Source organism: Protopterus annectens, chromosome 12.part0, assembly GCF_019279795.1.
Source record: "Protopterus annectens isolate FY-2018-M chromosome 12.part0, PAN1.0, whole genome shotgun sequence".
Taxonomy (NCBI): Eukaryota; Metazoa; Chordata; order Ceratodontiformes; family Protopteridae; genus Protopterus; species Protopterus annectens.
In genome coordinates, this window is record NC_056746.1 from 628583357 (window position 1) to 628727535 (window position 144179).

Below are 144179 nucleotides of genomic sequence, written 5' to 3' on the forward strand. Positions count from 1 at the left end.
GGCAGCTTCTGTTCTAGATTCTACTAAAACATCTACCAGTGCTGGTCTTCCATTCAGGACCCTCCTATTTCTTTCTTTTGCCTATACTCTGATATCAATCTTTGATAGGGAAGGGAATCTCTAACCTGCAGTCCAACTAAATTCTTGGCCTCTTCCCATTATATTACCTTTCCCTCTCTAGTTATTTGCTCCCAATACCTTGGTTCCTTTGCCAGTTTTCCCCAATAAATTCCAGCCCCCTCTTGCCTATTGTTTATATCACTAATTGCAGTCATCCCTATTGGAAGAATCTCCTTTCTCCATTCCCATGTTGGCTTAGTTCTTCGAGTACTTTCTGCTACTTTAGGGATGTAATATTCTTTATAATTATTGTTATTCTCCTTAACGACCTGCATCCAAAATCCCAGTTTCTGCTTGTTTCTTGAGCTTTCCCCTGTTTCAACATCATCCCTTTCCACTTTGAATTATAGTTTTCTGCTTATGCTAAGTATAGGAGCCTTGACTGTGTAGCTCTGAGAAACCTTCAAATTGGGTAATCCCAATTTTCCCTGTTCTACTGGAAGAATCAGCTTATCCCACTTGACTTTTGCCATCTTCCCCTACCAGACCAAGTCCTTCAGCTCTTTATTAAGTGCTATCCACAACTTCTACTCTGCTTGATAAAAATATACCTAACATGTGTATAGGACTAAAGGGACCAAACACATTTTTACAGCTTGTATCTTACTATATTCATTTAACTAAGCTCCCATTTTCTCTGTTTTTGTATTATTTCTTTAGTCTCTTCCCACATATCCTTAGCTGCCACACCAGAATCATTTTAATCCATATTCCTAAATACAGTTTATTATGTCCCCATATATATGGATCTTACTGAACCAATTAGTGTGTGGGTACGTAATTTACTGCTATTACATTTGTTTTAACTTCATTAACTTTGTATCCTAAAAAGATTTGAAACTGTCTCAAAATGTTTCACACCACTGAAACATCTCGTTCTGGTTTTGTCAGGTATAAAATAATAACTACAAATAGAGCCAGCTTTTCTTGACTACCATATCAATTATAATCTTGAATTTCTGAGTTTCTATTTCTTTGCTAGTGATTCTAAATAAAATGCAAATAACAAAGGGGAAAGAGGACACCCTTGCCGGGTTCCTTTACTCAAACAGAAGTTATCAGAGAGGACCCCACCCACTTTAATTTTCACCTCTGATCCCTCATATATCCTCCTAATCAACCTTACAATTTTTTTAGGAAATGCAAATGCTTCCATTGCCCTGCTCATAAAGTCCCAGCTTACTCTGTCAATTGCTTTCTCTGCATCAATACCCACCAAAAACAATGATACTTTCTTACATTCTGCTTCCCTTTGGATCATCAGTGTTCTGTTAATGTTGTCAAATGTTTGCCTCACCTCCACAAAACCTCATTTATCCATATCTATCAATTTTGGCATTACATTTGTCATTCGCTTAGTCATTATAGACATGAACACTTTATAATCATGATTTGGTATTGAAATGGGCCTGTATGAAGCTAGGTCTGATGGATCTTTACCCTCTTTAGATATTACAGCTACCGTTGCTTTCTTCCAGGATGATGGTACTTCTCCTCCTCCCCTTAAAATACTGTTAAACAAAACTTTCCAGATCTTTATCATTTTTTTCCCTCCTAGCTTCCAAACCTCCACAGGAATACAACTTTTCATGAGAACCAGGCAGCCAGTTTCTCCCTATCAGATAATTTCTATGATGACATGAAGACCAACTGCTGAATTCCTACTGAGTATATATGTATTTGCTAGAAAAAGCCTCATAATATTCAATATTCTTTTTCATTTACTTGCTTACTCTTAAAACGTGTTACTAAATCAATCTAAGCTCCTTAATCCAGTCATTTCCCCATGCAAGAATGAGAAAAAGCACATTATTTTTTTCTTTTGTCATGCTCTTTTAACCAGGCTTTCTCATTGCATTGCCTACATTTTTTAAAACTGAACTAGAAGAAAGAGAAAAGGGAGAAAGAAAAGAAAAAAAAAACAGCAGCACCTGTTTGCAATCCCCATTACAGTTAAAAATAACTGAGAAAACTTTACTTTATAGCAGTGTTTCCAAAACTGGGGTCTGTATGATAAAATGAATGGGTCCACGAGCTCACTTGCACCCACCAGGATTTTGGGCATCATCCACTATCCGACACATGTAAATTCAGAAAGAAAAGTTGCACCGTTCCTCCAAAATTTATTTAAAAAAAAAAACACAAGAAAGAAATTTCCCTGTTTGCAGCTGAGCAGCTTAATGTCCCCATTCGTGGCTAAGCAGCTGCTAGCCCTTAGTTTTTAGAAGAGGAACAACTTCCGTGTTTGCAGCTGACGCTGAGCAGCTGCGCACTTGTCCTGTGTTTTCTGCAGTAGTTAGAACTTGGAGGGAAATTTAAACAACTGTTCTGTTCCCCTCCAGGTAAGACAGGTCCTGGATTTATGTTGGTTGCTGTATGTATATAGGTATGGGTATGCAGAGCTAATGACTTATCCAGACGATCTTGTTGACAGAACTTAAAGTTTTTTTTTTGTTTTGTTTTTATCAAAGCTTGAATAAGAAGCCTGAGTGTAGCTGAAAAGAGAGCACATGCTTTAAGTTTGGCAGATTTACTTGTGTCCAGATTTTTGCCTTATTTGGTCTGTTCCTCATACAATGGTGTTTTTCTGACAATTCATTGAGGACTGAATGAGTCTTATGAGCTTTGGATTTCATATGTTTCAGAAAATGCATACTAATGCAAAACTTGTTGTTCTATCAACTTTCTAAGTTTATAAGAACAGTATTTAAAATGTATCCTTAGTTTTGGACCTTTGTCCCCCCCCCCCCCATTATGGCAGGCATTGTCCATATTTCTTGCAGTGAAGAGGTTGAGAGGTATTTGTGTGTGTGTGTAAGAGGGAGGGAGACAAGAAGGTGTGTATGTGTGTAAGTGGGAGGGAGAGTGGCAGGAAGGTATGTATGTGTGTGTAAGAGGGAGGGAGGCAGGCAGGTGTGTGTAACAGGAGGGAGGCAGGCATGTAGGTGTATGTGGTCTGTATGTGTATGTTTGTAAGAGGGAGGGAGACAGGAAGGTGTGTATGTGTGTAAGAGGGACTGAGGCAGGAAGGTGTGTGTATGTGTGTAGGAGGGAGGGAGGGAGGCAGGCAGGTGTGTGTGTATGTGTGCAAGAGGGAGGAGGCAGGAAGGTGTGTGTGTGTATATGTGTGTGTGTAAGAGGGAGGGAGGCAGGTATGTGTGTATGTATGCATGCAAGAGGGAGGCAGGCAGGGGTGTGTGTGTGTGTGTAAAACAGGGAGGGAGGCAGGCATGTAGGTGTGTGTGGTCTGTATGTGTATGTTTGTAAGAGGGAGGGAGGGAGGCAGGAGTGTGTGTGTGTAAGAGGGAGGGAGGGAGGCAGGAGTGTGTGTGTGTAAGAGGGAGGGAGGGAGGCAGGAGTGTGTGTGTGTAAGAGGGAGGGAGGCAGGAGTGTGTGTGTGTCTGTGTGTGTGTGAGGAAAGCAGGCAGGTATGTGTGTATGTATGCGTGCAAGAGGGAGGGAGGCAGGTAGGCGTGTGTGTGTGTGTGTGTGTGTGTGTGTGTGTGTGTGTGTGTGTGTGTGTGTGTGTGTGTGTGTAAGAGGTAGGCAGCATACCCTTCAGCTATCCTGGTTTTTTCAGAATGTCCAGATTTTTGTCTCATATTTTCAGTCTGTTTATAATAAAATTGTGTTTTTCTGGAAAATCCCTGGCAAATCATTGAGGACTGAAGTCAGAAAATAATGGCATACATTTGAGCTTTAGACTTCATAGCCTTCAGAAAATTTGTATTAATGCAAAACTTGTTGTTCTGTTTAACTTTCTACATTTATAAGAGCAATAATTAAAATGTGTCCTTAGTTTTGGCTCTCTGTCTCCCCATCATGACCAGTGCATTTTTCAAGGAATTTAGTTTCAAGTACATTTTCAAGGAATGGTGAGCTTCAAGGGAAGAGAAGTTTACTGCTGCTCATGCTAAGTCTGCTTACAATGTGCAACTGCTTTGTTTAGCTAGCAAATTATGTCACTATTGTGGTACAGAATTTTAAAACAGTGTTAGTAGCACAACATGTAGCATACGTGTGTTTTAATGCAGAAGGCTGTGGGTTCTACTCCCACAGCATATTGATGGACTGCTGATACTGTGTTGCATTTTTAGGGGGTAGGGTACTGAAGTCCTGAATATGTCCTCCTTTGGATGAGATGCCTAGTAACTATGAATCTGTTTCAGTTTGTCATCCATGCAGTATTACCAGCTTACCATTTTTTAATATAGCATAAATAGGCAATTTATTCTTCAAGGGCAGCAAGCACTGAATTTGTCGATGAAACACCAAAATAAAGTTTTTGCTAGCAGCAACCTTTACATTAGTTACAGATCTCATTAAGGTGGAATTATTCACATGACGTTTACTTCTACTGAGATTCTGCATACTGACTGATACTGCTGGATTGTAATGACAGAAGTTTGAGTGGCCTTTTATGGTTGAACTGTTCTGAATTGGGCAGTTTTGTCATTATTGGTTCACATATTTTGTTTCATTGCTTACTGGAAACATTTGCAAAACTATACATTTAAAACATGTACTACCAAGTGGTGCTGTATTATATAAGGGATATAATTTAATTATTGTGTATTAAAATTTAATTATACAGTTTGGAAGGTGAATCAAAGAACTTTTGCATGGTCTGAAAAATGTTCGCAAAGGACCTATGCTTTGAAAATACCCCAAAGGTAAACTTAATCCGCCACTAGCCAGATGCATTTTCTTTGAATGTGGGTTTCAATGATGTTTCAGTGAATGTGAGTTTCAAAGGCAGAGAAGTTTTAATGCTGAGTCTGTTTTCATTGTGAGACTGTATTGCTTTGTTTAGCTTTAGCAAATGTCTATCAGGGTTTGTGCTATAAAATTGAAATACAAATTTTAAATTAAATCCAAATATCTGTAATCATTGCAGATGTAAAGCAGAAAGCAGCATGCATACTGAGAGTTTTAAACAGTGTTTATGGCAACTGGGGAGAAATAGCCAAGTAATGGGGCACTGAAATGGCTGCGTGGTGGGAGGGCTGATTGGAGGGTTGGGATGGTTAATCCAAACATAATGTATGTCTACCATCACCTTTAGGGGTCCACCAAAATATTTCCTTTATAAAAGGGGCCCTCCAGCTTGCAAAGTTTCAGAACCACTGCTTTATAACATGCAAAGAAAACCATACACCACAAAAACAGTGCTAGTAAGAAAAAAATGTCTTGACTTACAGTTAACATTCTCCCTCCTCTTCCCCTTCCTAAAGTATTTTTTTTAAACATTAATGACATGAAGTAGGGCATATGCTTTAGAGTCCCCCACAAGTCCAACAAATTCTGAAAAAGTCCAATATTTCCAGATTTTCTTGTTCTATTTCACAGGTCTATATTATCTTATTGAAGAGGCATTACAGCAAATGCCTCATCGACCCCTAAAGAACAAACCACCAGTTCTGAGAATTCAGTGAAAAAAAAATCACTTGGCCATCAGCATGAATTTGCCCCTTTCCCCACTGTCGTGCAATCTCAGAGTTGGTATATTTAGTTAGAGGGGTGTGGGGGGCTTACTTTTGTGTTTGTAGTGATGTCTCATTTCTGGCCAGAGCAATGATTTTTTTTCCCTAGGAAAAAAAAATTGCTGAATTGGCCTTTTGTGGAAATGGCGGTTCATTCTTTAGGGGGCCGATGAAGAGGCATTCGCTGTAATGCCTCTTCGATAAGATAATATAGACCCCTATTTCACACACAAAATTATTGCATTGTAATCCCACAGTAAGTTACTGATTTTATTACTGTTCATCTCCATCTGCCAAATACTGATTTTATTACTGTTCATCTCCATCTCCTGTCTCTTTTTCATTTCCAGCGTACTCTCGATTCTTCTAGTCAACTCTTGTGCTCCCTTTTTTCACTCCAACATTTTACATTGAAATATTGGAAATTTTTTCACAGATACAGTCTCTCTGTGGTATTTATTACCAGAAGAACAAGAAGCAGAATCTCTTTCTGTTTAATAGCTCACTTTTTGTTGGACAAACATTTGTATTTCCTCCTTAGCATGTACTTCGTCAAAAAAATGATTTTGTCTCTCCATAAAAGAATACTTTGAAGACAGCTGGGTACAGCAGTTTGAATCTCACACCTGTGTTTCAACATTCCCTGAAAAGTGGAATAAATTTGTTTCTCTGCTGCCTGGTGTACAATGAGTAATCATTCTCCACATACACTCTGCTGTCTCCCACGTGTAGTACTTTTTTCTTCACAGTTTTCCTGTCACAGTTTTATCAAAATCAACTCCTTCTGGTGGTAGGATTACATCTTTACTACTAAAGGTCTAGGTTGCTTTCTCAAAGCCAGGTTTGGAGAATGCACACAATATGCTCCTCCTGCTGTGGAATACCAGTCCATTTGCTTATTTGTGCTTTCATAAAAATTAATGCAGTCTGTTCCTTTCCGCTTCTCTGGTATAGCTGAAAATCTCAGGTTTTCCCTACATGCTCTGTCCTCTAATTCTATTACTTTTTGAAACATCTCTTCCTGAGCAGTCTCATATTCAGTCAGCCTTTTCTTCATTTTGACCTCTGATTTCTGTACCTTTATCACCTCATTTGAATATTTGTTTAAAGCTTCTTCAGTTTTTTCTAGCCTTTTTGTAGGTTCATAGGATGATACTAGGCTATTGGGCCAGAAGCCCTTATAGGCCTAGCCAAGAACTTCACCCATGTTCCCACAAAGTCAGCATCTGTTCCCCCCTGTCCAGCAGGGACACATAGGGAATCCTAGGGGTTTATTTTCTGTTTCCCATCCGGTCGCCAGATTCCTCTTAAAGTGGGCTAGAGAGGTACTCTGCTTGACATGGACAGGGAGTCTATTCCAGAGATGGGTGAGTCTTTGGGACACAAATCTATCCTGTCAACATGTTCTATTAATGTCACAGACCAGGTTGAGGCCTTGCATGCAGGTTGTGCGAGTGGAGTTTGACTTACGGCTGGGTTTGAGATGGCCTTGTATGCCAGACAAAGGTCACCTCTGAGCAGTCTGTATGAGACTAAGTAGAGGTACAGGGCTTTTAGCCTATCTGCATAGCACAAGTGTTTCAGACCCTGGATTCTCCTGGTCATGAATCTCTGTGATCTGTCCAGCTGCTGTATGTGCTTGGCAAGGTACATGCCGAAGGGGGCATTGTACTCGATATTGGATCTGATAAGGGAGGAGTACAGAAATGTTATGACTTCCTTGTTCCTGGATGAAATACCCTTACTTAAGAGGTATGCCATGTAGAAAGCCTTCCGTACAACAGAACCAACATGGTGATCAAAAGTCCGGTTGCTATCAACCTGATGCCCAAGTCCCTCACAACTGACTGCGTGCTTGGTACTACATTGTTATTTATGTGATAATTAGTGAGGATGCCATTTTCCCCAAAGGGAATAATGATGCATTTCTTGGCATTCAGTTTGAGGCCATGCTTCTGGCACCAGTCATTAGTTTGGGTAAGGCCTTCTTGGAGGATGTCCACATCACTAGGGGGGAATTTAAGACAGCACCCAGCTTGCAGTCATCTGCAAACTTGGTCAGCCACAGACCACTAGTTTTGGCTTGTACCTCAGAAAAGTATAGCCCAAAAAGTAGAGAACCCTAGACCGATCCTTGGGGTACACCCCTTGTTACAGGTCTACTACTAGAGGTTGCTTCCCCTATTTTGACCGAGTGGGTTCTATCACTGAGCTAGTTAGCTATCCATCTGGTAAGATATGTGTTGATGCCTAGCTGGAAGAGTTTATCTATTATGCCCAAGTGGGAAACAGTGTTGAAAGCTTTGGCTAGGTCAAGTTAGGCAATGTCCTTGTTTATAAGGTCCAAGATAATGTGTTCCATGGCCTTGCAGATCAGGCTAGTTAGGCTGATGATCCTATAATTGCCTGGATCAGTGGACATTCCACCTTTGTGTAGAGGGATGACAGTAACTGTCCTCCATTCCATTGGGACAAAGCCAATGCTCAGGCTTTGACTTAATAGGGTGCCTACTGGAGCTAATAGCTCATGCCTGAGTTCATGTTGTTGGGTCCCATGGAGACTGTATTTTTTGCCTTTGAGATGGCATTAAAGACCTGTTCCCTGGTGATGAGGTTGGGTTGATATATTCCATCAGTATTTCATTTATTGTAAGCCGGCATGTGTGCAACTGTCTTATATCTTCTTGTAGTTTACTGGAATTCATGTCTAGAAGTTGCATTGCTTTTTCCTGAATAGCTGCAGAATGCTCCCCAGTCAGTGTTTTTTCTTCACTTTTTGTAGCTGATTTTTTCCAGGTCCTCTGTATTTCTTTTTTCCAGGCATCCAGGCAGTACACTTACTAGCCAGTTACTGAAATTTGCCCATAAAAATAAGTCTACTGGCCTTCTCTGATGAGTTTCTGTTTTCACACTGGGAGAGCTAGAATTAAGCTGCTACTTGATGCGCAGCCATCTTGGAAGTCCTCCTGCAAGCAATTATATTGGGAGTTCTGAGCATTCTTTGCTACAGGAAATGCAAAATGCAAATGTACAATGGCAGGCAATTCAGTGAAAAATAAAGTTTGAAATTATGGGAAGAAAATAAGACAATAGCCTCCCTAGGAGACTTAATACTTTAATGCATCTAACAGAACAGTGCATACTTTTATTTATAGATAGCCAGTTTCGTTTTTCTTAGGGCTAAAAGTTAATGTTTTCAAAAAGCATACAAGATGTTTTTCACATTTGGAAGGGGTAAAAGATAAGAAAAAAATAGACAGCAGTCAGTGCAAGTGGGAACACAGGTTGTAACATACACTTTAGCATGGGTAACCTTAATTTTGGATTAGGTTATGTCTGTGGGTGTAGCTGTCAATTAGGGGAATTTTTTCCTATTTGGGGAGTTACATTTTATTTGTTGAGAATATACAGAGCTTTGCGTGTTTGTTCTATGCTAATACTGGATATGGCTGTTCTGGAAATGTATTCAGAAATGTGACATAGGTGGCGTGGCCAAGGATGAAAACAGGTTAGCAGCAGATTTCTTCAGCTCCACCAACTTAACTGCACTGACAGGAAATAATTACTTTAAAAATCAACTAATGAAATAATTTTCTTTCTAAATACGTTTGGAATATCAGTTTCTTGAATAATATCTAAAAAAGAAAGAAAATTTCAATAATTTTCCTGTCAGAAATCATCTTGGAAATTTCTCTTTCATCACCTCTGTTCAAAATGAGTTCCAGTAAGGCAAACAGTCAGGATTCCAGCATCAAGAAAGAGCTTCAGTCTCTGATATCTACTATTCAGCAACTAACAACCAAAATGGACGAACTGGATACTAAAATTGATAACTTCATAGAAAAACTACAAAACAAATGGATTTGTTACATCAAGACTTGCAACAACAGAAGGCTCAGATTACAGGCATAGAAGAGACTGTTAATGATATGGAGAACAGAATCCAGGAAGAAGAAATTAACATTGAGTTTTTGCTGAAGCAGAACACACACCTACAATCCAAACTTGATGACCTGGAAAACAGATCTAGATGCAATAATATTAGGATTTTTGGACTGCCAGAAAATATAGAAGGTAACAACATTACTTCCTTTTTAAATACTTGGCTTCCCAAAACTTTAGACTTGTCAGAAGCATTTTCTTTTGGTATTGAAAGAGCCCATAGGTCCTTATCTAATTTTAACTCTAACAAAAAGTATCCTAGATCAGTTATAGTAAGATTTTTATCATCTTATGACAAGGAGATGGTATTAAAATCTGCATGGGCTGAAGCACCTATTAAAATTAATGAGGCAACTGTGCATTTTGACAATGACTATTCTTCCTTGGTAATAACTAAAAGAAAAGTTTTTTGCCATTAATAAGAGAGCTTAAGAAAGCACAGTTCAAAACTTACCTTTTATTTCCTGCCAAACTAAAAATCTTTTTACCTGATGGCCCTAGAATTTTTGAAGACTTGGACTCTGCTTTGCTGTATATTAAAAAAAATAAGATATTAGATAAAATAGAAGATATGGAATGGGCAAGTCCTTCGTTAAAGAGGATGGCAACAGGAACTTCTTGGAAGACTTCAGAGAAGCAAAAAAGATTAAAAAACAAATGACATGTTCTATATTATTTTTTTTTTCTCTTTCCTTCTCTCTTAATCTGTTCAAATACAGTTACTGCATCTTCAGAAAGCCACACATATTTTAAAGATTTATTCAAAGTTATTTTTCTATGTGCAAAGAACTGTTTTTGTTTCATAAATAGTCAAACTCTCTGAGGAACAAATAACATGCTATCAATCAACTTGTTTCTCTTTGTGATAAAGAGACCTAAGGTTAGTAATTTGATACATTTTCTTTCTCTTCTTGTTTTAAATAATGGCATTCTTTATAAACTATGCATTTAGTGAGGGGTGGGGGAGGGCAAGGAGAGAAGTATGATGTAAAATATGGAAAAAGTGAAATAATAACTTATTAGTTCTTTAAAACTATATATGCTGTTTAAACACTGTTGCTAAATATTATATCATGACTTTATTGCTTATACATGATTACAAATAATGTCATGATATAATTGCAAATAATTAGAACTAAAATAGTTGTAAGTAATATGTTTCATGTTTAACTTTATTAATACAAACAGCAAGTAATATTTCTTTGTAGATACTCTTTGTAGCTTCCTTTTTCTTTCTTCTCTCTCTCTTTCTTTTTTTCTCTACTCTCTTCCTTTTCTTTTTTTCTCTCTCTCTCTTTCTCTCTTATAAGTACAGTTATATGCTTCTGATAATACTGATATATGTATATAATAAGATTTGTATGAGAAAATGAAATGGGGCATATAAAAATAAGTTGTATAATATGTTAAATAACTGTAGGCTTGGTTTCACTGTCATAGAGACTGTAATGACTTGTAAAATACTTCACGAAGGTTTTGCACTGTTTAGTTTCATTTGTATTACTAAATGAATGTCAATCACTTGTATTTATTAAAATTCCCACCAGAATGTTAAGGGAGACAATTTGGGATGTGGGTTACCTCGTGAATAGTGTCCTTGAGTTGTTTTAAAAGCTTCAACACTCAGAATACACGCAGAGAAGCTGAATGCAGTCATTTTGAACTTTGACCCCTGATTTCACATTGACACATCGCAGATTCAAGAAGAACACTGTTCCAGGAAGTAGAACTGCTGTAAATGCGACTTTGTGATGAAAAATGAACTTTATGACATCTAAATGTGAGTTATTCTTTATAACAACTTACTTATTTAAGATGTAATTTATAAAATATGAAAGTTATAATGATTTTAAATGATTCAGTATGCCATAGTAAGCGAGTGAGATATTTTAGAAGGCATAGAAGGTAAAACATATATACACATGTTTTTGAAAGCTTACATTTATTTTTATTTATTTTATTTTATTTTATTTTACATTTGTTGACCGGGCTAGTCTAGCTGGATATATGTCCATTTTCAGTGGAGGCCCGGGGAGAAAAGCTCCACACATAACATAATCAAGACAGACAGACAAATTGTTAATAAGGACTTACACATAAAAATAGAAATTTAAATCAACTTGTTAATAAAATCAGCATACATTTAAGGAACTCAAAAGTTTAAACTCATACACAATGTTCTGTCGATTTCAAAGCAAGTTTACCTAATACATATGGTTATGCAGTAAGGCATCAGCCATGTAGATAACAGTTAATGCTCAGAAGGGAAGAGAAGTAGAAGGAGTATGAAGGAAAGAAAATAATGGCACAAGGCAAGAGTCAGTAAGTAAGAGAGGAGAAGAAAAAAGACAGTCAAGACGAGGTGGGAGAGATAGTGGAAGTAGGTCAGAGCATAAGAGGACAGCAGGGAAAAGAAGCAGGGTAGAAGTTAGTTTTCAGGCAAAATGAAGGGTTAAAGGTAAGGAGAGAGTAGGGAGAGGGAAGTTAGCCTGGAGTACTACAAGAACAGAGCCAGTGGTTTTGGAAATGTAGTTTGATTTGTTGTTTGAAGAGAGGTAGGGATGAGATTAGTGTTAACTCTTTAGGCAGCAAATTCCATACTCTGCCTACAGTATTGGTGAATAGAGAGTCACCAGCTAAGTTGTGGGCCTTTATGGGTTTGGTCATAAGTTTGCAGGAGGAACGAAGAGAGGTGAGATTGTTATAATGGAGTAGAAGTTGTGAAAGTATAGGGGTGTTACTAGGTTGGTACAGTAATTTGTGGGCAATCGTAAGTTGTGAAATATTAAGATAGTTTTGTAGTTCCAGCCAGCCTAACTGTTTCATATTGAGGCAGTGATGTGTTCTAAAAGGGTTACCAGTGGCGAAGCGGGCAATGTTATGATAGCAAGTTGCTAGTTTGTTTAGGTTAGTTTTTTTAAGGTTGGTGAAGATAGGAGAGGCATAGAAAAGAGTAGATATAAGATGGGAGTGAGCAATAGTAGCTCTAGTAGATGGGGTAAGAAATGGTTTTATATGGTATAATGATCCAATTTTTCTGTTAACAGTTTTGATGGTGTTGTTGATGTGTTGGTCAAAAGAGAGATTGTTATTGATGGTAATTCCTAGTAGTTTTGTTGTGGAGTCAGGAGAGATGATAGTGTTGTTGTTTGAGTAGATAGAGAAGTTAAGTGGAGAGGTACGAGTGGTGGGGGTGAAGAGGAGAAGTTTGGTTTTGTTTGCATTGAGAAGTAGATACCGTCTAGTAAACCATGTTTCTACAGTGTTGAATGTAGTTTGAGTTAGAGTGGTTAGATCAGAAGAGGTGGATGCTGAACAAATGATAGTAGAGTCGTCTGCATATTGAATGCAGGTAGCTTGAGGAATTACAGAGTGGAGATCATTAATACAGAGGGAGAAGAGGAGAGGACCAAGGATAGAGCCCTGAGGGACACCAATCGCAATGGGTAGTAAGGAGGAGATATGGTTTTCCCAAAGAACGGCTTGTTGTCTGTTACTGAGGTATGATGTAAACCATTTGATGGCATGGCTATCAAATGAGAAGGATTTGAGAATGCTAATTAGAGAAGAGTGGTTGACCATGTCAAAAGCTTTAGAGAGGTCAATGAATAGGGCAGAAGAGAGTAGGTTCTTGTTGCGATTGCTGTTAATGGTATCTGCAAAGGAAAGGAGGGCAGTGGTGGTACTATGGTGAGGTCTAAAGCCATGTTGACAGTTAGCTAAAATATTGTGAAGAGATAGGTACTGTACCAGTTGCTGATGTATACATTTTTCCATAATTTTTGCTAATGGAGAGAGAAGAGCAATAGGTCTGAAGCTGGAATAGTCAATAGAGTTGCCGCCTTTATGTAGTGGGATAGAGAGATTTTCCAGATATGAGGGATGGTTCCTTCTTGGATGGTTCTATTTATGAGTAAAGTAATTGGGTAAGCAATTTCTTTGGCTGCTTTTTGTAAAAATAGGGAAGGGAGCTTGTCAGCAGAGGGAGTACAAGGTTTGCGTTTGAGAAGTAGTTTGAAGATGGAAGAGGTAGAGATGGGTTGTAAAGAGAAGCTACAGGTAGAGTTTAAGTGATTGTTAGGAGGATAAAAGTTATTAGTATTTAATTGTCTAGCGAGAGACTGAATAGTATCAGAGAAGAATGAGTTAAAAGTATTTGCCGTTTGAAGAGGGGTGTCAGGGTTGGCATTTAGTGGGGAGGGAGTATTAGCAGAACCTGGAGAAAGGAGTCTATTGATAGAAGACCAAAATTGTTTGGGTTTATTTAGGTTAGTTTCTTGTAGGTTGCAGTAGAACTTTCTTTTATCAGTGAGGATGGCTTTTTTGGTAAGATTTCTAAGTTGGCGAAAGTGATGAAAATCAGAGCTGATTCTATGGGACCTCCATTTGTTCCAGATCTTATTTTTGGAGAGAATTAGTTTTTTAGTTTCATTTGAGAGCCAAGGGGCTGTATTAGATTTCATTCTAATAGTGCACTCGGGAGCATGTTTGTCTAGAATAGAAAGGAAAGTAGAATTAAAGAATAATACTGCTTCATTAAGTGGAAGAGTCTTTAATGGGTTCCAGTTGCAAGTTCTGAGTTCATTCTGAAATAGGTCAGTTTTAAAGTGTTTAGTAGAACGTATTTTTCTTATATTAAGGGGGTGAAGATAATCAGTCTTCTCTCTTGCAATGTAAGTTAAATAGTGATCACTGAGGTCATCAGGCAGGGTCCCAACATTATAAGTGATATTAATTTTGTTTATAAGAATCCAGTCTAATATTGTCTGTTTCCTGTTTAACTTATTAACTCTTGTTGTAGATGTAATGGCTTGGGTGAAACCATTTAGGTTAATGTGAGAGGTGGGATTATCGGTATTAATAGCATTCCAGTCAATATTTAAGTCACCAAGAATGATAGTTTCTTGGGGGTAGTAGTTGGAAACCCAATTGAGAAAGTCTTCTACAATTGGTATATTGTTTCCTGGAGGTATGTATATGCAGATGATGTAAAGGGCTTTTTTAGCATTAAGTTGAAGTTTCGAGATGATGGCTTCCACCTTACTATCTTGGGTTGGACAGGCTGGTAGGGTAGAGATATTAAGATGGTTCTTAAACAGTATTGCTACACCACCACCCTTTCGTTTGTTACGGTCAAGCCTGAGTATATTATAGCCTTGTGGTATAATCTCAGTATCCTTAGTGGCTGGCTTTAGCCAGGTTTCAGAGAGACAGAGAATGTCAAAGCAGTGTATATCTAGGAGGGTGTGAAGGTAGGGTACTTTGTTGTTTACGCTTCGTATGTTAAGGTGTCCTATGAGGAGTGTATTATTGGTGCCATGTTTGGGTGCTTGTGTAGAAGGATGCATGGGGCCAGGGTTGGGATGAATGTCACCATCTTGTAAGGTATGATTGATAGGTTTAGATGTGATTTTGATACTAAGAAGGGTTAGAGGTCTTATTTTTTTGTTTGAGTGTAGGGTGTAGGAGAGGTGGGAGTACCTATGGTATTTGGGTAGGAGGTAGCTTGGGGTGGTATTGGTATTGGAGAAAGAATTGAGAGAAGTGTAGAAGGAAGATGTATGTGTCTGTGAGTTTGTTGGCTGAAGGAGAAGTGGACACTCGAAAAAGGTAAGGAGGTAGGTTGAGTAAGGAGTAGTTAAGAGTAGAATCAAGAGTAAAAACAGTGTGGATAGATTGAGACTCATGTTAGAGAGCAAGTAAGTTAGAGGAGGTTGTAGGGAAAAAGTCACAGATTAGGGGTAGTCTAGAGGAAGTGTGGGTGCATGATGCAAAGAAGGAATATATACAGGTGTAACAGGAGGTATGGTAGTGGTATGAAATGTGAGGTAGAGAGAGGGGTGAAATGAATGGGGAGATATAGAAAGAGAGGTAGTAGTGGTAGAAGAGAGTAGGTGTGAGTAGTGTAAGGAGGGCTAGTATGTAAGAGAGAAATGAGGGAGGAGGATATGGAGAGTGTGGAGGGGAGGAGATTAGTGTGGTGGTAAAGACAAAAGATTGGATGGTAGGTCTAGGGGAGGGACTAGAGAAGTATAAGGTTAGGACCCCTGGGTGGGTGGGAATTGGGGGTAGGGAGGGGAGTGGAGTGAGCCCGCAGGGCGAATGGAGCGGGATACACAGAGTAGTCCAAGGAAGAAGGAAAAAGTATCAGAGAAAGCTAGGTAAGTCAGGGTAAGAGAAGGTAACCTGGGAGGAGGGGATAGGAGAGTACCTCAAAAGGAGGACAGGGATAGAAATAAGTAAGGTGCGATAGGGGAAGTAGTTAGAAAGGAATCCAGGTAAAATGAATATAGTGGGTAAGAGTCAAAAGTGCAGTGAGCATACACAGGGGCTTTCAAGGAAGAACCAGAACAATGGCTGAGAGAGTGCAGGCTAGGTAGCAGTGTAAAGGGAGAGGGAGAAAGGTAATAAGGAGTGGAAGGGGAGAGCTGCTGCTGGCAGGCAAGCTGGGGCAAACAATAAAGCTTAGCAGGGTAACTAGGTTATAAGCTATACATGATGGTATTGGTAGACATACTTTGTGGAAGCTTGGTAGTGGGATAACAGAAAGGCACTGTCCTGTACTTTCCAGGGATAGCAGTCAGAGAGTATCCTAGTAAGGGTAGTTGAGATTTCCAATCAAGACAAACAACTCAGGGTGAATCAAGGGATAGTTTCGTGGAAGCTTGCGGTAGTGGGATAACAGAAAGGCACTGTCCTGTACTTTCCAGGGATAGCAGTCAGAGAGTATCCTAGTAAGGGTAGTTGAGATTTCCAATCAAGACAAACAACTCAGGGTGAATCAAGGGATAGTTTCGTGGAAGCTTGCAGTAGTGGGATAACAGAAAGGCACTGTCCTATACTTTCCAGGGATAGCAGTCAGAGAGTATCCTAGTAAGGGTAGTTGAGATTTCCAATCAAGACAAACAACTCAGGGTGAATCAAGGGATAGTTTTGTGGAAGCTTGCTGTAGTGGGATAACAGAAAGGCACTGTCCTGTACTTTCCAGGGATAGCAGTCAGAGAGTATCCTAGTAAGGGTAGTTGAGATTTCCAATCAAGACAAACAACTCAGGGTGAATCAAGGGATAGTATAAAGTAGGAGCACACAGCCAAGAGTGCACATCAGCAGCGAGGTGGGAACAATAAAGATCATGACTGCAACATATTATTGTATATAAATACTTATGATTTAAACATATATAATGTTATAAATCATTTGACTTATCTAATTGACAAGCACAAGTATCATTATGATTATATCTTAGAAGAAACTGTCATGTGACATTTTAAAGCAGCAGTTCAGATATATAAAATACAGATGGCTTTCTTCACAATGATTTATGTATAACTAGGAATTTACATTGCTGTGCAGTATGACTTGTAAACATATGTATGAGTATAAATATTTTATTTACTGGCAATAATAAGTATGAGAAGAAAACTTTGGTGCAAGTAATTTAAAGTTTTTAAAACTGTTAACTGCATTTCTATGGCAGAAAGTAGGAATACCCTAATATATGTAATGTCTGAACCATTATAGCCTAAGTTATTGAATCCAAATGAACATAAGAACTTATTTTTACAAACTTTTAATAAACTAATATATAGATATGCCCTTTTTTCTCTCTCTCTCTTCTTCTCTCTCTCTCTCTCTTATCGGTTCCCATTATCAAGTTTATTAGAATGCTATTTTGATTATGAGTGTATTTTACAAAATAGATGTACATAGTAATATGAGCTGTTTCTAAATGTTCTTATTTGTTTATATGAAGCTGATTTATAAATTGTTTAGCTTTGTCTTACTAGATAATCTAATTAAATGAGGTTAACTTTAGTTAATAATAGTTAGTATTGAATTGATATGGTGGCAGCTGAGGTACTGCTGCTTAGGATAGGGGGATAACTTGAGTGGTATGTGCTACTCAAAGTTGTAGTTCTTAACTCCAGGCTGGGTGCAATGTTTAATCCTAATATTATTTTCACCTGTTTATTGTTGTTTGTATATAGTTCTGACATCCACAACACATTTTATAAACTTATTGTCACTACAAATAAAAGTGAAGCTTATACAAAATCCCATAAGATTTTCAATAAATACAGCTATAATTAATGGTACACCTAAAGGAAGAGGTATAATATCATTTATTTTGTTAATTGTTATTCTGATTATATGTTTTATATGTTTATAAAAGCTAAATGATTTCTCTAAAAGGAATTTCTTTAAACATTAATGGACTGAATAACCCATGTAAAAGGGCAAGTTTAATGAGATACATTAATTTGCATAGGGCCAACTTAGTATTCCTTCAAGAAACACATCTCCTGAAAAGGATATTGATAAATTAGCCACTAATAAATATACAGTCTTGGTTAGTTCAGAACACACTCAGAAAAAAAGAGGAGTGGCTATTTTATGGAATAAAAGTATGCCCATACCTAAAACTATTAAGTCTTATAAAGATGATAAAGGAATGTTTTGTATGGTTACAATACAGATTAATGGAAAGACATATACATTAATCAATGTATATTGGATACCAGGAATTGGCATTAATACAGTGAAACACCATCTCAGTAAGATCATTTCATTTTCTATAGGAGATATTATTTTAGCAGGTGACTTTAATTGTATCCTACATGAAAAAGATACTACTACTATAGGAAAAAGGAAAATTACATCTAATGCAAAACATTTAAAGGATTTTGTTAATTTATATCATTTGAATGATATTATTAATAAAATAGATTCAAAATCATTACCATACACTTTTTTTCTAACAGATATAAAACGTATTCAAAAATAGATAGGGTCTTTATTTCTAACCAGATGGTTACAGACTTAATTAATTCTAAAATCATTTCGTGTCCTATATCAGATCATAATTCAATTGTCTTTGAGTTTATGATAAAAAGTACTTACAATGTTCAGATCAAAAGGATACCAGCATACTTAACTCAACTAAAAGACTATAAAGATTATATACTTTCAGAAGTGCAACATTTTTTAGACTTAAACAATACACCTGAAGTCTCCATTGTTTATGTTTGGGATGCTTTAAAATCATATTTATATGGACAAAGTATCAGATGGTATAATAATAAAAGGAAATCTTGGGACAAGGAATTACTAGATATTCAAAGCAAATTAGACTCATACAAACATAATAATAAAGAAAATATTATGGACAAAAAAGTAATTGAAGAAATACATAAATTAAATGAGAAATACAAAGAAATTTTAACTCATAAAGTTAAAATAACATTAGAAAAATATAAGTTTTTGTCTTACTCAATAAGTCCCAAATACTTACATAGACTTAAAAATAAAACAAAAAGATTGAATAAACAAAATCATATCAAAGAAATTTTCTCTCCAAGGAAAAAGAAGAATGTTTCTAGTTTACCAGAAATATTAGATGAATTTAGAAATCACTTTCACAAAATTAATCATAATAACATTAACATGGAGCCTAAAGATAAAATAAAGAAATTTATAACTACAAACATGAATAAAAAACTTAATAAACAACAGACTAAACTAATGGATAAAAATATTTCATATACAGAGGTTATTACACAAATAAACAAGCTTAAATCAAACAAAGCACCAGGTAATGATGGTATTATACCAGAGATCTATAAAATTATTCCCAAAAGTACTTACTCATTAATACATAAGGTTTTTATTTTGGCCCAAAATGAGTTAACAACTCCCCCATCTTGGCAATACACATTTATTTCACCAATTTTAAAACCCAATAAAGACCCAACCAGATGCACTTCATATAGACCTATTTCATTACTTAATGTTGACTATAAAATGTTTATGAGTATTTTTGCTGATAGATTAAAGACAATCATCCCAGGCATTATAGATATAGACCAGACAGGCTTTATTGTAAATAGAAATACTTTTGATAATATAAGGAGAACTTTAACGTTAATTGATTTTGCAAATAGGAAAAGAAAGATTTAACACTTATTAGTCTCGATATAAGTTCAGCATTTGATTCAGTAAGTTGGGACTACTTGTTTATCTTACTGAAGTGCACAAACTTCTCAGATGCATTTGTAAATCTAATTGAACATCTATATAAAGGAGCATTGGCTTACATTAAGATAGGAACATATGTCTCAAAAATACCCATTTTAAAAGGTACAAAACAAGGGTGTCCACTCTCTCCACTATTATTTACTTTAATAATGGAGCCTTGGGCTAATTTGATCAGAAACAGTACTGATATAGAAGGATTTGATATAGATGAAAATACAATATCTAAAATTCAACTTTTGCAGATGATGTTCTAATTACATCAGCTGGATCTAACTCTTCTATGCAGTCCTTATTTGATAAAATGATGGATTTTAAAAATATCTCTGGTTTAATATTCAATGAAGAAAAACTAAAATATTACCAATATACACACGAAAAATGTCCTCATTAATGATTTTAACAAATATATACCCAACTCAGGTCAGATAACTTACTTAGGTATAATATTAACTAAAGATATCAAATCTATTATACATAATAATTATAGTACCTGTCTTCTTAATATACAAAATCTTTTCAATAGCTGGAACAATATGTTTTTACCATGGAAGAGAGACTCACAATTATTAAAATGATAGTATTCCCTAAGATATTATACTTAATACAATCAATAATACTCCCACCTACAAAAATAATTATTAAGAAATTGAATTCACTAATGTTAAATTTCTTATGGGCACCTAATAGACCTAGGATTGCATTAAAGAAACATACTAATAGCTGGTCTCAAGGGGGCATTTCATTTCCAGACTTTAATTTATATACTATCTCTTCTATTATAAAAGTTATTACTTTGTTAATAGATCGGTCATATGTTGCAAGATGGAAAGATTACTGGGAACTAATTAGCATTCACTTCATGAAAATCTCTTTAATACATAAAAATATTATTGTAAATAACCCCATGTTATGGTTACTAAAAGAATTTTGTACTTTATCCATTACACCAAAATATGTAGTTAGTTACCCATTAAACATTATTATCAGTTATCGTAATTTTATATTCATGCATCCTAAGTATAAGGAATGGAATTTTATTCTATTCCTATAATGTATACACAAGGTATGCTTTTGTCAACCACCTCTGAAAGAACTCTTTTAGTCACAGAGAATGATCTAAAGTATTGGTATCAGTTGCTGTCTGATAATAAAGTAAAAATTTAGACTTCTTAAAGCAAGAATTTGATTTGAGAGAAACATGTTGGTTAGAAATTCAGACTTTTAGACAACATCTTATTAATAAAATTGATTTAATGTCTTTAACAGTTAAAGAATCTGTTCCAATACTGATTGATTACTTGATATTAAATTTACAACATAGAGTTTCTGATAAAGGTAAGCTCTCATACATACATAAAATTATCAGAGAAGAAACTCATTACAGTTCAGATACCTATTGGAATTATTTCATTTCCATTAATGGTGAATCACCAAAACAACAAGATAAACAATATATATTGGAATCTGCTTATAAAACTACTTCTTCCATTAGTTGGAGACTTTTTACTTGGAAATTTTTACATAGATCCTTCTATACACCTTTAATGATGAATAAAATAAATAATAAAGACAACTTATGTAAAAGATGTAATGTAGAAATAAATGCTGATTGGGCACATATGTTTTATGACTGTATAAAATTGAAGGAATATTGGAAGTTAATCAATGATTTTTGCAGGCCCTTTTCACAGATAATTTCATTGTTTCTAAATCACTTATATTATTTAACACACCTGTTCCTAAAAGTGTTAAAAAAGTTAAACTTCCCTTATTATGGTCTATTCTAGCAGTGGCTAGAAAAATAATAACCAGAAATTGGCTTTCAGATACCCCTCCTTCATTTAATGAATTTAAAAATGTTATGACTGAAGTGTGTCATATGGAATTGATGACAATAAAATCAAGAACTACTAGAAAAACATCTTATTATATTATATGGGATACTTTACAAAACCTGTTAAAGAAATCTTAGTCTCAATAGCATGACATTATAGTTTAATCAATTGATTTGATTTGTAGTGGATGTCTTTGTAAATACTTTGGTTATTTTATTGAATGTTATAACTATTTCTATTTTAATTGCTTGTATAAAATTGTTATGATATTTATTTTGTATGTTAAAAACAATAAACTTGTTTAAAAAAAAAGAAATGTGACATAGGTGAGAAGAAACAACTATATAAAGGAATAAGGGGAATATCATAGAACAAAGAGAAGCAACTATAGAGTGCTAAAGAGAAAATAAGAGAGCATTTGGATAATATGCATGAGTTTAGAAAGATTGCTGTTAAGCACTTTTTTTTATGACTCCAGATTACAAAGACCTTTAGCACAGCAACTTGGACAACAGAAAGGAGAAAGGGCTGTCACCAAACTTAGGGAGCCTATAACAACAAAAATAACCAGAGATCTTACATACATATTAGAAATATTTAGGAAATTTTATAAAAAAATTGTATAAAGCAGAGGAATGTGGAAATCAAGAAAGAACAAATCGAAAATTTATGGAAGATGTAGTTATGCCAAGATTAGAGGAAGATGAGGCTCAACAACTAATAGTTAAGATAGGAGGAGATGAAATAAAAACAATGATGTATAATCAACCAGCAGGGATGTCTCTTGGAACAGATGGTATTCCTGTAGAAGTTTGGAAGTTAGGAGGGAATAAAGTGCTACAAATCTGAAAGATTTTATCTAATAGTATTTTAAAAGGAGGGGAAGTACCAGCATCCTTGAAGAAAGCTGTGGTAGCTGTATTACCAAAAGAAGGCAAAGACCCATCAGACCCAGCTTCACATAGAGCAATTTCAATGTTAAACCATAACTATAAAGTGTTTTGTGTATGCTAGCTAAAAGAATGGCAAAGGTGTTGCAAATATTGATAGATATGTAAAAATGTGGTTTTGTGGAGAGGAGGCAAATATTTGACAGAAATATAACAAAGAGACATTTTATCCCCTTCTGGTTCCATGAGTAGGTTAACTAATGGGTAGCAAAATGTACTTCAGCAGCAGATAGCATATTTCCATCTTGCTCAATCTTAGTGAGATTGCCTTTAAATCTTCAGCCTAAATAAAGAGGAGCCCTTGAATGGGGCATTGATAAAGGATGCCTTGAAGCAGCCCTCATAATTGTGGAACCTCATCCAAGTGTAGCTATGCATAGCAATGCCAGTGCCAGTAGCTTGGGATGCTCCATCATCTGCGTTGGAGATGAGCTTCAAGCAGACATTGGCAAATAACTGAAGAGTGGACACCTGAGACTCCAGAATCTTCTAAATCTCTGGAGACTGCTGTGTCTTAATATTCCTGGGCATTTCAGCAACTAAATCACACTGAAGCTTTGTCAGGTGGGAAAGATAGTCCAATGCCCTTAAAGAAAATGTTGTTGAGGCATAACAGCATTTCCCTAGAAGGTTCAAAGCACAAGAAACTGTTCTCTGAAATGTCCATCTTTATGACGTCTGCCACTATGATTGCATCCATGGCCAGAGTCTTTCTCCAGTGAGGCCAATCCTTGGGTGGGTTGAGGATTTTGTCAAGCTTCTTGGGTACTGGCTCCACCATATCAAGTTCTTACTACACTCTCTGAGACACAAGGTCAGTGAGTGCATCCTGAGGGGGTACTACCTCAGAGCGGGGATGGGCTCATGCTGAAGGCATCCAAAAATACTGACCCCTGTAGAGAAGGGGTTTCATTGTCCAGCCCCCACACTGGTGAAGAAGCTGCAAAGATTTGGCAAAGGAGGTATCATCATTCAGGGGACCTAGGGGACCCCTCTCCTTCCTCAAAATAAGTACCCTTGGGGAGGGACTCCTTGGGGGAGTCCAGGTACTTCCTCTTGCACTGCATCTTGCCAGACACTTTCCAACTGGAGAATTTATAGAGGAAGGGGAGGAGGTAGGGGCCCAAGCAAAGGGGGGGGTGGATTGAAGATTAACAGGTGTGGCCTGTCCCAGAACAGACTGATGGCTGGTCACAAGTGCAGGTGAAAGAGAGGAGAGGACACCAGCTCTGGCAAACCAACCTGTCTGCTTACCAGAGAACATCTTCTCCACAATGTCAAAGGCAGAAGTAGAAGCTGGCCACTCAGATCCAACAGTCCCAGGATCCACAAATGCCTGAGATATGGCAGAACCTGGAGGAGCTACATTCCACCCCGATGCTGAGACTGGGACCGAGCTGTCAAGAGCAGATACCTGAATGGGGGGGGGGGATAAACCCAAAGCCAGGATAGTCAAACCTGACCCAGAGATCCCTGCCTTGATGTATCCGCTCCGGGATCCACTCAGGTCTGACTCAGCCAGAGTTGAGGAGACCAAGGTGGGGGTCAGATCCTAAAGCAACAATGCCATTGGATGTGAACCTGGGGTGGAAACACAGCTGGGCCTGATGACCTCAGAACCATGGAGTCCATGGGAGGAAGCCAGGTTGACTGAGCCAAGATTCTGGGGAGAGAGCCCAAACCCAACGGAATAAGGCCTAATTGCATCTGTGTTTGCAAAAAGGACCTGATCAGCTGCGCCAGATCCAAAGCTTTCAGACTGCTCATTGACCACAATGACTGAGTGGAGGAAGCCACCAATGGGGGCTTAGAGTTTTGTTTATGTGGTGAAGGACACACTGGTCAGTGCTGAGTCAGAGAAGCTTGGACCTGATATGGGGAAGGAGAAGACTTTTGGAAAAACTCTGATGGAGTGGAAAGAGAAAAAGGGGAAGCTATCTGACCTAAAGGAGCCCATTTTGCCAAGATAGGACTGGGCACACTGAGGGCTGGAGAGACAGCCTTACCTGAAACAGGTACCAAGGGAGATCACCACCAAGGTGTCAGAGTCAATGCTGGTGCTGAGGCAGCCAGGGAGCCAGTAGTTTCTTGGGACCTTTGGCTCTAGAGGGCCAGAAGAAGGGCCAGGAGTAGAAACAGAAGCAGACCTTTAATGGTCCCCTTTGGAAGACATGGAGTCCTTGGCAGAGTGTCGATGACCTTTATCCGATCTTTCCTTTGAAGCAGGTGGGGAAGTGCTGACTGGGAGAAGGCTCTTTAGAACAAACTTCACCCTCCTGTCATTGAATGCCCTGGTATGAACCACCTCACAGATGGCACATAGAGACTCCAGGTGGGCAATCCCCAAGTAATAAACACACAGGTCAGGAGCATCTTGTGAGGGAATCTTGTGCCCACAAGAAACACATTTCATAAATCCCTTAGGATCCATGGAGCAGAACTACTGGGACACTGCCAAATCTACAAAGAAAAGAAGAATACACCTATGCATACTAGACAAAAAATTATTTGAGGAAAAAATCACTCACAGATTTAGCAAAAGGCACTACCCACAACTCTAAATTCTGCTTATGGGAAAAGTATATACTTTAAGGCAGGAAGAGCCCATCACCATTGAGCACACTAAAAATAGACCTGCAAACTACCTTACTACCTAACCCAACAACCACTCGATATCCTAAAATCACTATTCTAAAGGTTAGGGGGATAGGTAAGATAAACAACAAGCAAAAAGGCACTTTGAAAGGATACACCAAAACGGAGCCATTTGCGAGCTGCTATCCTGTAATGGTGGCAAATTAGATCTGCGGTATCCTCTAGGGAGTGAGGGATTGTAGTTGGGGCAGGTAGAGGCTGGCAAGCTGAAGTCTTGTAGAATTAGCCAGTGTCAGGTTCATGTCTGATTCAATAACCCACAGGGTGAAGCCAGACAGAGAAGACAACATTGGTTCAAAATTGAAACTGATCTGTATGAAGTTGGACTTAAAGGGTTTTGCCTTCTTTGCGTAGTACAGCCACCGCAGCTTTCTTCAAATATGTAGGTACAGTCCCATCTTTTAAAAGTATCACTAAACAAAACCTTCCAGATCTTCAACACTTTTTCCTCCTAATTTCAAAATTTCCACAGGTACACCATCTGTTCCCAGAGACTTACCTTTTGACTGATTATGCATCACCATTTTTACTTCTTCCTCTCCCAGCTTAGCTGTTAATTACTGAGCCTCATCTTCCGCTAATCTTGGCATATTTATGTCTTCCAGAAATGTTTCCATTTCTGTCTTTTCTTGGTTCTCCCATTCATCTGCTGTAGACAGATTTTCATAGAATTTCTGAAATAGTTCTTAATCTCTCTGTAGGACCTCTGTTTAGGCTCCCTTAGCTTGACAACACCTCTTTCTGTTTTCTGTTCTCCAAGTCCAGAAGCATAGCTGGCTCAATCACCTCCCTGTGCTGGTCCCAGAAACTAGCACCCCACCCCTTCAGCTCAAGCAAGGAGCCAAAAAAGTAAAGCCTCTCCAAAACTTGCAGGATGCTTCCTGCAGACAGTAGGACAATACCCAATTTGCATAAGCCCTCCCCTACCTCTTCAAGTGAAGAACAAAAAAAGGGGCTGTTCCTTGTACTTGAACTCCAGTCAGGTAGCAAGATGCATGTTCCCCCTACTTGGCCCATGGTTCCCCCTACTGCCCCGGTCATTCAGGTCCATTTGCTGTACAGACACACACACACACACACACACACACACACACACACACACACACACACACACAAACGCACACACTCCATTTTTGTTTTTTAAACTGTAGCAAACTGCTTGCTATAAATGTAGCAAACTGTTGATACAGTTTATACCTTACCTGCATGGAGTGCTTCAGTGTTCAGGTTTTTTGTTAAAAACAGTAGATTTTCTTTTACTTTTAAACTGAAGCAAATTGCTTGCTACACTTTACACCACACACGGAGTACTACAGAGCAATACCAGTATCTCACTAAATAGTGAACGGGATGATGGATGGCTGATCATGCCCTCTAATACAATTTGTGCCTGGAGCAGTTGCTCCTGTCACTGCACTCTAGCTGTACTATTATCAAAGTCACTGTGCAAATAGTTTTTGTGCTCTGGTATTACTTGCTTAACAGTGACCTTTCTATGCTCATGCATATTATCCAAACACTCCCTTATTTTTCCTTTAGCATTCGACAATTGCTCTTGTTCCATTGTTCCAGAAGATTTCTTCATCTGTGATGCTTTAACATTTGATAATCCTTCTTAATAAATTTCGTTCTCTCTGATTTCTGCCATATTTTAACTTTTCATCTTAATTTATCCCTCTCCTATCCCTTCTGAAGAAGTTTATACATTCCATTACATCTCTTGAATTGTTTTCACTACCCATTCCATAAAATCCTCTCTCTTTAATAGGTAAATAGGAATGTACCAATGTCTCATTTTTACTTGATTACTATGTATCTTTATTTTAGTCTTTACTGGTGAATAGTCTGAAATAATTATTGAATATGTTTCAGAACTGTGAATTATATACCCATGATTTTGTGAAACATAATTTCTGTCCAATCTAGCCCATTTATGGTACACTGGAAAATAATATATACATTTTGTCTGGATTCCAAATAGCTTTATATATTTCTGTTTTTAACACTGCTGTTGAATTACTGAATTATCACTTTTGACACAGGCAAACCTACATTTATATAAAAGAAAACAAGCCATGTTGACTTGTTCAGTTACAAACATTATATGTCACTTGTATTCTTTTGTACAATACAATCAATGCAACTTTACACAAACTGGTCAATGCTTGCCTTCCCTTAAACCTCATTCCTCCTCCAAAACATTGTTTTACATACTTTTTCTATGTATTTTGTTTTACCCTTTCCTAAATATCCCATTCTAGTTCCTTAATCTTTGTTACAGTATTCACTACTACAAGTGCAGTTGGTTTAGACTTTTATTTCCATTTTCTAGTAATTGTTTTTCCTGACAACCACCAGAATTAAACTTAATAAGGCCTTACTGTGTCTAGCCAATTCAGATCATGAATCCCACCACAAAAAAAAATAATGTCCTTAGTTACATTCATTTGCTCACCCAGAATTTCTGGCCCAGTACTCTACAAGGGATTTTTAAAACTCATTACACTCCCAAAACACATGTTCCCAGTTACCTCCTTCTTCTGTAACATACCTCCAACATTTGCCATCTACATGAGGAAAAAAATTTGGAGGCAGCTTGGAGTATTAAAAAAAACCTATGCAAACACTTCCAAGCAAAATTCCTAAGTCTTCTAGACTTTGTTGCAAATTTGGGAGCCATACCTATGTCCTCCCATAGTTTCTTTGTGAATTGCTTATCCAATTGCTCTTCCTATTTTTTTCTAACTTCCACTGATTGATTCCCATAATTATCGTGCAATATTTTATATGCCCTGATAATTACCCCTTTTTTAACAGCAGCTTCTATTCTAGATTCAACTAAAAACTCTATCAGTGCAGGTCTTTCACTTAGAATTTCCATATCTCTTTCTCTTTGCCTATACTGTAATATCAATCCCTGATAGGGAAGACAGTCTCTAGCCTGCAGTCTAAATGTCTTGGCCTCTTCCCATCCTATTACCTTTTCCTCTCTAATTATTTGTTCCCAGTACATAGCTTCATATATTCCTTCAGGAACCTGTCCTGTTTTGTTACATTTCTCATCTAGTTCCCTCTGATACATATTCACTATTACATATCAAGTTCCATTTCCCATCAAGAATAATATTCCCTGCTGAAATTTAATTACCTCTCCCATAATTCTCTTAAGCTCCTTAATAGTAGTATTTGGTATAATATAAATATATGCTAATGTATTCCTCCTTTCCTGCCAATAACCTATTATTACTACAAGTCTACCTTTGTTTTCTTTCTTTTCCTCGTTTCACTTTTGGAGCACCTCTCTCAACCAGCATTATTACCCCTCTTTTTTTTGTCCCTGATACTCTGCATAACCATTCTGGAATCCCTTCTTTGCCAAATTCACATGCTTATTTCTATCCAAACATGCATCTGTAACATTACTATTTGTAACCTACACTTCTTAATATAATTCATAACTCTTTGCTTTTTATCCATCACCTACAGTGTCATTTACATTCCATGACATGTCTGATAAGGCAGCCATTCTTATTATTTTCACATTTTCCATGACAGTCATTTTTTGAGAATGTTTTCATATTCTAACTCATATGCATGCATTATTATTTGGCAGACTGAATTTATATGCAATTGCATCTTCTAGTCTTTGTTTAGACCCATGTTACATTTTCCTAGACTTTCATTTCAAAAAAAAAAAAAAAAAACTATGTACATTTTTGCCTTTAACAATCTAAAACCCTTTTAACTCACAACAAACACACACAATTATACACATTTTTGAAAATGGAATATTACCCCACCCCATTTGGACAAATGCCCCAGATAGACAGCTGCACACACTGGCTAGACCCAGTGTAAAGTTAGGTTTAGTCATGCTGACAGTCCATGGTAGAACCTGTGTTCCATTCCATAACAACATTTCTAGTCCTATTCAACTTCCTATCCAGATGTGAAAAACACCTTGCATACTCTCAATTAAATGAATTATTGCCTTAAGAAAAAGTGCCCTTGCTTTCATCATATAAGTAGATTTTCTATTGTTACATCTCTTACTGAGGTGGTTATTATTACTAGTAAGAATGCATCTGCTTATATTTTCTTCAATGTCACAGGTTTCATTTATTTTCAATGAGCTACTTGTCACTTCTTTAAATGTTAATTTTAATGTTTCATCCTACAGACCTCACAGGTGACAGTGGTTTGAAAATAAAAGTAAGATTATGACTTTTTTCTGATGTTTTAGTATTACTGTTGACCCAGTTTTTCCTTATAACCATACCAACAAAATATCAACTTAGGTATTGGTGACAATTTGCATATATGTGCAAAGCATTATGGGTAATCAAAGCACCATACTTCTTTAGAGGTGCAGCTACTTATTGGCATTGTGGTTTCAGTAACAGGCATCGCACATGTAAAAGTTTCAAGGATAGGTTTTCCACTCATGAGAAATAGCGGACAAATTGTTTTAATAGGATACAAGACTCCCTTTTTGCAGCATCTAGCATGGAAAAATTGTAGCTTATACAGTAAGGTAGGGATTGTAGATACACTCTTTCATGATGTCATGTTAGGAATTTTCAGTTTCAATAACATTTTCAAGGGGCTGTGCTTATGAATTAAATTACTTGTGAAAAGAGCACATTATTTGTCACAAACACTGTAAAATTTTATATGGTAAGGAGATTACTCCCTTTACTAAGGGTTGGTTATTTACATTTGCTAAGGAAAGTGGGACAATAAACTTTAATTTATGACCTATGTCGTCTGCAGACGTGTGCAAAGCTCTGCATGCAGATAAGGAAAAAACACAGATACATTCCTACTTTATAGCATTAACACGGCTTCCACCTCACATTAACATGCCTGTACATTCTATTAATATTTTATAATGCATCCTGTAGTCAACTTCAAGAAATTTGTTGTACACATATTACTAAGAGAAGAAAAATATTTTTTTATTTAAAGTTTATACAGATATCACTAAAAAAGGAAGGGAATTTGTTTTACTTAGTTTCTTCTTCACTTCCTTCATTATCCTTCTAAACATTAATGACAGAGTAAAAATTATACTTTACAATCCACAACTTGTTTAAAATAAACCACAAACTTTCAGTCTCTTTTTTCTTTCCTTGTTCCTTCAATTCTTGCAGAAGCAAAATTGTGTCCAAACTGCAACTTACAGAAATATCCCTTTACTTTTTTGAGTGTTTATTTATTTCATAATCTCCTATTGCGAGCCCCTTTCTTCCTCTTTTTGATCACCCAACATTGGTCTTTGACTCAAATCCAATAAATCCCTTGTTTTTATTGTCAGTTCCTGTGCTTATTCTGTCACTCAATCACTTTGCTTTGAAACACTGGAAAAATATTTTACTGGAAAGCTCTGCCTGTGGGCTATGCCCTTGACAGAGAGATGAGAAACAGAACATCCTTCAGCTTGCAGTTTTGATATATAAACTTTTTTGATTCCTCTTTAGCATGTTCTGCATCCAAGAATGCCTTTGCTCCTTCTGAAAAAAAATATTATAGAGACAGCTGGATATAGCCACTTGAATCTCATCCCTATCTCTTTTTTTTTCCAAAGAATTTTATTAAATAATTATTAAAATGAACAAATATTTCCATGAAATTATAACATTTTTTCTTTAAAGTTAAAAAACAAGAAAATGAAAAAACAAACCTTCTAATATATAAACCAATGTAACTAAACTATGTACAAAGACGTTCATCATGCAAAAAAAATTCTTAATGTAGCTGTAGGATTAATAAAATTCATCTGTTTACATAAATTAATAAACTATGTTTCTAGAAGTTCATAGGTGATATTCCATGAATTATATAATGTAGTATTCCTAGATGATCTAGATTTAATAGTTAACATTTCCAAATTACACGTTTCAAGGAGTATATTTTTAAATTCCAAAAATGTAGGTGCTGTACTAGATTTCCAATTCTTAGTGATTGTTTTCCTAGCTATAGATAGTATAGTCCAAACCAAAGGGTACTTATTCTCTTTTACACAATCAGGAACAGGAGTATTAAATAAAACAAGTGATTTAGATATAAAGAAATTATCAGTAAAATTGTTTGCAACAAATTATTGATATCATCCCAAAATTTTCTTAAATATATGCAATTATAAAACATATGAGACCAGTCAGCATTCAATTCAGTATTACATCTCCAACATGTTATATTCTTTTTAGAAAATATACTTATATTATGAGGAGTGATAAATAATCTATTTAAAAATCTCCATGTGAATAATTTCCATTTTAAAGAAGAAGTAGTCATACTTGCTGATTGTAAAATATTCAATTTGTCTTTCTCAGAAGGGGGATTATTATTAATTAAAGAAAAATATTTCCAATAATTATCTGAATGTGTATCTAAATCACATGTAATTTCCCTATAAATGTTTGATAACTTGTTATTAGCAGGAGATTTATGCAAAACTGATAAAATCATATATTATTTTAGCTTGGGAATTTTTTTCCTAATTATAGGAGACATAGAATCCAATTTATTTAATACATATTGTCTAGCTTCTCGAAGCTCTAACCATAAACAAGAATCAAGTTTATACTCTTCCAAGAGTAAACTATTGGATTTTATCTCATTATTTATCATCATTTGGTGCCAAAATGTTAAATGCTTTTGATGAAATATAGACATTTTTGTATAATCTGAAGAGAAAATAGATCTGTGTGTGTAGGCTATAGGGAAGAGTAAAACAAGCCAATCCTTATATATATATTATATTTAAATATAAAATTTTTAAATGATTTTAAAAGAAAAACTATATACTTAGAGTTAAAACTCAGAGAAGAAAATTCAGAAATATAATCTTTTAACCTCCAAATAAATGGATTATTAATTATATTTAGCTTATAGGAACTGTTTATATCTTTGGTATTTTGTGACAATACCTCTATAAACTCTTTCCACTTAGCAGTGTATTCCACATCAATGAGATGAGAGATTGTATTGAATACTGATGAAATTGAATAAATTTCTAAATTTGGTAAGGCTATACCCCCATTTTTCCAATTATACATATGGTATGTTAATGCAATCCTTGGCTTATTTGGTAACCACAAAAATTTCTGAATCATTGAATTCAATTTTTTAATTATTTGGTAAGAAGGAGGTATAGATAGATAAAGATTGAATTATATATAAGATTTTGGGGAGAAGGATCATCTTTATTATTAAAAGTTTATCATCCATAGAAAAGGGTAATTTGTTCCATTTATTTATTAAATTTTCTATCTGTAATAGACTTTTATTATAATTTATTTGAATGGTATCTTTAATATTGTTAGTAATAATTATACCTAAATATGCTATTTGTTGAGACTGAGCTATATACTTATTATATTCATCAGGTATATTGTATTTTTTTGAACCTGTTAAAAAAATTGTGTTTTATTATTATTAAAAGTAAGGCCTGAATTTTTTTGAAAACATTCCACATTTTTAAAATGTTTTTGTATAGATTCCCTTCTACTCCCAAGAGTAATCATTATGTCATCTGCAAACATTTGTATTGTAGATGATATAGTGGGGTTTAACTTGTATCCTTCAATATCTGTATCATGTCTTATTAAATTTGCCCATGGTTCCATAACTAATGAAAATATAAGAGGGGATAAAGGACACCCTTGCTTAGTACCTTTTACTATTGGTATATTTTGAGATATACTAGTACAATTTTAACATAAGCTTGGCTACCTTCATATAACAGAGTGATAAGATTGATAAAATTATTGGAAAAATTTAATTCCTTTAATAGAGTGAACAAATATTCCCATGTAACTGAGTCGAAAGCACAATTTATATCTAAACTAACTAGGGTTAAATTTGTTTTAAGATTTTTCACCGAATCAAATAAAGTTAATATTCTTTTAATGTTATCATATGGAGTTCTCTTTATTATAAACCCTGTTTGATCACTATCAACTAATTTGGGTAAAAGTGTTTTAAGCCTTTCTGCATAAATGCTAACACACCAAACAAAATCCACTAAAACGCTGAAAAACCTCTGTGTCTTGGGAAAAAAAACACAACTGCTCCAATCAGACCAACAGCAACAGCAAAATATTGCGTTTACAAAACGTTGGAATAACTCGAACAGTAAAAATAAATCCAAAATTGTTGTAGATAAAAACGTTTAATGAATCCAAAAACTCCAAAATAGGTTGGTTAAGCACTTTCACTTGTACTATAACAAGCTTCATCAGAACACTGAAACTGTAACCAAAAGTCCTTTAAATAACTTGTTATAGTACAAGTGAAAGCGCTTAACCAAACAATTTTGGATTTATTTTTACTGTTCGAGTTATTCCAACATTTTGTAAACTCAATATTTTGCTGTTGCTGTTGGTCCAATTGGAGATGTTGTGTGGTTTTTCCTAAGACACAGAGGTTTTTCAGCGTTTTAGTGGATTTTGTTTGGTGTGTTAGCAGTTGTTCCACTGATCGCTAACGTTGTTTTTTTTTTTCTGCATAAATGGACATAAATAATTTGTAATCAGTGTTTAATAGAGAGATGGGTCTATAGGAGGTACACTTAGAGGAATCTTTGTTAGATTTTAAAATAGGAGAAATAAAAGTGTATTTCCAAGAAGGTGGAATTATGTTTTTGTCCTGAACAAGATTAAATACTTTATAAAGCAATTTTAGAGCATTTATAGGTAGTAATTTGTAAATTTCAGGAATGATGCCGTCATTACCTGGTGCTTTATTTTGTTTTAATTTGGTAATGTGAGTTTGAAGTTCTTTGAAAGATATGTGTTTATCAATAGAAATCCCTTGTTCCTCTGAAAGTCTTGTTTTAGTGTATTTATTAATAAATGTTTTTATTTCCTTTTTAGAGTTAATTTCAGTAGTTGTTTGGTTGATGTTTATAAAAAAAACTCTCTAAATTCAGTTAATATATTATGAACTTCCGATACCATTTTTCCTTTTTTAGGGGAGAATATTTCATTAATATGATTAAATCTATTTAATCTTTTCATTTTATTAGCAAGACTTTTTAAGGATTTAGGGTTAGAAGAGAGATTTATAAACTTGAATTTTTCTAAATTGATCATAGTTTTATGTTTTAATATTTCTAGATATTTATTATTTAACATATTTATTTATTTTCTTTTATCTGATATATCTTTATCACCCATATTACTAAGTTTTAAAGTGTCTAATTTACATTGTATATCTTGCAGCTCTTTATCCCAAGCTTTCTTTTTTTTGTTGTACCAATTCAATATCCTACCATATAGATAAGCTTGTAGGGCATCCCATATGTAAATTTCTGATATATCATTAGTATTGTTAAGTTCTAAAAAATTATGTACTTCTGTAGAAATGAAATCATTAAAATCTTTTAATTTTGTGATATAAAAGCTGGGATCCTTTTTATATTAATATTAAAATTTGGACTGACTACCACTTCAAAAATTATAGAATTATGATCTGATAAAGGACATGAAATCACTGCTGATTTGTTTAAGGAATCTGTTAAATTATTAGAAATAAAAACTCTATCTATCCTCGAGTATGAGTTATGTCTATGAGAAAAAGAGGTGTAAAACAAAGAAGTAGTATCTGCAAAATAATTTATATCTTTCATAAAATAAGTATCTGAAAAGTCTTTTAATAATTTAGATGATGTAGATATTCTCTTCCCATTAGTACTAGAGTCTTTGTAATCTAGAATACAATTGAAATCTCCTGCCAAAATAATGTTCCCTTTAGAGAATAGTACAGTTTGATCTAGATGTTGTTTCACTGTGTTTATCCCTATCCCTGGGATCAAATATATGTTAATCAATGTGAAAATTTTACTGTTTATTTCTATGGTGACTGCACAAAACATTCCTTTATTATCCTTATATGCATCTATTATTTTAGGAAAAGGCATTATGCTGTTCCATAGGATAGCTACTCCTCTCTTTTTCTTAGTATGTTCAGAACTTACTAAAATCTTATATGTTTTAGATTCAAGTCTGAATATATCCTCTGTTATTAAGTGAGTTTCTTGTAAAAATACTAACTGGGATTTATGTAACTTAAGTTATCTAGTTAAATTCCTCCTTTTATTAGGATTATTTAAACCATTAATGTTAATTGATATACCTTTTAGTGTAGTCATTGAAAATTAAATGATGTAAATATAAACATACTGATCTAAGAAATACGCAATAATATATCTAATAGGAATACTATTATGATCATTAGAACAAACATAGTGTAAGAGTATCATATTCTTAAAATTAAAGTTGTTTCCTACTACATAAGATATGAACGTCTGAAAAGTTATTAGAAAATATTTATAACATAAACATAAAACAAAATAACCAACCCGAACCCCTCTGGAGTTTAAAACTCCTAACTCAAATGATATCAGTCACTTGAATCGACCTCCTATCAAAAGCAGCATCCAATCAGCACCTGCCTAAATGTCTATAGTTATAACTATGAAAATAAGGCTTCTCATCAATAACATAAACAATATTTTGTATGAACCAAATATATAGATATAATGTTGTGTCAATTAGTAAATTGATGACAGCTACATCTTAGGAATAAAGTACAGAATTTTCTTACATTAGTTAGTAGGTTATTAAGAACTACTATGATCTATTAGTTCACTCTTCTGTTTTAAAGTAATCACATTTGATAAGAACCTTAAAAAGAGACTATGTCATTATTTTATTACCGAAATATGGCTAATAAAGGCTGAAGTGTGATATATAGTACTGCCATAGGTGATCAGCTAACTGGGACATAGTTGTAAATTAATCTCCTAAGGGCCTTCAATAACCACTAACATTGGCAGCTAATAAATAAGATACTATTAAAAGTGATTTTACTAACAATCAACTAACATACTGATTGTTCTGAAAGAAATGAACACTGCATTTCTTTGCCAGAAACCAAATATACTGATTACTCATCAAGAAGTAAAACCAACAACATCCTGCTAGTTTTCTTATAACCAAACACCCCGGTGCAGTCTCTCATAGAAGAGTGACTAATAAACCTTAAAAGTCTGATCTTCCATTCATTGCATTAATTTGAGTTACCTCAAAGAGTCCATCACCATACTGAAAACTAGTGAAAAGGTCATATTAGTTCAAAGAAGCAAGGTGCTTAAATAGCTCCTGTATACTATATAAAAGCCTTATTTAAATATAATGAGCTTTTTATTATTCAATTATAGCTTATACTATCTCTGAATTTTGAAAAGCTTTTCATTAACAAAACAAAAGATGAAAATTTCCCATTTTCTAATGATAAACAGATCTATTTTTAATGCACCTGTCCTTGCAATATTATTGCTGCCTATGTGGTACATCCCTATCAGCCTATTACACAAATGCATTCATAAAATAACTGAGATAACCTATTATATACATCTATACATTTAACATTTTGATAAATGCTTCATGAATATTTTCTCAGCAAGTCAATAGTTATAAAAAATGTACATGTAACACAAGTATATAAACAGCTTTGTAGCGTTATTAAATCTTCCAAAAATGCACAAATCACAACTAGTATTTCTCATCAAGATATCGGCACCCTTGTCATGCATAATGCAATATTTTATGAGAATACTATTTGTATATAAATACATAAGGCTCAAGAATACCTATGATGATCAGAAAAAGTATTTAGGCTACATGCGTAGTATAATCCCTATTTATTTAAGAGATTATTGCATATAATGTCTTACAATAAGTTGAAAGTAGTAATCTAGTTATATCTTCTTTCCATATGCTGTATGAGGAAACAAATTTGATTCAGTAGCTTCACAGTGAGGATCAGAAGATCAATTTACTTCCGACACTTTCATGATGACGTTTTAAGAAAGCTCTGAGCTTTCCAGCCACAATGGATACCACAGTCTCAAGCTCATCATGAAGATAAAGCTTTCAAAGTTCCGGCGGGAAATAGTAAGTGAAACATTACTTAACTACATATAAGACAATGTCTCGAGACTCCCTCTATACCGAGAGAGATGAGAAAGAGAAAAAAAAAACCTCGCATACACAACACGAAGCAATGACAGCTATCAAGCAGAGCTTCGCCACACTATCAACCAGACTCTCCGGTTAATCTCCGACCAAAGCACACAGCCACCAAAACATACAATTAACACAAACAACACCACACGTCTCTACAGTGCTAGAGCACCAAACCAGTGCCCCCAAATAAACACACCAACAACTCGGAAACAACAACAAAGCTTTACCATTACTCCAGCCACACTGCCACTCACATCCCGGGTCAGAAGTACCATCACTAGCACAGCAATTCTGCAACTATACATCAGGCCATCATACATGATTCCTTTATCAAACAATTAACCATAAATCAACTAAAATACAAGTACAGCAATTATGACTAAATAAACATTTTCCAACCACTATAAGAACCAAAATCAAGATAAACAAATATGCCCCCCTAATGATAAGTACCACTACAAGACATCCAGAAGCACAGATATCCAAGACAGAAGAATCACTGCATCCATGGGAATCAAACCAATATATATTAAGATAATTAATCTTAAACAAATAGTACAAATGAAAAAAAAAATCCCAACAAATGACTATTCTACAAAACAAAATAGACAACTATTTAGTTAACCAATTTACATTATATTAAATATAATACCAAAAGCTCACCTGGATGTCCGGTTTCATTTCCCCAACTGATTGTATCAAGTGCAAATATGTACTTGTTATGATTCATCTTTTGATTTTTTTTTAGGGTCAAATGTTTTCCAATTGTTGTTCTCAGCATTCCTTTTAAGACTAGGACTGGACCACTCCATTTCATCTACTTTTTCCAGTATGTTATTAGATTTTATATAAGTTATTGCATTGTCTAGATCATCAAAAAATTTAAAACCATCTTGATAAAATATTTTCAGTCTTGCAGGAAAAAGCAAATGGGTTTTTATTTTATTCTTTTTTAGTTCTCTGACTAAAGGCAAGAAAATTTTCCTTTTTGATAATACTGAAGAATAGTCATTATCAAAGCGTATAATATTGTCTTTCAGTTTGATTGGGGATTTTGCCCATGCAGTCTTTAGTACCATTTCCTTATCATGGGCTGATAGGAACTTTACAATAACAGATTTAGTATAATTACTCTTGGTGTTTTTAGATGTCACCATTGATCTATGGGCTCTTTCAATACCATATGAAAGAGCCTCCGGCAGTTCAAGTACTTCAGGCAACCAGGAAGATAAAAATGTTTCCATATTATTTCCCTCTATGTTATCCGGTAAGCCAAAAATTCTCACATTATTCCTAAGGGACCTGTTCTCAAGGTCATCAACCTTTGTCTGAAGAAGAGAATTTTGCTTTAACAGGAACTCAACATTATGTTCACTCTTCTGAATTCTGTTATCCATATCACTTAATGCAGTTTCCATTCCTGAAATCTGCTTCCTCTGTTGCAATAAATGTTCATGTAGAATGTCCATTTGGTGATAACACTTTTCTTTGAAATTGTCAATTTTTATATCCATTTTGTCTATCTTGACACTTAGTTCTTGAATAGTAGTAATGACTGTAGTTCTTTTTTTATAGTTGTCTCTCGATGAGAAGATTTAGTGAAGCTCATCCTGTTCTTTTACTGTAGTACTTCCAAGAGTAACTTTGACAGGAAAACTTAAAATCTACTTGAAATTTTTTTATATACTACCCTAATATATATTTTAAAGAATTAATTAAAATTAAAATAAACTATTATTAGGGAAGTTTATATCAATATTTCCTGTCAATAAAGTTCTGTAAAGGCAGAGCTGATAAGAAAAGCTGCTACTCTGTGCTCATCTTAGCAACGCCCCCTCATCCCTACCTCTTGACACTCTCTGATTACAGGGAAAAACTTGCTTCTTTTATGCCTCGTGTGTATCATTTTCCAGGAACACTCTGGAGTCCCAACTGTTAGTACTTTACCCTTCTGCCACAATTTTATCAGAATCAGCTCCCTACGCTGATATGACTGTATCTTTACTATTATAGGTCTTTTTTTTTTTTTTTTTTTTTTTTTTTTTTTATGGCCAGATTTGGAGCATATACATGATGTGCCCTTCCTATTAACAAATTTTGTTGTGGAATCCCAGTCCTCTTACTTACTTGTACTTTCATAAAATTAATGCAATCTGTTCCTTCCAGTTTCTCTGGTACATCATTCAATCTCAGTTTTCTCTGTGTGTTGTGTATTCTAGCTCTACTATTTTTTGAAACAGTTCTTCTTGAGAAACCTCATATTCAGCCAGACCTTTCTTCATTTCCACCTCAGTTTTCTGCAGTTTTATCAATTTATCATAATAGCCACTTAAAGCTTATTGTATCCTTTTCAGCATTTCATCATTCCACTGTATTTTTCCAGTATCTTGATTAACCTTTTGCTCTAAACTACTAGAAGCCATCTCCTGTACTGACGGCTGAAATCTGATCTTTTTTGCTGAGCAGAAAGGTACTTCCCCAGCAGAGTTTGTTCATCTCCTGTTCTAGTTGATTTTTTCTTATTTTCTCCAGATTTCTTAATTGGTGATATCCAATCAGTGTAGTGACTAAGAAGTAACTGAATTTTAACCAAATAAATGGGTTTCACTGATTGCTTTCCAAAGTTTCTGCTTTCACGGTTGGAAAGCTCAAATTGACTGGCTTATTTATCAGTGTGCAGTCATCTTGGAATTCCTTATATTATATATTTACCTTCAACACACTTTACCATACAAGAAGGTGTGATTCCATTAGATTCTCCTTTGCAGTACAATGGCTTCTATCCCTTTTTCAAGTTTCATCAGTGCCTCCCACACTGTCTTTGTCTTTCCAGTAACTCCCTGAGAGGTCAGGAGACTCCCTCAAGAGGTAGTTGCCATGATATACTTCATTTGCTCTTTACTAGTTGTCATGGAGACTTGTCTCTCTCTCTGGTCTGTCTGCCTGATTCAGCCTTAGAAAGTCTGCATTTGCATTCCATGATAAATCTAGTAAAGGCAACTCCCAATGGGTGTATAAATAGGAGATACAAACATCACAACAGCTGTGTGCTTCCTAGCCTTACCAATGATTATGCTACACCAAACATTTGTATATTGACATTCCTGTTTTGTGTATGTGCATGCATTCATCTCAGTATGATGTGGATGCGGGTGATAAGATACTCTCAGCTTTAACAGTTGCTGACAGTGGCACTGTGTTATTGGACTGTGCCATATGTAGGCTGACTGGAATGATCCAGGAGTGGGTCAGCATCATAGGCTACAATACTGTACTGACATCAAGCATGTTTTCTTCTGTTAAAGCTGACTCTCCAACTGTTGCATTTGTGATGGCAGACAGATAAACACCAGGGTATAAAATGGAAGATATGTGAAAATTCCATAGCCTAGTGCTACTACAGCAGTTCAGGAAACATATACAGAGGATGAAGACATACATAACTTAGGGTATATACTTCTGTGCTTGCATCTCAGACATACCTGTGTGAGAGGTATAGTGATGTCTGGCATCAGAAAGCTCAAGTCAATGGTGAACCTCCAGACGTTGCTAGTTCCTTAAGGTAGTACCATCCTGGTGCATCCCTGAGAGAGATATTTGATGATGTACCCAAATCCAGCCCCCACATCCAAGCCTTCACCAGGTATCAATTTCCTGTGTCTCCAGACATGTTCACCAAGAACTCCTTTGCATCAGTAAGGGTAGTCTGCGATGGTGGAATCTCATTTATGGCCATTTTCTCTTATGCAATAGCTTGGGCTTTCATGTGGGTATATAGTATCATGCCAGTGACCCTGCGGTGGACCTGTTGTTCTGCTGTGCTGTGGACATAAACAGAGTTCGCAATAATAATTAGGTTCCGCCACACACAGTCTTTGAAGGCTCTTTCAGTGCTTAGAATGTGTCTTCCATGTGCAGTAACACCCTGTAGTAACTCTTCTGTCTCTTCTGGGAAAACTTTTCAAACTACTGACACTATTTTGGTGCTATTTATATTCCTGTACACAGGGACATGCACCTCTGGTAAGTTCATGGACAAAACTGTTTCTAACATCAGCTGTACCAGTACACCACCCATGTGGCATCAATACTTACTATACTGTGCTTCCACAGTCTGCATTCTCACAGCAGTCCAGCTTGGGGATGGAATGTGATGCAGCATGGACCATGTGGTCAATGTCCTCCTAGGTGATGTATCAGTACTGTCCACAGTTGCCCACAGAACAAATCCACAACCTGGGCCATTTAGCAGCACCCCTTTTCTCTACAGCCAGATTCCTGCATCACAGGGTGTGCCTTTCAATGCATCCTTTTTTATCTGTTTTGCCATCCACCATGGTTATGCTAGCAATCACTGTAACTCACCAACCATCTTCTTGTCTAGTGATGGATGGATCTGTGTGCTGTCTTCATAACATCTCTTTTTCAATCCGTGCTGTCAACCCCACTGCCTGCATAATATTGTTGTGTAATCCCTTTTAAAGAAGGTAAATCTATCCATTCTGCACCTTCATCTGCTACTGACCTGTGTCTCCTTACCACAGTTGATGTAGAACACTTTTTACTGAGTAGAGCTCTCCAATAATCTTTATTTAATATCTAAAACAAAAAAGCTCAGAGCGCCAGGAAGACAACACCAACTCGAAAATAGCATACAAACCTTTTTAATCCGCTTTCGTTAAAACTTCTTCAGAATGATAAAACAATGAAGACATTCATTTAAATACACTCATTAAATTGAATAAAAAAGTTTTTAAAAAAGTTTGTATGCTATTTTCGAGTTGGTGTTGTCTTCCTGGCGCTCTGAGCTTTTTTGTTTTAGTTTTTGGTTTTATTGGAGTTCTTGTATTTACTTTATTTCATATCTAACTCCAAAAACCATATACGCTCTTCCCTGACGGCAATGAAACGTAAAGTAACGTAATAAAATTCCTCCAAAATGCTAAACATCGAACACAGCTGATAGTAAATAAAAAGCTTTATTTGATGGAAAGTGAGCGCTTTCGCCAACAGGCTTCTTCAGACTTAAGTCTGAACATCTGCACATCTGTTGTGGTCATGCTACTGCATATTGTCACTGGACTGCTTTGTGCTATTATTAAGTCTGAAGAAGCCTGTTGGCGAAAGCGCTCACTTTGCATCAAATAAAGCTTTTTATTTACTATCAGCTGTGTTCGATGTTTAGCATTTTGGAGGAATTTTATTACGTTACTTTACGTTTCATTGCCGTCAGGGAAGAGCGTATATGGTTTTTGGAGTTTGTTATTTCTTATTTTTTACGCACATTCCCGTCTCCGTTGGAGTGCTTTGCTGCATTGAATTTGTGCTTACAGTTTATTTCATATCTGCTTGTATAGTATAGCAATACTAATAGTAAGATTAGTACCTCAATATTAAATGCGGCTTTTATCGTACTTTTACTTGGCTTGTAACACAGAACATATGCTAATGAGGTACTATTGATGAAATGTTTCTAAATCACACATATAGCACAGCATATATTAGCTTTGTATCATGTTTTAGGCCCCATGTCTACCTGCATACCTGCAAGATAGGCCAAGGTACATTACTGGGGGGACAGGGGACGTTATGGTGCATCTGAGCCATGAATTTCTGTATGTTGCCATGCAACTGTACTGTATACATGTTAGCACAGGCATATTTCCATGTGTAATGTGCAAGCATCCATCCTCTGCACATCTGTTGTGGTCATGCTACTGCATATTGTCACTGGACTGCTTTGTGCTATTATTATGCACACCAACGTGCATTACTTAGTTTCAGCAATGTGAGCTGATATGATTCAAGTACCATTTCCCTCCTAGTATCAATCTGGCAAATATTTATAGCTTCTGGAAGAGCTCCCATATAGTGCAGCAAGGAGGTGAATACATTTCTCCATCTACTGTATTTGCACCACTGGGCCCATATGCTTTAGGACTCATATAAGGGCTCCCAGTATGAGGTGAATGCCTGGCACTGTCTTACTGAGGAAGGTAAGTAACACTATGGCCATCACCTGTTCTGGTGAGCAGTGACATCACTGGTTCCTTAATCTGAATAGGCACCACCCTGACCTTCTCTGCCAGTGGAAAGAAAAGGTTAGGGAGACTGAGTCTGAGTACTAAGAAGAATATAACTCTCTGCTGACTGATTACAAAAATATGCCTTACTTTACACCTATAAACAGTGATGCCCATGGATATATTGTGCTTGTGATTTTTTTCCTTTTTTGTGTCTTTCAGCACCTAAAGAGGTTCAGGAGAAGAGACTGGCTTACCAAAGGAGGAATTGGGATATGCTGTCATACCTGTAATGTCTCTGCCTCAGCTGTTTAAACCACTACCTGGATTTGTAATGCTGCTAATAATTTAACCACTACATATAGTTTTATTTATTTAATTTTTTTTCGACTTTTGTTTACCACAAAAGTCCAGCTGGGCAATGGTACTTATTTTCCGTAGAGGCCCAGGGGAAAAAAGCTCCAGTAATGGCACTATTAAGACAACCACAAATGTAAGCTGAATAAGTAATGTAATCAATTTACTATAGTTGTTACAGGAAATTAAAGACAATGGTTTACTGGCAAAGACGTATAAATAGAATAACATAGTTGCTATAAGAAAAAAATAAAGAAAGTGATTAACTGGCAAAGAAATTATGACACTAGAGTAGCAAGACACATATTGGCTATATTGAATAAGATGTTTGAAGCTGTGGGAAAGGAGGGCGAATGGAAAATATAGGCAAACTTAGGCTTGGAGGAGACCGAAAAATATGGTATGTGAACAGGAAGTTGTAGAAGGTGTAGCAGAGAAAACTGACAGAAGAGTACAGACAAGGACATCATAAAGAAATAGGTTAAAGTAAATAAACTCAAGAGTCGGTAAGAACGGAGATCACTGTGTGTGTGTGTGTGTGTGTGTGTGTGTGTGTGTGTGTGTGTGTGTGTGTGTGTGTGTGTGTGTGTGTGTGTACGCACATATACATATACATCTTATAACCCGATGATGCTCTAGTGGAGATGGGTAGTATAAAATGGGGTAAGTATTTACAATATGCACCAAAAGAAATACAAAAATGTCTTTACATCATAAGTGGAGGGCTTAAGAGTTTTTATTTATGGAGTTAGCTGATGAAGCTGGTAAAGCATATAAAAAGTGTAGAGCAAGAACAAAGCCAAGATTCAGCTAGAAATTAGTTTAGTGTAGATTTGAATGTGTGGAGGTTAGGTGTGGACCTCAGGACAAGTGTGATCAAGTTCCAGGATCTGGCAATATAAAGCTAACGTACATAGATTTCCTGCAGATCTCTCGGGTTTGTGGGTGAAGAGGAGTTTTTTTTTTTATCATATGAGTTTAGTGGTCTGTTGAGATAGTAGCTGCGGGAATGTTGTTTAGTGCTTGGCAATTTGAGGTTATATATTAAGTCATTAGTCACAAATAGCGGAATATATGTGAGATGGGGTAATTCTCAAGCTAAGGCAATTGTTTTAAGGCAGAGCAGTGGTGGGGTTCCACAGAGTTTAGCAGTGACTTTTGCAGTTCTGTTGTAACATTGCTCTCATTTAGTTGTTAGTGAGCATGAAGATTAGTGAGGATTAGTGCCCCATACAACAGTGATGGTAAGAAGAAGGGAGTTGCTTTGCTTTGTTTTATATGTCATACAAAATGCAAGTGTAACTATGCTACTCTCCTAATTACTGCCAAATATTCTTGACAGTGTCTGTGTACTGCAGATTGGTCTTCCCTGGAGTGTAACAATGCAGTTGAGGGTGTAAGTCTTCTCTGGGGATACATGTATAGTTTGTATAATTTACTGCATCATATATACATATGTGACCAACATGAAAGTACAGTGCATTATGTTTCTCTGCCTGATATGTACTGCATTACTTCGTATAACTGTCAGGTATGAATAGCATACCATGGGCATGTAAATGTCAGGGTACTGTGTACAAATGCCCTTGTTTTATGTATGTCAGGGTGTAATACTTCCACTAGGATTGTGTGGCTTATGTTTGTATTCTGAGGTGTGGTACATGGGCCCAGTTGCTACCCTGTGACACTCATGCTGACATTTCCCACACTGTGTATTATACTTCCTCATACTGTGTTACCCTCTCAGAGCTATGCAGTTCATTTGCACATTTTGCCATTTCTGCCCAACTTTGATGCCCATTGCACACAACCACAACGTTTGACAGCCATACACTGTACCACTGTTCAACACAGTAGTGACAGGGTACCTCCCAATCATATCCAGGCCTGTCCTCCCCACAGTCATACCCTAAATGTGTTTCAGACCTGTACATTGTCATTGCTTAGCTGATAGCACTTTTCTCTTTCCAGTACAAAGATGTAGCACAACCTACTGATTACTGTTTGTATTTTTTTCTCTTAGTCTTCACTGCTACCATCTTCTTCATTTTATTATTTGCCCATTATTGTGTTGTGTCTCTACATTTATGTTCAAGTTTCTACAGTGACGTACATGGTGCTGGATGTGGTGTGGCCACACCCCCTGTATGCTGCAATTCCTGCCTCAGAAGTCTCCTGGCCACTCTCTCTGTAATGTGATGAAGACCATTCTGTGGCGGGTGACCTGGAAGATGCACTAGTGGCCAGTTGTGCTGCTTCTCCTTGCAGGGGGGGGTAGGCTGCTCAACAGGGATCATCATTAGGGGTCTAGTTGGGTCAACCATTGGAAGCTGGAATGGTTAAGTGAGGACTGTGGTAGACCAGTAGCTGCACACCCAGAATGGCATCCTGGTGTGCATCCTTCTGTGACTTGCAGAGTAAGATAACTGCATTGCGTAACCATGAGGGCAGTTACAGAGGTGATGACTTCCGTTTGGATTTGTCACTATGCAGCTTGGTTGGGGGGTCCTTACTGTATTATATTCCCTTTATGTTGTTCCCTTTATTTGTGTCCCCCCTCCCCATTTTCTTGTTTAATCCTCCTCATCAATATCTGTCCTGGTGCCTTCTTTTTTTCCCCAGCACCTCCCCTGTTCGTCCATGTGTTACATATTTGTTTGGCACCCCTACTCCCATCCCTATATCCTCCTTCTTTCCACACCTTTCTCATGCTACCTTCCCCTCTACCCTTCTAAAAAAACAAAGGCACTCTTCTCACAAAAATACACCCTTCTCTCCCTTGCATTACTTTTCCCTTGCCATTGTCATTGTGTGTAATGTGTGTGTGTTCCTCTGCTTACTCCCCCTCTTCTGGTGGTCCCATCACCTCACTTCCTTTCCAACTATAATACAGCCTACAACCCCCCCCCCACCTGGAGAAGCAGCACCAGTGGCTACCAATGAGCCTTCCAGGTTACTTGCCACAGGATGACATTTATCACCTATACAATGTATAGCAAAGCCTTTTCTGTGTAGTCATTTTATGGGCATTGCACATTTTGTAAGGGAGTGGGGCTTCAATGCACATATGGACAAGAATCGTTGTGGGTATGCTAACTGCCCACTAATGGGCACAGGTCATGTGACCTTCTGCAGCACAGTCCATATTGTTCTACTAATCTACTAATTTCATGAGTGAATAGCCCACTTATGCAGCTCTAACCCTGCAGGTTCATGCTAAGTTACTATTTCTGCATACTGTCAACCATCAGTCCCCTGTTGATCAATCTACCTCTTGATTTCCCCTTCACTGGTGTGAGATTCAATTAGGAGAGGCCATCAGAGGTGGGTCACACTTTTACTGTTTACTATGTACACTCTGGCTAAGTACCATAGAGGAGAATGCACAGAAGACATCCCCTCATTTCTGCAAAAGCTGCTTCCTCCATGTGACTCTTACCCCTCAGAACATGACCAGTGGTATCGCTAGTCTTCAGTAGGGAGATTGCACCACCCAGTATGTCCTCAAGTGCATGTGAAGCCTTCCTACCCAAGGAGGCCACACATCCCTTCTCTCCTCCCAGTCCTTGCCAGATTCCTCTAGTTCAAAGGCATTAACTTAGCCCTGATTGCCTTGGTCACAGTAAAGGCTCCATTTCTTTGCACCATGGAGCCAGACATCAGTTAATATAGCAGTTACTACCAATACCAATATTAATTGTTCAAATAGATTTAATCCATAAACTTACCAACTTTACAAAACAATTTTTTATACATTTTATATATATATATTTACGTATATGTGTGTGTGTGCATGAGTGTATTCTTTATTTATTTACTTATCTTTGTAACCAGGAAAGTCCAACTGAGATAGAAACGCCCTTTTTCAGGGGAGGCCCAGAGAAAAAAGCTCCACATTTACATTCATAAGTTACAAGAAGTTCACAATACATAGACATTTTATTGCATTATTTTACACTGTAGATGCTATTTACTATTGTGTGTTGGATTAGTATAGAGTGCAAGTAAACATGGTAGTTAGCTGCTAGAAAAATGCTATGTCTAGAAAGAAAAAAGTTAAACAAATCGAAACTGCATTCATTTAAATTTGCATTTAGTTTTGTAGTTACAAAATGGAGGTAAGAATAACAGGAAAAATAATCTAGTTTCAGAAAGGAGAGGAAAATAAACAGAGAAGTACTGATGTTTACAGCAGGTGAGAAAAGTGAAATTGTACTAAGTTCATCATCATAATGGGTTCTATATGTGATGACTTAGCAAGGGTGAGGCTTAATTTTGTTTGCTGGAGACACAGTAGATTAATAAGTTACTTTGGTAGGTATTTACCAAGTGGAGAGCAAGAGCAGGGCCAGGAGTGCTGTAGGTGCTGTTTTTGTAGGCTTTAAAAGCATTTGTCTAATTCTCCTCATCCCCGTCTGTGTATCCCCTTTGTGGTGCCTTCTTTTTTTATCAGCACCTCCCTGTTTGTCTATATGTTACATATTTGTTTGGCACCCCTGTTCCCATCCCTTTACCATCCTTCTTTTCACACCTTTCCCATGCTACCATCCCCTCTACCAAAAAAGGCACTTTATAGTGGAATGGAGTTCCATAGTTTTGTAACACAGTGACAGTACAGTGAGTTGCCTGCAGAGTGTTTTTTGATTTACTTACAGCTAGGAGGAGATTTGTTATTGGAACATAGTGTTCTGCTACTGTGGTATGGTTGCAGTATATTTTTTTAAAGAGGGGCAGCTATCTAGTGTATAGATAAGTTTGTGTGCTGTTGAGAGTTGGTCAGCTAGTTCGGTAGTCCCAGCCAGTTTAGTTCCTTTAGGGTTATGCAGTGATGGATTTTGGTGGGCGAGTATACGGCAAATTTTGTTTTATTATAGCATGTTTCAAGTTTGGACATGAGAGTACTATTAAGATTTGTGAACATGGGGGGTGCATTCAAAGGAGTTGAAAGAAGGTAAGTGGATGCTATGGATCTTTTTGTGGATATTGCAAGATATTGCTTTGCTCTATATAGGGACCCTAGTTTTGTATATATTTTTTGATATCTTGATGAATATGTTTTTTTTTAAACAAGAAACATGTTTATTAAATTATCACATATGATATAGACAATTATACATTTATATAAATGAAAACAAAATCATATTGACATAATCCCTGCTGCAAGCATTTTACATCACAAATACTGACACAATTCTAGCTGCAAACATTATATATCACTTATAATCTACCCAATCATTGTCAGTCAAACATTACATAGCTCATTCAAATCCTGACTCCTTTTAAACCTCATTCCTCCCATGTATTTTCCCCACAATTCCCATTTTTCCTATGTAATTTGCTCCTACTCTTTCTAAAGATCCCAATTCCAGTTGGTTTATTTCGGTTACTATATTCACTACTTCTAGTACAGTTGGTTTAGACTTGGATTTCCATTTTCTAGTAATTGCTTTTTTGGCAGCCAAAATAATTAGACTCAGCAAGAGCTTACTATGTCTAGACAATTGTGATTCTATATCATAGCTCAGAAAAATAATTTCCCCAGTTACACTACTTTGCTCACCCATTATCTCTGACAGACTAGTCAGCAGGGAATCCTTAAAGTCTGCCAACTCATTACACTCCCAGAAAATATGTTCCCAAATATCTTTTTCTTCCCCATCACACCTCCAACATTTGCTGTCTACCTGAGGAAAAATTCTCTGCAGTCTAATTGGAGTATAAAATATCTATATAAACATTTCCAAGCAAAAATCTTAAATCTTCTAGATTTTGTTGCATACTGGGGATACCTACATATATCTCTCCACTGTTTCTTTGTGAATTGCTTACCCAGCCTCTCTTCCCAATCCTTTCTAACCTTCTCTGATTAATTTTTATAGTTATCATGCAATATTTTATGCGCTCTACTGATTATTCCTTTTTAACAGTAGTTCTGTTATAGATTCTACTAAACACTCTACCAATGCTGGTCTTCCATGTAGGACCACCCTATTTCTTTCTCTTAGCTTATACTCTGATATCAGTCCTTGATATTGGGGGCAATCTCTAACCTACAGTCCAAATAAATTGTTTGTGTCTTCCCATTCTATTACCTTTCCCTTTCTAGCTATATTTTCCTAATACCTTGATTCCTTTGCCAGTTTTCTTCAATAAATTATGCCCCCTATTGTTTGTATCCCTAATTGCAGTCATCCCTATTGACAGAATCTTCTTTCTCCATTCCTGTCTTGATTTAGTTCTTAGAATATTTTCATCTAGTTTATGAATATAATAATCTGTATGATTACTGCTATTCTCCTTAAAGGTCTGCATACAAAATCCCAGTATCTCCTTGTTTCCTGAGCTTCCCCTTGTTTCATCATCCCTTTCCACATTAAATTATAGGCTTCTTCTTGTGCTATGTATAGGAGCCTTAACTATGTAGCTTTGGAATGCCTCTTCAAATCGGGTAATCCCATCCCTGCCTTTTTCTATTAGAAAAATCAGCTTATCCCCCTTGACTCTTGCCATCTTCCTCTCCCAGATAAAACCTTCAGATATTTATTAACTGCTATCTACAACTTCTCCTCTGGTTGATAAAAATAAACCAGAACTGTGTACAAGACTAAAGGGACTAAAAACATTTTAACTGCTTGTTTCTTGCTATCCATATCCCTATAGCACAGTTTCCAGTTTCTCAGTTTTTGTATTATCTTTTGTTTAGTCTCTTCCCACATATCCTTAGCTGCCAGACTTGAATAATTTTTATCCCATTCTCCTAAATACTTCATTTTATCATGTTCCCATAAATATGGGTAATGCTTAACCAATTCATGTGTGGGTACATAATTTATCGCTATTGATTTTGTTTTAACATCATTAATTTTGTATCCCGAAAAGTTATGAAACTGTCTCAAAATGTTCCACAACACCATTATGTCCTTTTCTGGTTTTATAAGGTATAAAATAACATCATATGCAAACACCTTTTCTTGACTATCATACTAATTATATTCTTGAATTTCTGAGTCCCTTATTTTCTCTGCCAGTGGTTCTAAATATAATGCAAATAACAAAGGGGAAAGAGGACACCCCTGCCTGCTTCCTCTACTCAAATAGAAATTATCAGAGAGGAGCCCACCCACTTTAATTTTCACCTCCAATACCTCATATATCTTTCTAATCAACCATATAATTTTATTAGGGAATGCAAATGCTTCCATTGATCTGCTCATAAAGTCCCAGCTTACTCTGTCAAATGCTTTCTGTGCAGTAAGACCCACCAGCAACAATAGTTTTTTCTTACATTCTGCTACCCTTTGGATCATCAGTGTTCTGTTAATGTTGTCAAATATTTGCCCCCCCCCCCCCCAAAAAAAAAAAAAAAAAACACACTGATCCAGATCTATCGATTTTGGCATCATGTTTGCCATTCTTTTAGCCATTACAGGCATAAACACATTATAATTATTAGTATTGAAATGGGCCTGTATGAAGCTGGATCTGTTGGATCTTGACCCTCTTTAGGTATTAGTTATCACTGCTTTCTTCCAGGATGTTGGTACTTCTCCTCTTAAAATATTCTTAAACAAAACCTTCCAGATCTTTATCAGTTTATCCCTCCTAGCTTCCAGACTTCCACAGGAATGCCATCTATTCCTGGGGACTTTCCTGTAGATTGGTTATACATTACACATCTTTATGAATATGTTGGTCATATTTAAGTTTGTGATCTATGATTACTCCAAGTAGTTTGGCTTCTGTCATGGTTTCTTTTATTGTATTATCAGATGAGACACTGTGGAACTTATTTTTCTGATCATTATACTGTTTTAGTATAAAGAGCATGGGTTTGATCTTCTCAACATTCAAGAGAAGGTCTGCAGTGCTTAGCCAGGATTCTACAGAGGAGAAGGTCTCTTGGGTCATTTCTTGGAGGGTTTTTAGTGTTGGGGCAGAGCAGAATATGGTTGCATCATCTGTATACTGAACTATGTTTGCCTATTCGGTGGCGATATAGATGTTGTTAATGAATATGTTAAAAAGCAGTGATCCCAAAATTGAGCCTTGTGAAACTCCGACTGTGATTAGGAGGAAGGAAGAGAACTCAGGTTTACATTTTACTGATTATCTATTTGTGAAATGGCTATGAAACCAGGTGACAGTAGATTGATTAAGACCTAGATATAAGAGTTTGGTAAGAAGTTTTTAATGGGATACTGTGTCAAAGACCTTTGACAGATCCAAGAAGAGTGTTGACACTAGAGTGCTATTATTTCTATTTTTGTTGATAATATTGGTGAAACTAAGAACAACAGTTGTTGTGCTATGACTGGGGTGAAAACCATATTGGGCTGTAGAAAGAAGATCGTCTCTGTTTGAGGAGTTGAGAGTCGATACATTTTTCTACAATTTTTGATAGTGCTGGCAATATATCTACAGGTCTGTAATTAGACAGGTCAGTTGAATTTTCTCCTTTATGTAGTGGCATTATGAATGATTTTTACAGGTATTTGGGATGTGGCTTTGTGTTATTGATTGGTTAATTAGTATTAAGACAGGGAAGACTAGAGCTTCAGCAGCAAGCTTCAGGGATTCTGTTGGCAGGTTATCATGCTAAGGTTATTGGTTTGAGGTTTCGTAAGTGTTTTTTATGGTGGAAAGAGAAAGTTATATGTTGTTGTTAGATGAGGTTGATACAGTGAGGGTGGTGGAATGGTTTCATTTAGTAAGAAAGAGTACAGTGTTTATAAAGTGGAATTGAACTGGATTGCTATAGTGTCTATTTTGTCATCAGTTGTTAGTGAGGGAGTTGTTGTTTGGCCAAGGTGCAGAAGTTTGTTAACAGAAGACCAAAACAGACTGGGATTGTTTTTGATGTGAAATTTGGAGGGTGGAAAATAGGATTTTTTGTCGTTGGTTATTAGTTTCTTTGCAAGATTTCTTAAATATCTAAAGTGTTGATAAAAACGGAGATTTTTTTAGTTTACAAGCTTAATCTCTTTGAAGGAGTAACTGTCCTTGTTTCTTTTGTTAACCAGGCTGCTGGGTTTGACCTGACCCTTTTTGTTCTGAGTGGTATATGGAAGTTTAGGATGTTTAGGAAAGTATTATTGAAATGGGTTACTGTATCATCTAGTGACATGGTTTCTAGGATATTCCAGTTGTTGAGTTTGACACTGGATATGAAGTTGCTTACATTAAAGTTCTTTATATTCCATAGCTGTTTATATGTTACCTGTTTGCATATGATTAAATGGCTTCTAACAGCATAAGTAGGTAGTTGGTCACTGATACTGTCAGCTAGACAGCTAGAGAAGCTTATTTTATTTGGCTTATTTGATAGGATATAATCTAAGGTGGATTACTTATTTGTGTCTTTTTATAATCGTGTAGTTTCATTTATCAGTTGAGAAAATCCAAAGAGATTAATTAATGGGATGGTTGTACACTTTAGATTCCAGTTTATGTTGAAGTCATCCATTATGATTGTTTCGTGGGGTAGATTGTCAAAAGCCATTGCAGTAGGTGTTCTACAGTGGTTATGTTTTGTCCAGGTGGGATGTAGAGTCCAGTGATACAGATGCTTTTTATGTTACTAAGTTTGAGAATTGTTATTAGATATTCTCTATTAAGTGTGGGTAGTGATTAAGTTCTAGGGAGTTTTTATATATTATTGATATTCCTCCACCTCATTTGTTTTGTTTCAGTAACTAAGACTATATTTGTGGAGTATAATTTGAAATTTGCATGGAATTTGTGGAGTTAATTGCAAATGCTTCTTATGTTAAAGTTTAGTAGTACTAGGTCAGATTTATTGGTACTTAGTGGTGACAGGATTGGGGGATATTGATGCAGTTTGTTACACAGTAACAGGGCCAGTGTTTGGATGGATATCACCACTGAGTTTTAGACAAATGGAAAGATGGAGACCGAAACACCATTTAAATTTGGATGTGATTTTAAGGTAGAAATGCTTTGATTTTAGGTTAGTTTTTAAATATTTGTAGATAAAGAGGCTGTGAAGAGTTAGAGTACATATTTTGGATGCAATATAATAGGAGGGTGATGGAGTATGTGAGTGAGGGTTGGGGGTGAGGTAGTTTTGGGCGAGATATGAATCTGACAGTTGGTTATGTGTGTGACGTCCCCACTCTGGACCAGTAATCAAAGAGCCTGAATCCTCACCACTGACACTGGAGAGGGACATTCACTTGGAATACAAATGGATACACTCAGTATTTCCAGATGCAGACATCTCTGCATCAAGCACAATTTCCCTTAAGAACACACAGAGAACATACTCAGCCAAGGGTCTGGGTGTCTCTCTCTCCCTCCAGGTCCCCAGTAAGACTCCCCAGTAGCAGAGCAGTAGGGTTAGGTCTTCAGCAGAGTGTTCAAGCCAAGTCCTCCAACACCCCCTCTGTGAAACCAGTGCTTCGTGTCCCTGCTCCAAGTAGCTAGCTCACACTCTGAGATTTAATTTTCACACACACACCTGGGAAGAGCTGGCACAGATTACCCACTCTACCAACTTTGCCCAGAATATAAAGTATTTTCACTACCACCAGTCAGTTACTATAAGGCTCTTAAAAAGGGTATCCAGTTGTATTGGGTGAAATTAATATTAATACAAATGGTAATGTTGACCAAACATCAATGCTTTCCGGAGTGGCCAGAGTTATCACCAAACAAATAAATGCAAATACTCTCAAAACTTAAATATTTTCTACAAGGACTAGCCACAATTAGAAGTTTAAATATATTTAATAATAAATAATAAAAGAACATGAAAATACTAAATATCTATTTACAGTAAACACCAGAGTTTCAGACACATGAAATATTAAAAATAACACAGCTAGAAAGATTCACACAATTACAGAAAAAAATAGTCTCACTAAATTTTCTTGAGTAATTTAAAGCGTTACTATTCCCCTTTTCACTTACTAGAGCAGAGGCAAGATGAAGTAGGTGAGTGGTCTTTCTTCTTTGTCAGATTCCAGGAAACAGACAGCCCAGTCTGATTGAAAGACTTTTCAATATAATATCTAATTATTATTTTGGGGTTAGCTTACAGAATGACATCACATCTGGTCATCTGACTCTGTTGCCCACATTATCACCAACACTAGAGGTTGTCAGGATTTTAGCACATATGTGTTACCATACACACAGATAGAGCTTTGCACATTTCTGCTGCAGCTCCTGCAAGTCATAAAAAATTTAAATTTCTACTTCTCCTACAAAGCTGCTATGCCAGGCTTCTCACAGTCATTTTGTCTCTGGCTGCAATCAGAAATGTAAGATGCAATCTTTATGGCCTAATTTAATTTCAACTATTTTTCAAAGTTTGCGGCAGCTGGCTTGTAATTAACCTCTTCTCCTTCTAGTATCCTCCTCTGTTAAAATATACACATTTAATTCAGTTACAATAATACATGTACATTTCTTTTCTTTCCAGCAGCAGGGCACACTGTTGATACATTTTTAACACAAGCAACTTTACAAATACATTTTCAACACAAACATCTGTACAAATCAGTTTGATATTCAAATAGCATTCAGTTCTTTCCTAAATTCCAGCTAGCTGTGCTGGCATATGTTACATATCCACTGCCCCACTTCTCCTGGCATAGCTGTCAGTATTCTCCTATCATCACAATGTCTGTAAGTGGGGTGACTACTAGTAAGATTAGGTGCAGGTTTATCATGTATGGTGTAAAGTGCATGTGGAAGAGTGTGCAATGTTTAGTGGTATGTAAATGATGGTTGAAAGCAGTGTATTTGATGTAATGAGTACTATGTGAAGGAAGGTCAGAGGTGCAGTTATGGTGTATTAGATTAGGGTAGACAAAGAAAGATATGTGTGTAGTAGACTAGTAGTGTAAAGTTATTCAAGAACAAAGATGGAAGTTGACAATGAGTGATTGAGGTGAGGGGGATGAATGGTAAAGTAATTGAAAAAAAGAGTGAGTGTGTGCATGATACGATTAAATAAAATTAATGTAGATTTGAGAAAGATACAGAAGGTGACTAACATCTTGAAGAGAAAGTAAGGCTGGGGGATGATTGTGGGTTGGATTCACTGACTGGTTGTAGAGGATTTATGGGTGGAGTTTGCTTTAAATTTAGGGGTAGTGGGAGTGGGTGTGTGGGAAATGGGAGCAGGGTAGGGGAGCAGAGTGGAGCCAAAACGTAGTGAGGGCATAATGGAGCAGGTTCCCACTGCAGGCAAAGTAATCGGAGAAAAACAATCAGTGTGGGTGAGATGTACTCAAGGTAAGATAAAAACTAGATAAAGTAGCATACATTAAGCCCTTTTTATGCTGTGTTGTTATAAATAATGACAAAGCTAGGTATAACAAAATAAAGCAACTCAACTGTGATAGTGGCTATGCCACCAGTCAATCCTTATCAGCTACTTTAGAGCCCTTAATAAAGGGTGTCCAATCTTATTGTGTAATATTAATATTAATACAAATGGTAGTTTGACCAAGAGCAAGTTTATTAGGGGTGGCACACATAGTACCACCAAATATATATGCAAGTACTCTCAAAACTTAAATATATCTTCACAGATCAGCCACAATAAAATATGTAAACATATTTAATAATAAATAATAAAAGAACAAGACAATACTAAATATATATTCACAGTGATAACAGACTTCAAAACCACAGGAAATATTTAAAATGACATTGGAGTACAGACTCACACAAATAAAGAAAAACATCTAAACCAAGTTTTACTATATTTCTGACTGTATCTAAGAGAGTTATATTGTTCCCTAGAAACGTACTTCATAAGACCAAGGCAAATGTAGTGAATGGCTCTTGTCAGATCCAAGACCAAATACAGAATGCTCTGTCTCATTAAGAGACTTCTCAAATTAAGATCTAAAATATTACTGCTGGCATAGCTTGCAGAATGACATAATTTCTGGTCATCTGATTTCTAGTTCCCAGGTCAAACCCCCCATTGCTAGAAGCTGGCAGCATTTAGCATCTACCTGTAAAAATGTACAGACAAGGGCTTTTCCTCAGATCTTTGGCAGATGCTGAAAGTCATAAAACAATTGAATTCCTTCATGCTTCAAAAGTAGCAATTAGTTCACTCCAAGAACAATACAGGAAGCTTCCTAGTATAGATTGTGTCTCTAGCTGCATTGAAAACTTGAGAAATGGCCTCTTTTATTGTGTAGCATATAAAGTGATTTAATTTCAGCTATTTTTTAAAGTTTGCTGGACTGAAGTTAACCCTCCAGTTTTCTCTGTTGATGTACACATTTAAACAGTTATAAAAGTGCATGTACATTTCTGTTCTTATTCAGTAGGGCATACTGTGGATATATTTTAAGCACAAGCACTTTACAAAATACGCACAAACATCTGTACAGAACAGTTCTAATACTTTTGTAACACAAGCATCTTATATAAATAATTTCAATATTCACCAATGATATATAATTATTTACAAAATTCCAGCTAGCAATGCTGGTAGTATCTCCTTTCATCACATTTCTCCCCCCCCCCCCTTTAAAGACCCATACTAGTTTTTTAACTGACCCTTGAGAAATGTTGCTTGAGAGGAATGAGCCTATCTGGGAATACATGAAATCATTCCCTATCTTGGGATTCCAGCTGCCTTTGCATTGCTGAACCCAGTACAGTGCTGCACTGTCGTATCATATGCCTGTGACCCTAGGCTCCACCATAGTAATTTAGAATTTTGCTGGCTGGCTGGCTCCCCATAGCCACAGACCCCCCTCAGACTCCTCCTGCCTTCTTCTGCAAATACTTAGCACCAAGGCCTCTCTGTCATGTTAAGGTTTCATCATGTTAACATGGTATAGTTTGTGCCCCTTCCTCATGCCTAACAGTTCTACTATGTATTTAACATAACCAACCTTCCTTACCACTTTGCAGGGTCCTTCCCAAGCTGCCTGCAGCTTGTTGTGTCTGACAGGAATGAGAACCATAACCTGCTGCCACACAGAATACTCTCTACCTCAAGCATTCCTATCATACCAGACCTTTTTCTGCTGTTGGGCTTCTGCCGGGGTCTCCTGGGCAAGCCCATGATTTCCCCGAGCCTTGTCCTGATTTTAGGATATATGCCACAAAGGTCTCATTGTAGGATTCAAACTCTCCCTCCCACTCATCCCAAATCAAATCTAGAGGCCCCCCTCACCCTATGCCCTTACAGCAACTCAAAGGGTGAAAAACCTGTGGATTCCTGGGGCATCTGTCTGTAAGCAAACAACAGATGGGGCAAATATTTGTCCCAGTCTCTCTTAAACTGGTCTGCAAATCCCTGTAGCATGGTCTTTAGTGTAGAGTTTAACCTCTCCACCAGACCATTAGTGTGGGGGTGGTCTTTAGGTGCTTCACCCCACAGTGCTTCCACAGACAAGTCAGCAGGTCTGACATAAAATTGGAACCTCTGTCAGCCAGTATTTGTTTTGGGAAACCTACCCTGCTGAAAATCTCTAACACAGTATTTGCTACATTTTCTGCCTCAATGGAGGAAAGAGACCCCATCCCAAGGTATTAGATAGCATAATCTATTACCACTAGGATATACTTCTTCCCTGTGGAACTTGGGGTACTCAGAAGCCCCACAATATCCATAGCTACCCTCTGAAATGGCTCCTCAATCACAGGCAAAAGCACCAAAGGAGCTTTGATCTTGTCTCCTGCCTTGCCTACCTTTTGGCACTGCTCACAGATCCTGCAGCACCCTGTTACATCCCTGGAAATCCCAGGCCAATAAAAGTTCTTCATAATACATCTGTTTGTATGCTTTATGCCTATATGAGCTGCAAACGGAATATCATGGGCTTTGGCTAGAAGTGCCAGATGGTAGGCTCTGGCACTACCATCTCCTGTATTACCTCACCATCTAGCCCTCCCTTAGGGGTCCACTCTCTATATAGTAACCCTTTGTCCCAGTATACAGATTCCCCTTTTCCTTGAAAATCGTGCACCTCCCTGGCTACCTCACTCAAGCCTTGTAATGTAGGGTCTGAGAGCTGAGCCTGTCTCAACTCTCTCTTTGTAACCCTTCCCAACTCCCCTTCTACAGGAAGTCTGGTATCCTCTGACAGCGGTGCCTCACTATCAGCCTGTGCACTACTACTCAACTCTGCCCTTGCAGTCACTCTGCCCAAGGGAACATCAGTACCCACCAGCAGCTGTGGCTGACCTTCAGTCTCACTGATACAGGGTAGCTCCCTCCCTGAAGTAGCCATCTCACCAGCCCTGACTTCAACTGTGCAGTCTGTCTGGGTCCCCCCTTCCAGGCTACCAGACCCACATGATTGTCTCCAAGCCTGACTGCATATAACTACATGCACATAAAGTACTACATTATCAAAATCATTCCCTATCAAAACATCTGCAGGGATATCGTCAAACACACCTACTTGCTTGCTTCCTATTCCACCCTCCCAGTCAAGGTGAACCCTAGCCAAAGGTATATGGAATTGGATCCCTCCTAAAGCTCTGACTGGAGTAGACTGCCCAAGCAAGTAGTGCTCCTCTTTAACCATTGCAGACTTCACAATGGTTAGGTCAGACGCTGTGCCTCTCTTAGCAGTGGCCTGTTTCCCATATACTAAGATAGGATATAACCTCTTGTGGTAGTTTGGTACCCTTGTTGTCTCCAGACACCCTACTGCTGGCATTCTGTCGTTCCCACTTGCTGGCTCCCCTACCTTTTGTTCCCCACTTTGCCTCCATGGACATCTATATGCTACATGGCCCCACTGCTACATTTAAAACATTTAACTCTTGATAATGGCTCTTTACATGAACTAGTGGCTTTCTCTGTTACTGGCGGACTCTGTTGAGGTGGTTTAGGCTGCCTACCATGGGTTCCCCTTATATGCATGTGCAGCACTGGCTATCCCTTTCCTGTGCAGTAATGCCCTGATTGCTAGGTATAGGTCTCCTTTTTTCCCCAACTCATCTGAGGTATTGCATTCCATGTATACCAAACAGATTCTCATGTCCTCAAGCAAAGTGCTAAGGGCTTGTTTCCTCACCAAAAGGTCTGCCAGCACTTCAAAGACGGTGACCTGATAACAACTCACCCACCTATGAAAATAAATGCTTAGTTCAGTAGTATATTCACACACTTTCATCTGCCTTGCATCTTTGCTCACAAAATGTTTTTTTTTCTATAAGCCTCAGGTGTTTAGTATCAGACAATTTAGAAACAGCAGTTATAGCTTTACCATGGAGTAAGGGGGTCAGGAACCATACCCAGAGCCATTGGTCAACATTATACTGTTTACAAACCCTTTTAAACATAGAAATAAAACTATCAAAATTATTACCCTCTAAATTGTGGAAGAAATTTACTGACCTATATTGCTTCTGGGGTTTAGTTATTCCCTTCTCCATGACCCTGGTAAAAAGTCAGCATCTCCTTTTCATGTTGCATCTGCCTCCAAACATCTCAGTCTCTCATTTTCTTTGGCCTCTAGATGTCCAGACATCTCAGTTTCTCTGCTGATTCTAATGCCATCTGTTTCTCCTTTTCTTCAGCTTCCAAATGCTGCAGTCTGTCTGCTGATTCTAGTTCCAGCTGTTTGGCTTCCATTTCAAGTCTCTAACTCCAGATGGATTTTTAAGTCCTCTGAAGCAAAGTTGAAATATCAATTTTCTGACCATTGTACATCACCAAGGCCAGTCTGGTTGTCCTCCTGATTGCTGGTCTGTGATGCAGCTGTGACTAAGGCTGCAATCATTTCTGCTTTAATCAAGTTGACATGCACCAGTCCTTTGCTTGGCACATATCAGCCAACTGTCTCCTTGTCAGCTTGCCATCATACCTCTCAACCTCTTAGAGCAAACAATCTGGACAAAGACACAAATAATGGTGGGGGACGAAGGCCCCAAAATAGGAACAATTTTAAATATTGCTCTTACAACTTAGAAAGTTGACAGAATAACATGTTTTACATTAATGTAAATTTTCTGAAGTGTAGGACGCCTGAAACTCAAATGTCTGTAATTATTTTATGACTTCGCCAGTGATAGACTAAAAATATAAGTCAAAAATCTGGACATTTGAGAGGTATGCTTGCCATAATCCTCTGCTGACCTCCTTGCCTGTTCTTCCTAACTAAGCTAACAAAAAAAATAAATAAAACTATTGTGATATGAAACTCTGAATGTCTATGATTTGGTTGCTTGAGAGTACAAACACCTTCTTTAATGACCACTGTTTACAGGCTACAGGAGTTCAATATCCACTCCACTGAATCCCAGTATGTGAGGTGGTAATCCCCCCACTGCCACCAAATGTGATGACCCTCCACTGGACCAGTTATCAAGGGGCCTCAATCTTCACAACTGGTAACCGTGGGGGACATTCACTGAGAGGATGGCAAGTAGACACACACTATTTCCAAATGCAGCTCTTTGCATCAAGTGCAATGTCCCTTAAGAGCACATAGAGACAACAGTCAGACCAGGGCTAGTTTCTCCCTCTTCCTCCAGATCCCCAGTAAGACTCCCCACTGGCACAGCTATAAAGTTGAGAACTCAGCTAGGAAAGGCTTGCACAGGTTTACTAGCTATGCCCCCTTCTGCCCAGACTATAAGGTACTGCCACCAGTCACTCCTTATCAGCTATCAGCTACTTTAAAGCCCTTAACAAAGGGTGTCCAATATTACTGTGTAATATTAATACTAATACAAGTTGTAGTTTGACCAAGAGCAAGGCTGTTAGGAGTCGCCCACACAATGTCACCAAATAAATACGCAAGTACTCTCAGAACGTAAATATATCCATACAGATCAGCCACAATGAAATGTTTAAATATATGTAATAATAAATAATAAAAGCACAAGAGTATACTAAATACATATTCACATTAACATTAGAGTTCAAAACCACAGGAAATATTTAAAACAACATTGCAGTACAGGCTCATGCAAATAAAGAAAGACATCTAAACTATGCTTTACTATATTCCTGACTGTATCTAAAAGAGTTAAACTGTTCTCTAGAAATGTACTTCATTAGGGCAAGGCAGATGTGGTGAATGATTCTTGTCAGGTCCAAGACCGAATACAGAATGCTTTGTGTCTCACTAAAAAACTTCTCAAAATAATATCTAAAATATTACTGTTGGGATAGCTTGCAGAATTACATCATTTCTGGACATCTGACTTCTAGTTCCCAGGCCAAAACCCCCACTGCTAGAAGCTGGCAGCATTTAGCATCAACCTGTAAAAATATACAGACAAGGGATTTTCCTCAGATCTTTGGCAGATGCTGAAAATCATAAAACAATTGCATTTATTCATGCTTCAAAAGTAGCAATTAGTTCACTCCAAGGACAATTAAGAAGGCTTCCTAGTATGAACTCTGTTTTTAGCAGCATTGAAAACCTGAGAGATAGCCTCTTTTATTGAGTAACCTATAAAGTAATTTAATTTCAGCTATTTTTCTAAAGTTTGCTGGATTGAAGTTAACCCTCCAGTTTCCTCTGCTGACATATACGTTTAAACAGTTACAATACTGCATGCACATTTCTGTTCTCTTCCAGTATGGCACTCTGTGGATACATTTTAAGTACAAGCACTTTACAAAATACCTTTTCAACACAAACATCTGTACAGAACAGTTTGATATACACGACATACAGTTCTAATACATTTGTAACACAAGGATTTTATATAAATAATTTCGATATTCACCAATGACATATAATTATTTACAAAATTCCAGCTAGCTGTGCTGGCAGTATCTCCTTTTGTCATAGCCTCTTTCACTATTGTTCCCCAAAAACCTTTGTTGAGTAGTAAAAAATACCTTTAAAGAACTTCAGGGTATTAGAGGAGAAAAAGCAGGGCAGTGTAGAGTACTGCTTATGAGATATGTAGGCAACTGTCTGACAGTAAAAAAATGAAGATACAGTTAACCACTACAGTTATATGCTACAGATCTTTAACCATTCGGCACATGCTACCAGTTATATTTTATTTATTTATTTATTACATTTGTTGACCGGGTATGTTCGACTGGGCCAGAGGCACATTTTCAGCGGAGACCCGGGGAGAAAAACTTCACAGTAATACAAACAACAAACAAACATAATAACAGCAACAACAAAATTATATACAGCATCAAGAGACAGTACAATGCAAGGTCCTAATAAATATAGAAGAAACAGGGAGAAAGCTCCACTGTATTAAAAAAACAATCAGAAGTACAACAAAATCAAAATCAAGTAGCAGTAAATCTAATATAATTAGTAGAACAGTAAAAATACTGTTGCAGTAACAGCCAAGAGACAGTAGCTATAATATAATCTGTAGAACTGTACAATTGTAGTATAGAATAACAAAACAGTAGATAGTATGTAAGTAAGGTTAGAAGGTAAGGTGAGAAAGGTAAAAAGAGTGGGGGAAATAGAATAACCTGGGGAGAGGCAGAAGCACAGCCAGTGTCTTATAAGGTGTTCCTTTAACAGTGATCTGAACTGGTCATGTATTGGATTTTTTGTTATTGTGTCTGGAAGGGTGTTCCAGAGTTTGGCTATTTTGTGTGAATAGAGGGAGTTGCCATGTTGGTTGTGGGACTTGGTTACCTTTAGTAGGAGTTTGTTGGAAGATCTTAGGTACCTGCTATTTGTATTAGGTTGAACTTAAGAGGAGTTGGCAGGGCAGTTGTTGGGATGATAGATTAATTTATAAGCTACGGATAGTTGATTGAAAGATAGAAGGTTGAAGCCAGTTTAGTATTGAGAGAGCTGAGCAGTGGTGGGATCTGTGTGAGAGATTAGTGGCAAATGTGTCAGTCTTGTGGTAACATAATTCTAGATTGCTGAGGTCAGATTTTTGAAGGTTAGTAAATATGAGAGAACTGTAGATAAGGGTTGATGGAATATGTGTGTGAGCAGTAGCTAGCCTGGCATTGGGAGTAAGAAAAGGTTTGGCCCTGTAAAGGGTACCTAGTTTGATGTGGACTTTTTTGAAGGTTTGGGCAATATGTATGTCAAATTTGAGGTTGTCATCTATAGTAACACCTAAACGTTTAGTGTGGTTAGTAGGGGTAATATTGATAGCATTTGCAGAGATAATTGATAGAGGGGGTGGTGAAGTCTTGTTTTTTTGTTACTGAAAACTATACTTTTGGTTTTGTTGGGATTTAAAATGAGTTGTTGTTGGGAGAGGTATGATTTAATGTCCTGAAAAGAGGATTGCATTTTTAGTTGGAGTTCTTGGGATGAGGGGGCTGAACAGATAAGGGTACGATCTTCTGCATACTGTATTATGGAAGCATGTTGGGTTGCTGTACTGAGATTGTTTGTGAATATGACGAAGAGAAGTGGACCAAGAATGGACCCTTGGGGTACATCCACGGTGATGGGGAGTAGGAGGAAAAGAGAGATGTTAAGTTGTCAATCTCGCCTTCATTCTTGCTTGATGGGTTCGGAGCCGATCCTCGGCTCCGACTCGGCACTTGCTTTAGCTCGAGAACTCCTTTTACCAGCTCGAGGCAGCCCCATATCCCATGATGCAAGGCAGTAAATACCCAGATCTCGTTTGCCGCTTCGCTTGGGAGGTCTTCTTTTTACCAGCTCCTGGTAAGTAGTTCACTTTTGTGAGTTTTAAGCCCCTTTAGTCAAAAAAACTTCTTATATTTAGTTTTAACTCTAGTTTATCCCTTTTCTGACAGAATTTTACTGTCTCCGTTAATTTTTAGTTAGTCAATTTTCCCTATCCCATCCCCCCCCCTGTTAGGGTGTGTGTGTTGGTGTTTTTTATAAAATACCTCTTGGTATTTTGTTTAATTTAATTTTGACTGGTGTGTCTGTGTGTGTTGTGTAGACACCATGTCTAAGGAGAGGGTTTCAGGTTTTAAGAAGTGTGACTCGTGCTGTCAGAAAATGTCTCTGACAGACGGTCACACTTCTTGCCTGTATTGTTTGGGCCCTCTTCACCTGCAGGACTCCTGTGCTATTTGTCACTCCTTCAGCCAGAGAGTCCTGCAGGAGAGACGTAATAAGTTGATTCTCAGGGGTCTTCTTAAGCCGGAGGGCTCTCCGGCTAAGTCGGCTCCACAGAAATCAACAAAAACTGCCAAGGCCCAGGCTTCTGTTTCTAAGCCTGCGGCCTCGGCTCCGACTCGTATTGAGTCGAGATCGGCTCCGGCTGGAGCCGATTCTGATCCAAAGCTTTCGGCGCCGATGGCTATCGGTGCCGAATCTGTGTTGTCCACTTCGATGTCGGCTCCGATCGGCTCCGACACCCATGTGGCATAGGCATCGGTGTTGGCTCTGATCGGCTCCGACACCGTAACTTTGGTGGCTGTATCGGCTCCGGCTGGAGCCGATACATCGAGCTCTGTCGGCTCCGAAGTCGGTGCCGACAGGATCAGTAGTATCGGCTCCGATGGCCCATTCCAGGAAGAGGTCGAGGTCTCCTTCCTTGGAGCCGATACTTTCGGCTCCGGCTTCGCCTCTTCTATCAGAACGGAGCCATCGGAGCCGATCTTCAAGGTCATCCAGGTTGTCAGACCATGACCTAGAGAGAGTGGTCAGTAGATTACTCAAGTCACAGGTACTGGCCCAAATGCTACACAGTCCGTCTCAGCAGACGACTGTTGGTCCACACCCCGTTACAGTTCCTCCTTCAACTCTACCCCAGAGCTTGGAGTTGGAGTCTTCGGGCATGGTTACTGCTACGGCTGGAGGACGGATACCCCCTTCTGTTCCTTCAGCTCCTACTCTTATCTCCTCTTCCTTAGAGGGATTCGGTGGTCGGGCTTCCATGGTCTCCTCCGAGGGGGTGAGTGGCATCGGACCCTTGTCCGAGCCCGCTCTTCCCCTTGGAGCCTCGGCCTTGGTGAGCTCGGCTCCGACATCTGCCTCGGAGACTTCCCTTTCAGTGGTTCCTGGAGTTCCTAGCTCTTCGGAGCGGGTTCTCTCGGACCTGCCTGGGAGGGGGGCATTCGAGGTGATGAAGAGTGTACTGGCCACTGGTATCAGTCAGCAGTCTCTTCCCGTAGCTCCTCCCTCTATGGTACCTGTTGACATCTCTGCCACTTCTCTTGCTACAGGACCCAGAGATCCTCCGCCTCAGGTTTCCCCATTGGGAATTTCCCCCTCTTCCGAGGATTCTCCTGATGTTTCGGGAGATCCTCCTAGGAAGAGGACTTGTAAGAGGAAGCATGTAGACTCCCCGAGTCTGTCACTGGATACTGACTTTGATGAGTCAGAGGGATCCCCTAGATCCCCCTGAGGATGTCTCCTTTTCAGACATCCTAGAACTTCTCAAACAGAGGGAAACTGGCCCACCAACAATCCCTCTGAGGATGAGTCAGTATACCTAGAGGCGTTTGGATCTCGGCCCTCCACCTCCTGGGTGTCTCCGCCTTCGACCCCTTATGCAGGTTATTGCACGAAGGCGTGGACAGCTCCTGACTCTGTAGAGCCAGTCCCTAGGAGGCCTTCTAAATTTATCACTGCCCCTAGTGACAAACAATTCCTAACCAAGGGTGTCCCGCTGATGCCATGGTGGTGGCTGCGGCCACCAAAAGGAACTTGCAGATCCTTCCGTGCCCGTCCATCCTCCTAATAAGGACTCTAGGACCATGGATAGGTACGGCAAGCGGATGTTTTCCTCAGCGACCTTTGCTATGCGTTCGCTGAATTATCTTTGTCACTTCACCAGACTCCAGAGAGATATCCTGAAGGAGCTGGGAGAAGTAGTTCAGGATCCCACAGCTGCAGGGGCTCAAGAAAAGATTGCTTCGCAGCTAGGAACCCTCAATTCCATTGCTAACTCCTCCATGCGGCTAATATCTTATGCTGCGGATGGAGCGAGTAGAGCCGCAGGCACAGGTGTGGCTCTTAGACGCCAAGCCTGGATGCGGCTATGTGATTTTGCGGATCCTTTTAAGGCGTCCTTCACAAATTCTCCCTTTGATGGGTCAGCTTTGTTTGGCCCTCAGGTGAAGGAGACCTTGACCAGGTGCGAGCAGGACGGCAAGACTCTTTCTGCTGTTGGAGTCCGTTTTTCCACCCCTTCTAGGCCTTATCCCAAGGGACAGAAGGGTGGGAAGATGTGGTTCCGTAAATCCCAAGGAGTTACGCCGGATTCACGTGGTCAGTTTACCCCTAGAGGCAGAGGGGGTAACAACAACAGACGCTGCTCTAGAGGCAGAGGGGTCCAAGAACCAGGGAAACAGGGAGCCTCTCTGATAAGCCCTTTCAGCATCCCTGAGGTGTTGCCCGGCTGTCCCTCCTTGGAGGCAGTCGGGGGAAGATTATCACTGTACCCAGAAGCCTGGCATTCCCTCACTCAAGACAGATGGGTACAGTCGATCATATCCAAGGGTTACATAATTCCTTTCGAGGAAAGTCCCTTCCCCTCAAGTTCCCTTCCAGATGTACCACCCGGTCTAAGGGACATTGCAGAGTTAGAAATCGCAAAACTACTGCAAAAAAGAGCCATTCAGCCAGTTACAACAGACCATTCAGAGCCCGGAATCTACTCAAGGTTCTTTTGGTCCCCAAAAGACGGGAGACTGGAGACCAATATTGGATCTCAGCAGACTCAACAAGTCTGTCAGGAAGACAAGATTCCGAATGGTCACTCTTCAGTCAATTCTGCCCTTCTTACAGAAGGACAACTGGATGTGCTCAATAGATCTTCAGGATGCGTACTATCACATCAAAATTCACAGACACTCCAGGAGGTTTCTCCGCTTTCGGCTGGGGTCCAGTCATTTCCAGTTCAGAGCCCTGCCCTTTGGTCTCACTACAGCCCCCAGAGTGTTCACCAAATGCATGGCAGTGGTCACGGCTCACCTGAGACGCCAAGGATTCCAGGTGTTTCCGTATCTCGACGACTGGCTCCTTTCAGCCACCACCAGGCATCAGCTTATAAAAGCCAGGGATTACACAATAGACCTTTGTTCCCATTTGGGCATCTCAGTCAACTTCGAAAAGTCATCCTTATCGCCCTGCCAGTCTATTACCTTCATAGGCGCAAACTTAAACACTGTTCGGATGTCAGCTACCCTTACAGAACAAAGAGTTTCAGACATTCAGACTCATGTCAGGATCATTCTGGCCAGCAAGAAAGTACAGGCCAGAATGGTTCTAAAGGTATTAGGTCTCATGGCTGCGGCCATTACTCTTCTTCCCTGGCTCGATTCTACATGCGCCTCCTTCAGTGGATGCTGTTCACACAGTGGTCATACCAGCAACTCCCAATGCGTCACCAGATTCTGGTGACACAAACATGCAAAGAACATCTTGCTTGGTGGATCACATCGTCTCAGGTTCACCAGGGCAGGTGCTTTGTACCTCCGTCCCCGATAGCCACTGTCACCACGGATGCCTCCCTGATCGGGTGGGGGGGTCATTATCAGGGCAGGATGGTTCATGGGACGTGGCAACCGTTCGAAAGTACCATCTGCACATAAATGTCCTGGAGATGAGAGCAGTGCTTTTAACGTTGCAAGCCCTCAACGACTTTCTTCCCGTAGGGACAATTGCAGTCCACACAGACAACATGTCTGTAGTGTGGTATATCAACAAACAGGGCGGAACCAAGTCCTACCCCTTGTGTCGAGAAGCTCAGACTTTGGCAATGGGCGATCTCCTCTCATCGGTTTCTGGTAGCAACGCATATCCCTGGGAAAACCAACATTATAGCGGACAGATTGAGCAGAGCTATTCTCATGCCTCACGAGTGGTCTCTCAAACAATCCGTGGCGGAAGAGATTTTTCTGGAATGGGGTCGTCCATGTTGCGATCTTTTGCTACTCCCCAAAACAGCAAATGTCCAGACTTCTTCAGCCTCTTCCCTCTATCAGGCCATTCCCCCAGAGACGCTCTGACCCAGGATTGGCCCCAGGGACTTCTTTATGCCTTCCTCCATTTCCTCTGATCCCTCAGGTGATCCAGAAAGCTACCGTTTTGAGAGCCAAATTGATTCTCATTGCCCCTTACTGGCCTCGACAAGTTTGGTTCCCGTTCCTCCATCATCACCTTTTGGTGCAGCCGTGGCATCTGGACCCAGTGCCAGATCTACTGATTCACCAATCCGGTCAGCTGCACCGGTCTATCCCTTCTCTCAACCTCACAGCATGGTTGCTCCACTTCCTTCCTTAGCCAGGCTTCCTTTGATCTCTAACCCAGTTAGAGATATCATTGTAGCTTCACTAAAATCCTCTACCAGGAGGATTTACACAAGCAAATGGAAGCGTTTCTCTTATTGGGCTAAGGCCCAAAATATTGATCCTTTTACTGCCCCTGTTCAGGCAGTTCTGGACTTCTTAGCAGAGATTTTTCATGCAGGCTCCTCTTCTTCCACAGTCAGAGTTCAGTTGGCTGCTATTTCTAATTTTCATGTCGGAATAGCAGATCATAATATTATGTCCCATAGGCTCTGCAGGGCCTTTTTGAAAGGAATTTTCCTACTAAAGCCTCCAATCAGGAATCCTCCTCCTCAGTGGGATCTAAATTTAGTGCTGACATCCTTGATTCTTCCCCCCTTCGAGCCAGCTGTTTCTTGTTCCCTAAAATATCTTTCTTGGAAAACGTTGTTCCTAGTGGCTATTACATCTGCCAGGAGGGTGTCTGAACTTCTTGCTCTTTCGGTTCGACCCCCCTATTTGATTTTTCACAAAGACAGAGTATCTTTGAGAACTAATCCATCCTTTTTACCTAAGGTCGCTTCAAAAAACAATTTGAATCAATCCATTGATCTACCTGTATTTTTTCCTAACTATTCAGATAGAGCTGAACAAAAGCTGCATTATCTTGATGTCCACCATCAGCTTAGATATTATTTGGACAGAACAAAAAAATTTAGGAAATCTGATCAACTTTTTGTTTCCTATGCGGATAATAAAAAAGGCCTTCCTGTTTCTAAAGTGACTTTGTCCAGATGGCTTTCTTCGGTCATCACTGAAATTTATACGATCAGGGGAAAACAGCTGTGCTCAAAACCTAAAGCACATTCAACTAGGAGTTTAGCTACTTCTACAGCCTTTCAAGCTAGACTGCCTTTGGACACTATTTGTGCAGCGGCCACTTGGGCCACTCCTCACACTTTTGTTTCCCATTACAAATTGGACTTGGCCTCCAGGGACAGAGCCAGTTTTGGCTCTACAGTCCTCAAGAGTTTGTTCCATTGAGCCACCCAGGATAGAGGTGCTAGGGACGGTCCCATCAAGCAAGAATGAAGGCGAGATTGACAACTTAACATTAAGAAGTTATGTTCCTACCATAACGTTCCATGTTAGTTGTCTTCTCGCCTTCTTTCTTGACCCTCCCTCCTTCCCCTGGCCTGGACAGACCTTGTATAAGAAACTATTATGCTAAAGACCATTCAGACCTGGTCCTTTTTCCATCTGTAAGTTTCTTCTTCCTTTTGGAAGTATGTTATGCTTGGTGTTATTGCCCTTTGTCAACAAACGAGATCTGGGTATTTACTGCCTTGCATCATGGGATATGGGGCTGCCTCGAGCTGGTAAAAGGAGTTCTCGAGCTAAAGCAAGTGCCGAGTCGGAGCCGAGGATCGGCTCCGAACCCATCAAGCAAGAAAGAAGGCGAGAGAAGACAACTAACATGGAACGTTATGGTAGGAACATAACTTCTTATTTTCCCACTTTGTAGCCTGTTGATGATTAGAGAGGTAGCTGTGGAACCAAGTTAGTGAGGCTAGACTAAGGCCATAGGAAGATAGTTTATTTAGTAAAAGCTGGTGGGATACGGTGTCGAAGGCTTTAGACATGTCGTGGAATATGGAAGAGACATGCAGGCCTTCATTCATGAGGTGATGGATGATGTTAGTGAAGGTTAAGGGGGCAGTTTTGGTACTATGCTTAGGCCTGAAACCATGCTGAGAGTTGGAAAAGAGGTTATTGTTAAGGAAGTAGTTTATAAGCTGGTTGTGGATGCATTTTTCTAAGATTTTTGCTAGGGGGGAATGTATGGCTATGGGACGATAGTTGGTTAGCTCTTTGGAGGGGCCACCTTTGTGGAGAGGTATAATATGAGATATTTTCCATATGAGTGGAACATATTCTTTAATAGAGTGACTGATCAGGATTGAAATGGGGTATGCAATTGAAGGGGCTGCAAGTTTTAGAAATGCATTAGGGAGTTTGTCTGCAGACGTGCAGCATGGTTTGAGTTTGGACAAGAGAGTTTTTATGTACTTAGTTTGTATAGGTGAGAAAGAGAAAGGGCTGTGATAGTTTATGGCTGGGGTGGGGACAGTGAGTGGCTGGGATGGTTGGTTGTCTAGAAGAAAGGTGACAGTGTTGATGAAGTGGGTGTTAAAGTGAGTTGAAATAGGGACAGGGTCATTTGAGGTAGCAGGAGGGGTGGGTGTAGAAGGGGTACGTCCTGGGTTTAGGAGTTGGTTGGTGGAAAGCCAGAATTTTTGAGGGTTGTTTTGCTGACAGGATAGGAAGTAGACTTGTTTGTCTCTTTTTATTTTTTTTTTTTTGTTGAGTTTCTTAGTTGTTTGTAGTTAAGGAGGTCGGATTTGTCTTTGGATGTATGATAAGCTGACCAAGCTTTGTCTCTACGTCTCATTAATAGTTTGGTTTCTTTGGTTAGCCATGGGGGGTATTTGGTCCTAGTATGAACTTTTCTTGTGGGGGCTAGATTATTCAGAATTGTGAGGAGGGTTTCACTGAAGTACTGAACAGCCTCATCTAATTTTAGGTGCTTAAGTGGGGACCAGTTACAGGGCAGCCGCAGTGGTGTAGTGCTTAGCATTGACACCTCACAGCAAGAGGTTCTCTGGTTCAATCCTCTGCTGGGGTGCCTTCTGTGTGGAGTCTGCATGTCCTCCCTGTGGTCACGTGGGTTTCCTCTGGGTGCTCCGGTTTCTTCCCACATCCCAAAGACATGCTGTAGGTGGACTGGATACTCTAAATTGACACTAGGCATGAGTGCGTGCGTATATGTGTGTGCCTTCCGTGGAAGGTTGGGTGCCAGGCTGGCAATATGGCACCATAAAACTCCACTGCCAATCATGAGCAGATAGGTGATCCTTTGTGGTGACCCCTAACCGGGAAAAGCCGAAAGAAGAAGTGGGGACCAGTTACATTGTTGTAGTAGAAGGTTGAAAGTAGTGGGGGAGCAATTTTTCTTGGAAGTGATACATTTACAGATGATGTTGCTTTTGGTATACATGTTTCCTGTAAAGAAAGGTTGGATAGTGGTCACTGAGGGAGTCAGGTAGGCACCCAGCTTAGAAGCCTAGGTTTGGTTTGTTAGTTAAGATCCAATCTAATGTTGACTGCTTGTTAGAGTGCCTGTCAACACAGGTTGGGCAGTTTACTGTTTGGGAGAAGTTGAAGAGATTAATAAAGTTGGATGGATTATCAGTAGTGCAGGAATGCCAATCCAAGTTGAAGTCACCAAGAACAATAGTTTCTTGGGTGAATTTAGTAGCTGCCCAGAATAGTAGGTATTCCATAGTGGGAAGGTTATTGCCAGGAGGGAGGTAGGTGGCAATTATTATTATTGCTTTGTTGGGTTGATTTCAAGGTTGGCAATTAATATTTCAGAGTTGGGTAGATCAGGAGGAGTACAGTTTAGATGGGCTAAACTGAGGGTATTTTTAAACATAACTGCAACACCACCCCCACATTTGTTGATTCTGTCTGCTCTTATGATGTTATAGCCTACTGTTAGAATTTCACTGTCCTTAATGTGGTGCTTTAACCAAGTTTCTGTCAACACTGCTATATCTGGAAAGTAGGCGGAAAGGGTAATATAGTAAGCAATTATAACTGTATTCCAGTTTAACATAGAAAAGCTTCCTATGTACTGTACTGCTTCAGAGCACCGACTGCCCAGATCCTTTGCTATCTAGTGATATCTTCCACATAAGCAGAAAAAAAACATAATTATTCAAGAACTACTGAAGCAAGTAATGCATCAGCATGAACTTTAAAAAGAAAAATTATATTAGACTAGGAACCATCTCAGTAGGTTGTATCAACTCAGCAACAACAAAGCAAAATGTCAGATGGATAACTGAAAAGCTGAACTAAATTACTGCAGCATGCTTCTACCATCCTATTTTCCCCATGCATTCAGCTAAAAATGTGCTTGCAGCAACAAGCAGGTTATGTTATCAAGACTATATACGTAATTACACCTGTTTAAGAGGTATTTCTATCTAAACCAGTTTCCAGTATAAAGCAACATTCTACAGAAAGCTCAAGTTTGAAACTAAAGCAAGTTTTGTAAACACTTTTACCCAACTTCTGTTTAATTCAAGTTTGATTATACATCAGAAGGAATACTTCAGGACCCAGAAAGTCTAATAAGACATTCGCGGTCGCAGAAATGTATTTATACAATTTAAGAGATTAAACTTTGAAAAAAAAACATAATATAGTAAAAATATCACAACAGTTTTGAACAGCTTGGACCACAGAGCATGAAATAGCACCACAAGGTGAACACCTTCCCACAGGGACTTGAATTGCTTCCCAGAGACTGGATATACAACAAAGCTGTAAAACAACTTGAACCATGGAGCATAAATCACCACCAGGTACTCAACCACTATAAACACTGCCCCACTGGAGCTTGATTAGTACCAGGAAACTGGGTGTAAAACACCAATAACGGCCAATATAATTAAAACAAAAATGTAATATGCAATCTGAGCACTTTCATCCCTACATATTCAATGAGACTTCATCAGAGATAAAATCAATACTATTGTCACTTCCTTTTATGCAATTCTACTCATAATACATACCCCTTCTTAAAACTATACAAACCAACACTTAAATAATGAAAATAAAAACATAAAAAATACATTGTTTTATCTAAAAAATGAATTTTGTCTTCAAAATGGGTCTTATGAAAATCATGTCACTAAGCACTTATGGACTCAAAGCTTATAATGTAATCTGCTCATAATGAAAACCCTTTCTTGAAGCTATACAAACAACACTTAAATAATGAAAGTAATAACAATAAAAATTGGATATTTTATCTAAATGCACATAGATTTCATCTTCAAAATGGGCATTATGGAAATCATGTCATCAAACCCATAAGGACTAGAAGCATTTAACAATCTGTCAGGAAAGTTCACTGACTTTCAACAAGGTTTTCCATGGTCCTATCCTAAAATCATGTTTGACCATTTCTAACACAGAAATGTTAAGAATATGGCCCTCATATTCTTGAATGTACTTCCATAGGGCATTAGAATGAAGCTGATTGCATAAAGATGTTCATAAATTCAATCTTTAAAGCCCTTTCATTTTTCCCTACATAAAACATATAGCATTCCTGACAAATTGCTATACAGACTAAGCCCTTGGATTGACAATTAATATGATACTTTGTGGGCACTGGACCCAAGCCTTTAATATCCACCTCTATTCCTTCCTAAATAAAGGTGCTGTAAGTACACCTTCCACATTTAAGGTTCACATTTTTATGTGGTTACTGGTGTAAGTGTCCATAGATCCCCATCTTTCCTATATATTATACAGGGGCCACTTTCTAATGCTTCTATATTAATCAATCCCATATCAAAGACTTGCCAGTTATAAATAATTTGTGAAATGCTGCAACATCTCCATTATATGCAAGTGACCCTTAGTGTAACTGTAATTTAACACCTTATTATTGTTATTAACCAAAACTACTGAATTACCTAGTAGTGGGGAGAAATAATCCAGCAACCCTTTTTCTATAGATTTCATGAAAAATATTAGAGAGAAAATCATTTGCATATCCTCTTCTTACCAACATGGACCTCAGTTTATCATTTTTCAAATAAAATAATTCTGAATTGGAAATCATACAGCTCGGTCTTACCAAATGCCTTTTAACCAAAGCTCTTTGGCAACTATTAAAATTAAGAAGACTATTTGAATAAGTTGATTTGCAATAGATATTAGATATAAATGTCTTTCTAACCCCGTACTTAGTGATTTCAATATCTAGGTAATTAATAAAAGCAACTGAATGCTCCATAGAAAACTTAAAAAAATGTAGTGTTATTGATATAAGAAAAGAATTCCATTAGCTTATCCTCTGTATCTTTCCAAAAAATTATCACATCATCAAGGTATCAGCCATAGAGTGTCCATGCATTTTGATAACCTGACTTAAACACATACTTGTGCTCCCAATAAACCATAACTATATTTGCAAAAATAGGGGCACAGGTTTCACCAATGACCATACCTGTTCTGTTTGTAAATCATACCATTAAAGAAAATGTAATTATTGTCAAGAATCACCTCCATGAAATCTCTCAAGACTTCAGTCAACTTGGTGTCCAATGCCTTAACATCAATCAAATACTTAGAAAACCATGCTACCCCCACTTCATGTGCAATTACGAAAACAAGTCTTGAGCATCAATTGTGAGCAAGATTAAATGTTGGTAAAGGTGTCCATTGTAATGCTTTTAAGAATATCCCAGGACTTATTTTTCCTGGCTAAGGAAATCTTTTAGCTTCAAATTGACAAACTTGGCCATTCTACAAGTTTTTGAACCCTTGGCATCAACTATAGGTGCACAGGTGGATCTACTTCCCTCTTATGTATTTTGGGTAAACCAAATATGCCCATTAATCTTGTACACATAATGCTGACATAGTTGAAGTCATTATTTGTAACTTGCTCCTGCATCAACAAATCATGTAACAAAAAATCTATTTTCCTATATGCTAAATTCACCTGATTAATAGATACTTTCTCATATTCATTGGTAAGAAGTAATGATTCCATTTTAAAATTGTAGTCCATGCTATTCATAAAAAACATCAAGCAAATATCCTTATTCCTACAGATATTCTGTAATAAATGAAATTCATCCTTGGGGAGTTTATAGTGTATTGGTCTCCTGTTATAACCCAAAGCCCTCAGAATATCCTGCTCACATAACTTCTCAAACAGGGATAAGGCTGGGTGAAGTGGAGGATTATACAAACTCATTTTACGTAATTAATTTTTCTGTTCATTATACTTTTCATTGGCAAATAACACTGAAGAAAAATTAAACTTTGTAGAAAATAACTAAATCTGTAAGAGTGGTGGTTAAATCTGATTTCTTAGTAGTCTGAAAAGTCATACTCCTCTCAAAAATATTGGCACGTACAGAAGTAATTATAGTGTCACCTAAGTTATAAACGTTAAAATTCCCACAGTCATTAGTGACTAATGGGGAGGTGTCATTATAAGGGATGTTTAAAATGTCTTTCTCCCCTTCTGGTGCCAATAAACCTTCCCATTCTGATCCCTCAAGGAATTCTGTATTGAGGAGTTGTGTCTCTGCCCCTGCCTTTGGTTGATTAATGTCTCCAATCTCAAGAGTGGGGGGTCTAAAAGGTCTAATGTTTAATTACCATTGACATCATTGTCCTCTATATCCAGTATCTTGTCATTATGTTGGTCATTTTTCCCAAAGAGTAGTCTTGGGTATGCCCTTGCCCCCTAATAATCACACTTATCTCTCGATATGTTTTCTCTTTCCTGTTCTTAATACCAGTAACCACCCTATCAACATTAATAAACAAATTATCATAATCACATCTGTGAAAATCAAAAACTAAATCCTTCTTAATATTGCAATTGAATTGATTTATTTTAATCTACAAAAAACAAGTAATCTCCATGGTATCCCCGAAGTCTCAAAACAACCCACTAAAGTGTAGTGGGTCCAAATACAAAACAGTGTAAGAAACTTCTCTGTCTTGAAGATTTTCAGTCCATATATTTCTAGTTAATCACTGTATATTAATCAGATCAGACAGTAGTAGAAGTAGCGAACTTAAACTCGTCTTAAGTCAAAACAAAACAAAAAATAATAATAGAAAATATATAATTGTACAGCATTACTAAGTATTTAAAAGTAATTCAAGCAAGGCAGGCAGTCTGTTTCCAGTCAAAAATCCCCTCCTAGTAATTTAGTGCCAATGCCTTTGTTTTGGTTCATTTAGTTTATAACCCAATATCTCTTCAAACTCTTTCAGAACCTCAGTCAAACTAGGAATATAATTATGTGAATTACCCAAGGCCAAAATACATTATCAGTAAACCATGCTATTTTAGCCTGGGATGTTCCTCAAATGCATCTCTGAAGTATTATATCTCTTATCCTCATCACTAATGGTTCTAAACAGAGGTCAAGTAAATGTGATGATTAAGAATAGTCATGTTAAGCTTTTAACATTTTTTCAGATATCTGGGTCCATCTCTTCACCTCTGCTTCTGATGTTTGATAAACCTCTTTCAAAATGGTTACAGATCACTGCAAAAAATGTCAGTCCCAAAGTATCTTAACAAATGCCTTTTCATCATTTAAACCTAGAAAAGCAACCACTTACCTCCTAACTTGGGCATCTTTAATAACCACTTCTGTACAAGATATTATCAAAGAACTTTCTTCTCACAAAACCACATTTAAGTGTATTAATCAAGGGCATCTCCTTTATCATTTCTATGACAATATCCTACAATCCTTACAATCATTGCTAAAAACTGAAGTGGGTTTGTAGGAAAAAAGATCTTGTGAGTTCTTAACCTCCATTAAAATAGCCAGAATGATACCACTTGCCCATAAATGTTGGACCTGATGAGCTAACACATGGTTTATTAACTGTATTTACACTGACAAGTTCTTACCCTTTTACCTTCCAGATTGCTTTGGGAATACTAGCCTTCCCAAATGTCTTGCCAGATGACTGGGCCGTAATTGATTTTAAGTGTGCACTGTGACTGGTGCCTTTTTAACTCACTTAATTCTGCTAACTCTACTTGCTATAAAAATCTCTCTTATGGGCTCTTAGCACTTGATCTTCCGCTATCTGCTTGTATGGCTCTTGGTAGTAACACCTAAAAAAATTACAGTACACCTGTTACACTACTCTCTTTCCACCCTCTGTTGTCTAAATTTAGCCACAAGTGACTTTATGACCTTTGACATAATAGCAAAACACATCCCTATTACCACAGTTCTTTGAAAATTTAGCCTTTCATCTATCTAATTTTGCAGTTTGCTTTGACCTTTATTTATTTGTTTGTTTATTTGGTCCCCTCAGATCTCATTACCAGCCTTGCTCCCAGTACCCAGAGTCCACACTGGGTCTACCAGCTGCTCTCCAACCCTGCCACATGTTATTGCTCCATTTTTGCTGGGGCAATTTTATGACCTACCAATTTCCCTTTCCCTATCCACCATACTCATTGTTTACATCCAAGGGCAACTCCCCTCTCTGGACCATGCCCTCCTTATGGAGTGTATCAATGAGCATCCTTCCATCTGGGATGGGTACACCAATACCTTCCCTGCCTCTCTGTCAGCCAAACCAGGCCGCTAACTGAACCTTGGTCAGCTGGGCCATAGTCAAGGTTTTGTCCCTCTAAGTCAGTGGAGTGGTTCCACTTTTACCTTTACTGATTTCAAATTGCTCATCATGAATCAGTTTAGAAGCACTATGCTGTAACTCCTTGACCCTATTGTGTACAAATCTGAACCTCTCATAGTCCTTCATATGACACAATTGCAGGACTAATTACCATTTATTTAATTAGTTCTCTATATCAGTCCCAGTGTGTTAAGTTCAGTTCTGTTAACTGAGAAATATAGGCTTTTATTATTGGAATTCCCAATGCCTTGCACATCTTTCCTGTTCTGCTGCCCATAATCTAATTTGCATATGTACATGATCTGGAACCAATGTTACCCCAGACTAAAAAGTTCTCAATTTAGGCTCAAAGCTATGTTTTAGGCTAGATGCCATTGCGGGTCATTTTAAGCCTAGCCAATTTCCATTTTTGTGCTCGAATTAACCTATCCATTTATTTAGAGACTGGTCTTACCTATGCCATGGTCAATTATATATTACCTCTGATGAAAATAACTGGGATCATGCTATAGATACTTTGAGGGGACCAATGCATGGGATAAAGCATTTCGAAGCTTATTCTAACCATTAGTAGCACAGGGGGAAGTCCTGGGGTATCTTTTTTTTTGTTTCCCATCCATAGATCCAAGTTGTTCTTGAAGATGGACAGGGATGAACTTTGTTTTTTGTGGATGGGGAATCTTTTTCAGATCAGTGGTATCCTCTGAAAGCTATACCGGTTTCTTCTAACCATTCTGTTGATGTTGCAGAGGAAGTTTAGATCCCTAGACCAAGTATCTCTGATGCCATTTGACTTAGTGATGTGCAGTAAATCCGTCAGTATTGGGTCAGAGATGGCCTCTGATCTCTATGGCTGCTCCACTTGCTACATGTGTCTGGACAGACATATGCCAAAGGGGTATTCTATTCAATGAGTGGTCTAATGAGGACTTAGTATAAGAGGAACAATGACATCCCAAGATCTAGACACAATCCTTTTGACATCCCAAGATCTAGACACAATCCTTTTGTTTATAAACTGTGCAATACAGCAGGACTTTCTTACAATAATGGACACATGTTGGTCAAAAGTTAGGTCACTGTGTACATAAGTTCCCAAATCCCATCCAAAAACTGGGTCAACCCTTAGGGGCATATTGTCAATGTGGTAGTTTCCTGGAGCAGATTACTTCCCAAAGGATACAAAAATGCTTTTTTTAGTCCCTTCCCTCAGATCGTTAACTGCCATAACAGAACTACTTTCAATCCATACACTTAAATACTTTATCTTACCATTTCTCCATGAATATGGGTATCACTGAACCAATTAATGTGTGGGTAAGTAATTTACTGTTATAGCCTTTGTTTTACTGCATTAATTTTATATCCAGAAAAAATATGAAAATGTCTCATAAATGTTGCATAACACTAAAATACCCCTTTCTGGATTTATTAAATTGAAAAATAAGAATCTGCAAGTAAAGCTAACTTTTCTTGAGTTCTGCACAGGTATATCTTTGAATTTGTGAGTTTCTTATTTTCTTTGCGCAGTGCTCTAAATATAAAGTAAATAACACAGAAGAAAGAGGACACAACTGCCTGATTCGTCTGTCCAACCATAGTTTGTTAGAGAGAAATCCTTCCACTTAATTCTTGCCTCTAACCCTTTATAAATCTTAATTATCCCCAATGTTCTATTGGCTAGGGTGCTTTCTATGTGCAGTCTGCATGTTCTCCTTCTGTTTGCATGGCTTTCCTGTGAGTGCTGTAGTTTCCTTCCACATTCCTAAGACATGCAGTAAGTGGATTGGACACACTAAATTGGCCATAGGTGTGAATGTCTGTGCAAGTGTGTGGTAAGGAAGAACAGCGGCAGCAGGACTATCCACCCAGTGGTGTGATCCTTGGCTCTAGATGATTGTCGCCGTTGAAGTGACACCCCAACCCCATGTGCAAAAATGGGAAAATGGGTGATGGCTGCATGGATGGATTCTATAAAGGAATGCAAATGCTGCTATTGCCCTTCTCATAAAAATCCCAGCTATCAAATTCTTTCTCTGCATTAAGACCTACCAATAAAGGCAGCATCTTAAATTCTGCTTTCCTCTGGATCATCATGTTTTGTTAATGTTATCAAATGCTTGCTTCCCCTTCACAAAGCCACACTGATGCAAATTAATCAATTTTAGCAACATAGTTGCCATTCTCTTACTTAGTGTAGACAAATGCTTTTAGCCCAATTCCAAAAAAACTTTTCTCAGTGTAAGTGAGCACTTAACACTAAGAGCCTGTCTTTTGGATTCTGGCCCCCCAGTGTAAGGCTGTTTATAGAAAGGCCTTACACTGAGAGAAAGCCTTTTGGCATCAGAGCAGACGTACACTGAAGGCAAAGTAATGTCCTTGCAATATGTTTTACATAGGTGAGAGAAATTAAACTTAGATTTCAAGAGCATGTCGGAAAGTCAAGTTGCAGTACATTTTAAACAGTGTTATAGTAGTGATCAGCGGGGGCTACAGGGTACTGTGCTGGAACAGATTTACATTAATTGTTATGATAATGTTGATGTTAAAAACAGACTTTTGTATAATGAAACTTTTTATTTTAAAGTATGGCACTTTAATTCTCAATGGACTTAATACTGAGTGTAATTGGTAATGTTTAATTTAATTGTATAATTGGATAATTTTGGGGTATAATTTTATTAGCATTACCATTTAATGTGAAGTTGTGTATAAGAATTTCATTCCTTGAAGGCTGTATAGCCAAGGCGCTAGAGTATACAACAGGATAAAGTACTGATTTTTGTTTTGTGAGCTTTGGAATAAAGCTTTTATTCAGTGAATCATCTGGCCTTTGTGGTTTGCTTTTACACTGAGGGCAGCTCTCTTAGTTTCTGGCCCTTTATAATCAAGATTCAAAATTGAAATGGGTCTATATGAGCTGTGTCTGAAGGGTCTTTGCCCTCTTTGGGTAATACAGCCACCACAGCTTTTTCCAAGATGCTAGTACTTCCTCACCTTTTTTAAAATAAAACCTTTCAGATCTTTATCACTTTCCTCCCTCCCAACTTTCAGACTCACAGACTTCACACATATACCATTAGTTGCTGAAGACTTCTCTGTTAATTATTTAAACATTACCATTTTATCTCATCTCTTCCTATCTTAGCTATTTTTTAAACAAGAAACATTTTTATTAAATTATCACACATGACATACATAATCATACAGTTTACTGGAAACATCAATAAAGCATACACACAGCAGGCTTATCCAATAGGCAGTCTAATTCCAGTTAATCCAGTCATCATTTATTTAGGACAAACTGTGCACCCCCTCTGCCTTTGGGCTTTAAGTAAGGGTTACAGGCATCCAGTCTTCTGGATGTATTTTAGCCTGCATAGTGACTAGTCTGAAGAGATGTACTTCAGGGTCCAAGTTTGTAAACCATAGTCTTATAGACTGTAAACCCTTCCCCAGAAATCTTGCTGGTCAGCTTTTACTCTCTACTTTCTAACAGACACTGACATTTACTTATACTGCTCTTACTAAAACTATTTCTTTCTCCAATATTTTCTTCACTTTTTCTAGACTTGCTATTCCCATTATTTATATCCTCCTGCCTTTCTTTTGTGGAGTGTTATGCTTTCAAGGAAGTCACCCTTGTCTCCCCTTCCTTTATTTCTCCTTGCCTGAGACAGTTGGGTTAACCACTTTCAGCTCTGAGCTAGTATTTGTGCACAGTCAACATTTACTCAGTGCACTCAACTGTCTCTTTATTGTGTGTTTTATTTTGCTATAAAACCATCCTTGCAAGCAAATATATATGTATGTATGTAACAGTGGAGTCTGCAGTTTGAACACAGTCTGTGGGATATATTCTTATGTAAATTATAAATATTATGGCAGCATAAAAACAAAGAACTTTGTTCACTATGATAGCTCCATTTTTCTTAGACCACAGCAGTCCCATCGGTACTTTTTCCTTTAACTTGTTTTTAGCAGTCCACTGTCCCCCTTCCTTAATTTTAATTTATCTTCTTGTATAACCAGTTTGAGTTCTCAGTCAATATTTTTCTACAGCTGCACTACTGCCTTCTGGATAACTTTTTTCATTGTTTTACTGATCTGTGGGGGTGGAGTAGCCTTTGGTCTTTGCATTTCAAAGTCAATGGAAACCTCCTTACATTACACAGTTGTTGAAAACAGTCAAGTGCAAATTTTTACTATCACCATTAATCAGGTCAAGGTGATATTGGACTAACTCTCCTACTAAAACTGTGTCCAAGAGCAACAAAGTCAAGACTTTCATCAACTAGATCAGAAGCCTTTTAAACTGCATTGTTCCTTTTACTTACCTCTCTAAGCAGATTTCTCTCTGTTTAAGTTAAGTCACTGATGTTAAGTTGTCAATCTCGCCTTCATTCTTGCTGGATGGGTTCGGAGCCGACCCTCAGCTCCGACTCGGCCAATACTAAAGCTCGAGAGCTTATTCCCCCGGCTCGAGGCTCCCCTATATCCCACAATGCTAGGCGGTAACTACTCAGATCTCGTTTGCTGCTTAGCTGATGAGGTGCTTTCTTCTACCGGCTCTGGCAGGTTAGTGAGTTTTCTTGTTAAAAAAATTCAAATTTCTACCCCTATTTTTTCTATTTAGTTTAGTTTTTATACAGAGTATCCCTTTAGTTTAAATCGGGTCCCCCTTGTGTTTAAATTCCCGTTTTATTCCCTTTTTAACTTTTAGGCCTTTGGCCCACTCCCTTTTTTTTCCCTGTCCTTTCAGTGTGACTGGATTTTTATTGGTTAAAGGGTGTGTCTGTGTGTTGTGTTTGTGTTTCATACAGCCTTTTCAGGATGTCTAAAGACTCCAAGGTCTCAGGCTTCAAGAAGTGTGATTCGTGCTGTCAGAAATTGTCTCTGACAGACGGTCACACTTCTTGTGTCTATTGCCTGGGATCTTTGCACCTGCAGGACTCATGTGCTGTTTGCCATGCATTCAGCCCTAGAGTCCTGCAGGAACGCAAAAACAAGCTCATACTTCAAGGCTTGTTAAAGCCTGAAGGCCCCCCCGACCCAGTCTGCATCGGGGAAGCCTTCTAAGACTTCCAGACCATTGGCTCCAGCTTCAGAGCCGTCTCCTGGGAGCATTAAAGCTGCTTTGACATCGGCTCTGGCTGGAGTCGATGTTTCGAAGTCTCATACTGTTACCTCGGCTCCGGCCGCAGCCGAGGTTGTCAAGACTCAGTTGGCTCCGATAGGCTTATCGGAGCCACCTTCAAAGAAGAGGTCTAGGTCCCCTTCCATCGTCTCCATCCACTCGGCTCCTGGATCCCCTCTTCTGTCGGAGCGGAGCCATAGGTCTCATTCCTCTCGGTCCTCAGGCTGTCCGACCATGACTTACAAAGGGTAGTGACTAGACTTCTCAAGTCCGAGGCACTGGCCCAAATGCTGCATAGCCCTACTCAACAGTCACCAGCTATTCCCATCCCTGATTCTATTCCTCTTCCGACTCCTTTGAGTTCGGAGCTAGGGCTCATTGGAGCCATGGCTGTCGGTGCTTCGGAGCCGATACCTTCCCTTTCGGCTCTGTCGTCTGCTCCGATTTCCTCCTTGGAGGGATTTCGGCGCCGAGCTTCCCTCATCGGCTCCGAGGGGGCGAGTGGCATCGGACCCTTGTCCGACCCCGTTCGCCCTCTCGGGGCATCGGCGCTGGTGAGTTCGGCTCTGACATCGGCCTCGGAGCCGTCCCTGTCGGTGCCGGGGGGGTCCTTGTCTCCTCGGAGCGGGGACCTCTGGCCTTGGCTGATAGGGGTGCCTTTGAGGTCATGCAGAGCGTGCTAGACCCAGTGTCTACCCCACAGTCGGCTCCGTCAGCTCCTCCCTCTTCAGTGCCTGCAGTGGTTTCTACCCACCCCCTTGTAACAGACCATAGAGAGCCAGCTCCTCAGGTTTCCCCATTGGGAATATCCTCCTCTTCCGAGGCCTCTCTTGATCCAGTAGGAGAACCCCCTCGGAAGAGACAGTGCAAGAGGAAGCACATTGACTCCCCTGAGTCTATCACCTCTGACACCAACTTGGAGGAATCTGAAGGTTCCCCTCGGTCCCCCTCTGAGGATGTCTCTTTTGCTGACATCCTTGAAATTCTGAAACAGAGGGGGAACTGGCCCACCCTTTAACCCTTCAGAGGATGAGTCGGTTTACCTTAAGGCATTTGGTTCTCGCCCTTCCACCTCCTGGGTGTTCCCTCCCTTTGACCCCCTTATGGAAGTGGTGGCAAGGAAGGCTTGGACGGCCCCTGATTTAGTGGAACCTACCCCAAGGAGGCCGTCAAAATTTATTACTGCCCCTAAAGAGAAAGAGTTTCTATCTAAAGGTGTCTCTGTTGATGCCATGGTGGTGGCCGCAGCCACTAAGGAGGAGTTAGCCGATCCTTCGGTACCTGTCCATTCTCCTAATAATGAGTCTAGGACCATGGACAGATACGGTAAGTGGATGTTTTCATCAGCGACCTTTTCCATGTGGTCGCTGAACTACTTGTGTCACTTCACCTATCTCCAGAGAGATTTGCTCAAGGATATGGGTGAGGCCATGCAGGATCCAACAGCTGAGGGGTTCCAAGACAAAATGAACTCCCAGTTGGCAACCCTGAATTCGATTGTCAACTCCTCCATGCGGCTTATCTCATATGCAGCTGATGGGGCGAGTAGGGCCGCAGGCACAGGTGTAGCTTTACGACGTCACGCCTGGATGCGGCTTTGCAATTTTGCGGACCCTTTCAAGGCATCCTTCACCAATTCCCCCTTTGATGGCTCAACGTTGTTTGGACCTCAGGTGAAGGATACATTGACTAGGTGCGAGCAGGAAGGTAAGACTCTCTCTGCCGTGGGAGTCCGTTTTTCTACCCCTTCTAGACCTTATCCAAAAGGTCAGAGGGGAGGAAAAATGTGGTTCCACAAACCACAGGGAGTCTCATCTGACGCACAAGGTCGATTCCCCTCTAGGGGCAGGGGGGGAATAACAATAGACGCCGCCCTAGGGGCAGAGGTGGTCCACAAAACCAGGGTAGCAGAGAAACTTTCTCTGATAAACCCTTTCAGCATCCCTGAGGAGCTGCCCGGCTGTCCACCTTCGGAGGCAGTTGGGGGAAGATGATCACTGTACCCAAAAGCCTGGCTTTCCCTCACTCAAGACAAATGGGTACAGTCAATCATATCCAAGGGTTACAAAATTCCCTTTATTCACATCCCATCCCAACCCAAAGGATCCCTTCCAGACATTCTACCCAGTCTAAGGGAACAAGCAGCATTAGACATTTCAAAGCTGCTCTCAAAAAGAGCTATCCAACCAGTCCCAGCAGACCAGCAAGGATCCGGAATCTACTCCAAATTCTTTTTGGTTCCAAAAAAAACAGGGGACTGGAGACCAATGCTGGATCTCAGCAAGTTAAACAATTATATCAAAAAACCAAAATTCCGGATGGTCACGCTTACAGTCCATTCTACCCCTCTTGTGTCAGGACAATTGGATGTGCTCGATAGACCTTCAGGATGCGTACTACCATATCAAAATGCACAGACGCTCCAGGAGGTTTCTCCACTTCAGGCTGGGAGCCAGTCACTACCAGTTCAGAGCCCTGCCCTTTGGTCTCACTACAGCCCCCTGAGTGTTTACCAAATGCATGGCAGTGGTCGCGGCTCACTTGAGACTTCAAGGATTCCAGGTGTTTCCATATTTGGATGACTGGCTCCTTACCACCACCACCAGACATCAACTGCTTCTATCCAGAGACTTCACCATCCAAACTTGCCAAGCTCTAGACATTTCAATAAATTTTGAAAAATCTGCCTTGTTGTCTTGTCAATCTATTACCTTTATAGGCGCCACCTTAGACACAGTCCATCTTTCCGCCAGACTTACAGAGCAAAGAGTACTAGATATCCGCAAACAAGTTTACCTTCTATTTCAATGCAACAAGGTCAAAGCCAGGGTAGTCTGGAAGGTATTAGGGCTCATAGCAGCTACTATTACACTTCTCCCCTTAGCTCATTTTCACATACGGATCCTCCAGTGAATGCTGTTTACTCAGTGGTCCTTCCAGCAGCTCCCGATGTCTCACATCATCCTACTAACTCAATCATACAAGAATCACCTGGCTTGGTGGATCACATCACCTTAAGTTCTCCAGGGCAGACCCTTCATTCTCCCCCCCCAATCGCCACGGTGACAACGGACGCCTCCCTGATCAGGTGGGGGGGCATTATCAGGGCAGGACAGTCCAGGGCACGTGGCAACCTTTCGAGTGCCACTTGCACATAAATGTCTTAGAGATGAGAGCAGTGCTTTTAGCGTTGCAAGCCCTTCAGGACTCTCTTCCACAGGGACTATTGTAATTCAGACGGACAACATGTCCGTAGTGTGGTACATCAACAAACAGGGTGGAACCAAGTCCTACCCCTTATGTCGAGAGGCACTCAGACTTTGGCAGTGGGTGATTTCCTCTCAGCGGTTTCTGATAGCAGCGCACATTCCCGGGAAGTCCAACGTGATTGCGGACAGGTTGAGCAGGGCCATTCTCATGCCTCACGAGTGGTCTCTAAAAAAATCAGTGCTGGAAGAAGTCTTTCAAAGATGGGACCGGCCTTGCTGCGATCTTTTTGCTACTCCCCAAAACAGCAAGTGTCATGACTTCTTCACTCTGTTCTCGTTACCAGGCCATCCCACCAGAGACGCTCTAGTCCACGATTGGCCCCGGGGACTTCTGTATGCTTTCCCCCCCTTTCCACTGATCTCTCAATTAATTCAGAAAGCTATCGCCTTGAGAGTCCACCATGATCCTCATTGCCCCTTACTGGCCTCGACAGATATGGTTTCCATTCCTCCATCATTACCTGTTGGAGCAGCCTTGGCATCTGGACCCAGTGCCAGATCTTTTGACCCACCAGTGGGGCCAGCTGCACCACTCCCTTCAATCTCTCAACCTCACAGCGTGGTTTCTCCGATTCCTACCCTAGCCAGGCTTCCATTAATCTCTCATTCGGTCCGTAACATCCTGATAGCCTCTCACAAGTCTTCTACCAGGAGGATTTATAATAGTAAGTGGAAACATTTTTCCTTCTGGGCAGCATCAAAAAATATAGACCCCTTCACTACACCTTTCCAGTCTATCCTAGACATTCTGGCAGAGCTCTTTCATTTAGGCTCTTCCTCATCTACCATTAGGGTACAACTAGCTGCTATATCTAACTTTCATGTAGGTGTCTCTGACTCCAGTATCATGTCCCATAAACTCTGCAAAGCCTTTTTAAGAGGTGTTTTTCTGCTCAAGCCCCCAATCAAAGATCCCCCACCTCAACGGGACTTGAATTTGGTCCTAGCATCCTTGATTCTCCCCCGCTTTGAACCAGTGGCTTCATGCCCTCTTAAGTTGCTCTCATGGAAAACTCTTTTTCTAGTAGCCATAACATCAGCTAGAAGGGTATCTGAACTTCATGCTCTTTGCAGTCGTCCTCCTTACTTATTTTTCCATAAAGACAGGGTGTCCCTTCGAACTAATCCATCCTTCTTGCCTAAGGTTTCCTCTGAGGCAAACCTAAACCAGACGATTGATCTCCCCGTCTTCTTCCCTGATTATTCCAACAGGTTGGAACAGAAGTTACATTTCCTAGATGTTCACCGCCAACTTAGATATTATTTAGACAGGACTAAACAGTTCAGGAAATCTGATCAGCTTTTCCTGTCTTATGCAGAAGGGAAATTGGGCCTTCCAGTTACTAAAGTGTCCCTTTCAAGATGGCTTACCTCTATAATTACCTTCATCTATAAAATCAGACATCAAAAACTGCCTTCAAGATCTAGAGCTCATTCAACTAGAGCATTAGCTACATCTGTAGCTTTTCAGGACAGGCTACCAATAGATTCCATTTGTGCAGCAGCCACATGGGCTTCTCCTCATACCTTTATTTTGCATTACAAATTGGATATGGCCTCCAGAAACCGTGCCAACTTTGGTTCCACTGTTCTCAAGAGTCTGTTCCAATAGGCCACCCGGGGTAAGGTGCTAGGGACGCGGTCCCATCCAGCAAGAATGAAGGCGAGATTGACAACTTAACATTAAGAAGTTATGTACCTACCATAACGTCCCATGTTAGTTGTCTTCTTCTCGCCTTCTTTCTTGCGTCCCACCCTCCTTCCCCCTAGCCTGGACAGACCGATAGGAATATTTGGGATCTTCCATTTGGAATTTTTTCCTTCCCACATGTTCTACCACCTCTATTCTCCCTTTTTATGTTTCTGGTAGTTTACCTACAGTTTTATATATAGAGGTGGGTTCTTTTTCTCTCTTCTCCATTCTATGGAGACCAGAACTGCTTGGTTTTAGCTATCAAATGAGATCTGAGTAGTTACCGCCTAGCATTGTGGGATATAGGGGAGCCTCGAGCCGGTGGAATAAGCTCTCGAGCTTTAGTATTGGCCGAGTTGGAGCTGAGGTTCGGCTCCGAACCCATCCAGCAAGAAAGAAGGCGAGAAGAAGACAACTAACATGGAACGTTATGGTAGGTACATAACTTCTTATTTTCTTTTCTGTCTCTTTGCCAAGTTTTTCAATGAGCAACATTCAGGCTCACTCCGCTCCCCAACCCTATCCCCAATTCCCATCCACCCCTCTTACTCTACATGTATATAATTCCATTGCAACACCCACATATTTCTCACCTCAATACCATCACCTCCTTCCAGAAGAAAATCAATAGAATTGCTCCCAGTAGTAACACACACTCTTGTTTACCACCCAAAACTCTCTTTCAAACTGTCTTAATAATTGCCCCTTATAACTGCCAAGTTACATCTCTACAACCAACCCAGTACCCTCCTAATGTTTTCTAATCCTAATTTACAACAAAGAAAAAATCCAAGTTAAATAAGATGCTCCTAACTCAGACCAGTGTACTATTCCTTCTCATTCTACTAGCCATCACTAATTGTTAAATAATCAAATAATTAAATCCACCTCCTTCAGATACTTAGTACTTTAACCAGTCCTCACAAAGAATATCAACATCTACTCAGCCTGCCTTTCTCCATAACACCCTATCTCTACAAACATTTATCTTAAAAATGAAGTATCCAGATTTAGAACCCAATATCAAATGAAGACCATACTCTTCCCTCTGTAAAATATCATTTCAAAATATCAATTAAAAAAATTAGCAGAGATATTCAAACCTAACCCTGGTCCCACTGTTCATAAAAGCATCACTTCCACTCACCTAATACATCTCATCAAAAAACGGAACCCAAACTCACCTTGCTAAATATGAACCTATGAAGTATGTGCAATAAAATCCATTACATACATGCCTACCTTGCCACATATACTCCTGATGTAGTCATAGCTACTGAAACCTGGTTAAAAAAAGAATTAAAGGATAATGAAATCCCCCCAGGATACAATATACTCAGACGTGATAGACAAAACAAGTGTACAGGTGGTGTAGCAATCATCTATAAAAAATCCAGGTGGTGTAGCAATCATCTATAAAAAATCCCTATCACCTTATTTCCACAGGAAATACCAAAATTTAACAATGCTGAACTTCTAATTACACTCCTAAAAATAAATAATAGGAAAACTATATGTTTAATAGCAATTTATACATGACCAGGGAATAACATTGACACTACTGAAAGCATCCTGTATTGGATACCCCAATAAATTAATCATGAAACTAAAATATTTGTAGACTTAAATACAAACTGGCAACTCAAATTCCACTACCCTCACTGAATCCATAAACTTGTTCAACTTCAGACACTTAATAACCACATCTACTAGAATCAATAAAACTTCAGGGAAACACTCATTAGACTGGATTCTTACAAATAAACCTGACAAACTGACAAAAATAGGCTGCCTTTCATATAGCATAAGTGACCACATAACAACATATGCTATTAGAACTTACCATAACCTAGACAGAATTATCTATAATCACATATGAAATCCAACCCATTTCATCAAAGATATTTTTAATGAAACACTAAAGCAATATAACTGGAATATACTTAGAACAAAAGCCGCTAGATACTGCTGTGAACACTTTAATAACATATTCTTACAGACCTTAAATAATCTAGCACCAGTAAGTAATAAAAAAAAATAAAGTTCAATCCTGCGCCATAGAAACAAACAACAAAAAATGACAAAAAGGAATAAAGCCTGGAAAAATTTGGTATAAAAATAGAACTCAAAATGCCTTCCAGCAATTTAGATATCTTAGAAATCTTGCAAAACTCCATGTCAAACAGGATAAGCAAATATACTATATCAACTTACAAGACAAACATAAAAACAACCCAAAGTGTTTTTGGTCATCACTAAATAAACAACTCCACCCTGGCAAAACCACCACTCCTATATCAGCTTACAAGACAAACATAAAAACAACCCAAAGCGTTTTTGGTCATCACTAAATAAAGTACTCCACCCTGGCAAGACCACCACTCCCTCTCCTAAAAACACACAATACAACAGACTCTATCCCCACACAGTTTAATTCCTGTTTTAAAGAATCAGTATTATCTGTCTTGGATACTAATACATCTGGACTCCTCTCTCTACACTTGTCCAATCAAAACCACTTACAGCTCTTCAGATTTAGTCCAGTACCTACCTTGCTCATAAGGGTGTTGATCTTAAACTAAAAACTACTTCTGCAGCTGCAGACTAACTGCCATCAGACTACCTAAAATTGCCCGCAGAAGTCATAGCCTTCATTGTGTCCATACTAATTAATATGTCCATATTAGAAAGATACATCACATCACTGTGGAAAAAATCCCACATCATACCACTGCACAAAGGTGGCGTATCTACAGATTTTAATATCTACAAACCAATATCAATTCTCTCCCTTCTACAAAATATTAGAGAAACGCATCCATATGCAGCTGATGCACCTAACCTCAAAAAACCTGCTCTCAGAAACACAGTATGTCTTTAGGCCCCAGCACAGCACCACTACTACATTTTACCAATATAATAAACCAACATAGAAACAATGGTCTGCTTGTGTCCTCCATATTCTTAGACTTGTCAAAGGCATTTGATACTGTCTTGTGCCAACAACTCCTCATTTGACTCTCTTCAATTGGACTTTCACAGTACTCCTTGTTGTGGTTTCTTAATTACCTATATAGAAGGCATCAAGCCATTAAATGGAAATAAACGTACTCATCCTTTGAACCAGTTACTATTGGTGTCCCTCAGGGATCCATCCTGGGTCCTCTCTTATTTAATATATTTATTAATGACCGTCACACCTCCATTCACCATGCTAGTTTAGTTCAGTATGCAGACAACTCAACATTAATATGTGCAGCCTCAACAATAAATAAGCTCCAAGACATTACCCAAAAATATTTCTCATCTATAGAAACCTGGCTGAAAGATTTAAACCTCCTACTCAACCCCAAGAAAACAAAGTTAATGCTTTTTACCTCAAAAAGTTACCAAAATCATTAAGCAATTTTTTTTACCATAAAGTCAGCAAATAATACTGTCGTTGAAACTGTAGCTCACAGTAAACTTCTAGGCATTACAACAGATGACAATCAAATATGACCAGCATATACTGCAAATCATTAAATCTACACACCAGAAACTAGGCTCCCTTTATAGGATCAATGGATTCCTTACAGATACTGCAATAAAAACTCTAGCCACCAACCTTCTTATTGCCAACTCTCCTAAACACTACTTCTATCCTAACAAACTTAAATGATACTCAAAGAAACTTGCCCTCTGCTACAGTAAAATAATTGCATTTCCCACCAGTCTCCTTCATAGGACCCACCATTGTCATGGCATAAAGCAATTAAACTGGCTTGAGCTACAAAACTACCCAACATATTCATAGCTAACTATAGTGCACACACTCATTCATCATCCAGAAAAATGTCCTGCACTACATAACTTATTGCTGACCTACTGTCCAGCAAGGGACCTCCGCTCTAGTATCAAATTCTTATTACTTACAAGTAAGTCAAATAATATTGCAGGAGACTAGCTCTACCCCCAGTACTTTGCTAAATTCTGGAATAGTATTCCCACACAAATAAAACTCTGACAAACTCAATAGTTATAAACTACTGCTTAAATTGCATCTTAACCAATCCTGGTCCTGCACATGCTCATTGCAAGGTTGAGACAGATAGTGTCTTTAAATTGAATACATTCAACCTCTCACTGAAATGACAAAACAATTTTTATACATAACTGTTGCCTGTACAATCCACTAAGTTAAACTGGGGATTTCTCTTTAGTAATTTCCATTTCTGTAAAATTTTAGAATGTACAAATGTAACTACTATTTGTGTATAAATATAAATAGAAATGCAATTACTCTGTTCTTAACTGGAACTTGGTATACTGCAATGTAACCAAATGGAGATTTTCTCCCCGGATCCCCACTGAAAATAGGTTTTACCCAGTTGGACCTTCCTGGAAAAGAAAGACAAAGTAAATATAAATAAATATCTTTATATAAATGAAAACAAACCATACTGAATTAATTTTGGCTGCAAACATTACACATCACAAACCATACTAACATAACTGTAGCTGCAAACATTATACATCACTTATAATCTATCCAGTCATTGTCAAACATTACACAGCGTATTCAGATCGCGCCTTCTTTTAAACCTCTTTCCTGCTATGCATCACAATTCCCATGTTTTCCTATGTAATTTGCTCCAGTTGTTTTATCTCTGTTGCTATATTCACTACTTTTAGTAAAGTTGGTTTAGACCTTAATTTCCATTTTCTAGTAATTTCTTTTTTGATAGCCACCATAATTAATTAGACTCAGCAAGGCCTTATTATGTCTAGGCAATTCCGATGCTGTATCATAGCTCAAAAAAATAATTTCCTTAGTTATACCAATTTGCTCACACAGTATCTCTGACAGAGCAGTCTGCAGGGAATCTTTAAAGTTTGCCAACTCATTAAACTCCTAGAAAATATGTTCTTATGTTACCTCTTTCTTCCCTATCACAGCTCCAACATTTGCTGTCTACCTGACGAAAAAATGTTTGGAGTCTACTTGATGTATAAAAATACCTATGTAAACATTTCCAAGCAAAAATTCTAAGTCTTCTAGACTTTGTTGCATATTTGGGAGACATACACATATCCCTCTATTGTTTCTTTGTGAATTACTTATCCAGTCTCTAACCAATCCTTTCTGACCTCCTCTGACTGATTCTTATAGTTTCAATATTTTGTATACTTCACCAACTATTCTTTTTTTTTAACAGCAGCTTCTCTTCTAGATTCTATTATAAACTACCAGTGATGGTCTTTCACTTAGGATCGATCCCCCTACTACTTTCTCTTTGCCTATAATCTGATATCAATCCTTGATAGGGATGGCAATCTCTATCCTGCAGTCCAAATAAATTCTTGGCCTCTTCCCATTCTATTACCTTTCCCTCTCTAATTATTTGCTCCAAATACCATGGTTATTTTACCAGTTTTATCCAATAAATTCTTACCTTATTGCCTATTGTATGTATCCCTAATTGCAACCATCCCTATCAGCAGAATCTCTTTTCTCCATTCCAGTGTTGGCTTAGTTCTTAAAATACTTTCTGCTACTCATTGAAAATAATATTCTGCATGGTTATTATTTTCCTTAAGGATCTGCATCCAAAATCCCAGTCTCCTTGTTTCTTGAGGTTCCACCCTATGTCATCATCATCATCCCTTTCCACTTTAAATTATAAGTTTTGGCTTGTACTATTTATAGGAGGCTTAACTATATAGCTCTGAAGTACCCCTTTAAATCGGGTAATCCCAAACCTCCTTGTTCAATTGGAAGAATCAGCTTATCCCACTTGAATCTTGCAGTCTTCCCCTCCCTGAAAAAATCCTTCCACTCTTTATTAATTACTATCCACAACTTCTCCTCTGGTTGATAAAAATATGCCTGACCTGTGTATAAAACTAAAGGGACTAAAAACATTTTAACTGCTTGTATCTTGCTATCCATATCCATGTGACTGAGTTTCCAATTTCTCAGTTTTTGTATTATCTTCTGTTTGGTCTTTCCCAACAATTTCACAGATGCCACACCAGAATCCTTTTTAATCCATACTCCTAAGTACTTCATTTTATCATATCCCCATAAATATGGATATTGTTGAAACAATTTGTGTGTGGGGACACAATTTACAGTTATTGCCTTTGCTTTAGCTTCATTTTGTATCCCAAAAACATTTGAAACTGCCTCAAAATGTCCCACAAATGTCCTTTTCTGGTTTTATCAGGTATTAAATAATATCATCTGCAAACAGCGCAAGCTCTTGACTACCATACCAATTATATCCACGAATTTCTGAGTTTCTTATTTTCTTTGCCAATAGTTTTAAATATAGTGCAAATAAAGGGGAAAGAGGAGATCCCTGCCTGGTTCCTCTACTCAATATCCTGCTAATCAACCATATAATTTTATCAGGGAATGCAAATGCTTCCATTGTCCTACTCATAAAGTCCCAGCTTAGTCTGTCAAATTGTTTCTCTGCATCAAGACCCACAGACAGTGGTATTTTTTTTACATTCAGCTTCCCTCTGGATCATCAGTGTTGTGTTAATGTTGTCAAATGCTTATCTCACCTGCACAAAACCACACTGATCTATAGCTGTCAGTTTTGGCATCACCTTTGCCATTCGTTTAGCTATTATAGACAAACATTTTATAGTCATGGTTTACAACTGAAATGTATATCTATATCTATATATATATATATATATATATATATATATATTAATATATGTGTATATGAAGTTGGATCTGATGGGACTTTACCCTCTTTAGGTATTACAGTCACCATCACTTTCTTCCAGTATGTTGGTGCTTCTTCTCTTAAACTACTGTTAAAAAAACCTTCCAGATCCTTATCGTTTTTTCCCCTCCTAGTTTCCAAACTTCCACAGAAATACCATCTATTCCTGGGGACTTTCCTATTGATTGGTTATACATCACCATTTGTATCTCTTCTCCTCCTATCCTATTACTAACTTAGCCTCATCTGCCTCTAACCTTGGCACATTTTCCCTGCTGCAAATCAAACTCTTGTACCCATCTATAAGTAATATTCTCTGTGAAAACTGATAATTTCACTCAGAATTTTTTTAAGTTCGGAGTTTTAGGTGGAGTATAAATACATGCCAGTGTAGTCCCCCTGCCTTGCCAGTAGCCCCTTAGTACTACATATCTACCATTATTATCTTTTTTATCCTCTTCTATCACTATTGAAGCTCCTCTTGCAATTAATATAAACACTCCACCTTTATTTTGTCCCAGGTATTCCACTAAATAACCATCCTGAATATCTTTCTTTATCAAATTCACATGTTCAGTTCTTTCCAAATGCATCTCCTGCAGCATAGCTCTAGCACTCTAAATTTTAATATAGTTCACTACTTTTTTTTGTATATATCTGTGAAACCATTAACATTTAAAGAAAGGGTTAACGTTGAAAAATTATTCCCACCTTTTATTTGTAACAACTTTTTTGTTAAATACCTAGTTCCAGTTTTTTTATGTTGCATGCACACACTAATGTTTGGCAGGTTGACCTTTAAACGGTTGTTTCTTGTCATATCCATTTCATCCTAAGTCATATCTTACAAAACTTTTTGTTTTATTGAAATACAACCCCAATACACCTCAAGAACTATTAACTTAATATTAACACACAAAACTATGTACATCTTCAAATATTAAAGTTTTACCTTCCTAACAGGAACAATTGTCCTAAACTAACAGCTGCACTCAGAGACTTGGATTAACCTAAAAGGAAGGTTATCCACGCTAAGACACTTGATACATTCTTTGCTTCTCCTAAGTGCTGTTCCTTTTTGTCTCATCTTTATTACTCTCCCAGAATGAGAAAAACATTTGAATGCTTTCAGCAAGCATTATCTCCTAGCTTCTGAAAGAAATTCATTAAAATAAAGTATTCTGTTTTTATTGCTCTTTATCAGAGTGTCTCCATGGGACATGACAACCAGATACAGAGATGCGTTTGCAAATATTCATTTGCTAAAGGAGAGGTTTATTATTTTCAATATTGTCTTTGATTTGTTTTCTCTTAGAAGTTGTTGCTAGATAAAGCCAAGAGCCTTAATCCAGTCATTCCTTTATGCAAGAATGAGAAAAAGCACATCTTTTTTTCTTGTATCATACTCTTTTGAACAGAGTTGTCTTATTTGTTTTTACACTGCAGTACCTACATTTCTTAAAACTGAACAAGGAGAAAGAGAAAAATGGGGTATCTGTTTACTTTATTATCATCATTACACTTGAAAATAACTGAGAAAACTTTACTTTATGGCAAACAGATATGCACTATAGAAATATTCCTGTTAAGAACAAAAGTTTGTTTTACTTGCAGTTAACTTTTTCCTTCCTTTTCCCCTGTCCTAAGTATTCTTCCAAACATTAATATTAGGGCATATGCTTTAGAGTCCCCTACAAGTTTAACAAAGTCAAAAAAGTCCAATATGTCTAGGTTTTCTTGTTCTGTCATGCTTTGCAAATATAATTAATCTTTATAATCCCACATTTATTTGTCAATTTCTAAGTTGGCTTTATTCCTATTTATCTCCATCTCCCAAATCCAGTCTTTGCTTCCTTTCCAACATACTATTGGTTCTTCTAGACAACTCTTGTGCTTTTTTCTGTCTCAAGGATTTTCCATGGAAACACTGAAAAATGTCTCACTGGCACAGTCTCTCTGTGATCTTTATCACCAGAAGAACAAGAAGCAGAATCTCCTTCTGTTTCAGAGCTCACTTTTTGTCGGACAAACTTTTGTATTTCCTCCTTAGCATATTCTGCATCAAAAATGATTTTGCCCCTTCAGAAAGAATATTCTGAGGATAGCTGGATGCAGTAGCTTGAATCACATTCCTGCTTTTTTGAATCTCATTCCTGCTTCTTGACATTCACCAGTTACTGGAATGAGTTTACTCCTCTTTTGCCTGGTGTACAGTGAGTGATCATTTTCCACAAACATTTTACTGTCTCTGACTTTTAGTACTTTGTCCTTCTGCTACAGTTTTGTCATAATCAACTCCTCCTGCTGGTAGGATTGCATCTTTACTATTAAAGGTCTAAGTTGGTTTCTCATGGCCAGGTTTGGAGCATACAGATAACTGCACTTTCAATTAACAACTCCTGCTGTGGAATATCAGTCCAGTTGCTTATTTGTGCTTTCATAAAATTAATTCAGTCTGTTCCTCCCAGCTTCTCTGGTATATCAAAAAATCTCATGTTTTCCCTGTGTGCTCTGCCATCTAATTCAATTATTTTTTGAAACATCTTTCTCTTTAGTCTCATATTCAGCTAGCCTTTTCATTTGAACCTCTGATTTTTGCAGATTTGTCACCTTGTCTGAATATCTGTTTAAAGCTTCTTCCATTTCCATCAAGGTTTCATTTATTTTAAATCATTCTGAGTACATTTGACTTATTTTTTTCCTCTAGGTTACTGGAAGTCATGTCTTGCACCAAAGCTGGAGCTTGCACTGCTTTTTTTGCTGAAGAGCTGCAGAATTCTTCCCAGTCAGTAATTTTTCCTCACCTTTTGTGGTTGATTTTCTTTCAGGTTCTCTGAATTTCTGTTTTGCACTCATCCAAGCAGTGCGCTTACTAGCCAGTTACTGAAATTTAACCAAGAAAATTATTTCACTGGTTCTGTCTTCAGAGTTTTTGTTTTCACACTGGGAGAGTTGAAATTAAGCTGTTACTCACTGTGCAGCCATCTTGGAAGTCCCTTAGCTATTAATTGTTGAGCCACATTTTCCTCAAACATTGGCATAATTAAGTCCTCCACAAATATTTCCAATTGTGTGTTTTCTTGGTATCCACATTCCTTTTCTCCTTATTTATATCCTCCACTTTTCATAAAATTTTCAAAATATCTCTAATAGTTCTATAGCATTTCTGTTTATTTTTCTTGTTATAGGATCTTCAAGTTTAAACTCTACTTTCTGTTGCCTAATTTGCTGTGGTAAACATTTTTCTGCTCTAGAGTTATCAAAAAATAGTTGCTTAACAGCAACTTTTCTTATCTCGTGATTATTATCTAGCTACTTCTTTATTTTCCCTTTAGTACTTTGCATTTGCTGCTCTTCTTTTTCTGTGAGAGTCTCTGTTTTGCAGTACTTCATCCCTTGTCAAAGTAAATAAGTCAAATTACTTATTTCCCATATTTCTTCAATTTAATTTTTTCTACTATTTTTAAACTCCGTTTTTATGTTATGTCACTCACTAGTTATCCCTTCTGAAGACATTTCTATTTATCATAACACTTTTTTAACATATCACTTTATTGTATTTTTCACACTCTGTGTAAAAGAAAAAACAGGAATGCTAGTGAAATTTTACTTTTTTGTTTTAAACAAGAAATATCTTTACTAAATTAGCACAAAACACACACACACCTCCAATACCCCCTAAAACCTACTAACGTAACACACAAAACTATACACATTTTCAAATATTGAAGTTTTACCCTCCTAAAAGGAACAAATAGCAACACACACAAACTTGAAATAACATAAAAGAAAGGTTATCCATGGTACAGCCTGCATTTCTACTACGTGCTGTCTGTCTTTGTCTTACTTTTATAGCTCTCTCAGCTTGGAAAGCATTTGAATGCTTTCAGAAAACATTTTCTCCAAGCCATTTCTCTTTATTAGATTGCCTCCTAGAGACATAAGACCAGACACAAACTTGCCAAGCATACATTTGTTTACTACAAAAAACCTTATGATATTCAATAATCTTTTTCATTTACCTGCTTTCTCTCAAAATGTATTACTAGGTTATGCTAAAGGCCTTAACCCAGTCTTTCCCCTATGCAGGAATGAGAAAAAGCACACTAATGTTTATTTTGTCATGCTCCCTCAACCAAATTTTTCTTCTTTTTTTTTAATTGCAGTGCCTACATTTCTTAAACAAGAAAAAAGAGAAAAGAAGGGAAAAAAACAGATGCACCTATTTACATTAGTATCCCCATTATACTTAAAAATAACTGAGAAAAACTTTATAGCAATCAAAGAAAATAATGCACTATTAAAATAGTACTATTAATAAAAAAGTTTTACTTACATTTAACTGTCTCCCTCCTCTTCCCCTCTACTGAGTATTTTTCCAAACATTTATGACATGAAGTAGGGTATATGCTTTAGAGTCCCCTACAAGTTTAACAAAGTCCAAGACCAATATTTCCAGATTTTCTTGTTCTGTTTCACAAATATAATTATTGCCTTCTAATCCCACATTTGTCAGTTTCCAAGTTACTAGTGTTACTCTTTTTCAACTCCATTTCTCAAATCCAGTCTCTGCTTCATTTCCAATGTACTCTCAGTTCTTCTAGTTGACTCTTGTGCTTTTTCCTTCTTTCAAGCATGTTCTGTTAAAACATAGGAAAATGTTTCACTGGCACAGTCTCTCTGTGGTCTGTATTACCAGAACAAGAAGCAGCACACAAAGTTTTGTATTTCTTCCTTAGCATGTATTTCATCAAAAAATGATTTTGTCCCACCAGGGAAAATATTTTGAAGATAGCCCAGGGCAGCAGTTTGAATTTCATCCCTGCTTCTCAACATTCCCTGAATAATGGAATAAATTTACTCCTCTTCTACCTGGTGTACAATAAGTAGTCATTCTCCACAAACACTCTGCTGTCTCCCACTTTTAGTACTTTGTCTTTCTTCCACAGCTTTATCAGAATCAAGTCCTTCTTCTGGTAAGGTTGCTTTCCGATAGCCAGGTTTGGAGCATAAACACTATGTGCCCTTTCAATTAACAATCCCTGTTGTGGAATACCAGTCCAATTGCTTATCTGTGCTTTTTATAATATTAGTATAATCAGTTCCTTCCAGCTTCTCTATTGCAGCAGAAAATATCAAGTTTTTCCCACATGCTTTGTCCTCTAATTCTATTACTTTTTTAAACATCTCTTACATTATTATTATTACTAGGCTAACTGTCCTTGTGGGCTATCTTAACCCTAGCCAATTATCTCATGTGAGAATCAAACCATGTACCTTGTGTTTGTAAGGTAAATATCTTAGCCATTAAGCCAACCTCCCCCTCTTCTTGTGCAGTCTCATATTCAGCCAGCCTTTCCATAATTTTAATCTCTGAGTTTTGTTTTATCACCTTATCTGAAAATCTGTTTAAAGCTTTTTTTTTCCCATTTTCCAGACTTTTATTGTTTGAGTTGATATACTCCATCAGTGTTTCATTTATTTTAATCAGGTCTGTGTGTAGTTGCCTTATACTTTCATCTAGGTTACTGGCAGTCATGTCTGGAGCTTGCACTGCTTTTTGCTGACCAGCTGCAGTATTTTCCCATTCAGTGTTTCTCTGTCACCCTTTGTAGCAGATTTTCCTTCAGGTCTTCTGCATTTCTTTTTTCCTGGCATCCAGGTTGTGCACTTACTAGCCAGTAACCGAACTTTACCCAGAAATTTAGGTCAGCTGACTTTCCCCGCTAAGTTTCTTTTTTAACAATGAGAGAGCTAAAATGAAGCTGTTGCTCAATGTGCAACCAAATTGAAAGCATCTTCTCTAATAACGGTTGAATCATTTTAACTACCCATTCTTTAAACTCCTCTCTTTTAAAGGGTAAGTAGTGTCTCAGTTTCATTTCATTTTCTCACATTATCTTCAATTTTAATGTTGTATGATCTGAAATAGTTATTGAAAGTGAGTCAAAGCTTTCAAATAAATATGTATGCTCTTGTGAAATATTATGTCTATCCAGACTAGTCCATTTACTGTACCTTGAGAATAACAAATTATGTCTGAGTTCCTACTACTAATTTCACTTATTTACCAAATACTCTCATATTTCGTAACAAGTCTACCTTCTTTTTGTTATATCTCCCTTTTAGAACACACTGATACATCCTAAGTATTGCAAACCAAGCTCCAGTCCTCACACAAAGATATCCCCTGATGAAAGCTGAATATTTCTTCCAAAATTCTTAAACTCTACAATAGAGATTTTAGAAGGAATATAAATACATGCCAGTATAATGCTCTTCCCCTGTCAGTAACCTCTTACCACAAATCTACCACAGTTGCCTTTTTTCCTCTTCTGTGATTGTTGGAGAACCCCTAGCAATCATCACTCCCCCTTTGCTTTGTTCCTGATATTCTGCTGAATTGTCCACCCTGAAAACCTTTCTTTGTCAAATTCACATGCTCATTTCTATCCAGATGTACTTCCTGCAATGTTGCTGTTTGCACCCTACAATCTTAATAGGATACAGTATTTGTTTTTTTGTCTATACCTGTAAGATCATTTATATTCCACCATAATATGGACAGAGCACTATGACAGAAAGCAATGTTGTCACTCCTATTATATATGAAGGTTGTTTTGAATGTATATTTCCAACTTATAACTTACACTAATGTGTAGCAGGCTGAACTTTTATGTAATTGTTTTCTTCTCATCTCCATTTGAATCTATATCACATTTTAAAGAATTTTATTTCAATGAAAACAATCAAAAAACTAAAACGATTTTGAGAATCCTCCATCCTCTGAATATTCAAGTACACAAAACTGTGTACTTTCAAAGGATTTTGCCCCAAATTGATGAATGCGCCCAAATATATTAACTTTTCTAAAATTAAGGTTACAATTGCTAAAGAGCACGATAGCACCTGTGTTCCTACTTACCCTGATAGCTGTCTGTTTATAGCCTGCATTCCTACCTACACTCCTTGCTGTTTTTTTCTATATTCCCAACCCAGATGTAAAGAAAATGCATTTTTTTCAGTAAACATTAACTTTGAGCCCTAAGAAAAAGCTCATTGCCTACCTTTAAATAAATAAACCAAACTGTGTACTGCTGTATTAAATAAACTCAAGTTTTAAGGCTTCTGCGAAGGCAACTACTTGTATATTATATTCATTTCCCAAAGTTTCATACATTTATTTTTCATTGAAATACTTGCAAATCTACCTTTAATTGTGACTAAACAGATTTTCACTGCATTGCACTGTGCTGTGCTGTTTCCAATACATCAGACAGACTATGTGGAGGCATACCTCTCAATCTCCAAGTATAACAGATCTGGATAAAGCCATAAATAATGGGGGACAAATTCTACAAATCAAGGGCAAATTTTAAATATTGCTTTTATAAACTTAAAAAAGTTAATAGAATAGTAGGTATCAGCATGCAGTTTTGATGGATATGAAGTCTGAAACTCGAATGTCTTATGAGTTAGTCACGTAAATCTTCAGTTATTTGTAGAAAACCACAAATTTCATGAGGAGCAGACCAAAATATGAGGCAAAAATCCGAACAGTTGAAAGGTATATTCGGAGGTCTCATGATTAATTCCTTGTACCTGCAAACAGCTTATCTCCAAATAAAAATAGTTGGTAATGTGAAAAAAATATGCATATGCACAAAAGAATATTTGTAAATTTCACTCACAGCACACTGTTTAGATTTTGCATGGTTAATTGCTTGCACCTGTAAAGATATTCAACAAACACACTGCCTTACTGGCCTTATGGGTAGTACTGCCCTGCTAACCTATCTCTGGCAGCCTACCAAAACTAAAAGTACCCCCTCGTCTGTCTGTGGGTGCCATGTACCAATCATCTGAGAGTATAGGGACTGCTTTTCAAACTGACAGACAGGACCCTTGCAGTTTTCTAGTGCCAAGGTAAGAAAAACATATCTGAAAAGACTGCTTTCTTCTGAATTTTCAGCTGATGAGCTCGGCTTACAAAAAGTTTCATTGCTTAAACAGTATGTTATGCTGTTTTCTTATTAGAAATTTTGTATATGCTTGTTTTTACTTTGACTAGCACAATAAAGCCTATGCTATTCATTAAAAGACTTCAATCTTGCTGTTATTGCATTTTTTTTCTTTAAGGTGATTATTTCAGATGATTTAATTTTTTTTCACTTAAATTATGATTTTGCTGCCATTTTGTATGTTAAACATTTCTGACAGGACTTTTTCATCAGTTTATGGTTTATTTCTTGCCTAATACTGTTCTATGTGACATGTATTTTATGCTTTGAACTGTTTACTGAAAATACCTTCATTTTCTCAGTGCAGTGTTCAGAATATATACCTACAGAAATATTCCTTAGATTGCTATTCAGTGGAAGAATAGCAAGATATTCCATCCTTTTACTGGGCTAATAATGCAGCCAGTATTTGGTATTGAGCACCCCACCACCATCTATCCCTCGTGTTCCTAAAAACACATAAATAAGTCAAGAAATATGATTCAACCCTTGCTTGTGGCTCTGCAGTAGCCTTAAACAGGCTATCAGACCACTCAGCTTTTTTCCCCTCTCAGTCCCCTAGTAGTGTGTTAGTACCACAACTGTATGACATAAGGGTCAGACATGTCCTGTAAGGCAGTACCAGTGCCTGGTTCAGGTATGGGAGAACCCAAATCTTTAGGTGCAAATTCTGTTGCCAGTGTTGATATGCCCTCCCAGGGAATTCTCCCATTAGTGTTATGCATGCAAAAAAGGGACAGAAGACCCACATCACCAGGCAACAGTCTGAGATGGTGGCTATGGGTAGTTCCATTGATCAGGCAGCTGATTACAGGGTGTAAATCTGGGCTATGAGGGATGTTGGGCCTTACACCCCTGTTCAATCATCCAGAGATCCCAACTTGGAAAGAGATTCATAACCTGATGTTTCAGAAGTGTCCAAGACTGATTAGTAAGCTTCCACTAAGTATGGACATGTGCAGAAAACCTAACAGATGTTTTCATTTTCTGAAATGCTGGTGAGTTTTAGGGATGTATTCAACTGGAAACAATCTTTGGCTGCTCTCACAGTCAGCAAGGTATGTGGTCTTTTGGGGAATGAGGCCCCACACATGGCTACATTCATTCAATTAATCCCATTGTTAGAGGATGTTTTTAAGAAGGCTTGCAATTCTTCTCCACTGAAAGAGTCTTCACCTAAAAAAAGTAAGAAATTCAGGGTATGCATGAACATGCCTGATCTCCAAGCCCCCTTGTTCATGGATCCTGCCACTGTATCCCCAGTCAGTGACATTTTCTAAGAACAAGACTGACTTCATCAAACCCAGTCCCTTCAGATAAGACAGGTCAGTAGCTAGAAGCTCAAGGAAAGAAGCTGGCACAGTCCAGCATGGTAGCCTTTAACTCATTCAATCCAATGGAACTCAGGAAGTTTGCAGTGTAAGTTGGGCGGAGCCTAAGCCTTTTGACAGAATCAAATTATGTCCTCACATTTCAAACAAATGTTCATATATCTGGAACCACAGGGATTATGAAGAAATACAAATGGCAAACTTGTCAGCATAAACTATTTTTATAGTGGTAGTATTCTTTAGGTTTTATGTCTTAAAATGAGTATAAGTCACAGTAAACACAGTAACTATTATGTTTGTAATATTTTGTAAACAACTTACAATATCTCAGCAACCACTCAAGTTACAAACATAATGTCTTTATTAATCTAGCTGAGAGTTTTCATATGAAGCTAAGAGTTTTGTTTGTTACTTGTTTGTTGAGATATTTAGAAAAAATGTGAAAATTATATCTACATAAATATCATAAAAAACATGGGTAATATCTATTTATCTGCACTAGACAAGTCAAATATTAATGCAGTTGAGTTTGTCATTGTACAAGTTTAAAATGAAATCTTTTAAAACCTTGTCCATAGCATGGTTTTGGAATTATTGTTGCAAATATGAACAAACAATATTTGACGCCTACAGGTGTCAGTAGGAGTTAACTGCAGATCCACCTGGAGGCGTCACTTGGATGTAATGAGTTGGTGTTTAACTACCAGTGTTTTATGTGCAAATTTGTGTCAAGGTGTATGTGTAGTTTAGATGAATTTGCTGCATTATCTACTAAGCTAAAAATCTATATCAAAGAAATTGTGTCCAATGTTTTTCAAGTGTCTAAACATGCTTTAATGAGCACCTTGGATGGAGCCAGTACTCTTTCTAGAAATGCATCAATGTCTGTGGTGATAAGGAGGTATGGCTGATTGCACAGTCACAACTTTTTTGATGAGTAAAAAATTAGATTATTTATACTCCACTTGATTTTGATTGTGTATTTGGTACAGCAGCTAATTAGATCCTTAAAGATTGGGATGGTAAAGGTAAATGGATTCAAGGAGTCTCTAAAATGTTCTAGATTTCAAAGTTTCTCTACATTTAGCAGGATAATTTTCGGTGGCTGAACAAACAAATACCAGCTAAGAAAAGACAAGGCACCAAAAGGGAATGACAGGATGAGAATTCCACCAAACCTAACAAGAGAGGTTCCTTTCCCAAAAAGGATAACCCCTCCTTCCATCCTATGACTATGCCAAGGCACAGTTCCCATCTTTCCCAAGTCTCCCTCTGGATACACAGTCTTGAAAGTTAGCTCTCAAGAAGGCAGCTTGGCCATCATTTCTGCCCAATAAATGTATGTTCAGCATTGTTGGCAAAAGCTGCAGGTGGCAGAGGAAGAAACACCTGCCTCAGTTCAAAGGGGTGCCCCCCTTACATGCCAGACCAGACCATCCTTTAAAAAGAAAGGAAGGTTTCTACTCCAGAATATTCCTGGTTCTCAAAAAAGAGCTGTCATGGAGATTGGTGTTGGACCTATCTTTTCTGAATACCTTTGTCAAGGTCTCCAAGTACAAGAATCTCACCCTGCAGACAGTGCTTCATCTTTTGCCAGACTGCTGCTTCATGGTGACCTTGGAACTGAAGGATACTTTTCAAAGAATCTCCTCAGGAGGTATATGAGATTTGTTGTGTATGGTTCTCACTATCAGTTCCCTGCACTGTTCTTTAGGCTATTCACAGCACAAGTGTTTACCAAATACTGTGCTCCAGTAGTGCACTCATGGCATTCACATCTTTCCTTACTTGGGTGACTTGCTGATCTATACAGAGTCTTTGTCCAGGTGTTTGGAATCACCATAAAAGGTCTGAGCCTTAATCTCCCCCCTAAGGTTCAAAATGAATCTTTGGAAGTTGTGCTGGACACAGTTGCAAATACTTGTCAAGGTCCTGTCTTACAAGATGTTTTTTTCAGGAATTCTCCAGAAGGAACTTCACCTCAGTGAGAGAATTCCTAACAATTCTATAATTTATAGCATCTATGATTCTCATGATACCACTGGCACATCACCACATGAGGAAAATTCAATGGCATATCTAGAATTGTTGGACCCAGCACCTACATCCCCTGAAGTCTCAGTTACTTGTGCTGCCCTTCATCAGACATGAGTTGCCATGGTGGATAGCACAGTTGAGTATCAATCCAGGACTTCCCTTCTTTCCTCCTGTTCCAATGCAATCTGTCCAGACAGAATTGTCTGACTTTGCTTGGGAGCTGTGTCAATGGGAGTGTAAGTGTAGTCCTTTTTGGGGGCCCAAGGATACACAGAAGCACATCAGTATCAAGGAAATGCTGGCAATGAATCATGATTTGAAAGTCCTTCACCATCTATGGACTCCGGTAGTCCTCTTCTGGGTGGTTACAGACAGCACCACAGTGATGTGGTACCTCAACAAACAAGGGGGATAAGGTTATACCCTCTTTGCTGGTTAGCAATGATGGTCTGGGAGCTGGCTTTACAATATTTTCTGACTCTTCAGAAATCATACATCCCTGTCAGAGTAAACTGTTTCAGATACACTAAGCAGATCTTGGACAGACCCACAACAAGTGACAGCTCAAGTTAGTGTTGTTTCAAAATCTAGTCCAGAGGTGGGCAGTGCCTCAAATAGATCGGTTCACCTCATTTCAAAACAGACAACTAGAGAAATTCTGTTCCAGACATCCTTGAATCAATGCTTGGAGGACAGATGCATTCTCACTCCCTTGGACAAGAATGCTCCTGTATGCACTTCAACCATTTCCACTGATTCACAAAGTACTTCAGAAGGTTCAGAAAGAATGCCAAAAATAATTGTAGTGACTTCTTTCTGGCTCAAGCAATCCTGGGTCTCCCTTCTAATGGTATAGGCCAAGGGCAATTACAACAGACTTCCTCACACTCTGGATCTGATCACACAGGGGTTACTGGTACAGTCCAGTTTGGTGTAATTGTAAGTAACAGTCTGGATGACTCAATCTCAACTCCATTTAAACACTTGTTTTGGAAGGCTGTGCAGCAGGTGTTAAAAGGAGGCCAGAAAACCTGTTACTACAAAATCTTATGTTTGCAAATGGATGAAGTTTTCTAAGTGGTGCCTAAATATGAGCAAAGGGTCCCCTTAAGGTTAACATCCTTCTGGTCTTGAAATATTTGTGCAAGCTACTTCAAGATGGCTTAATGTATGCCTCCATTAAGGTGCATTTAGCAGCCATCTCTGCTTGTCTGACAATGGAGCCCCTATTTCTTCTCTTTTGGTAAAATGTTCAGAGTATTGCATATGAGACCATTTTACAAGCAAATTTGTCCTTTGTGGGATATCAATTATGTTCTGGAAGAATTGACCTTACCATCTTTCAAACCTGCTGCTCAGGTTGATCTGAAGTTCTTAACAAAGGCAACTGTTTGCTTATTGCTCTGACACCTGCAAGGTGAGTCTCTGAGCTGCAAGCTCTCATGGCAGGAAAACCATACCTGATTTTTCACCAGGATAGGGTTGTTACACACTAACCCTTCTTTCATGCTGAAAATGTGGTCTCAGAAGTCACCCTCAATCTTTATAGCCTCCCTGTGTTCTTCCCAGAACATAATAATAACCTAATAAGGGAGAGAGGATACTTTATACCTTGGATGTGCACTGGAAGCTCAGGTACTACCTTGACAAAATGAATCCTTTTAGAAAGGCTGAAAGGCTCTTTATTTCCTACATAAGAGCAAAGAAGGGTTGTCAACCTATCTCTAAGCAAACTACTGCACACTGGTTGACCTCTGGTATTGTATTTTCTTACACCCACAATGGCAAGTTAAATCCAGGCAAAGTAAAGGCACATTCTACCAGGGCCTTTTCCTCTTCAGTGGCATATTTGAAAGGAGTGGACTCAAATTATTCTAGAGGCAGCAACTTGGGTCTCTGTTTATACTTTTATGAAGCACTACAAGCTGGATGCCTTTTCTAAATCCAAAGCTGGCTTCACGAGAACTATGCTCCAGGAGCTCCTGGACCCTTACCCTTCCTTCTCCTAGGTTGGGTAAGCTTTGGGAATATAGTAATATGTCAGAATTATGTACATTCAACATAATTTAGTTGCAGAAGTCCTATTAACCTGTTAACAGCAGATGTTCATAGAACAAAATACCTTCCCTGCAGTATTCACTCACCCACCATCCCCCTTTTTGGATGTACATAGTTTGGGGTTGGAATTACCATTGAGTTATGCTCAACAGCCTTTTTTGGTGTGTGTGTGTATATCTTGGCTTGGAGCAGCAGGTATTCACAAGCTTGCATTTCATCTTCTTTTCTGTCTGGACTATAAAAAAACCTGAAAAGATGCTATGTCTGTAGGGCAGTCCCTGTACACTCAGGTGGCTGGTCCATCACACCCACAGACAGACAGGGGGAGGAACTCTACAGCTTTGGTTGACTGACAGAGAATGAGAAGCAAGGTACTAGTACCCATATGTCAGTAAGGCAGTGTGTTCTACAAACATCTACTGTTACAGATAATTAGGGCTTGCGCAACTATACTTTTTACATCCCCCACCCCAGCAGCCTAAGATCACTACATTATATTAACTTTAATTTGCTTCTCTCCCATTGTCTCTCACCCTGCTGCAGTGAAACACCTGAAAACATTACAACTATGATTTACATTCTTGTTTAATATCTTAAACATATACAGCAGTCACTGATAAGATTCCCCCCACCTTGCATTTAAAATACCACTGGCTCAATCCTATACAAAGCTCCTTTACAATACATGTAATTTATATTATTACAATTTTATACAAATAAAAACAAAAACTGTTTTGATTCCTTCTTCAGTCCCTTATGTGTCTTTCAAAAAATTAATGACAGAGTGGGATATATGCTTCAGAATTCACCCATCAGTTTAACACAGACACCAAAATTCCGTTTTTTCTCTGCCACTACTTGCAAAAGCACAGTTCACTACTAATCATGTATATATGTGGATTAATGCTTTACAGTTTCCCATTTATCAAATTTCACAGTACTATTGGTATTCTCCATTTCCAAACACTAGTCTCCGCTTCAGACCCAAAGTACTCCTGATTCTTCTCGTCAGCTCCTGTGATTTTTTTTTCTATCACTCAAGCATTTTCCTTTGGAAGAATGGAAAAGTTTTCACTCACAAAGTACCTGTCTGTGCATTGTTACTGTCAGAAAATGTGAAGCAGAGTCCCTTTGTGCTTGCTGGCAAACATTTTTTTTCCTGCTTAGTCTGCTCTACATCCAAAAATGTCTTTCCTTCTCCAGGAAAAAATATCCTGAAGACAGCCAGATACATCTTGAATCTCACACCTACCTCTCAACATCCCCTGATATATGGAATAAACTAGGTTATCTTCTGTTTTGTGTACAGTAAATAATCATTTCCACAAACACCTATCTCCAATTCTGATTTTCTTTTCTGACAGAATTTTGTTGGGATCAATTCTTTCTCCTGATATGATTGCATCTTTACTAATATAGGTCTTAAGACTGTTTTCTCTATGCCGGATTTAGAGCATACACATAATGTGCTTTTTTAATTAACAAATCGTGTAGGGTAAAATAAAATGGGCAGTTGCTTATTTGTGCTTTCATAAAGCTGATACAGTATATTCCTTCGAGTTTCTCTGGTACAACAGAATAACTCAGGTATTTTCTGCACCATGTGTTCTAACAATTCAAGATCTGTTTCCAAAATAGTAAGGTTTCATGCTCATCAAGCCTTTTCTTCATTTCAGCCTCTGATTTTTGCAGTTTTAATAAGCTTATCTGAACAGCTAAAGCTTCTTCTATTTTTTGCATAGTGGTTACATATATTCCTTCAGTGTTTCATTTATTTTAAACATCTCTGAGTGCACTTAATTTATTTCTCCTCTAAATTACTGGAAGCAATCTCCCATACCAAAGTGAATCCGAACCTTTTAGTAAATTGATAGAGTCTTCCCATGTAGAATTTTCTCTACTCCTATTCTGGTTGATCTTCTGTTACTTTCACCAAATTTCTTCTTTGGTGGCATCCAAGCAAACCAGTAAAGTACAGTTGTGTAAGCTGCACTTACAATAACAGTACATATTTAAATTCCTTGCTACTGAAGCAGACTTTTGGCTATATGGGTGGTTTCTATCCAGCACTAGCTCCCTCCCATACCTTCACTATGACTGCTGATTGGACAGCCCAAAGGACTGAAATCAACAGAATTAAGAAATCTTGAGGACTTTATGACTTTCTTGTCCATACACAGAGAAATGTTTATTCATATTATACCTCTAAAAGAAAGAAGAGTAACTAATAGCTTTATATCCCAATAACTATTTATAATCAAACGTATGGGAATGGTGGGTCATTAGGGTTACTGCAGCAGTGAGGAATTTGAACATCTACTGTTATGGAAAGTGTTACAGAACTATTATTGTCATCATTCTCAATGCTGCAGTAGCCTTTTTCCTATATGGGCTGATTACTGAACCTATCCAACCTGGGAAGAAAAAGAACAAGGATCCCGGAGCCCCTGGAGAATGGTCTTAAAGTCAGCCCTAGAACTGGAAAAGGAATCCAGTATCTAATGCTTTGTAAAACTATGTACAGAGGACCTTACAGTTGCCTGTATATTGCTTCTAGAGTCCACCCTTTCCAACATGCCATCAATGAAAAATAAAGCTCTATCTGAATGTGCTTTAATCCTGTCTGGAAATGTTTTACCATGGTGGCAATAACAAGAAAAGATACAGTAAGTAACAACCAAATGGAATTGTCTGAATTGACACAATTGTCCTTTTCCAGACCCATATTAGGAATTTCACAGCTGTACTGCTTTCCTAAAAGACTTGGTACTTACAAGATAATACCAGAGTTGCAAAAGCATGACCAGAGTATAATCTATTTTCCCCATCATTTAAATTCTGAAAGAAATGAGGGAAATAAATGGCTAAATTCATGGCAAAATCTTAATGTGGTAAGGGCTTACATGGGAGATTTTTTTCTACAGATAACCCTGCATGCATAGAGGAGGAAAAGTTGAACCTACCATAAATGACTGCAATCCAGATAGTCAGTTTCAGATGTCAGTGCAATAAACCAGTCTAAAAACAAACAGCCGCAGCACCTGGTTCAAATGACAGAAATAATTGGGATCTTTACTTTTTGCTGGGAAAGTTAAGTGTCACCATAACAGGTGACCTTACATACCAACAGAAAAAAATCTTTGTAAAACAAGTTGAGCAAAGTCTGAAATGAAGAGGAGAATCCATGGGCAGATATGCTGAAATAGTTGATAAATATACATGAAAAAAGTGAATAAATAGGCTACAGGAGAACAACTCATGCAAATGCTTGAGAACCAGAGGTAATAATCCCAGATAAGGCTCTGAGGCACAAACTAGAAAATCACCACTGGTTAACGTAATTTTTCTTAGCAGCAGGATTTTTTCCCTTCTTTAAGTACCTGATACATGCCCTTATGAACAAGATGCCTAAAAGGCATCACATTTACATCGCCCAGGCAGTCATTTGAAGTTGTTTGAGATTAGGAGTGTGTCAAACTACCCCATCTTGTGTGAGTAGATCCAATCTGTGAGGAAGAATGCGATAACTGCCCTTGGCCAACTCCATAAGAATGGAGAACCAATGTTTCCTGTGCTGGAAGGGGGTACAACCCTTCTGAATCTTCAAAATGACCCTAGATATCACTGGAAAGACTTACAGAAACATTCCTGACCTCATGAATGAAAACATATGTTTTCCAGGCCTACCTGCAAGGAGTTCTGGTGCAGAATTTACTTAGCTGTCTTCTTTTGAAAGGAGGGAAATAGATCTGTTTGACATGTTCCTCATAACTGGATCCATTCCTGGAAAACTCTCAATTTCCATTCATGATGGTCTTTGTTGGTCTTGCTCAGCTTGTTTGCAATTACATTTTACTCTTTCAATATATAAGAAGCTTGGAGGGTTATACAATGCTGTAGAGCCTAATCTCAAGCCATCATAGCCAGCCTGCACAGGAGGTAGGACCTGGTGACCCCCTACTTGTGTACCACATCACTGTGGTATGGTCTTTTGTCACCTGTAATGGTCCCAGGGACCACAGGTCTTGATGAGATTCTATAGCATGGATCTCAGCTACCATCTCTATGATATTTATGTACTTTGGTGTATCTAAATTTTCCAACAGGCCTTACACATTTACCTGTATAGAAACTGCTCCCCAAAGCAAAACTCTGAGGTGTCTTATTGCCTCCACCAATGCAGTGCTTTCTTGGTACAGCCCAGAATCAGAATCTGAAAATCCCAGTGAATAAGAATGTTGGGTGCACATCTTAACCACTGAATTTTTCTCATGTATAACCTGGCAAGAAGAATCATGAGAATCTTAGAAGCCATGAACCCTAGAATTCCTTTTTTTTTTAAGAATCATCATCTTCATTAAATTATCACATATGACAGACAATCCTACATTTATATAAATGAAAACAAACCAAGTTTACAATTCCAGCTGCAGACATTATACATTAAAAAAAATAAATCCAATGATGGGATAAGGTGCTCCTCTGAAATAAAACCAAGCAGATGCAGAAAAAAATGAACAGAAAATGCACCATACTGCTCTTAAAATAATAAAAAATATTAATGGAACCAAGAAAGATGAGCGCTTTCGCATCACAGATGCTTCTTCAGATCAGTTAACACGCACAAATACAGCCCCATTAAAAAAAAACTCCAAAACCTACAAGGGCCAATCACATTACTTAAACAAAACATGTGATCTAAGGTAAGGCTTTTAAGGGAACAATGTCATTCAACTAGCTCCCTTTATCAGCTTGTAGTGATATAATAAATCTACAGTTTGCCTTTTCTGTCTTATTCTTAAAATCACCTTTCGTCATATCAGCCTGAACAAGTTAAATAACCATAAAAACAAAAGAATGTGAAGGACCTTGAGTTAAAACATGTTTGGCAAGTGTACTGTTGTCATCAGATCTCCTTACATGATATAAATGTTCATAAGTAAGTTCTTTCACAGACCTGGTAGTCTCACCCACATAAAAGGATGTACATACATTGCACTTGGTCAAATAAACTGTCTACTACAACAATCTGCATGAACATGAAAATTATATTGTTTCAAAGTGGTGGGGTGCACAAACAAATTACTACCATCTATATATGGAAGACAACACAAGAGCCACAGATAAAAGTACCTAAGTAATGTGTTTTAGATGAATTCACAGTATAGCAAGATTTATAACATACAATTCAATGATTTCCTGTTCTTAAATATAAAACTTGGCTTCTCATCCACAGCCCTCTTGATGCTGTCATTTGAAGTAAGACTAGACCAATTCTTAGTAAAAACATTACAGATTGACTTACCATCAGAGGAACAGATTAAAGAAACAGCTACCTTACTAAGTCTACCCTTACTGCTAACCACGGGAGAGGAAGGGGGAGCATATATTCAGAAAAAAAGCGGTCTAGCCCTACTCATCCTACCCAAGTCAACAGATCCCAACAACTGCTCAATCTAAGTGAATAGCCCCTGTTCAATAAATCAGTTCTAAAAACATTCATGGCAGTATCAAAGTCGGTTTGTTCACAATTTAACCTAGAGAGTCTCATTCTTTGTCCCTTAATAATGCTCCACTATACATAACGAGGATGTATATTTCTCCAATGTAACAAATTCTTCTTCTTACATGAGAACCTTAGAAGCCATGAATTCTAGAAGTCTTTGTTTTTTTAATGAGAAACATCTTCATTACATCATCATGTGACATAGAGAAGCTTACATTTATATAAATGAAAACAAACCATATTGACACAATTCCAGCTGCAAACATAAATTACAAACCATGTTGTCACAGTTGTAAGTTGCAAACATTACTTACAATCTATCCAGTCATTGTCAGTCAAACATTACATTGCTAATTCAAATCCTGCCTTCTTTTACATCTTGTTCCTTCTCTGCATGTATTGTTCCCACAATTCCCTACCCTTTTCTAAAGGTCAAAATTCCAGTTGTTTTATCTCTGCTACTATATTCCCTACTTCCAGTAAAGTTGGTTTACACTCTGATTTCCATTTTCTAGTAATTATGTTTTTGGTAGCCACCATAACTAGACTCAGCAAGACCTTACTATGTCTAATTCCAATTCTACATCACAAAGAAAATAATCATTTCCTAAGTTACAATTTGCTCACCCAAAATCTATTGCAATGCACTCCGCAGGGAATCTTTAAAGTCTGACAACTCATTACTGTCCCAGAAAATATGTTCCCAGTTACCTCTTTCTTCTCCATCACATCTCCAATATTTGCTGTCTACCTGAGGAAAAATTCTTTGGAGTCTAATTGGATTATAAAAATACCTATGTAAACACTTCCAAGCAAAGATCCTAAATCTTCTAGACTTTGTTGAAAATTTGGGAGACATACATATATCCCCCGTTGTTTCTTTGTAAATTGCTTATCCAGTCTCTCTTCCCAATCCTTTCTAACCTCCTCTTATTGATTCTTATATTTATCATGAAATATTTTATATGCTCTACTAATTATTCTTTAACTGCAGTTTGTTCTAGATTCCACTAAAAACTCTTCCAGTACTGGTATTTCATTTAGAACCCCCCCCCCCCCCATTTCTTTCTCTTTGCCTATACTCTATCAATCCTTGATAGGGAAGGCAATCTCTAACCTGCAGTCCAAATAAATTCTTAGTGTCTTCCCATTCTCTTACCTTTCCCTCCCTACTTATTTGATCCAGTACCTTGGTTCCTTTGCCAGGTTTATTCAATAAATTCCAGCCCCCTCTTGCCTATCGTCTGTCTCTCTAAATGCAGTCATTCCTATCGACAGAATCTCCTTTCTACATTCCCATGTTGGCTTAGTTCTTAGAATACATTCTGCTGCTTTACAAATATAATATTCTGAATGATTATTGTTATTCTCCTTAAAGGTCTGCATCCAAAAGCCCAGTCTCTCCTTGTTTCTTGAGCTTCCCTCAGTTTGATCATGGTAATCCCAAATCTCCCTGTTTTGTTAGAAGAATAAGCTTATCCCACTTGACTCTTGCTGTCTTCCCTCACAGATAAAATCCTTCAGCTCTTTAGTAATTGCTATCCACAATTTCTCTTTTGGTTGATAAAAATACGCCTGACCTGTGTAAAGACTAAAGGGACTAAAAACATTTTAATTGCTTATATCTTACTATCAATATCCATATAACAGAGCTTCCATTTTCTCAGTTTTTGTATTATCTTTTCTTTAGTCTCTTCTTACATATCTTTAGCTGCCACACCAGAATAATTTTTAATCCATACTCCTAAATACTTGATTTTATCATGTCATCATAAATATGGATATTGCTGAGCCAATTCGTGTGAGGGTACATAATTTACCACTACTGTCTTTGTTTTAGCTTCATTAATTTTGTATTGCAAAAAGATCGTAAACTGTCTCAAAATGTTCCATAACACTGTAATGTTCCTTCCTGGTTTTGTCAAGTATCAGTCTGAAAATAGTGCCAGCTTTTCTTGACTACCATACCAATTATACCCTTGAATTTCTGAGTCCCTTATTTTCTTTGCTAATGGTTCTAAATATAATGCAAACAACCAAGGGGAGAGCGGGCACTCCTGCTTGGCTCCTCTGCTCAAGCAGAAATTATCAGACAGGACCCCACCCACTTTGATTTTCAAACAGGAAGGAAGGCAGTGAAGTAAACTGCAACTCCAAACAGTTTTAAAACATAGATTTTATTAATAAACCAACTCATTCTTTAAAATGTGCAAAACTCTGTAAAACATAATAAGCGCTTTTGTCCTCCTGGTTAACTCTAAGACTTAATCAAATAATTAAAAACAATGCACACCATCTTAAATAACTGCTGTACACCATACGACCTGCCTTAAAGCCTCTTAAAGAGCCCACACCAAATACACACAACCAGGTAAACTGTAAAAAGCCTGATACTGTTAAAAGCCAAAGCTTGTTAAATGATAAAGGCAATTAAATACTCTCTATACAATCAAATACTCTATAAAAAATACCCTATCTGGACTACTAAAAATGCAGTACATTCATATGAAACCTGTGAAAACACTTGTAAAATAAACTAGTTAGTAGCCCATATAAATACATTTATTTATTTATTTGTTTAACATTTGTTAACTGGGAAAGTCTGATGTGGAACAGAGCCAATTTTCAGTGGAGGCCCGGGAAGAGCTCCAGATGCATGTCGTTGTAATGAAAATTCCTTTTCATTTTTAGATAAATTAGTATTCCCAGGCAGTCTCCCATCTAAGTCCTAACCAGGCCTGACCCTCCTTACCTTCCAAGATAAGACAGAATCAGGCACATACAGGGTGGTATGGCCATTGTTAATATTATAACACCATGGTCGATTATATAAAACTGTAACAAACAAATTTACCTAATAAATAACATTAAAAATAGGTTTAGCCATCATTACCCTTGTAAGTTAAAATAATGTTTGAATTAAACCATTTACCCACCCAAACACTACAACGGAAAATAAAACATCTGAAAAGTGCCAGGGTTTATTAAGTACATCCTAACAGCTCAATAAATCCAGGTCCACTTATAAATGGAAGAGGGCACAAAACTATGTCCCCTAACAATGAGGCTTTACTTATCTTTCGTGTGCTTTGTTCTTCAATACACATGTAGTATTACAATTATTGTTCAAACCTGGGGGTTTAAAAGCATCAAAAAACAGTTGCCAATACAGCTCCCTTACTTCCAGATGTAGTGATGAAGCACCCCCCATTTCGATGGACAAACTTGCTCTATGATAAATTTAAAATCATGTCCTGGATATAATGCTAGATGCTTTGCCAGAGCATTACCACTGTTCCCTTTTTTCATATCATATAAATGCTCTAAATTCACGCTTTAAGTGCATGCTCCATTTTCTCTTTATAGAAAGATTTATGTACTTAACAGAGGGCAACGTAAACAACCTCCTGGGTTTTACAATTAAATTTACCCTTGATGCTAAAATTCCTATCACCAATAACACATTTGGCTCCTTTGTTGATCCACTTACAATGGTGGCATTGCCCACACTTCTTCATGCCATTCCTCTTACCATCATATACTTTTATAGGTATTTTAAGTAGATTCTTAAAACTACTACCCTACCTATATACAACCATAGGTCATTCGCCCATCTTAATGTGCATGTCCACATCCTCTTTCATAATAATCCAATTTTTATTTAGCACCCACCTAATAATTTTGCAATCCAAGCTAAAGCTCGTAATAAAGGAGCTCTGATAAGGGCAGGGGATAACTTATCCTATCATCTTGTCCCTAATATTTACCCAATGTGATGATAAAATGGGACTAAAAATATTCTCTCTCCTTTTTTAAATGACTTCTTTCATTAATACTCAAGTCATACCCTTAGGGTAACTCCTGTTCAAAAACATCCCTTTCATAAGGTTACATTTGTTAAAGTCCTCATCCTCATAACCATCCTAGCTGCTTTCACATATTGCCCCTTCACAATAGCCCTCTTTTGATGTTTTCGGTGCATGCTAGAATAGTGGAGAATAGTGTTAGAAAAGGTGGGCTTATGGTATACCTTAGACCTATATGTCCTTTTTAAATAGTCTTTCTCAAGAAGTATGTCCAAATAAGGTATTCTATCGTTTTCGACCTGTGCAGTAAATACTAAAAACTCAGTAGATTGAAGTCTTTCCCTGGTGTCCTTCCCTATCAAAAAGAAATTGTCCAAGTACCTGTTATAAAATCTAAATGACCCTTTCTTTAAAAGCACCATTTAGAAGAAATTCCCTCTCCTGTTTTACCATTACAATGTTGGCACATAATGAACCAACATTGGATCCCATAGCCACCCCATTTAATTGGAAGTATATTTTCCCTTCAAAAGAGATACAATTGCTTTTCAAAATATTCTCCAGTAGTTCCTCATGTAGGTTAATTTTACTTTTTTCAATATTATTTTCCTGTAAAAAAAATCACAAAACCATTCAATACCTGTTGGTGAGAAATTATGGAGTAAAGGCCTTTCACATCTACCTTAACCAAAATGTCATTGTTCCCAAATTCTAAATGATTCATCTTTTCTAGAGAATCCCAACTGTCCTTACACACCTGTTTTTCTTCATTTGAAAGATGTTTTAACTTTTTGTCCAGGAATTTCACATCTGCCTTAACCAAAATGTCATTGTTCCCAAATTCTAGATGATTCATCTTTTCTAGAGAATCCCAACTGTCATTACACACTTGTTTTTCTTTATTTAAAAGATGTTTTAACTTTTGGTCCAGGAATTTTGCACATGCACTGGTAAGGGACTCTCTCCCATCCACAATTGGTCTCATAGGTGGATCTGTAATGCTTTTATGAATTTTGGGAATCCCAAAATAGCTGGGATAATAGGGGAAGATATAGAAATATAATTAAATTCATCAATAATAATTCTGCCTTCAATAAACATATCATTTAATAGCCCTTTAATGAAAAAAATATGTGAAATAGATCTTACAGCCTCATTAGGTCATAAAGATTCCAAACAGGACAAATATAATATCATAGAAATGAAGAGGAAAAATTGGATTAATTAAGGGTCATGAAACCAGATAAAGGGGGTGGTTTGGTAATTATGGAGAAAAAAGAATATATTAGGAGGATGGAAGGGAATTTAAGGCCTGACACATATATTTTAGCCAGTATTAAGGAGTTGAATCAGGCCCATAGGAAAGTTAAAGGGCTATTAAATGATATATGTTCATTGAAGGCAGAATTACTACTGCTGAATTTAATTATACTTCTCTGCCTTCTCCTATCAACCCAGCTATTTTTGGGATCCCCAAAATTCATAAAAGCATTACAGATCCACCTATGAGACCAACTGTGGATGGGAGGTGGTCCCTTACCAGTGCACATACGAAATTCCTGAACCAATACTTAAAACATATTTTAAATGAAGAAAAACAGGTGTGCAAGGACAATTGAGATTTTCTAGAAACGATGAATCATATGGAATTTGGGGACAATGACCTTTTGGTTACTGTAGATGTGAAAGACCTTTACTCTGTAATTCCACACCAACAGAGTACTGAATGGTTTTGTGATTTTTTTTACAGGAAAAGAATATTGAACAAAGTAAAATTAACCTGTCTGAAAAAAATTATTTTTCAGAAAAATCTCCAATAGTTCATCTCTTTTGAAGGGAAAATATACTTGCAATTAAATGGGGTGGCTATGGGAGCCAATGTTGGTTCATTATTTGCCAACACTGTAATGGTAAAATGGGACAGGGAATTTCTTCTAAATGGTGCTTTTAAAGGGTTGTTTAGATTTTATAACTGGTACCTGGATGATTTTTTCTTGATTTGGAAGGACACCAGGGGAAAGACTTAATGATTAACCAATCTACTGAGTTTTTAGTATTCTACTGCACAGGTCGAAAAGGATAGATTACCTTATTTGGACATAGTTCTTGAGAAAAAACATTTAAAAAGGACATATAGGTCTAAGGTATACTGTCAGCTCACCTTTTCTAACACTCCTCTCCACTATTCTAGATGCACCCAAAACATCGACAGAGAGTTATTGTGAAGGGGCTGTATGTGAGAGTAGCTAGGATGGTTACTGAGGATGGGGACTTTATTAACAAATGTAATCTTATGAAAGGGATGATTTTGAATAGGGGTTAACCTAAGGGTATGACTGAAGTAGTAATGAAAGAAGTAACTGAAAAAAGGAGAAAGAAGATTTTTAGTCCCATTTTACCATTGCAACATTGGATAAATAATGCGGACAAGGCTGTAGGAGAAGTTACCCCCATGCCCTTATCAGAGCTCCTTTATTATGAGCTTTAGCTTGGATTGCAAAATTAGTAGGTGGGTGCTAAATAAAAATTGGATTATTATGAAGGAGGATGTGGATGTGCACACTAAGAAGGGTAAACGACATATGGGTGTACATAGGAAGGGTAGTAGTTTTAAGAATTTACTTGAAAGACCTATAAAACTACATGATGGTAAGGGGAATAGCATGAAGTATAAGCAATGCCACTACTGTAAATGGATCAACATAGGAGTCAAATGTATTACCAGTGATAGGAATTTTAGCATCAAGGGTAAATTTGACTGTAAAACCCAGGGGGGCTGTTTATGTTGCCCTCTGTCAAGTATGTAAATCATTCTATATAGGGAAAATGCAGCATGCACTTAAAGCGTTAATTTATGAGCATTTATATGATGTGATGAAAGGGAACAATAACGTTCTAGCAAAACATCTAACATTATTGGGGGAATTCAATAGAGCCTACACTTTTTTGTGTGTGTGTGTGTGTGTGTGTGTGTGTGTCGACATCTTCTCACGATGCTTACAAGGAAGCAAACATATTACGATTCAGTAAGCGCTGCTGAGTGGAATGCACACACTCGCAAACATGTAAAATTCCTTGGCATGCAAATCACCTCATAAGCAGGTGACTCGCATGCAAATGAGGTAGGTAGAGCGATACAACAAGCAGAAAGGCATCTGTTCAGACCCAGTGTCAGTGTCTGTAGTGTACACTGAAAAATTCCACATACAGGAGTCTAGACAGCTAAACGGGGGTGTAAAACTGTAGAAATTATTACATAAATCCCCTGAAAATGTAATACCACATACACATATGAACAAAACTATTATTGTGTATGCCAGAAAGATTAAGGGAATATGTTAAATATTTTTTGGTAATAATCTCGGCATGTCAAAAAAAAAATAGGAAAAAAAAAATTATTTTATACTATATGACAGAAATGTATTACAGGACTTTGCAAGGGGTCCCTACAATGGTGCATTGCTGCTGTTTGGAAAGGTGATAGGGCTATGAAGCATATAGTTTTCCAGGCTGTCAGCATGGATATGTATGCAAATGAGGTGGAGTTACTGAATAGCAAAAGGGAGTAATCGTGCTTCATGTAGGGTCGTAGACCATGTTGATGTTTAACCAGGATGTGGCTGACATCAGGGGGGGTATCCTCTCACTTCTAGGCTCTTTTATGCTTAAGTGCTTGTCTTTGCACAGTACACTGCCTGGCTGAGCATATTCTTAAAACCAGATGTATTCAATTATCAATTTTCAATTATTTATAAGCTATGCTGCGTGACGCAGCACTGTGTGCAGCGTTGAGCACCGAAATAGGACCATTAAATAATGTTAATTATATTGTAGGCAGGTAGAATGCATCATAGTTAGCCAATCACATATTCTGGACCTACAGTGGAGCTGTACAAAATATGTATACACCATACATTCTGATTTTCCCCCAATACTGTGGACCACTGTAGTACAGACTTGGAAACTTGGGAACTGAGATAATGCTAGGGGCTGCTGCAGGTCTGCTACACCTGTATGTACTAGATACTGAAGTCAATGCTGCTGAGAAGAGTGTTCAGGCCCAGGGTAACCTTCCAGGAGCTACATGAGCTGGAGATTGTACAGCGCTACAGGGTGGACAGGGACATACTACAAGAGCTCATTGAGTTCTGCAGCCTTCAACTCAGAGCCACATCCAACAGAGGGGAAGCCATCCCAGTGGAAACAAAGGTATATGTAGCCCTTAGGACACTAGCTACAAGCTATTTTCAAAGACCAGCTGGAGACATGTTGGGGGTCTCACAGGCATCTGCATCCAGGATACTCCACCAGTTAGATACCATGCTACCACATGCCCGTGAGCACATATCTTTCCCCCCTCACTGCTGAGGCAAGGGCCAGAAATATACAACACTTCTACCATGTAGCACACTACCCTGAAGTACTGGGTACCATAGATTTCACTCATGTACACATCAAGGCACCACCAGATGAGGAGGGGAGAATCTATGTCAACCACAAGGGATACCACTCCATCAACTGCCAGGTCATGTGCAATGCCCAGGGGATTATCCTGAATGTATGTGCTGGCAGCCCTGGCAGTTGTCATGACTCCCATATCTGGCATGCATCACAGCTGTACCTGATGTTTGATGGAGGTGAATTCCCACACGGCCATTTACTGGGGGATGCTGGCTACGCCCCTGAACCATGGATGACGACACCCATCAGAAATGTACACACCCATGGAAGAATGCCATAATGAGGCACACGCACAAACTAGGCACATCATAAAGCATGTGTTTGGGCTTCTGAAGTCATGGTTCCGTTGCCCAGATATATATGGTGGAGCCCTGCAGTACTCTCCAGCCACATGGGCACATATGTTCACAGTACATGCTATGCTACACAGTCTGATACTGAGGAAACAGCTGCAGCAGGATCAGCAAAGTGAAGGGATACACAACCTGCCAGCAGTGCCTATGTCACCACAGTCACAGGAGTACTCAGAGGAGGAACTCCCTGCTAATGTCCCTGTAGGCAGACATAGGCATACTCAGTACACCCTGGCTTTGTCTGAGAGACAATGCACAACACATTCACTGACAACCTAGGGACTGACACCTTACTTCTACTCACATAGCTATCCATGTATTGGCTGTGTACAGCTTGCAGTCAGCCCTGAACTACAGTTCTGTCAACTGTTGCATTCGCAAGGTAAGTCTCTAACCTACACAGTACTTGTAAGGATTAGTATGATATGGTATTATATGTATAGATCTGTTACATTTATGCAAGTAAATATAGTGGGCTCATATCTCTCAACTGTACAAATTTTTGCAGAATTTCCAGATTTTTGCCTCATATTTTTGGTCCATTTTTCATAAAATTGTGGTTTTCTCCAAATTGGTAGAAAATAATTAAAGACTGAAATTAGAAAATAATAACAGACATTTGGGTTTCAGACTTCATATCCTTCAGAAAATTCAAACTAATGCAAAACCTGTTATTCTATCAACTTTCTATGTTTGTAAGAGCAATATTTAAGAAATGTCCCTATTTTTGGTCCTTTGTCCTACTTTTATTTATTGCTTTGTCCAGATTTCTTGCTGTAAGAGGTGGACAGGTATTAGTGGCCTATTTGGGCAGAAGTAACATCCACATGCGACTATAGATACCCAGTCCACTATCTTGTGTCCTTTAATATTCACTAGGCCTCATGCATGGAATATTGACTGTATCAGTCAAAGGAAATGTTACACAGTGGGGTTACATGACATTTGGACTATTGTGTATCCCAGCAGAACATACAGTGTTGCTCCCCCACCCCCAACACATCAGTGTTCCCATATAACTGCTTTAACAGTAACTCATCAATGGTATATCAGCAATCCAGGCAATCTCAGGGCAGTAACATAGAAACTGATCATACATTGTATGTCTCACTTAATGCAGAAATAGCAACGGACATACTGATGTTGTTGATTGTGTGATGAATGACTTCTCTGTCTGGCAGCTTGTGTGGCTTAGTGAACTAGGAAAGTTAACATGGGGGATGGTGTTGAAGGTTCTAATCTGGAAGTATCCACATCTTTTGGATGTGAGGTATTATGTTTTTTTTGTACAGACTGTCAGTCTATGTGTGGTGTAACATTATTAACCTCTGTCACATATTAATTACATCAGACAGCTGAAGAATGCTCTGGACAATTTGAGTGAAGTGCAGTATTGCAGAAACAGGGACAGATGTCATTGTCTGTAACACACAAAATCCTGGATTGGAGTACAGGTAGGTGTGGGCTGGAGTCAGTTTATTTATAAGTACTGACAATCCCACTGGGCATGCTCATACACTTAGAGCACAATACTGTTGCTCCTTGCTCAAAATGACCTGTCATGTATAGATATGCCTACACATACATACATATATGTAAACATATTCATCACTCTCTCCCACAGATAATATATATATATATATATATATATATATATATATATATATATATATATATATATATATATATATACACACATATATGATGCACGCACACACGCATGCACACACGTATACACACACATACATACAGTGGATATAAAAAGTGTACACACCCCCTGTTAAAATGCCAGGTTTTTGTGATATAAAAAAATGACACCACAATAAATCATTTCAAAACTTTTCCCACCTTTAATGTGACCTATAACCTGTACAATTCAATTGAAAAACAAACAAATCTGTTAGGGGAAAAAATATAAAAAATAAAAAACATACAATAAGCTGGTTGCATAAGTATGCACGCACTTAAACTAATACTTTGTTGATGCACCTTTTGATTTAATTACAGAATTCTGTCTTCTTGGGTTGGAGTCTATCACCATGGCACGCCTTGACCTGGCAATATTTGCCCACTCTTCCTTGCAAAAACACTCCAAATCCATCAGATTGTGAGGGCATCTCTTGTGCACAGACCTCTTCAGGTCACCCCCAGAGATTTTCTATTGGATTTAGGTCTGGGCTCTGGCTGGACCAGTCCAAAACTTTAATTTTCTTTTGGTGAAGCTATTCTTTTGTTGATTTGGATGTATGCTTGGGGTCATTGTAGTGGTGAAAGGTGAAATTCCTCTTCATTTTCAACTTTCTAGCAGATGTCTGAAGGTTTTGGGCCAAAAGTGACTGGTATTTGGAACTGTTCATAATTCCCTCCGCCTTGACTAAAGCCCCAGTTCCAACTGAAGAAAAGCAACCCCAAAACATGATACTGCCACAACCATGCTTCACCATGGGGATGGTGTTCTTTTAGTGGTGCGAAGTGTTGTTTTTGCGTCACAAGTTCCTTTTGGAACTGTGGCCAAAAAGTTCAACCTTGGTTTCATCAGTCCATAACACCTTTTCCCACATGCTTTTAGGAGACTTGATGTATTGTTTTGCAAATTTTAGCTGGGCTTGGATGATTTTCTGTGTAAGAAAAGGCTTCTGTCTTGCAACCCTACCCCATAGTCCAGACATCTGGAGAAAACAGGAGATTGTTGTCACATGTAGTACACAACCAGTACTTGCCAGAAATTCCTGCAGCTCCTTCAGTGTTGCTGTATGTCTCTTGGCAGCCCCCCTGACCAGTTTTTGTCTTGTATTTTCATCAATTTTGGAGGGATGTCGATTTCTTTGCAACGTCACTGTTGTCCCATATTTTCTACATTTTTTTACGATTGTCTTCATCGTATTCCATGGTATATCCGATGCTCTGGAAATTTTTTTGTACCTTTCTCTTGACTGATAACTTTCAACAATGAGATTCCCTTGGATGCTTTGTAAGCTCTCTGTGAACCATGGCTTTTGCTGTAGCAGGCAAGTGAGTAAATGTTAGGAAAATCCTACTAGGGCAGCTGAACTTTATTTGGGGTTAATCAGTCTCTTTAATTGATGGCAAAAAGTGGGAAAAGTTTTGAAATGATTTACTGTGGTCTCATTTTTTTTATATTACAAAAACCTGGCATACCTATACACACACATATATATGTATATATATATATATATATATATATATATATATATATATATATATATATATATATATATATATATATATAGATCTAGGACTGTTGCACAAAATCACGTTTTTACCGAAAATGTACTTTTGCAAAAGACAAAAAAAAAAAAAAAACACCTAGGAAAAAATAAATAAATAAAAAGACTAGAAAAAAAACGTAATCATGTTTATGCAGGGGGGAAAGCCCCCCTGTGCCCCCCACACCCCCACACTTTTATATTCTCACTCTGAGATCGCACTACAGTTGGGAAAAGGGAACATTCCCTCACATACCCACTGTACCGCAATCTAAGCAACAACCCCCATCGCTTACTTGCCTTTCATGTTTTTTTTATTTCTCTTTTGCGAAAGTGTGTTCACCCATTTCAGTTTTGAGGAAATGTGATTTTGTGCAACAGTCCTAGAGCCATATATATATATATATGAGAGAGACACACACACACACACACACACATATATATATATATATATATATATAAACATACATCTCAGTCTCTCCCCATACATCCACGCACACAGCACGTATATATATCATATACACACACACACACACACACACACACACACACACACACACACCTCCATTTATATATACATCCCTCTTATATACACAAATGTGTGTGTGGATGTCTGTATTGTCCTACATATCCTGATGATGAGTAAAGCTGCTCTATCACACATCTATAATGTTGCTCACAGGATCCAAAGTAAGGGCTCAACAGTATATAATGCACTTACCTACAATCACCACACATACAGCAACAGGTGTGCGCAGGTGGTGTAATGTATAATGTAGTCTACGCATGCATGGACAAGGCACATTGTTCTTGCCCATCCAAACAGCCACATATGGTCAAACTGGTAAATGTAGCCTTATAGCTAGACTAAATAACAGTTATCTGACTGCTAGGCTACTAGATGCAAATAACAGTATGAAGCAATATCACTCAGCAGGCCAGAGACGCTGTTCAACACAAGCCTAGTTTGTGTAATCCACATGTAGTTTGCCTGCAGTCATGTATAAAACCGACATCAGCCATGGTGCGTGTGACAAGTATTATGATCTACAGTGTGCAAGACTAGATAGATAGGGGGTTCTATTTTCACTCCAGGCCACTTTCTGTGTGCACGCGCATGGGTCTATCCCCCTGCAAAACTGAGAATCTTTCATTGACTATCAAACTGCAAAGGTTCCGCACTTTTTGGCCCTGTAAGTTGTCACCAGTCTCCAAACTGCCCTCTTCTACAAGTCCTGGTAATATCATCTACCTTAAGACTACCAGCTGCAACTGTAATGTCAGACTTAAGCAGTGGCATGTGAAGTACTGTGACCTATTATGTGTAAGACTAGATAGGTAGGAGATCTAATCTCACTTCAAGCCACTCAGTTTGTGTGGACATCTCCGTCCAACATAAATACAATCACCTCAGTAACTTAGAGGTAGGGTTTTGCAGTATTTTGGTTGTAGAAGGTGATGTGGGCCTTCAAATGCCTGACCACAACTAGGCCTGCTGATGCCATCAAGCATAAGATGTTCTAAAGAGGCAGTAACAGCAGAGCTGAGGTGTAGTGCATGCGTCACGTACTATGATCTGTAGTGTGTACCATGAGATAGGGAAGTGTTCTAATCTACATGCAGCCAACTTGTATGTGTGTGCTGTGCTGTATCCTGTAAACAGCAATTGGAAGTGGTGCTATCCTCAGTGTAGCCAGGTTTGTGTGTGTGTGTGTGGCTGTTACATCAGCTTACAGAATCACAGGATCTTTGAACTTTAGTAGCATAATGGTCCTGCAGCCCTCACAGTTCATGTTTATACCCTTATTTACATGATCAGCACATATTGCCCCTGTCCAAGAGGAACACAAGCAAAAGCCCTGTAGTAAAATGACAGTCACCCAGCCAATCATACAGATGGCTTCTGACAAGGTCCACTGAGGTGCTCTGTTTGCCATTAGGCAGGAGTCAAAGGTGTGTTAAAGTCTGCTAGAGAGATCTCTCCTACCACTGTGTATTACTAATGTCACATACCAGGTTAATGTCCTTAGAGTGAGTAATCCCTGTACCATGCCACCTATAGATATGAATTTCCAATCAAGCAGGGTCACATACTGTCCCATATGCAAGGCAGAGATCAACTCTGAGTAGTCTACATGCCACAGGCTACAGTGACAGTGATTTCAGACGATCTCCATTTAATAGATACAGAAGACGTGAAGTTCCCTTGTGAGGGACCATTGTGTTGTGTGCAACTGCCAGTAGTGCTTGGAAAGGTACATTACCAAATGGCCACTGCAGTCAAATATTGGCATGCTGAGGGAAGAGTACATGGAGGTTATGAGTATGTCAGTTTTGGGTGACTGTGCCCTCAGTTATGACATATGATTCCTCTCTTACCACTGCAGAGACATGGTGATCTCAGGTACATTAGGTGTAAACCTGTGTGCCCAGGTCGATCACCCCTGCGTGTGTACATCAGATGTTGCTACTGATGTGCTACTTACGAGGAACATAGGTGTTACAGATGGAAAGAATACTAAATATATTATATATTTGCATGGAGTTTACGGCCATTACTATGTCAACAGGCATATGTTCATCAATACCCTCTTGTAGGATATTGACATAACTCACAGAGTCTATGACCGCTCACAGTTTGCAGCCATTAGCCAATGTTGTCAGCCACAGACATTCAGTATTCACTTGTATCATGGTTAAATGGATTCCAAGCAGTAGAGGAACCAATACTGAGCCCTGCTGAACACTGTTGCTTACAGATCAGGTACTGGAGGCGGATTTCCCTATTTTGAGTATGTGTGCCATCACTGAGCTACTTAGTGACCCCTATAATGATATTACTGTAGATGAATAAGTGGGTGCTTTTGTCAATGATGCCTGAGTGGGGGCCAAGTCCAGGGAGTTGTATGCCCTGATGTCCTCTTACCCAGGTTCTTGGTGACTGCCTCAGACATGTCCACCATGTTTAGCAGCTATGATCTGTCAGAAATCCAAACTGTGTACAGTCAACTGTTTATAGATTACATATATGTTTGCTGCTCAGCTCTAAGATGATTTGCCCCATGGGCGTACAAATATGGCTACTCAGGCAAATAGGTCTGTAGTTCCAGAGGTCGGTGGATGTACCACCTCTGTGCAAGGGGATAACAGTTGCCATTGTCCAGTCAGCTGGGATGCATCTAGTGGTTACAGTATGATGGCAAGGAGATCCCAATGGTGTTAGTAATGCTTGTTGGATCCCATGTAGGATGCAGCGTGGGATGTTAGCATATACAATAGATGCTGTGTATCCCCCATATCTGTAGATATGGAAGGTATGAGACAGGTAAGAATGTCACATGGTTGGACAGAGGAGTGACATTGAAGCAGAACTTGTGGGACAACAGGTTAGCTATGAGTACAGACCTAATATATGTGGTATCATTAAGTACGAGTTCGACAATGTGGGCCTGTCCTCTGAGGTTACACATGTAGCTACACTGTGCATTGTGGTTCTACTTTGTGTGGGAGAAGTTAATTTTGTCACATACTGTTTCTACACATCATAACACTATGTGCTTGTTTTAGCCGAGGAGATTGTGTATCCATTTTAGGGAGGCACCCCCTCACCCCAACTGTCACACAGCAATGTCCACCTCTTATTGTACAGTCTGCTAATGGCAGTTGTCCACCAGGCAGGTTTGCTGTGCCATGAGGAAGTCGTGTTCCTCCTGTCAGGTACAGCAGAGTCTTCGCAGTTGTAATGCTGCTTACATAATGCATGAGTGTAGAGCTCTGCATATTTGCCTGTCCATCTGGGGGGGTGCAGTCAAGCTAAGTCTGATTAAGTGTAGGAGTACTGCATGAAAGCACATGTCTTTTACTAAATAAATCATTTGGTTCTATGCCATGCATGTCCTTTGCCTGCTTGGAATTCTTAAATGATGCACTACATAGGCTCCCCTTGTGGGGATGTCATGCCACTGGTCCAGGGCACTGTAGTTAAGGACGTGGATTAACCTTTTGGTAAGTGAGCTTCAGCATGACTAAGCAACACAGTTGGTGGTTACTTAAACCTCAAACCATGGTGTACTGATATATCTTAATCGACATAAGTACAGTCAAATCAGCACAACAGGTGTCTGGATTCATGGAGCTGCTCTTGTAACTGACAATGGCTTGATTCGGTGCCCTTCCAGCAGTGAAGAGCACCTGCAGTGTCTCCAGGAAATCAGTGTTTCACTAAATCTGGATGTGGATCTATCCTTCATGAATATGTATACACCACCTGCATTACCTTGTACACTGCCAGTTTGAGATCTGAACATGTGGAAAGACGTGTAGCCTGGTATGGCTGTAGTGCTGTCCACAGCCTTGAACCAGGCATCTTTACACAAATGTCTACATATTATAAGGTGGGGAAACCTTCCACAGAATGGGGTTTAGTGTCATCAATCCCAGCATATAGCAGCATAACCATGATGTTGTATGAAGATGGCATTTTCATTGGAAACATTTCCCCCCAAACAGTGCCTTTAAGATGCACTGTGGGGGTGTCAGCAGCCTTGACCAGTAGTCAACATCCCAGGGGTGAGAGATGAAGACCATCTGTGGCAAAGCATTGATGGCCGTTGAGCAAGTGATCCCAGGTGGACATGTAGTGGATCCCCTTACAATGACACCACATGCTAAGGCAATTATTGACGTCCATCATTTTCCATGTGTATTGAGCCATTATCCTAGGTAAGGGTCAAATTCTGCTGAAAGCTATGGGCATGCCCAAGAGAGAGAGCAACAGTGTCTAAGCTCAGTCATGTGTCTGCATACAAAAGCGAACAAGAGTCCAGTACCACAATAAAAGTGCAACAGTCAATTTTAATAACTTGAAAAAGCAAATGAATGAGTGCTTTCGTCTGAGACACAGACTTCTTCAGATGAAAGCACTGGTGCCAAAAACCTAGTTATATAGATATTTCCTAATACAATAATTGCCAATCAATTAAACAATAAACCTTTCCAATAAATTTTTAAAGAAACATTCTAACATCTACTCTCAGTAGAAAATATATGTGTTACATAATGCTGCATGTTAAGTTACAAACATCTTACTTCTGCATAATAAAATGAACGTAATAAACAACCAACTATTAAAGTTTAAAAATATATGTTATAAAAACATCAAATAAAATCAAACATATATTACATAAAATCCAACATATATTGCATGCTGTTGTTCATCGAATACAATCAGCTCTAGCTGTTAAAATAGATTTGATGCTTATGTATTCATTTAAACCTGGTGGTATATTCGCCCTCAGCCTAAGTTGCCATTTAAGCTCTTTATTAAGCAAAAAAGTTTTAAAATTACCCTTTCCCCTGAAATTATTTTCTTTTACTAAATCAATAATACCAAACCTGTAACCATTAAAAAACGGACAGATTGAACCATGCTTATATAAAGCATTGGTGACTTTGCCTGTTTTGATGTCATATTGGTGTTCATACATATGCTCTTTTAAAGACCTTTCTGTTTTCCCTATGTAAAATGCACAACATGATTTACATAGGGCTAAATAAACAACCATTTTTGTTTTACAGTTCCCTTTACAGAACCTAACCAAACTATTTAATCCATTGTTTAACTTTATTGTAGGTTCACTATAAATCATAGAAAACATATTACAATTTCCACATGCAGTAGTTGCTCTAAATATTATAGAATTTGTATTAATGTGTTCAAATGTCCTTTTGAAATTTTTACCAACTTTACATGTAAATACAGGTTTATTTCCAAATACAGTCCGGTGACGCATGTCCCTAGTTGTACGCACCTACATGAACTATGATGTCATTATGTTACCTGATATTCCTTGAGTTGCAGCAATCTGTGGTATAGCACATCATGTCAACCCACAGTCAGCTAACTGTGATGTTTCCCATATGTGGCCTGATGACACAGACATCAATGTGTCTCACGATGTAATCACCTATGAATAATAGGTATGATTTTGTGTTTTGCCTCAGGAATTTGACAAGTGAGACAGTGGTGCATGAACTATTATATGTACTGTGCTCTCCACAGGTAGGATTTTTTGAGATGTCTGTTTGGGAATGCATCTGGTAAGGAGTTGCTGCACATATGCAGGTGTGTGTGATGTGGGTGAGGGTGGTGCAAGAGGTGAGCTGTGCATGTTGGCAAAATGCTCATTGCCATATGTACTGACTGCTGTTTGAGACACCATGAAATCAAGGTTTGAAATACAGTCACGTGTCACATGTTGTGTTTACCTAGCATAGGAGTAGAGGTGTGTGGACACTTTCCACATCTTGTCAGCAGTCATTGACAGTGTCATTAGCAATACAGTCATGCTTGTGTGCATGTCACAGCATGCCATCATTAGGCAGTGTCATGACAGATGGTGAAATGTAACATGTCACCTTTATGTATGTCCCCTAATGTAACATATCACCTAACAGTGTGCCATACAATGCTTTGCCAGCCATGTGGACCTTGGATAGACTATAATCCTGTTATTAGGCTTAGTCCCAATACCATACCTAAAAATGTGCCACTGTGCAAGTCCAGCAAAGTTAGGGTCATGCTGCCACACCCTTGGGGTTGACAGCCTGAAACAGTGTTTGCAGGCACTCTCTGCAGTGAAGATGTGGATACCCATGCATGCACAGAGGACTTGCTCAACTTTGCTGACATTACGTTGGCTTTGCAAGTGTACAATGCCTGTCAAGCAACCAGACAGCAAACTGGTTGTTATGTGACATGATGTGGGAATACAGACATGTGCTCTGGGTACATAAATGTGCAGTGTGATATACCTAGGACATGTGGCAGGTGGGCATAATTTGGCCAAAGGTGGCCAGTCTTCTGCAGTAGGCCTCATAGCCATGACATGTAGATATCCACCATTAATCTGATGAAGGGCAGGATGCATGAATTGCTGTGAAACTGTTACCCAAGATGGATCACCACTGCTGTGATGCTCATTTCAGCAAGCTTGGACATCTATGTCACTGGACATTGCACATTATAGTGTGATGCTGCAGCTGTGCTCCTAATCACCATCTGGTCAGTTTCCTAATGACATACCACCAACCCTGGTGCAGAAGGCATAATACGTGCAAAAGCCAACTGATTGCTCAGGTTGCTAATCAATGCATCTATCTGGAGAAGGGTATGTGAAGCCTACAGAGCCTTTCATAATATGGGGCAACTATGTGGATGACCAAACAGGCTGTGTCCTGCTTCTCATTATGAGCTTCATAGTAATGTTTTGCATGTGATGACAGAAACAGTATTGGAGCATAGTATCCCATGAGAGAGTGGTTGTGGTGAGACCAGTATTAGTAGTAGCCAGGCATCAGCAAGTCAGGGGACTCCCCTCCTTTCTGCATTTTTCACAAGGTAATTGTGTCCTCTTAGTACACACTGCTTGAGTAGTGTCTAATTGCAGAATACCTGCATTAAACCTCCTGCAGCACCTTCACAGGGTATACATATTACGTTTCCCTCCACTGTTTGTTTGTACTCTGTAGAGACACCTTGGATGGCTCTCTTCTTGGAACATGATGGAAGTAACTGCAATACTTAGTTGCACAGAGGACAACTAGCATGCAGTGCCAAGCAGTGCCTCCAGATCTCTCAGTCATCTGATATGTAAAGAGAAGAAAGGAGTTAGCATTGATACGATTAGTAACAATGTCGTACACCTACTGACACTGGACCAGTTTGTTTTGCTCAAGGGCAGATCATGCCTACCTATCCTAACTGGTGGACCTCATTGAGCTTTAAACTATGCAATGGATGAGGGGAAAATGACTCGCTCCACCTACCATGGCCTGGCAAGGTGTTTGACAATATTAGACCACCAGACCTTACTGAAAACTGTGTAGGTTATTTACAGAATGGTGTGTCAGCTGTTGGATAACCAGGTGTTTGACAGTCAATCTGGGAAGATAGCACTGGATAAACCCACTCTACAATGACACCAGTCACTAGTGGTCTTCCCTCAGACATCATTAATGGAGTACCCCTTCGAGCCATTTCCTTCTCTACAGTCACAGCCACTATCAGGGACCTCTGACAGACTACATTAGCAGGTGATTGCATATTAAGAGCTGTCAGTGAATCCCACACAGAACCAACATTTACCCAGGATGGCATGAGACACATTCAGTTGTCAAAGCCACTGACAAATAATACATACCAAGGACTGCACAATACTATCCTTTTGGAAGTTATCCACCCCTGGAAAATACACAGTTGAGCCATTACTTATGGACACAGAGTAATGTAGCCCTTGACTTTAACGGGTTGGTAAGATGCGAGGATCTATTCAGTTTTGAGCAACCTATACAAAATGGTATAGCATGTAAATCCCAGACTGCCATTGTTATACTGTAGTTGGCACTCAACACATCTATCCAGTGCAATGGTACCTTTGCTTTGTCACTACACAGCCATATCTTACAACTGTAGCAGCCACACAGGTTCCATGGTAAACCAATACATTTTGTAGATAACATGTCCTGTGCAGTCTCTGTCAAGTCCATACATGTGTAGTCCATCTCCTACATGCCTTGGATGAGATGTGTATGGCTGCTATACAGGGAGGTGTCAGATCCCACTTTGTACCTCCCACTTATCCAAGACAGGACTAACACATGTATTACCTGTTCTACACACCTACACCATCAATGTGGTAGAAAACGTACATGCTAGAGAGACAGGTATGTAACACGGACACTACACCCTATATGTAAAAGGCTCCTCCCCATGCATGTGAAGCACACATCTGCTGTAAGACACATCACATGTAAGTTACACAATGGGATGCAAAACAAGACAATCACAACTGGTGTAGAAAAATGACTGTAATGGACACAGGAAATTTGTAGATGTGTCATCTCCATCACCACAGCTTCCAGATGTGTTACCTCCCAAAACCCTGACACTTATCAAGGGTATCAGACCTGTTCATAGGTTCATACTAGGCTATCTGCCCTAGGGCATTTATAAGCCTAGCCAGTGTGTGTTTGGCTTTCGCCACCCATTTTAAATGAATTTTGCTATGCCCTTTTTCGAGGTTAGTATACTGTGCCTCTGTCTAACAGTGACACAGAAGTGATACCCGGGGTAAACCTACGATCTCCCATCCACTCATCAAGATTCTGCCTAACCTGGACTGGGATTTTATTCCAGAGTGAAGGGAGCCTCTGGGTTATGAATCTGTCCCTCCAGCATGTCCTATTTATTTCAGTGCTGATGTTCAAGTCTCTCGAGCACGTAGCTTGATGGGATTTGGATTTTCTGAGCTGCAGCATGTCCACTAATTCCGGGTTGGACATGGCTTAATACGTCAGGCACAGATCGCCTCTGAGCAGGCGGTATGCCACTGAGTAGAGCTGGAGTTTCTTTAACCGGGCAGCATATGGCATCTGTTTGAGCCCTTTGATCCTCTTGGTGAGGTACTTTTCAGGTCTTTCCAGTTGCTGCAGGTGTCTGGTAAGGTACATCCCAAAAGGGGCATTGTACTCAATTATGGGCTGATGAGGGATGAGTAAAGAGGCACGATGACCTCCCCTGATCTAGATGCGAATCCTTTCATGATTAGGTGGGCTATATAAAATGTTTTTCTAACCACTTTGGCCACGTGGTTGTCAAATGAGAGATTGCTATCAACTTGAGTCCCCAGGTCCCTAATTACTTCTTCTGTACTTAATGTTTTACCACCTATGTGGTAATTTGTGGGCACTTTGTTTTTGCCAAAGGGGATGACTATACACTTTTTGGCGTTTAGCTTGAGGCCATGGCTCTGGCACCAGTTGTCTGTTTCTATGAGGCCCTTTTGGAGGATGCTTGTGTTGGCTGGAGAGTCGATTATGGCACCCAGTTTGCAGTCATCTGCAAACTTGGTCAGCCACAGTCCTTCCGTGTTTGCCTGTACCTCTGAGAAATATATACCGAACAAGAGAGGTCCCAGGACTGAGCCTTGTGGGATGCCACTTGTAACTGGTTTGGAGTCTGACATGGCACCAGCAATTCTAACCATGTGGGTTCTGTCCTTGAGCCAGTTGGCAACCCATCCAGTGACATAGGGGTTTATATTTAAGCTGGTGAGCTTATCTATAATGCCCGAGTGGGGTATTGCATCGAAGGCTTTTGTGAAGTCCAGGTAGGCTGTGTGGACCACCTTCCCCTCGTCAATGGCCTTGGTGACTGTTTCAAAGAAATCAACCAGGTTTAAGAGGCAGGATCTGCCCTTAAAAAAGCCGAACTGGGTAGGATCCAGTGTCTGTAGGTCCCCAATATCTTTATTTATGAGGTCCATGATGATCCTTTCCATAGCTTTGCAGACCAAGCTAGTCAGGCTTATGGGGCGATAGTTATTTATTTTTACAGATTAGGGATGTATGAGTATGCTGAATGATGCCATTGTCCTTGTTAGCCTGTTATACACATATGAACCTATGGAGCTGTGCACCTATAGTGCTGTACCTTGCTGAAGACATATTTCTTCTGTGCTGACCTTCCATCCTTGCTATGACATCTATGGGTTTACTGCCACTGTGTATCCATAGGTGTCCCTATAGACTCCTGAAACTGAACCATAAACAGATCTGTGACACACCTTTCATTGTGTAAGTATACAGCCATTACAACATCATACAACATATGAGACACAAAATAATGTGACTAACTCATTACATATGTCAGCATACAGTATCTGTCAGTGACTAGTACGAGTGGCTTGGCAAAGCAACACTGGATTACACAATTACATATTAATTTATATAGTCACCCTGTGCATCAGACACATAGCGTCATTTCTCTGCATCAATGATGAGGATGACAGGGATGTGGCAAAGGTATTGTAACTTGTGCCAGGAGGCCTAGACTGACCCAACAGGTTGAAAGCATGTGAGAGAGTCAGGAAGGAAAGCAGGCAAGATGTACTATGGAAATATGCTGTGTGTGTCTGTAGGTGACCTGATTTTGACAGTGTATGAGTGTATGCATGAACACAGTCAAGCTCACTGCTAGCCCTGTTGGACAGCTTTGAACCATGCATGGCAGAGCTAACAGTTCACAGTATTTGCTCCTGATCATGGGAACTGGTACTGCCAGGAGTTGCAGTAGCACCTCCATGGCCAAGGTCAGAAGCAGTGCTAGTACCTGACAGTGACTGCTGTCTGCTGGGACAGTGTCCTCCATGGGAACACCCAGCACCATGAGCCGGTGGTCTGTCACAGCTTGGTGTGGACAGCACACCTCTCTGGAGTGCTGGATGTACTGCCACTATGGGAGCGTGACTGTGCATAGCCATGTGGGCTCTCAGAAGATGGAGTTGCTGACCTACTTCCACAAGTCCGATGGTCAACTTCAACCAGACATTCCATCACAAAAAAATGTGCATTCCAAGACAGATATTCTACGATCTGTCTCAGACCACTGTCTTTCCACTGCATCAGTGAACCAATCCAGGGTATCAGCAATGCGGTGGAGGCAGTCACAGATGTCAGACTGTGCTGCATCCATAATCCTGAGCATTCATCTGGAGTTCCTTTCAGAATGTGCCTGTGCCTCCATGATGGCCCGAAACATATGCCGAGTGACTCGTGATGAGACACCTGAAACAGGTGGTGGAAGGACAGCAGGCCTCCTAGGAGCACACCTATCAACCCGCCTGTGTGGAACCTTCCCAGCTCTCTGGCTACAGCCAGTGCCTATACTCACTGGAGCCATAGTTGCCACACTTTCCTCTTCAGTGTCCCCACCCTCTGACTGTCCAATATCTGTGGCCTCTGAGGATTGGGTATGTGTAGGCATACTGACTGTGTGCAGTAATAATGAGGGCGGAGGAGGGATGTAAACCTCTGGAACAGATTCAGCCCCTGAAACCCCCATCTGTGCCTCACTTTGGCCATCATCATCAGAGTCTGAAGAGACACTCACATCAGGTTGTGTAGGGGACAGAAACCAAACCCCCTGGTCACCTGTGATATGAAAGGGAAAAGCAATACATTAACACCTGTACTACTATGCTCTGCAGTACTATGTTGCAATACATGTAAAGCTGTATACACTATTGTCACTATTAGAGATCTGTTTAATCCCCAGCCTCATATAGTAGGACATGAGGACATAATTTTTTCCACAAACATCTGCAGTTACTTGTAAATTAAACCCCTTTGCACAGCAATTTCATCAGCAACCATGAGGTACACTGTTACCATTTGTGAAGACTCTGCACAGTTGACACATGTGGCAATCTGTAATGTCCTGACAATATTGTGACATCTATCAGTGTGGTCACACCTACAAGGCATTGGTATGGCTCTAATGTGTGTACAGTCAGAAAATATCTGTGCAGTTGGCAGTCATGCTGACAGTACAGCAATCCAGCCAGTGGGCCTGGAATAACACTTTAGGGAATACATTGCAGTAAATCTACATCTGTAACAAAACAGTGTTGTGCTTACCAGCAGCAAGATCACAGCCTTGTCCAATTCCTGATGGGCCTGTGAGAAGTTGAGAGAGAGGTAATGTAAACGCCACTGCATGTTGCACTATAACACGGTAATATGTCCATATATCTCGCATTTACAGTAGCTACTTTAATTATGTTGGCCAAAATCTGAGCATAAGATTCAAAATGCAGTTAAGCCCCCCACCAAAAACAAACACCTGAGAGCCATGTAAAAGTATGTACACCCTGACACACTGAATGCTACAGTATTCCAATACTGATCAAACTATACCTACCTGGACGCTCCTCTGGTGTGGAAACTGTGGCACCTACCTCCATTATAAATGGTGTGATGGATGCCTGGGAGCTGTCGTGTGTTTCTAGGTTCACCAGGAATTCCTCAGTGGCTGAGAGTGGTTGTTCCACTGCAGGCCCTCCACCAGTGACACCACAATCCCTGGTCACATCTGCTGCTCTTCCACATGCATTTATCATATCTGTCGCATGGTATTGAACTTGCTCATATGTCCTGCTCTGGTGACCTATGGCATTAGCATCATGGACAAGGTCAACTGACAATGCTGTCTGCTGTTCCCTCTTTTGCCTCCATTGGACAGTAGGAGTTCATGGTGTTGACAGAGGCCTTCCAGGATTATATCATTTTCAGCATCCATAAAAGGGGCATGGTGTCTGAAAGACAACAAAATGGGAACACGTCAGGATCACATATGTGGAAGTACACTATGTAGAGGTACAGCAAGAACAGAATGTTTGTCAGTATCCACTGCTTGAGCACATCATATTCCACAGTGTGCAAACATGCTAAGCGTGTGGATACAACTAAGATACTAGCAATAATCAGCTATTCCCATTTTGCCATGACAGATACTGTTGTATGACCATACACCCAATACAGGAGTCCATTGTAGTGTGTCCCCTAGGGGCAACCCCCTGATATGTCAAAACAAGTGTGCCAAACAAACAGCAGTGTGCTATTACAACCACTATAAAGCGTCATTCCCACAAGACCAGTGTGCCACAATGAAAAAGAAATTCCACCCTTGATGTATTGTACATTCTCTGTAGGTGTAACAAATCTGGAGATCAATAACATGTCATCATTACAGTTCTAAGAAAGGCTTAATGCTGTAATCCCCCTCCCCCCCAAGTATATTCACACGTATGCATCATGTAAACAAAAAGGTTACAGACTTGATGGAGTACAATGCTCCTCTGTTGATATCTGGAGATGTACAGTTTTTGGCAAAGCGTTTACTGTGTGAAGAAAGTCTTATACAGATTGGTTCCCCTAGACAGCTGTTTGCCTTTTTAACATGGTTCCCATTACCAAGAGATTGACTCTTAACCAATCTGTGGTTTTGAAATGCTAATTGCAGCCAACACAGCTGATTTGCAGTATAATCAGCCAATGACATGCAACCACTGAACAAGATACAAGGCCTTTGTGTTAATTAGAAGTTTTCTGATATGTTGTGCTGGACAGTACTTGGGTCAAGAAAGTATGTCATCGCAGAGGGTACGTCTGTAGCAGCTACTTTTACACACATATGTGTGTACTACAGGCTGCAGCTGATGCTGCAGGGAATAGGCAGAGAGTGTGAACACTCTGGAGGACAGCAAGCTGTAAGAATAAAGTGTACACTTACCATAAATGTAGATGTTTGAGTGTATTCACTGTTGCAGTCATTACATTTGGGTTATCTGCTTGCAGGAAGCCCTCAGTCGGCCTGATTAACAAAGTCTTGGGTCCTGCATCGGTTGCTGTCCCTTCTTCCATGATGTCAGGTCATCAGGGGTATAAAACATGCAGCCGACACCATTACATCAGTTTTTCTTGCCCCAGATGTCAGGTGCCCCCCTAATGGGAAGCAATTAAATATAAAAGTACAAAGATATACCTCCAACAAAAAAGCAAATACACCAGAAAGGCTTTTATGCATAGTAAAGGAAAGTAGAGGTACAATCAAAAGAAGTTAGGGGGCTGGAAGGGAGGGTAACCAGGACTACAACAGTGAATACACTCAAACATCTACATTTACAGCAAGTGTACACAACTGTACTATGTTCTTCATGTTTCACTGTTGCAGTCATTATATTTGGGTAGATTACCAAAGCTATGGTTGGGAGGAGGAATTTAGATAGCATTAGGGTAAGCTATAAGGCCCTGCAAGACTGCAGTGACAAAGCCAGTTCTGGATTTAGAGAAAATTGGCAAATGATAATGCTTGGTGAAAGTATGTACAAAACTCCAGGTAGTAGCTTCTAGGCTGTCCCTGGTAGGGACGCCTCTGAGAAAGGCTGTAGAGGTAGATGCAGCCCTGGTGGAGTGAGGTCTGATCCCCTGGGGGATAGGTTTTCCATGGTGCTTATAGCAGAAATGAATGCAATAGCTTATCCATTTAAAAATGTTTTGCTTTGAAATAGCCTTCCCCTCTGCCCCTGCAGCAAATGCCACCAGTAGTTGTTCAGATTTCCTTTGAGGTTTAGTCCTGTCCAAGTAGAATCTAAGTTGTCTGTGCGCATCTAAGGAATGCAGTATCCATTCCCCTTTATTCTGTGGATTGGGAAAGAAGGTTGGCAAATGAATGGACTGATTAAGAGCCACACTGGATACCATCTTGGGCATGAAGGATGGATTGGTTCTGAGGGACACCCTGTCCGCATGAAAGATGATGAAAGGCTCCACTGCCATAAGGGCCAGTAATTCAGACACCCTTCTAGCTAGTGATTGCTAAAAGGAAAGCTGTTTTCCAAGAAATAAATTTTAAGTCTGCAGTAGCAGCTGGCTCGAAAGGAGGTACAGTGCATTTCTCCAAGACAAAGTTAAGGTCTCAGGCTGGGGTTGGAGCTCTCCTGGGTGGTCTCAAATTTTTGGCCCCTCTGAGGAACTGCTTGAGCAGTGGATGAGAGAAGAGGGGAGGTTCTGTGTTATAATGAGCTGAAATGGCCGAGATGTGGATTTTAATGGAGGAAAGACAAGCCCCTGTGAAGCATCTCAGTTAAGTATTGTAAAATCTGATGTAAATTGGGCACTGCTTTGCTCATCCCTTGCGATTTGTTCCAGGCACAGAATCTTTTCCATTTTCCAGCATAAGATTTTCTAGTACTAGGCCTCCTTGCCTCTAAAATGATATCCACCACTGGTTTGCCGAGAGATGGTAAAGGAGAGATTAAGTAATTAGCCAGGCTGCAAGGTCCAGTGTTAGAAGCTGAGGGTGCAGAATCTGGTTCTCCTGCTGAGACAGCAGGGAAGGAGTCTGAGGCAGGTGCCATGGAGATAACCATGACACACTGCACAGGAGGGGGTACCAATGTTGGCACGGCCACTCTGGAGCAATCAAAATCATCCTTGGTTTGTCCTGTTTGATTTTTAGTAGTACTTTGGAGAGCAGAGGCAGAGGGGGGAGGGCATAGATGGATAGTTTTTTCCCGCTGAAGGACAGAGCATCCACTTTCCAGGCTTGTTTGTAGGGAATCCTAGTGCAAAATTTGTCCAATTGGCAGTTCTTGGGAGAGGCAAACAGGACTATATCTGGGCTCCCACATTTGCTTGTCAACATGTTGAACTTCCTTGGTTCCAGTTTCCACTCATTTGGGTCCATGAGGTTTCTGCTTAGTCTGTCTGCCAGTGTATTTAATTTTCCTGGCAGGAATTGAGCTTGTAGGTGCACTTGGTAGCTCAAGGCTGTGTTCCACAATGCCATTGCTAGTCTGCAGAGGGGGTAAGAATGTGTACCCCCTGCTTGTTTATGTACCACATAACAGTGGTGTTGTCTGTCTTTTCCATTAGTTGTCATGGAAGAAGGTGGTCCTTGAAGGCTGTCATTCTGTACAGCTAACATTTCTTTTTGATTGATATGCAGGTGCATTTGACTTGGGTTCCATTTGCCCTGAATGCACTTCCCTGCCATCTGAGCCCCCCATGCATAGTCTGATGCATCTGTTGTTAGGGTTTGGGTGCAGGGGTTGTTGTGAAAGGTAGTCCCTTGTTTTGTTGGCAGGCCTCTGCCCACCAAAGAAACTCTAGGCGTAGGCAAGGTATGATAGGAATCATTGTTTCCAGGTCTTGAGAATGTTGACACCATAGGCTTTTTAGATACCACTGTAGTTTCCTCATATGCAGTCTTGCATATGGAATTAGAAGAATGCAGGAGGCCAGGAACCCTAAGGCTTCCAGTATTTGTCTTGCTGATAGCAGAGTTTTTGTGGCCACTTGTTTGAAGTAGGCTGTCAAATGAATTTGTTTCTCTGCCGTGAGGTAAGCCATCTGGGAAGTTGTATTTAAGCTTGCTCCCAGGAATATAATTTGTTGACAGGGTACCAGGTGTGATTTCTTTTCATTTATGGTGTACCCCAGACAAGTTAGAACCCTTTGTACAAAGGCCAGATGATCCAAAAGTATGTCCTGGCTTTCTGCCTGAATTAGACAATCGTCCAGGTATGGGTATATTTGAATATTTCTTTGTCTGCAAAATGCAATAACTGGAGCTAGTCACTTTGTGAATACCCTGGGTGCAGTAGATAAGCCAAATGGCAGTGCAGAGAATTGATAGTGCATGTAGCCTGCTTTGAAGCGTAGGTATCTTCTGCAAGATACCCTAATTGATTTAAATCTAGTGTTGCCAACCAGGCATCTTTGCCTAGCATAGGAAGTAATTGGTGAGTACCGACGAACTGGCAACTGCTTAGGAGAAGTGTCGTCGGCAGTTTTGGACCTCGGCGGCCTGTCTGTCTTTATCTTTGCATTTTTTCGGAATCCCGGTAGTCATATGCCTAACCGATAACATTTCTTGATAATTAAACCGAGAACCAAAATATTTAGAGGCGAAAATATACCGAAGACGGATAGTGCGCTGATTAAATAAAGCACAAAACCAACAGCAAGGTACGTCGTGGTCAGGGCCTAGGCAAGGAATACAATACGAATGAAAATCTTTATGAGGTATTTGCTTTCCACAAGTAATGCAATTATTAACTTTTACTGACATTGGTAAGGAGCAAGAAAAAGTTTCCCCAGTGGGGTACTTAGCTTTAGTTGAAGACTTCAGTTCTGAAACTCGAAAATTAAAATTTCAGGAGTCGGCTGACTGGCACTTGTGAACTGCTTCTGCTTCGGGCACCGCACGGCAAGAAAGACTGATGTAATGGCGTCGGCTGCATGTTTTATACCCCTGATAACCTGATGTCATGGAAGAAGGGACAAAACCCAAGACTTTGTTAATCAGGCCGACTGAGGGCTACCTGCAAACAGATAACCCAAATGTAATGACTGCAACAGTGAAACATGAAGAACATCTGTGGGAGCTGTGGAACCCTTGTTGTAGAGGCAGAGTCAGACTGAGGGTACCCATTCCACTGCAAATTAAGGCATATGTTTAAGGTAAGTATGTTAGGCAATGGTATCAATAACAGAGTACTAGGCAATATGTTTGTTGTGTCCTTGGGCAGCACAGGGGGTAAATATACTATTATGTCAACCATTTGGGCAACTGCCAGGCCATGTGTTACATTATGGTAGTCATTTGGAACGTATGTGCTTGCAGCCGTTGTTACTAGGAGGACATCCATATATGTATGGTAGTTGTGCAACTGTGCTAATTTGTAATATCATTATGAAATTATTGTGTGCTGCACTCTGATATTAGTGGGCCTCATTTGCATTACCCAAGTTAAAATCCTCTGTGAATGCATATTAATGCATGATCTGACACATTATGCACTTTGTGTTGCTATATGGATATGTCAAGTGAGTTCCTATCTGCAGGCCTGGCATCTGACTTCCATCACTGAAAAGCAGACATTGCATTTGAAATGCATCGTATCCAAGTGCATGACTCACAATAATGTAATTTAAATGCTACACATTACCGGATTTGAACCCAGGACCATGTGTGGCAAACTTACTGTTTGCAAAGCATTTAAAGGACTGAGCTACCGAGTCACTGTTACAGCATGTGTATTTGTCACAGTAAAAATGCACGGAATGACATACCTCCATTACATCCATTGTGTGCCTGGCTTTATAGGGATGTATTTCTCCACCAGAATCCCAGTTGAACATGTATTTTGCCATTAATGTTTTAGCAGGTGTATTTGTACATGTTGCTGATAAAAGTGCCCATTTACCTGCTATTAGAGACTTTACTTACATTCATTAGTCTGTGTCTGGCTTTCTAGTGGTGTAGTCCTGTACCAGACTCCAAGTTAGATTCCCAGTTTTTCCATTACTCTTTCAGCAAGTTTGA